The sequence below is a fragment of the Prionailurus viverrinus genome, chromosome C2, assembly GCF_022837055.1.
Source record: "Prionailurus viverrinus isolate Anna chromosome C2, UM_Priviv_1.0, whole genome shotgun sequence".
Taxonomy (NCBI): Eukaryota; Metazoa; Chordata; class Mammalia; order Carnivora; family Felidae; genus Prionailurus; species Prionailurus viverrinus.
The window spans coordinates 59,189,137-59,333,315 of NC_062569.1; the positions used below are offsets into that span (position 1 = coordinate 59,189,137).

General features: G+C 36.0%; 1 protein-coding gene across 2 annotated transcripts; it reads right to left on the reverse strand.

Moving 5' to 3' along the window:
* Positions 1 to 2,511: 2,511 nt before the first annotated feature.
* Positions 2,512 to 72,131, reverse strand: BCHE (butyrylcholinesterase). Of its 2 annotated transcripts, XM_047875476.1 has the most exons (5): positions 72,017 to 72,108; positions 66,628 to 66,769; positions 64,481 to 66,005; positions 9,416 to 9,582; positions 2,512 to 2,906 (listed from the first exon to the last, which is right to left on the reverse strand). In XM_047875476.1, exons 2-5 carry the CDS (start codon positions 66,686 to 66,688, stop codon positions 2,782 to 2,784), a joined length of 1,878 nt encoding a protein of 625 aa, XP_047731432.1. In that variant the 5' UTR covers positions 66,689 to 66,769; positions 72,017 to 72,108; the 3' UTR covers positions 2,512 to 2,781. The 2 variants fall into 2 exon arrangements, with proteins under 2 accessions (XP_047731432.1, XP_047731433.1); XM_047875477.1 differs by lacking the exon at positions 66,628 to 66,769 and having other exon boundaries at positions 72,017 to 72,131.
* Positions 72,132 to 144,179: the final 72,048 nt, after the last annotated feature.

A 144,179-nucleotide genomic window follows, 5' to 3' on the forward strand; every position in this document is an offset into this window, starting at 1 on the left:
ACTGGGGCAGAGAGAGAGGGAGACACAGAATCCAAAGCAGGCTCCAGGCTCTGAGCTGCCAGCACAGAGCCCGACAAGGAGCTCGAACTCACGATCCATGAGATCATGACCCGAGCCAAAGTTGGACACTTAACCAACTGAGACACCCAAGCGCTGCTCTTACCATCCTCATTTTAAAACAAACTCTTTGTAAAGAGAATACTGTTGCTCAATTCAGTAAGGCTATAGGCACAACAAGAATTTTACTAGCTGATGAGTCTGTCCTCTTTCTTTAGCAATGTCAGGAAGGTCCCATTTATTTGAATATTCTGCTAAAAATGTCACAGCTGCAACTATGTTAAGATTTATCCATGAAATTTAATTTCTGATTGGTCAGAAACTAATTACCTTGCCTTCATGCTAATAATGTTCAGCAGCCAACTTACTTGAGAAACAAAATCAGTTATAATGGTATTTTTTTAAGGTATGTGACTTGTTACCTTAATCATTATATGTATTACATGGATACCAAACTATAAATGATGATCAATTTGTAATAAACCTTATAATGAAAAATCTTGTGGAGAGTTCCACACCACAAGAAATAATAATGTTTTCACTTAAATAATTGATCAAGCTGAGTCTTGTGATACTGGTTGGAATAATTCCAGTTGTTCAGTTGTGACCTTAGACATAATTTTCCCTCATACTTTTGAAAAATGTACCTTAAAATTTTACCAGAATTAGGTGATAACCTCCATGGCTTTGTGAATTTATGCTAATATCTCCCCATACTCTGCTTCTGGGGAGGGTTTATGCCATTTTGAGGTTTTAATACTTCTGTACTGTTAGTATCTGAGACAATCAAAACTTTTTTCATCTATGAGCCTGCTGAAATGTAAATCTGCAAGATCTATTCAGAAGTATTAGTTTCCATTATTTTATGCAGAAGTTTCTCCCTTGGCTTAGGGCCCCTGGATTAAAATACTGCACTGAAACTGCCTTTTATTTTTTTTTATTTTTTTTATTTTTTTTTTCAACATTTATTCATTTTTGGGACAGAGAGAGACAGAGCATGAACGGGGGAGGGGCAGAGAGAGAGGGAGACACAGAATCAGAAACAGGCTCCAGGCTCTGAGCCATCAGCCCAGAGCCTGACGCGGGGCTCGAACTCACGGACCGCGAGATGGTGACCTGGCTGAAGTCGGACGCTTAACCGACTGTGCCACCCAGGTGCCCCTGAAACTGCCTTTTAAATGGCATTCATAGTAAGAGAAATTGTATAGACGCTGCTACACAGTGTTTTCTCCAAAAGCCTTAACCTAACTTCCAGCAATGGTGCTAGACACAGTGGATTCATAATAGTTTATTTACAGAGCAAACACGAAGGAGTTTATGTGCTGGTTGACTCTCCTTGTTGCATTTAGGTAAAAATTTCAGAGTAAGTCAAGGCTTGTGTCAATAAAATTCAAGAACAAATCAATTGATTGTCCAAGGTAGGACAAAGTGATCCACGTGATCTTTTCAGATGACTGGAGCATGTCATTTAAGGCAGGTTACAGGTATTCTATAAACATAATCATGTTTTCCTAATTATTGGTCTCATCAAGAGTATCTTTAAAGGGTCTTTAATGATGTTGAACAGGCATCATCTCATTTCATATCTCAGAGGGTTCTACATCAAAAGGAGGCTCAAATGATTCAGAAAAACATAATGGATCCTGGAAGAATGGCACCCAAAACAAAGATGGTGGTGTGGAATGAAATGCCTGCTCATTCACCTATTATTTGTGGTATTTTTTTTCCTTCTTTCCTTTCCTTTCCTTCCTTCCTTCCATCACAGGATGAAGGAAGAACTATAAAGCAAAAATATCCATTTACAGCAGCACTGGAGTGATTATCAAAACTGACTTGACTTGTATAATAACTCCCTCTAACCAGCTGAAGATGATAAGGTAGCCTGAACTCTGAATGACCTTGAGTGAGGATGGCAAAACCACACTGTCTCTAACTATGAACATCCTTATGGCCAATGAACAATGGGACATGCTTTAACCAACAGTCTACAGATCTACGAACTCACTTTGTCCTATCCTGGGTGTCAGTTTTCAATGCTTAATTAACACAATCAACTTGCACTGCCCTTTTCTGGAACTTAAAGTCTCTGACTTCTCCTCTTTACTGAACTACTCGATTAATTTATTCATGGATGTCTTTAGTTGCCATGCCAGTTAGTAAATGCAGTTTTGTAATTTTTTAAATTATAATAATACTATCATTTGTCTATAGAAAGTACAACAATTTCTTTCCCGGAATTAAACAATTTCCTTTTGATAATCCTAATATTTCTGGGTCCAGGCAAGAATTCTCCTAACCCAGATGCTTAACTGACTGAGCCACTTAGGAGCCCCTCAAGACCTAGTTCATTTTAAAAAGATACCTTTTTTATGAGTGGTCATAAACATACATATGCAACTAAAAATAGAATACAGGTATTTTTTGAGAGAAAAAATTCTTAAGGTTATTCAGGAAAGAGAGTTTGAAGCTACAAATCATTTTAATATGCATAAAATTAATTGTCAAACTTTATATTGTGAAATTTAATTAAACATATTCTAGCCATTTGGGTTTTGAAATGCTAGGTATAATACTAAGTGAAAGATGTGAGGAATCGATATTATCCTTCTGGCATTTTTGTTTCAGGAGTATAATAGCTTTCTTACATGGTGTGTAAGAGAGCTAGTGATATTTTTACCTTGATCTGTAGGAAAATGAACATTCTATAAAGGGTAAATCTATTAATTAGAGACCTGCACAGCTTTCTTTCTTGCTAGTATAATCATTAAATTGATTTTTCCAGTCCATCATGTAATTGTTCCAGCGATAGAATCCTGCTCTCCATTCTCGTTCTGCTTCATCAATATTTCCTGTAAAACATGGAATAAGTTGTATTAATCTAAATTTTAATCTGTTTACATTAATTGAAAAATAATTTTGATTATAGATGCTATTTTCTCCAAGTACACTGTGCAGTAATTTTTTACTTTTCATTATTTATTATCAGCTTCTTTCACTACCTGAAAAGCTTTAATAAAATTTTATACTTTACATGGAAATGCAAATAATATATATGTGAATTGAATATATCATAAAAATGTGAACATGAATTGATATATTATGTCAAATTATATTACATAACATATATTAGTTTCTAAGAATATATATAGATGTTATCTGTTTTTGAACCCCTCTGCATAACAGAAATCTCATTTAATGCATTTCACTTATATATGATACAACAGACTATTATTTCTGATGAAAATATTTGTATATATTTATTAATGCATAAGAGTAACTTTGTAATTGACATTCCATGAAGATTTTACACTCACCCTATATGAGTTATTTTAATTCCAAACAATGCCTACTCATTGAAAGCAGCTTATTGAAACTACTACATGAAAGCAGTTTATTAATTGCTTTACAAATTAGAAAGATGACTAAGAAAATCTCTGCTTTTCAGTAGCTTGCAAAGTGTATGCATGTGTCAGGAGAAAGGAGTGTTTATGTCAGGAATAATGTGAGGCAATGAACCAAAAACAGTCTATGTGTACTACAGGCACCTTGAAACCTTGATTTATTTGAAAATCTATTACATTAAAGAATGAAGTTTGTGAGCAATAGAAACTCCTGAACACAAACTTCTGAAATTATGTATATATAATTTTTAATGTTTATTTATTTTTGAGAGAGAGAGAGAGAGAGAGAGAGAGAGAGAAAAGGAGTGTGAGTGGGTGAGGGGCAGAGAGAGACGGAGACACAGAATCTGAAGCAGGCTCAAGGCTCACAGCTGTCAACACAGAGCCTGATGCGGGGCTCAAACTCATGAACCTTGAGATATGACCTGAGCCAAAGTCAGATGCCTAACCTACTGAGCCACCCAGAAGCCCCTCCTAATATTAATATATATGATAAAGCTAGAAAATGGTTTAAGTTATTTAATCTATAAGTATTTTACACATTTGTTGTTTTACTTTTTAAACTCTTAGAATGCTGTGCTATAGTCATTTAATTAAAAACAGCATTTTGAGTTATTTCAGTTACCTTGAGAATAAAGACTGACAGTGTTTTAATTATATACTTTTCAGTTAGGAATTTTTGAAATTAATTATAACTTTGTAAGATATTAATTTGGAGAAGGCAGTTCATATGATCTCACTATATTATACATGAAAATGTGTCTTTGTTTCATTCATACTGTTAACAATGGAGCACATTCAGTGATTTATTTTTAGTTTATATGAAAATAAAAATATTTAAAACATTTACACAGCTATTAAAATATCCCCTGTAATTTAAGATATATTTAAGTTTGAAATGTTCATAATGCTTGGACTTTGGATAAATATTTGAGAATATATACAAAAATTTCCCATTTTAAAAATGGCTTTTAAAAGGTCAATGACTGTAATTATTTTGTGAATAATAGAACTTTTCTAAAAAAACATTAGATGTGAAAGACATTAAATATCATGCCAAATGATCCACTCCTATGATATTTTTTATAATTAAATGCTGTTTTAAGTGTTATGCAAAATAAGGGCTCTAAAGTTCAGAAAGAACAAAATTTTTGTTATAAGAAATAAATGAAAAAAAAGAAATAAATGATTGGTAATCTAGCACTTACACCATGAATTTTAATACTCAGAAAAAAAAGTCTTAGATTTAATTTTTTTTTTCTTGTACATAGAATGATGCCAAATCCATTAATTCATATAAATGTAAACTTATTTCCTTATGTATCATAATCAAACACTATACTTTGCTTTTTAGTGCACAAATGCATTGTAAACCTTAATAATTTTTTTCTTTAATAATACTGAACATTGAGACAATAAAATATGAAACATTTGATTTTTTTCTAATACAACTCAGAAGAAGTGAATACACCTTAGTAAAAAGATAACAAAAATTTTGAATCCATGACATAAATCAAACCAAAATTAGTTCTTTTTCTTCCTCTTACTTCTCCTCTTCCTCCAAACTGGAATACTACTTAAGTGGCTATAGATTGATCATCTGTGAGATGTAGATGTATCATCTTGTAGTTAACAAGGTACTATAATGTGAAATAAAATACATTATTTAGGCTTTGGACTGATGTGGGTTAAATTCCAGCTTGACCACTTATAATATTTCTGACATAGCAAGAATTCTAAACTTTTCAAATTAGTTTTCCAACTGTAAATGGGGTTGGTGTTCACTATTGTGCAGTGTTACTGTGAAGGATAAATCAGCTGGTATGTACATTATAAAATGAAGCTCGATACAGCTATTGGGAGCTCCAAAAATGAATTTACTGCCCTATTACAAAAATTTATTCTTAACTTTGCTCTTTATTGAATCCATGTACAGCTAGATCAATACCAGTAGTTCATAAATATATTGACACAACTTTTTCAGGACTTTCATGCTCTTTGATTTGTCCACATTGTTGTCTCACTTGGAAAAAGAAAGAGTCAGGCTTTCTTCCTTACAGAAAGAGTAATACTAATAAAGCTACTTTTTGTCTTGCCAATTAAAAAAGAGTGAGCATATTTCACCAGAGTGGAGTCTATTTAATCAAGTTGAAGGAGGTAAGAAGGAATACAGGAGAGGTGAGTTGACTCAAAATTATAAATGGAGGTAAAGTTAGAAGAAAAGATTAAAATGGATATTGAATTGTTCTGATCATTATAATAAAAAAAAGTGATTCATGTACTTTGAGATTTCATTGAAAATCTCTCTTGTCCCCATTACTTATTTTCCTATTTGTTAATTAATTACTAAAATTACCAAGGAATGCATAATTCTTTATGAGACAGATCAGAAACACATTTATTGTCCTGTTATAATTCTGAGTGTGGGATTAGAGTGAACTATATCTATACTAATACTACAGAGTGAATTACCATAAACTCAGGCTAGGCTTTATGAAGACATCACTTACAGGCGTACCTATTTTATTGCACTTTATTGTGCTTTGCAGATACTGCGTTTTTACAAATTGAAAGTTTATGGCAACCTTGTATCAAGTTAGTCTATCCACACAATTTTCCCAACAGTATTTGCTCACTTCATGTCTCTATGTCATGTTTTGGTTCTTCTTGCAATAGTTCAAACTTTTCATTATTATTCTATTTGAATTGCTGCAATCTCATTATAAAACCATAAAGGATGGGGAGTTGCTCCTTATGGATGAGCGAAGAAAGTCATTTCCTGAACTGGAATCTACTCCTGATGAAGATGCTGTGAAGATTGTTGAAATGACAACAAAGAATTTAGACATTACATAAATTTAGATATTACAAAGAATTTAGACATTACAAAATGATAAAGCAGCATCAGGGTTTGAGAGGATTGACCCCAATTTTGAAAGTTCTACTGTGGGTCAAATGCTGTCAAGTAGCTCAGATGATAGTGTTTTTAGCAATAAAGTATTTTTATTTCAATTTTTTAAATGTTTATTTATATTTGAGAAAGAGAGAGAGAGCGAGAGCGAGAGAGAGAGAGCACCAGCAGAGGAGGGGCAGAGAGAGAGGTGGAGACAGAATCCTGAAGTCGGACGCTTAACTAACTGAGCCACCCAGACACCCCAGCAATAAAGTATTTTTAAATTAAGATGTGTTCAATATTTTTTTAGACACAATGCTACTATCTCTACTACTTAATGGACTTCAGTATAGTGTAAATATAACTTTTATATGCACTTGGAAACCAAAAAGTTCGTTGACTTGCTTTATTGTGATATTCACTTTATGGTGGTGGTCTGAAACCAAATGGCAATATCTTTTATGTATGTCTGTATTTTTAAAATGCAACAAAGGAAAACAACACTAGATCTAATGCTTTTCTTCATTGGGAAGATTTGAAGGTCAAAGTGGTTTTTCCTTTAGGTAAATTTACTCTTTCACTTTTAGTGAAAAATATTGGTATCTTATTGACATTGAATGGATCATTTCTCTACTTCCTTTTCTTTCTTTTGCAAACAATTATGAAGTACTGTGCAGTTACATTTTGAGTGAAAATTGTTGATAACATCTGAAACAAATACTGCACATTTTATTTCTTGCAGGTGCATGCAATAATAGCACAGGCATATGCTGAAGTATAGTCTGAAAGTTAAGGGCTAGAATTCATGTGTTTAAACAAATCTTAAGGATCATTTTATTTGAGAACATTTATTGCTCAAAAGTAAACTACTGCTCAAGTGGTACTTATAAAGCTCATTGGGTTTCCATCTTGAGTGAGGTAAATATTTCTCCTTTTAAGAAATCCAGTTAGTGTTTTTTTTCCTTTATGTGTAGAGCTGTTTTGTGTGTGTGTGTGTGCGCGTGTGCGTGTGTGTGTGTGTGTGTGCATTTAATAATATTGCCATAGAAACGTCAGCGCAGGTCATCTGAATAACCCCAATTTTCAAAATATCAAAGACTGAAATGTATGAGGTTTTGCAACTTGAAATACACAAAATATGGTAAGAACATGTTTTCTTAATCTTTTTAATCCCCCTACATTATTTATTTGTAAAACCTAAAAACATGTAACTTCAAACTGGTTTTGTTTAAATGTAAAAAAGTTGTTGATTATTAATGAAGACATTGATTTTACAACAATCATATCATGCATTTACTTTAAATTTTATAAAATATATTGAATATAACTTTTTGGGGAGAATTATCTGAAAAATGCTAAAGTATAAAATTGTGTTTTTTAAAGACACTTTGGAACTATTCCAAAGCACCGTACAAACCCAGAGCAAGGTATGGTATTTCCAAACAGCTCAGTGTTGCTCAACTAGGGAGTGGTTCAGCACTGGATAGGAAGGAGTGGCAGCTAGCCAAAAACTTAACAGTGTTTATTCAACCTGCTTTATGACAATTCACTATTTAAAGATAGAGATTTTGAAGTACATCTTCAAAAATTGTTGATACTGAAGTTTTATTTTGTCAACAAATAAATTACAATAGGCTGCACAAGCTCAAACCAGAACAAGTCAATTCGGCTTATGATAAGTTAGTCATTGAAAATCCTCCCCACTCCCCTTTCATTGTCCCTCAAGTACAACCTTCTCATTTAAAAATATTTTAAGTAAAGATTAAGAATGTGCCATCTGTGATATGTTAAATGGTACCTCTTTTGGTCTCTTGGCAGTTTAAACATGTTACCTCATTGTTATTCACACCCGGAGGACACAAGGGCAGCACTGTAGGTTTGCCAAGGGATGCAGAAACCCATCTCTGGATATATATTATGTCACAGAACATTTGGTAATACACAGAGCACGGGTATATCAGAAACATCTCCCAAACAGATGGAGTACATAATTATAATTTTGGTGAGTAATGTCTGATAATTAAAACACATATTAAACAATCAAATATAGCTCTGAGATGCCCATATTTGCCTGAAACTAACCCCCAACCTCTCTAAACATTAAACCAAAACAGCTACTATATTGTGGTGTCTAACACAGCCTGAAAATTGCAGAGTATTATGATGAACAGAGTGGTAAAGTCTAAAGGAATGGGGCAGCAATATGTCTGATGTTTGAAAGTCAATTACTTTTACTTGAAAAATAAAGACCTGAGGAGTCACATGGGTTAGAAACAGCTGGGCGTTTTAAAACCAGCAAGTGAGTGAGATACACATGTCATTTCCTCACAGAAGAGGCGATCATTCAAGCTGATTGCTCGAGTAGATTTAAATATCTTCTTACTAATGAATTTTGAAATAACATAATAATATGAACCAGTTTTCCTAGCACTTCCTTGTATAAGCTTATGGAATCCTTTCTTAAAGATTAGTTAACTAAATTATTGTCTGTTTATTGTATTATGGAATACATGTATGTGTTCAAGATAAATATCTCTAACCTCAGAATATTTAGAAATTTTTGGAGTCTGCTTTTAAACATTTAATTCTGGAGGGTTTTTTCCCCCCTTAGAAATCAAGAGTTCTGTTTATCAATAAATTTGTTTTTACCTCTCTTTGAGTATAAATTATATTTCATTCTATATTTTATTAATTATATTTTTAGTTCTATACATTGCTTACTTTATATATTTATTTGTTCATTTATCCATTAATTAGTTACACATAGACTAACTAATGTGTTAGCAAGCAGTGCCCTATTTTAGTTCCACTACCACGTTTTATGTTCCTCTACGGGAGAATTTCTCTTTTAGTTTTCTTTACTACTAAAGTGCTACTCATATAGTAAGACCTCAAAACACATCTAAACTTGCTGGAAGAAAGTTGTTAAAATTATCTACTCACTGGAATCAAGTAATTGTAAAATCACAAGTTAATACCATCACTGTGCCTTGGATAGTCTACCTTTTCTCCCTTTTACATAATCCACAATCAATTACTTGACCACCTACTAAAAAGCACATACCTGTCATTTCCAAGACTTTGGGAAAAAATAGTGTCCAGAATCGGCATTGTTGAGCGCGTAGTTTAGTGTATACTTTTGGTGACTCTGCATTCAAGGTTAAATATTTTTGATCGGTGCTTCTGAAGGCAGGCCATCGTGTGCTGTTGTTCTGGGTTCCATTTGGATTTCTAAAAAATTAAAGAGACACAGTATAGTTCTACTAAAATCATTGTTAGAATATTGTTCTCAAAAACCAACAAGAGCTTTTAAAAAGTCAGAAAAAATGTGGATTTGTTTTGATGAGGTCAAGTAAAAATGAACTGGGTAGAATGTTTTCAGTAACTTGAAGCATTAAATTAGTTAAAAGTGTAGGAATTAAAATTTAAAGAAAAACTTTTTCCATGCATTTTGGCTTAACATACAAGGAAGAAAAATTTTTTTTTTCCATTTCAGGAATAGACAAGCTTAAACAAGCTTGAAGGGTCAGTATTCTTTTTGTTTCCTTTTATTCCTTTACCTCAGATCCAATCTTTTCACAATGAAGATTAATACCATTTTCTCAATATCTTGCATCTATATTGTTCTATTTGTTCCTGTCATTACTGTCTGAGTTTGTGACTGATTACACATCTTATTATGCAATAACTTCATTACTATAGGAAACTGCCTTCAGTCTCACTTTTAAAGATAGTGGTTCATTTATTTCTTTTGAGAGAGAGAGGCGGGGGGAGAGGCAGAGAAAGAGGGAGACAGAGACTCCCAAGTAGGTTTTGCACTGTCAGTGCAGAGTCCCTGATGAGGGATTCAAACCCATGAACCCTGAGATCATGACCTGAGCCAAAATCAAGAGTCAAATGCTTAACTGACTGAGCCACCAAGGTGCCCCAGTCTCACTTTTAAGTTGATCTTACATTCTTATAGATCTGCTCACTGATTAAAAATTGTTTCAGTGATTCACTGTGGGTTCAGATAAATTTAATTAATATGGTGCCACCCATATTTCCAAGCTTATTTTCAGATAGTCTCTGCATAAGGCAACCAACAGGAATTAGGGACAGTTCCTTAGTAATTCCCTCCTCTATTTCACTTCCTTGCCCTTGTCACAGCTACTCTGCTTGGAATCCCTTCATTTCCTAATAGCATGGGTCTAGGTCAATTCCAATTCTCTTTTTTATATTCTCTTTTTGTGCTGATATTTCCTATATCTTTCATTGTGATTTTTAAATCAATAACACGTCTCTATTTTTTAGAAAAAAAATTTAAATGTTTTTTAACATTCATTTTTGAGAGACAGAGCATGAGTGGGGGAGGGGCAGAGAGAGAGGGAGACACAGAATCTGAAGCAGGCTCCAGGCTCTGAGCTGTCAGCACAGAGCCCAGTGCAGGGCTCAAACCCACGAACCATGAGATCATGACCTGAGCTGAAGTGGGGCACTCAACGGAATGAGCCACACAGGCATCTCTCTATTTTTTAGAAATTTATAGTTTGGGGTTTATTTGCACCTTTGTAGCACTCAATAATATGTTCTTACCTAGATCACACAAACACAAATTCAAAGAGTAAACATTTTGAGACTCCAAATAGCCACTGGTGAGTCCCTAGATTTCCCTTTAATGAACTTTTATGCTATGATTATGAATTAGATTCTGCTCTAAGATCTAGAAATACAAATATGGGAAACATATGTACATATGTGCAAGGAACAACATTCGTGAAGACAAAGAATCAATGTATAGTAGCCTAAACCAAACATAAACAAAGGGACACAAATTGTCAGAAGAGGGAACAATCACTACATGCTTGCAAGAAAATTACCTGAAGGAAGGAGATTCTAACTGACATAAGAAGAGCAAATAAAGAACTGATCCAGGAAGAGAAGTTGGAAAAACTAGAGAAGGGGAAAACAATTAACATAAGTATAAATAATGAGTGTTCATCTTAGGTCAAATAACAATGAAAAAACTAGTTTTCTTGGAATATAGGATAAAGGACATCCTATTAGAGTTACAGCTTCAGGATATCAGTGTTACTGCATTAACATCTGACAGCCTAGGAAAATGGTTTGAAGTACAACTGTAGGCATTTATTATTCTTAAGGGATTTTTGACTAAATGGCTTATTTTGAACATAACATTTTAGAAATACTGACCTGGAAGTTATCCAGAATAATCAAGAACCTATAGTCACAGGTATTTCTATCATAAACAGAAGACTAAAGTGATAAGGATAAGTAATTCATTCCTTTCTCCTAGAGTCTACCTTAAGTAAAATTATGTAAGAAAAACTCTAGTTGAACTTTTCTAAAAATTCAATGCACAAATTTCTTTGTCATTCTAATAGTTCTGTAGATTGGTATGGACAGAAAGTTCGGAGTAGTGACAGCAGATACAAGGGGTTTTTTTGTTGTTTTGTTTTGTTTTGTTTTCCAAAAGCCTGTGAACTCAGTAGATTTTGGAAAGAGAAGCAGGCATTCATTCAGCGTGGTTATCTACAGGCACATTTTGCCATCAAGAACTTGTATCGAATAAGCACCATAAATTCATATTTTATCATAAAAGTAGACATATTCAACCATGAATTCAGGAGCTTTGGAGATAAATAGCTTCTTGATGGACTAGTTGATTTTATGTAGGAATTGGATGGTTAAAAAGAATTATTAATAACCAGAGCTATTCAAGCTAAACCAATATCATAACAGGATTGAAACCTCCTGCTTTAGGGTATTATTTGAGAGAGGTCATGAAGAAAATTTCTCTGGATCACAGATGGCACACTTGTCTAGGTGAATTATGTAGTCTTTTCCCTTTCTTTTAAAGCTTTAGAAGCTAACAAGTACAGCTGCTGGAGGCTGGATATTAAACCAGGAGAACCATTGGTCTGATTCGGTACAGCAATTCTTATGTTCCTAAATTGCCCACTTTCCTTCTAATTCCACTCTAATTAACTTATGGCACGATTTTAACTGCTCATTCATTTCTAGCTGCTGCAAATGGTGACTTAAAGTGAGCTGACTCGTACTTGAGTTCAAGAGCAAAGCACTATTTGCACTGCCCATGTTCATTTGACAAACTTTGTTCTATGAAATAACTCATGAAATTCCAAAATGCAATTCAGAGATAATAAAATTCCTTTGCCTATGGATGCAGATATAGTTTTCAAAAAGTGATTGAAATAGCTATTGAAGCGATGGAGCATTTTACTGTATAATTTGAAGAAATCTTCGAAGAATTTAAAACTTAACAAGAGATATAATTCACTTTCTATCCGCATCAATTAAAGACTTTATGAAATACAACGTATTTTCCAGATACACAATTCTGAAACACTATATAATTTTAGTCTCAAAACTATAAGATATATTTAAACATCTTGGCTTTGCTGTTTTTTAAAAATATTTCCTGTTCTTGTCACAAAATAGAGACTTCAAAGTGCTAATACCTAATTTTTTTTTATAAAATAGAGAAATCTCTGCTCTGTTTTTACTATGAGATTTTTTTCCCTACTTTGCGGTGTACATAAGAGGTCTAAATATCATTCATTACACTTTTCCTCTTATGTAGGTTTGAAATTTTTAAGACACAGCTTGTTTAACCAAAAAGGCAGGGTATTTTCCTAACATCTGTATTTCAGGAAATTACCTGCTTGTCATTGATATTTGAGCAAAGATTTGATGTCTTATTTTATGAATAGACTTATAAAAAAGAATTTAATTGACTCAGGATGCCTGATATGAAGAAAAAGTATGCATTCAGCTCTGTGCATCAAGTTTTCTTGGGATTATAAATCCCAGGATTGCCTATCAATCTTAACATAAGAATTAAGATTCTTTTTGATTAAGAATTTTGAGACAGTGGTATCTAAGAAAGATATACAATGATTTTAAAGTGAATATATTTCTAGTAAGATAAAGCCATGATTAGTAGTTGTAAATTGAAAGGCCATCTGAAATATTCCACTCCTGTGAGAGGGCTACAGATGACACTGGATAATTTCTTAAATATGAAAATGTTTATAGATTTATATTCTATGTTAAGTCACATTTGAATAAAATTGTATATTAATTTAAAGAGTAGAAGGGCTATTAGAGAATCTGAATTTAGCAAAAAAAAATCATCTATTCATTCAACAAATACTGAATGCATACGATTTCAGGTTTATTTAAGTTACAGAAAATCAACAAAGACAAAAATAAAAACTCTTGCCCCTTGCAGTATTCATTCTTTGAGGAAGATAGACAATAAACAAGATAAATAAGGAAAATACAATATGTTGGGTAGTAATAGTTCTAGAGAGGGGGCAGTGGTGAAGGAATATGCAATAATGAATTTGATTGGCCTTGGTCCATAGGTCCTATGAGGTAACCTCTGAATGTTTGGAATTTTGCACCATACCGAACTGTTTATGCTAACACGGCGACTCATGGTGGGCATCAATGGCTTTTGCTAAAGGCTTGACTCAGGGTGGGGCTGTTCACACTGATATCTTATGGAAGGAACCAGCCATTCCAGAAGGACCAACCATGTGATTAGAGGGTTGAGACTTTGAGCTAGGTAATATCAACCTGACCTCCAGGAAGAGGAAGAGGGCTGAAGATTGAGTTCAAACACAGTGGCTAATAATTTAATCAACTATGCCTATATAATGAAATTACAATAACACTCTGAACCTTAAGCTCAGGTGAGCTTCCTGGGCTTGTGATACTCCATGTACACATTGCCACAATTAATGCCATGAAGGTAATGCATCTATGAGGTCCCAGAAGCTTTGCCTTTGGAATCTTGTCAGTACCAGATCCTGTTTTATGTATCTCTTCTTTTGACTGGTTCTGATATATACCCTTTTATTATATAAAAACTGCAATTGTGAAGCATCTTGGTGGCTCAGTCGGTTAAGTTTTCTACTCTTGATTCCGGCTCAGGTCATGATCTCACAGTTGGTGAAATTGAGTCCCTCATCTGCACTGACAGCACAAAGCCTGCTTGGGATTCTCTCTCTCTCTCTCTCTCTCTCTCTCTCTCTCTCTCTCTGTCTTTCTCTCTCTCTCTCTGCCCCTCCCCTGCTCTCTCTCAAAATAAATAAAGAAATCTTTTAAAAAAGATTGCCCTCTCTCTCTCTCAAATAAATATTGAAGAAAACAAAACTTCAATTGTAATTATAGCACTCTCCTGAGTTCTGTGAGTCATTCTGGGGCATAATTAAATCTGAGGAAGTTCACAGAGACTTCAAATTTAGAGCCCACTATTCTGAAGTGAGGGTGGATCTGGTGGCTTTGAACTTGGAACTAGTGTCAGAAATCTTGGGCTAACTTGGAAGTCTGAAGGCCTGAGCCATTAACCTTGATTTGGCTACCTCAGGGTAGGGAAGCTGCAATATTTGATCAGAAAGGAACTTTTAAGTAAAGACTTGAAGAAGAAGAGGACTGAGATTTGCAATTTTTTGGAGGAAGAACATTTCAACAGAAGGGCTAGAAAGCAAAGGCTACAAGACAGATAAGTATCTGGAGTTTTCCATGAAAAGTGAGTAAGAGAGTGGGGCTAGAGTAGAGCCAGCCAGGGAGGGAGTAGTCTGAGGGGAAGTTGGAGAGGTAACAGGAGACCACATTGATTAGTGAACTATAGGTCCTTGTAAGCTTTTTATGTCTACTTTCAGTGGGAGAAGTAATTGGAGGGTTTGCACAAAGAAGAGACAAGATCTCACTTATATTTTTCAAAAGATTATCTGGCTGGAATTCTGGGAATAGACTGCAGAGAATCCAAAGCCAGAATCAGAGAGAGCACCTAGGAGACCACTGTATAATTTAGGTGAGAGATGATGGTTGTTTGAACCAGGTAGGTAGTAGTAGAAGTTGAGAGAAGTGGTCATATCTTGAGTGTATTGAAGGTAGAGAGCACCCTTGCAATTTGCCAATGGAGTAAATATAGAGAGAAAGAGAGCAGTCAAGGATGACACCAAGGATTTTGGCCTGAAAACTTGGAAGGATGAATGGAGTTGCCATTACTGAGATAGAAACTGCTGCAAGAAGAACATATTTGGAGGAAAATATTGAGAATTCAGCTCTTTGCATGTTAAATTTGAGATACAAATACAGAATGGAAGCAGACAGTTGGAATTTAGTGGCTAATCTTTATTTTACTGAGGGAATCTCTGTCTTACAAATGGATTCACAAGCTCTTGAAGGTACTATTCCCCAGGAACACCAATATTCTGACTCAGTTTCCAAATTTCAATGCAGAAATGACATTTAAAAATATACACCTTGCAATAAATGAATTCATAGGACACACAGCACCTGTCCCTTCCTATATTGTAGCTCCTTGGTCTAATGCTCCTCTTACCATCTTGTCAGACAGGCCTTCCTTGATGACTCCATTAAAATGGCCAGTCTCGATTTCCTCACACTTCAAAATTTACTTTTTAAGTTTCTATTTAAATTCTTGTTACTTAACAAACAGTGTAATATTAGTTTCAGGAGTACAATATAGTGACTTAACACTCGCATACAACACTTGATCCTCATCACAGGAAGTGTATGCCTTAATCCTCATCACCTATTTTACCCATTCCCACACCCACCTCCCTTCTGGTAACCATCAGTTTGTTCTCTACAGTTAAGAGTCTGTTTCTTGATTCGCCTCCCTTTTCCCTTTGTTTGTTTCTTTTGGTTCTTAAATTCCACATATGAGTGAAATCCTTTGGTATTTGTCTTTCTCTGACTTATTCCACTTTTCATAATACTCTCTAGCTCCATCCATGTCATTGCAAATAGCAAGATTTCATTCTTTTTTATGGCTGAATAATTCTCAAAATTTATTTTAACTGCACATTTTCCTCTTTCCTCATTACAGAGTGCTATGGTCTGAATGTTTGCATGCTCTCAAAATAAGGTGATGGTCTTAGAAGCTGGAGCCTTTGGGAAGTGCTTCAGCCATAAAGGCAGGCCCTCATGAATGGGACGGGTGTCTTTATATAAAAAGTTTCATAGAGATCCTTTGCCCCTTCCACCATGTGAGGACACAACGAGAAGGAGCTGGCTATCAGTTAGGAAGAGGGTCTTCACCAGAAGCTGACCATGCTGGTAACTTAATCTTTGACTTCTAGTCTCCAAAAGTGTAAGCTGTTGTTTATAAGCTACCACATCTGTGGTATCTTGGTATCGCAAGAATGGGCGAAGACAGAGAGTAAGCTCCATGCAAACCATCATTTATTTATAACCTAAAACTGTGCTGAATCATAGTATTTAGGAAATAAATATGAAGAAAAAAATAAGAAACATCACAACATCATGGTAGTTTATCTCATTTGTTTTTAACTATAGTAAATATTCACATTTAAAAACCACCACCACATGGGAAATTATATTTCAAAGATGACTTATATGACTATAAGAGTCTATGGGATAGTTTTAACATGTGCCTTACATGTAAACTATTTTTTGCCATGACAATTTAACATTTAAATAAACATAATTGATAACATAGCATAAATTTGTGCCTAGGAGATCTCATTTAAAAAGTGAGATGTGCAGATTTATTCTTAGAAAAAAATTAGGAACCAATTGAGCAAAACTGATCAAAAAGAAACTAAAAAGGAGATAATATCATGATTAGTAGTGGTAGCAGAAAATGAAAAGTTTCACAAGTTGCTTCTATTTTGACGTTTATGTAAAGAGGAAACAAAGCAATTTAACATAGTAAACAAGTTTTCTCTTCATATATAAGTATATGATGATGAACATGAATTCATAATATAATCTGTTTTAGAAAAATATGAAGACAGGTAAAACAGTGATGCTAGTACATAGCAAGGGATAAATAAAATCCTGTTTCTCTCAAGATCATAGTCTTTGCTTCATTTTGTATACAGGCAACTCCTTACGATAAATATAGACATTAAATACATTTTGAAGTAGTTTTATTCCTTCTAGACACATTTTCTGTGACTATATTTATAAATTTGACAAAGTGCCATTATTGATTTCATTTAAGTGTGCTAAAAACTATTCAATCTTTAAAACTGACCAAACAATAGCTTTTTTAATTAAATTAATCGTAACATTTATTCTTTTAAAAAATTTTTTTAACATTTATTTATTTTCGAGAGACAAAGAGAGGCAGAGCATGAGCAGGGGAGGAGGAGAGAGAGATACAGAATCCGAAGCAGGCTCCAGGCTCTGAGCTGTCAGCACAGAGCCCAACGCGGGGACGTGGGGCTCAAACTCAGGAACTGAGAGACCATGACCTGAGCTGAAGTTGGACGCTCAACCAACTGAGCCACCCAGGTGCCCCAATTGTAACATATATTCTTAATCATATAACCAACTAAATATCCACTGAATTCTCTTAAATCGACTTAGTATTAATTTGTGAATGCATTCCCAATAATTCAAACATACTCCCTCCATTTTAATCTATAAGGCTGTATCCTAGGTTGATCAATTAATTTCATAGAACTTATACTGAACTTTATCGTTTCCTACAAGTTTCCAAGATGAATCTTTAAAGACAAATGGAATAATTTAAATAATTTTTCTTTGCATACAAACACACAAACATGCACATTTCTATGTATCTGACTCCTGACTCTGTGTGTGTGTGTGCGTGTGCGCGCGTGTGTGTGTGTGTGTGTGTGTGTGTGTGTGTGTATTCTGCAACTCGAATATTAGAGGTACCAAAAACAATTGAACAAATATCACTTATATACAAATGTAATTTATATCATACTATTGAAACTCACTGTAAAAGTACCAGTACCAGATTATATAGATAACAACTATATTTTGAGCTTTAGAGTAAATAACATCTTACTTATTTTTGCATATTCAGCATGTATCATAAGCCTGCACAGAAACTATACGTTCAATAAATCCTTGCTTAAATGAGAACTAAGTGACTAGCCTTCAGAACTTTGGATGTATTTTAGATGAATTTAATATCAGTTATAAAATATTAATTTTCACAGTATTAGAAGAGAGGAATTAACTTTATTCTCATGTGTTAAGATGACAAAAAGTCTTGTAAATAATACTCTTCTCAGGTTAAAAACTTGAAAACTCACATTAGCTCTTTAAGTGTCTAAAGTAATAATGCATTTAATGTCCAAGTCCTACATCAGCTGATGAGGAGTCACAATATGCATGACTTTCTGAGTTTTTCATAAGCCCTGTTCACAGACTGAAACTCAGCTCTTTTCCAAGGTTCATTTTTGGCCTCATCTAGATTCACTGTAGTTTGTTAGGAAGGTTTTTATGGTCGTACTGTTCTCCCTTTGTAGGCAATAAGGGCAAAAATATTAGTTACTAAAGCAATATGTAGTGTATAATAATGTAGTTGTGCATAGAGAGTTTTTTATAAATAGATTATTTGCAATTTAAATTATATTTAATGCAAATATCTAAACCTAGTTCACTTTTGTTGTTTGCTTCCTTCCATCTCTTGACATTTCCAGTGCAAATGTGGAGATGAGAGAAGTAATTATGGACGAACAAGTCTCTAGATTCATTGGTTTGTTAAGTTTCCTCCTTACTCCAACAGTTCATTATTCTAGGCAAAAGTCTGGGTACCCAGAAGGGCAGGACTGTATTAGTACAACACAGTTGTCAGTAAAACAGAAATTCTTTAAAAATGACTTCTTGCATCTAAATCTACTGTGTGAGGGCCCCTCCTGAAGTGGATCACCTAAGGAGAAGCGATCTAAGCATGACCCTCCTGCCCCCGTGCACCTTGCCTACCCACCCCAGCTAATTCGCCAGATCCCCAGCATCATAAGCCTGGCAGGGTGCAAGTAGCCCAGACGAGCCACACCACCCCACAGTGAATCCCGCCCCTAGGAGAGGGGAAGAGAAGGCACACACCAGTCTGACTGTGGCCCCAGCGGTGGGCTGGGGACAGACATCAGGTCTGACTGCGGCCCCGCCCACCAAATCCAGTTATACACCACAGCACAGGGGAAGTGCCCTGCAGGTCCTCACCACGCCAGGGACTATCCACAATGACCAAGCAGAAGAATTCCCCCCAGAAGAATCTCCAGGAAATAACAACAGCTAATGAGCTGATCAAAAAGGATTTAAATAATATAACAGAAAGTGAATTTAGAATAATAGTCATAAAATTAATCGCTGGGCTTGAAAACAGTATACAGGACAGCAGAGAATCTCTTGCTACAGAGATCAAGGGACTAAGGAACAGTCACGAGGAGCTGAAAAACACTTTAAATGAAATGCATAACAAAATGGAAACCACCACAGCTCGGCTTGAAGAGGCAGAGGAGAGAATAGGTGAACTAGAAGATAAAGTTATGGAAAAAGAGGAAGCTGAGAAAAAGAGAGATAAAAAAATCCAGGAGTATGAGGGGAAAATTAGAGAACTAAGTGATACACTAAAAAGAAATAATATACGCATAATTGGTATCCCAGAGGAGGAAGAGAGAGGGAAAGGTGCTGAAGGGGTACTTGAAGAAATAATAGCTGAGAACTTCCCTGAACTGGGGAAGGAAAAAGGCATTGAAATCCAAGAGGCACAGAGAACTCCCTTCAGACGTAACTTGAATCGATCTTCTACACGACATATCATAGTGAAACTGGCAAAATACAAGGATAAAGAGAAAATTCTGAAAGCAGCAAGGGGTAAACGTGCCCTCACATATAAAGGGAGACCTATAAGACTCGTGACTGATCTCTCTTTTGAAACTTGGCAGGCCAGAAAGAATTGGCACGAGATTTTCAGGGTGCTAGACATAAAAAATATGCAGCCAAGAATCCTTTATCCAGCAAGTCTGTCATTTAGAATAGAAGGAGAGATAAAGGTCTTCCCAAACAAACAAAAACTGAAGGAATTTGTCACCACTAAACCAGCCCTACAAGAGATCCTAAGGGGGACCCTGTGAGACAAAGTCCCAGAGACATCACTACAAGCATAAAACATACAGACATCACAATGACTCTAAACCCGTATCTTTCTATAATAACACTGAATGTAAATGGATTAAATGCGCCAACCAAAAGACATAGGGTATCAGAATGGATAAAAAAACAAGACCCATCTATTTGCTGTCTACAAGAGACTCATTTTAGACCTGAGGACACCTTTAGATTGAGAGTGAGGGGATGGAGAACTATTTATCATGCGACTGGAAGCCAAAAGAAAGCTGGAGTAGCCATACTTATATCAGACAAACTAGACTTTAAATTAAAGGCTGTAACAAGAGATGAAGAAGGACATTATATAATAGTTACAGGGTCTATCCATCAGGAAGAGCTAACAATTATAAATGTCTATGCGCCGAATACCGGAGCCCCCAAATATATAAAACAATTACTCCTAAAAATAAGCAACCTTATTGATAAGAATGTGGTAATTGCAGGGGACTTTAACACCCCACTTACAGAAATGGATAGATCATCTAGACACACGGTCAATAAAGAAACAAGGGCCCTGAATGAGACATTGGATCAGATGGACTTGACAGATATATTTAGAACTCTGCATCCCAAAGCAACAGAATATACTTTGTTCTCGAGTGCACATGGAACATTCTCCAAGATAGATCTTATACTGGGTCACAAAACAGCCCTTCATAAGTTTACAAGAATTGAAATTATACCATGCTTACTTTCAGACCACAATGCTATGAAGCTTGAAATCAACCACAGAAAAAGTCTGGAAAACCTCCAAAAGCATGGAGGTTAAAGAACACCGTACTAACGAATGAGTGGGTCAACCAGGCAATTAGAGAAGAAATTAAAAAATATATGGAAACAAACGAAAATGAAAATACAACAATCCAAACGCTTTGGGATGCAGCAAAGGCAGTCCTGAGAGGAAAATACATTGCAATCCAGGCCTATCTCAAGAAACAAGAAAAATTCCAAATACAAAATCTAACAGCACACCTAAAGGAACTAGAAGCAGAACAGCAAAGGCAGCCTAAACCCAGCAGAAGAAGAGAAATAATAAAGATCAGAGCAGAAATAAACAATATAGAAACTAAAAAAACTGTAGAGCAGATCAACGAAACCAAGAGTTGGTTTTTTGAAAAAATAAACAAAATTGACAAACCTCTAGCCAGGCTTCTCCAAAAGAAAAGGGAGATGACCCAAATAGATAAAATCATGAATGAAAATGGAATTATTACAACCAATCCCTCAGAGATACAAACAATTATCAGGGAATACTATGAAAAATTATATGCCAACAAATTGGACAACCTGGAAGAAATGGACAAATTTCTGAACACCCACACTCTTCCAAACTCAATCAGGAGGAAATAGAAAGCTTGAACAGACCCATAACCAGTGAAGAAATTGAATCGGTTATCAAAAATCTCCCAACAAATAAGAGTCCAGGACCAGATGGCTTCCCAGGGGAGTTCTACCAGACGTTTAAAGCAGAGATAATACCTATCCTTCTCAAGCTATTCCAAAAAATAGAAAGGGAAGGAAAACTTACAGACTCATTCTATGAACCCACTATTACTTTGATTCCTAAACCAGACAGAGACCCAGTAAAAAAGAGAACTACAGGCCAATATCCCTGATGAATATGGATGCAAAAATTCTCAATAAGATACTAGCAAATCGAATTCAACGGCATATAAAAGAATTATTCACCATGACCAAGTGGGATTCATTCCTGGGATGCAGGGCTGGTTCAACATTCACAAATCAATCAACGTGATACATCACATTAACAACAAAAAAAGAGAAGAACCATATGATCCTGTCAATCGATGCAGAAAAGGCCTTCGACAAAATCCAGCACCCTTTCTTAATAAAAACCCTTGAGAAAGTCGGGATAGAAGGAACATCCTTAAAGATCATAAAAGCCATTTATGAAAAGCCCACAGCTAACATCATCCTCAACGGGCAAAAACTGAGAGCTTTTTCCCTGAGATCAGGAACACGACAAGGATGCCCACTCTCACCGCTGCTGTTTAACATAGTGCTGGAAGTCCTAGCATCAGCAATCAGACAACAAAAGGAAATCAAAGGCATCAAAATTGGCAAAGATGAAGTCAAGCTTTTGCTTTTTGCAGATGACATGATATTATACATGGAAAATCCGATAGACTCCACCAAAAGTCTGCTAGAACTGATACAGGAATTCAGCAAAGTTGCAGGATACAAAATTAATATACAGAAATCAGTTGCATTCTTATACACTAACAATGAAGCAACAGAAAGACAAATAAAGAAACTGATCCCATTCACAATTGCACCAAGAAGCATAAAATACCTAGGAATAAATCTAACCAAAGATGTAAAGGATCTGTATGCTGAAAACCACAGAAAGCTTATGAAGGAAATTGAAGAAGATTTAAAGAAATGGAAAGACATTCCCTGCTCATGGATTGGAAGAATAAATATTGTCAAAATGTCAATACTACCCAAAGCTATCTACACATTCAATGCAATCCCAATCAAAATTGCACCAGCATTCTTCTCGAAGCTAGAACAAGCAATCCTAAAATTCATATGGAACCACAAAAGGCCCCGAATAGCCAAAGGAATTTTGAAGAAGAAGACCAAAGCAGGAGGCATCACAATCCCAGACTTTAGCCTCTACTACAAAGCTGTCATCATCAAGACAGCATGGTATTGGCACAAAAACAGACACATAGACCAATGGAATAGAATAGAAACCCCAGAACTAGACCCACAAACGTATGGCCAACTCATCTTTGACAAAGCAGGAAAGAATATCCAATGGAAAAAAGACAGTCTCTTTAACAAATGGTGCTGGGAGAACTGGACAGCAACATGCAGAAGGTTGAAACTAGACCACTTTCTCACACCATTCACAAAAATAAACTCAAAATGGATAAAGGACCTAAATGTGAGACAGGAAACCATCAAAACCTTAGAGGAGAAAGCAGGAAAAGACCTCTCTGACCTCAGCCGTAGCAATCTCTTACTCGACACATCCCCAAAGGCAAGGGAATTAAAAGCAAAAGTGAATTACTGGGACCTTATGAAGATAAAAAGCTTCTGCACAGCAAAGGAAACAACCAACAAAACTAAAAGGCAACCAACGGAATGGGAAAAGATATTCACAAATGACATATCGGACAAAGGGCTAGTATCCAAAATCTATAAAGAGCTCACCAAACTCCACACCCGAAAAACAAATAACCCAGTGAATAAATGGGCAGAAAACATGAATAGACACTTCTCTAAAGAAGACATCCGGATGGCCAACAGGCACATGAAAAGATGCTTACCATTGCTCCTCATCAGGGAAATACAAATCAAAACCACACTCAGGTATCACCTCACGCCAGTCAGAGTGGCCACAATGAACAAATCAGGAGACTATAGATGCTGGCGAGGATGTGGAGAAACGGGAACCCTCTTGCACTGTTGGTGGGAATGCAAATTGGTGCAGCCGCTCTGGAAAGCAGTGTGGACGTTCCTCAGAAAATTAAAAATAGACCTACCATATGACCCAGCAATAGCACTGCTAGGAATTTATCCAAGGGATACAGGAGTACTGATGCATAGGGGCACTTATACCCCAATGTTCATAGCAGCACTCTCAACAATAGTCAAATTATGGAAAGAGCCTAAATGTCCATCAACTGATGAATGGATAAGAAATTGTGGTTTATATACACAATGGAATATTACGTGGCAATGAGAAAAAATGAAATATGGCCTTTTGTAGCAACGTGGATGGAACTGGAGAGTGTGATGCTAAGTGAAATAAGCCATACAGAGAAAAACAGATACCATATGGTTTCACTCTTATGTGGATCCTGAGAAACTTAACAGGAACCCATGGGGGAGGGGAAGGAAAAAAAAAAAAGAGGTTAGAATGGGAGAGAGCCAAAGCATAAGAGACTGTTAAACACTGAGAACAAACTGAGGGTTGATGGGGGGTGGGAGGGAGGAGAGGGTGGGTAATGGGTATTGAGGAGGGCACCTTTTGGGATGAGCACTGGGTGTTGTATGGAAACCAATTTGTCAATAAATTTCATTAAAAAAAAAAGAAACTGAATGTGAAATCAAAGAACTTCCTACAATAAATGAATCTTCTAAACAATAAATAAATAAATAAATAAATAAATAAATAAATAAATAAATAAATAAATCTACTGTGTGGATACAGTCCATGGTCAAGTTGGTTGTTAAATTTTTATTATTTATCATTCCTAACTAGTGGATTGGAATACATTCTTAACCCCACAGAAAAATAGGAATACAGATATTTATGAGAGAAAGAGAGATCAGAGGAAGAGGAAAAGAAAAGAAGGGAAGAAAAGAGAAGAATCCTAAAGGCCATGTAAAAAACTGTATGATCCTGTTACCAAATTTGCTCAAAAGACAAACCATATAAATAGGCTAAACCACCTATGGAAGAAAAAAAGAGAGGGAGGTTTATTTTCACTCACCATTAATAAAAAGGAACAGATTAGATTTCAGTTAAATAAATACCATAGTTAAATGAGATATGTTTAGCTGCAGATCATCTTCTAACCTTGAGAATAATTAGTAACTGTAGTAACTGAAGGTAGGCAGCATATGGGCTGAGGTTTCAGCACTAGCAATAAGCAAAGGCCCATTATAATATAATATAGCTAGATATGTGCTATGAAAGTGGATGCCTGGTAAGAAAGAAACATCTAGTCTAAAGGATGATCATAAAAAGTAAAACTGTGGAATATTGAAGGTAAGGTAAGATATTTTTAAGTGTATTTACTTATTTTGAGAGAGAGAGAGAGAGAGACATAATAGGAGGGCTAGAAAAAGAAGGAGAGAACCCCAAGTAGGCTCTGGGCTGGCAGCACAAAGCCCCAGAAGGGACTCAACCCCACGAATTGTGAAATCATGACCTGAGCTGAAATCAAGAGTTGGACACTTAACTGACTGAGCCACCCAAAGTGCCCCATGAGGAGAGTTCTTCAGGAAACTTGTCTAAACAACAACAACAACTACTACTTCTTCTTCTTCTTCTTCTTCTTCTTCTTCTTCTTCTTCTTCTTCTTCTTCTCCTCCTTCTCCTCCTCCTCCTCCTCCTCCCCCTAACCCTAACCCTCCTCCTCCTCCTCCTCCTTCTCCTCCTCCTCCCCCATCTTCCTCTTCCTCTCCTCCTCCTCCTCCTCCTCCTCCTCCTTCTTCTTCTTTTTCTTCTTCTTCTTCTTCTTCTTCTTCTTCTTCTTCTTCTTCTTCTTCCTTCTTCTTCCTTCTCCCTCTTCCTCTTTCTCCTCCCCCTCCTCCTCCTCTTTCTTCTTCCTTCTTCCATATTCTTCCTTCTTCTTCTTTCATCTTTCTTCTTCCTTCTTCTTCCTTCTCCCTCTTCTTCCCTCTCCTCCCCCTCCTCTTCCTCCTCCTCCTTCTTCTTCTTCTTCTTCTTCTTCTTCTTCTTCCTCTTCTTTCTTTCTTCTTTCTTTCTTCTTTCTTCCTTCTTTCTTCCTCGTCTTCCTCTTTTTAACTAGTGCCTAACAGAGACCCTGGCACTGGTTATCAATGTTGCTGAACCCAATCATATTTAATAAAAAAAGGGGGGGGGGAGGAAAATGTTTCAAATACACACAAACATGTTTCTCCTTTTAATCCAAATCTAAGTCCTCCTATACAATTTCACCTTTGCTGAGATGTAGTATTTTGTTTTCCCTAAATTAATAACTAAGAAAAAGTTACCCAACTTAAAACACATTTCTGTTTTGTAAGAACTTTTAAATCTTAATTACTATTTAAATGTGGCCACTGTACTTAACCCACTCTCCTAAACACTGCACTGCAATAGTTGGATAGAGTCATGGAAACAAGTTGATTTCCAAGACGCAGTTCCCATTTAGAAATTGGTTTGAACTGCACATCTTCAGTTGTTTATCAGCTGAAAGAGCAAAAGGTTGCCAAACAAAAGATATCTAAGATCTTTACTATCCTGGTAAAGTATGGTATGATGGACGACCAAAGCTTTCTTGGTCTGGTAAATTATTCTTTCTTCTTTCCTCTGCATTGTTTGGACAGAATGATTTGTTTAATTATCTGGAGAGTTAAACAGGAATACCAGGCAATGTTTGGCTCCTCCAGCTCTCCAAAAAATGAACTGGGTTGAACACTAGAGTGATTTATTTATTTATTTAGTGCTTTTTAAAGTTTTTATTTAAATTCCAATTAGTTAACATACAGTGTGGTATTAGTTTCAGGTGTAAAATATAGTGATTCAATACCTGCATACACCTGGTGCTTATCACAGCAAGTGCACTCCTTAATCCCGATCACCTGTTTTTACCCATCCCCCACATACCTCCCCACTGGTAACCATCAGTTTGTTCTCTATAGTTAAGGTCTGTTTTACCTTCCCTTCTCTCTTTTTTCCCTTTGTTTGTTTGCTTTGTTTTTAAAATTCCACATACAAATGAAATCATATGGTATTCGTCTTTCTCTGTCTGACTTCTTTCCCTTACCATAATACTTTTTAGATCTATCCATGTCATTGCAAATGGCCAGATTTCATTTTTTTTATGACTAATATTCCATTGTGTATATATACCACTTCTTTATCCATTATCCGTTGATGGACACTTGGGCTGTTTCCATAATTTGGCTATCATAGATAATGCTCTATGAACATTGAGGTGCATGTATTCTTTTGAATTAGTATTTTTGTATTCTTTGGGTAAATACCTAGCAGTATTTACAATTGCTGGATAATAGGGTAGTTTTTTTGTGGGGGGAGGAGCATCTATATTGTTTTCCAGAGTGGCTGTACCTGTGCGCATTCCCACCAACAGTGCGAAAGCTTTCCTCTTTCTCCACGTCCATGCCAGCACATGTTATTTCTTGTACTGTTGCTTTTAGCCATTCTGACAGGTCTGAAGTAATATCTCATTGTAGTTTTGAATTGTATTTCCCTGATGATCAGTGATGTTGAGCACCTTTTCATGTGTCTGTTGGCCATCTGTATGTCTTCTTTGGAGAAATGTCTGTTCTTGTCTTCTGCCCATTTTTTAATTGGATTATTTGTGCTTTGGGTGTTGAGTTTTAGAAGTTCTTTGTGTATTTGTATAGTAACCCTTTGTCACATAAATCATTTTCAAATATCTTCTCCCATTCCATAAGTTGCTTTTTAGTTTCATTTATCACTTCCTCCGCTGTGCAGAACCTTAGAGAGAAGCAGAAACTTATTCTCCCTCCCTTCCTCCCTTTCTTCCTTCCTCCTTTCCTTCTTTTCTTTCTTCTTTTCTCTTTGTTAGCTTGGCAAGTGCATCCATATATCTTGCCTAATTTCCAAGTGTCCAAATACATTATATTTGCATTATAATTTTGTTTCTAGTGGCAATAGATCAACCACTATCATTTGTATATGATCACATGAATTCCCAGAGACACTACAGTCCAAGGGTCTGTAGAAATTCCAGAAGCACTTTTACATAACAACACTAGAGCTCTTATTTTAATAAAAGGCAAACTTAACATTAATTATGGATAAGAAAATGATCCCAAACTGGAAACAAATTTGTTTCTCTTTTGAGTCTTCCAAATTCTATCAGTTTTGTACTTCATGTTGGTTTGCTGTAGTCTCTGCCATAAAGATAATGGCAGCAAGCCCACAGTTTCAGGAATAAGCCTAGGAAATGCCAAGAAAAAGTCCTGGAAACTTAGTTTTGTAGTAGCATATATATCTTAAAATAGTTTGATTTTAAGGGAACACTTGAACATTAGAAGAGACTTGGGAAATCAAATGCTCTAAGAAAATTATACAAAATCGCAATTATTGCAATTTTTTTTCTTTAATGGGTAGTTTGAGCATATCAAGTAATTCTCCTTGAATTAAAAGTTATTTTCTTTATATCACTATTCACTGGAGGTCTCTATATTTGAGTAATCACTTCCATTAGACTGAAAAGCTCCATGAGAGCGGAGAACATGACTGTGTGTTCATTCCCATAGCCTAGTATAGTCAGTGCTCAGTAAAGGCACGGGGTAGCCTACTAGACCTTGCTGAAGTAAGTAAACCATTAAATTGATTATATTTCAACTTATTATAATTTTATGTATAAATATATAAATATATTTTTTCTAATGTCCAAAGAAAGATTTAGCTAATTAATATATTACAAAATATAATTTTTCAACTATCTATATATGATTTTATTTGTATATTTACAGGGCATTGTTTTTAGGGAAAGTAAAGTAATGGAAACAAGTGTGCCACATTAAGGTACATGGATAACAATAATATCATTTTTGGAGAAACTGTCAGCATAACAAATAATTTAAGTAGTAACTTTTATGGCAATGCACATACATACAGAGCTTCAAATTATACTCAATGAATTTTCCAAAGTAAGCACTCAAGCATATTTAATTTCTAATCATTAAAATAGTTATACATACAAACCAATCTTATTTCATTTTAATGAGAGGTAAAAACATTTGATCTAAGTGATATTAAGTCTATATGAACATTGGAGAGATAACAGTAAATTATATATTTTCTATCTACAATATAAAATAGGATGCTGTTTTTCAATAATTCTATTACATTACTTGAACAATAATTAATAGATTAGAAATTATCCTATCCATATTTTTTAAAATATTATTTAAAATTTTTATGATGTCCTATCCCAGCATCAATCATTTCTCATTAAAGAATTATATTTATTTATTAACATGGAGTTGGAAATGTTTTATAATCAATGATTTTCTGTTCTTAACTCTTTTCTGGATATTTTTCTAGCTTTTCTATTACTTAATTTTTTTTTTAATATTTTTACTCAATAATAAATAAAGGTTTCCTGAAGTAATGTTGTCCAATCTCCTATGCAGTATTTTATTCCCTGTAAAATATCTACATAAAGATATTCCAGCTTCTGTTCATTCACTTTCCATAATGGGATGTGTGTCACATTCTGGACCAGGTCATTCCAATCCCTGACAACTTTATTCATTACTAATTCTACTTGATAAAACAGACCTGTATTCAGGCCCTGCTAGAATTCCAGGCACTGTGGATATTTTTTATTCTTTCTCAAAGAGAAATATGTTTTTTTTTCTTTTTTTATACTGTTAAAAATGGTCTCTATATGAATTTTACCCAAAGGTTCTCTGCTTTGTGCCCACATAGAATATATCTAAACTCTCTTTTATGACATAATTTTTTTTCTTGAAACCAGCTACACTCACTGCCACAACAAACACCTTTTTTTTCTCTCCAGACTAAATGTAACCTCTTCACTTGTGAGACAGTGAGGTTATTCTTAATTGGAAATGTATCACATAATAGGCAGTGTTTTGTTAAATTTTTTAATCCACAATAAAATACCAAGCTAATTTTTTTTCAGGAAGTTGTTTGTTATTTCTTCATTGAATTTTATCACCTAGTGTGTGCCAGGAACTCCTCTCTGGACAATGGATATAACGGTGAATAGGACTGATAAGGTCCCTGATCACAGAGATCCATTATTTTAATTTGTGGAGATAGACAATATATAAACAAAGTAATAGATATAAAAAATTCAGATAGTAATATTGTTGATGAAGAAAGACAAATAGTATAGCCAAACATCTTTAACAAGCATGTACTAATTCAGAACTGGCTATTGATTCATGGAAAAGTTTGAGATGAGCTGATAGGTGTTGAAAGCAAACCTTACTTTTTGTGCTGCTTCTTGGCTACAGTTTTCTGGCTTTTCCTTAGAAAAGGAAATTTAAGAAGGATGAACAGAGTGGACTTTGCAGTTCTCATAGATGCTAAGTACAGCTCAAGCAGTCCCTCCTGGACTTCCTTAGAGACAATGACGACTGTAATTTCTGAATGACTTGCAAATTGCGGCTAAGTCAGTCATAGGGTTTTATTTCTTATATACGAAGCAGATGTATCATAATAAAAACCAAAAAGGTAATCATTTTACATTGGCTAGTAAGATTTAATAACTTGTGAATTTAAAAACAGTGTTCCTTGGACACTTTTTCATGAATTTTTTGTAAAACTATCTGAAGTAATGCTAAAGAATTACAAATATTTGTTTCTGGGGCACTTGAGTGGCTCAGTCAGTTAAGCATCTCTGAATTTTGGCTCAGGTCACGATCTCATGCTGATGTAGTTTGAGCCCTGTATCAGGCTCTGTGCTGACAGTGTGGAGCCTGCTTGAGATTCTCTCTGTCCCTCTCTCTCTACCCCTCCCCGCTCATGCTGTCTCTGTCTCTCTCAAAATACATAAATTTAAAAAATACATTATTTTCTCTTAAATTGTATGTTGTTTTATTATTATAGCTATAGAAATAATTATCCTCCTATGATCAGATATATTTTTGACATTTTATATGAATATATAATTGTGAAGTAAATATAAATTATGAAATATAATATATAAAATTAATAAATATTTACTTGAAATTAGAAATTTTAAAACTTTGTTAATCTGAGAGGTGGAAAAAATTTATTTTCTACATAGAAATAGTAGCTATATAAAGAAGAAGAGGAACAAGTGATCTTGGTTACAATGTATTTATCTCACAGTTTAAGTTTCTAAACTATTATTTCAGGTACCATAATTTAGAAACAACTTTAATATCAAGAAACAAGGTAGAAAAGGTATTTACTAAAAATACTATTGCGGGGCACCTAGGTGACTCAATCAGTTAAGCATCCAACTCTGGATTTCAGCTCAGGTCATGATCTCATGGTGTGAGATCAAGCCCAGCATGGGGCTCCATGCTGGGCGTGGAACTTGCTTAAGATTCTCTTTCCCCTACCCTCCCTCCCAAAAAAGATTCTCTCTCTCCCTCTTCCTCTGCCCCTCCCCCACTCACATTCTTGTGCACAATTTCTTTCTCTCTCTCTCAGAAAAACAATGTTATTGGCTGTGTGATCTTGGGCAATTTGCCTAAACTCCCCAATCATCAATTTATTTGTAGAATATGAATATTAATGCATTTTACACACGTTCATTGTAAAGAATGCATGAAATATCTATATAGAATGTTTAGAATCATAATAGAATATTTAATAGTAAACATTAATAAAGTATTTAACAAATGGGTCTTAGTCTTAATAAAACATTTAATAAGTGGAAAGTGTGACGAATAAGTAGATGACAACAGCAATGGTAAAGGTGATAACAGCACTGTCCTATAACCACCAAAGCCACTCTGGCTGTTGCCTACAGGCTTTCCACAGTAGAATTCATATTACTTACTGGACATGTTTTCCCAATAAAGATGTGAGGTAGGTTTTATTAGGGAAATAGAGACATGGTGGAATTAATCACCTTGGAAACTATATGGCAAGGATCAAGTGTATCTTCCTATAATGGCCATGTTCTTTCTGATCCATTAGTTGGAAGTTCAACAAAAAAGTAAGGCTATTTTTGTTGGATGAAAGAAGAACCAAGAAATCAGTTCAGTGTGTGTTAGATTTTCAACTTTTAATGTGATTTATTTCAATCTTTTTGGAATTAAAAAGTAATGAAAATAAAACAGTGTTTTATCTTTTAAACATACTTGTAATTAAGAAAAAAATCTTCATGGGACCTCATCAAAATAAAAAGCTTCTGCACAGCAAAGGAAACAATCAGCAAAACTAAAAGGCAACCAATGGAATGGGAGAAGATATTTGCAAACAACATATCAGATAAAGTGTTAGTATTCAAAATCTATAAAAACTTATCAAACTCAACAGCCAAAAAACAAATAATCCAGTGAAGAAATGGGCAAAAGACATGAATAGACACTTCTCCAAAGAAGACATTCAGATGGCCATCCGACACATGAAAAAATGCTCCACATCACTTATCATCAGGGAAATACAAATAAAAACCACAATGAGATACCACCTATCAGAATGGCTAACATGAACAACTCAGGCAACAACAGATGTTGGCGAGGATGCGAAGAAAGAGGATCTTATTTGCATTGCTGGTGGAAATGCAAACTAGTGCAGCCACTCTGGAAAATAGTATGGAGGTTCCTCAAAAATTAAAAAGAGAACTACCCTACCACCCAGCAATTGCACTACTTGGTATTTTCCAAGGGATACAGGTGTGCTGTTTCGAAGGGGCACATGCACCCACCCCAATGTTTATAGCAGCACTATCAACAATAGCCAAAGTATGAAAAGAGCCCAAATATCCATTGATGGATGAATGAGTAAAGAAGATGTGGTACACACACACACACACACACACACACACACACACACTATGGAGTATTACTCAGCAATTAAAAAGAATGAAATCTTGCCCTTTGCAGCTAGGTGGATGGAACTAGAGGGTATTATGCTAAGCAAAAGTAGTCAGAGAAAGACAAATATCATATGACTTCACTCATATGAGGAGTTTAAGATACAAAACAGATGAACATAAGGGAAGGGAAGCAAAAATAATATAAAAACAGGAGGCTGGACCAAAACATAAGAGACTTTTAAAGATAGAGAACAAACTGAGGGTTGCTGGAAGAGTTGTGAGAGAGGGAATGGGCTAAATGGGTAAGGGGCATTAAGGAGTCTACTCCTGAAGTCATTGTTGTTCTATATGCTAACTAACTTGGATATAAATTAAAAAAACAAATTAAATAAAAATTTAATAAATCAATAAATCATAAATAAAAAGAAAAAAATCTTCATCCCAACACTTTTTTAGAAAACCTATTCCTTCAGACATGAATTTACCACAATTTATCTTATTTGCACATCGATGATAATATTATGCATGAAATAGCTTTTAATTTAATACACATTTTTAAGTTATATCTCTTTTGCTACCACCATTATTTTCTCTTATATTAACCTGCTTTTTGTCTGTGTAGTTGAAAAAAATATTTTAAGTATGTTTCTGTTTCTTATGCTATAAAGCAGTGATTCTTAATGTGAAGAGAAATAAGAGAGGAGAAACGGTGGTGATAAGGAGACACATCTATTTAGGGGTTATTCAGAATTATTTGCAGGACCTTTTAAAATTGCACCTGCTCACCTAGAGTTTTTGATAAAGGTGTAAGTCCTTTTCTTTATGTGAATATGTGACCCAATATTCTGGAGGCAAGTAAAGACCTTGTTATTCAAATGTTTGTAATAAATTAAAAATCAAGGGGCACCTGGGTGGCTCAGTCGGTTAAGCATCCGACTTTGGCTCAGGTCATGATCTCACAGTTGGTGAGTTCGAGCCCCACGTCGGTCTCTGTGCTGACAGCTCAGAGCCTGGAGTCTGCTTCAGATTCTATGTCTCCCTCCCTCTGACCCTCCCTCTTTCATGCTCTGTCTCTGTCTGTCTCAAAAATAAATAAACATTAAAAAAAATTAAATTAAAAATCAAACTGCTATTCAGATTCTGGGTTCACAAGTGTTAACTTTCACTCAAATTTGCTTCTTGCCTCTGTCCCCTTTCTTGACAAACATCCATTTTCAGTTTTAACTATTCTTGTACATGATGAACTCACATATCTCTGTCCACATTCTTTCATCCACAACACCTTGCTGGACTCAAATCATAAAATCCCAGCCACTGCATATACACCTACACTTATTGTTCTGCTTTTCCTTCAACTCTGTGAGACTACACCATATTTAACCTCCATGAAAGCACTCTCTGTGTTCTCAGATTCAATTAATGTCTTCAACTTGCTTCCAGTATCACATTACACCCTGAGGGGCTGCATAAAACGTGGTTTGGAATCACAAGCTTTGAAACTATACTCTCCTACTAAAAACTGGCTGAACTCGCATGACGTTATTCAACTTCTCAGAGCCTGTTTATCCATACATTTTTAATAAGTGATCTCAAGAGGACCACAAGGTTGGCTGGAGCATTGTAAGCAGGGACAGAATCTTAATAGAAGTAGACAAAGAACATCTCATAGAAGCCCTTTTAGATAATGATGAGAAATTTAGATTTTATTCTAGATAAAATAAGAAATCACTAGAGAGCTATTATCTAGGCAGTGACAAGATTTGGCTAACATTTTGAAAAGATAACTGCAGCTATAAAGAATGAGAATAAACTATAAAGCGACAAAGGAGGGACCAGGGAGACTGGCTATTGTAGTAAACCAGAACAGGTACGTTGGTGGTGTAGAATAGGCTTGTATCTGAAAACAGTGAGACCTAAATTATTTTTGGATCTATTTTAAAGGTTGAGCTGATAGAACTGGCTGATGTAGAATGGAGAAAGTAAGGATTTAAATATAGGGAAGGTTTAAGTTTTGAGTAACTTGAAATGTAGGAGACATTTAGAGATGGAATTAATTAATTAATATATATATATGTTAAAGACTATATATGTTTATATATTAAACACTATATATATAGTGCTTAACTAATGTTTATATATATATTATATAATATATATTAAACACTATATATATATATATATATATATACACACACACACACATATATAGTAAGTAATCTCATCTATTTCTAACACAATAGAAATAGATGAGATTACTTAGGGAAGAGTGTAGAAAAAGAAAAAAGGGAAGAGATCTAAGATCTAAGCTCTCTTAGGTAGAAAACTTGAGAAGAATCCATTTAATTATTCATTTACTCACTTACTGAAAAATTATTCGTTGACTACCTATTATGTGCCTAACAATGTTACAGGTACTGGATATACAGTTTTAAATAAAAGCCTTATTTTTCTGGATCTTATATTTTGGTGGGAGAGTGAGATGGTGAATAAGACCAATCTGCTCAATAATATGTGTTAAGAGGACAAAAATATGCAGAGAAGGAAAATGTTAAATGCATAGAAAATTGGGCAGCCTGGAAAATTGGGCAGAATTTTGGGCTGAAGAAAATGAAGGGTATATTCATGAAATATCTGAAGAAGGAGGCAGAGATCAGCGAGGAAGACTCTGCAAAAGTTCTGAGTATAAACAGCATCAAGTGTGCCCTATAAGTTCAAGAAACATTAAGGAAACAGAAAGGTGTGGAACAGAGATGCTGTGGTGACAACAGATGAAGGTTGAGCAAACACAAGAAAGTTAACACCAGGCACACAGCTAGTGAAAAAATATATATGGGACACGATGGTGATTTGAACCTAAGTAGTAGGAGCAGAAGTAGTCAAGAGTTATTAAACTCCTTTCATCCATTCATTTGTTTTATGCTGTAATACAGACACCACATTCTGCACCTAAGCAATTTAGTTTTCATCTTCCTCTCCCTAAAATGGATATATTCCTACTTAGCCAAAACCAACGTGTCCTACCAAATAAATTTAACAATAATTTCTAAATATCACTGAATGTCCAGACTATATTTATGACTATTTTAGATGAAAAGATATGTAATGGGCATTAATAACTATAAGTAGTATGTAACATTAAGAGAATTCTTGCTTATTTTTGTAAAGGTCAAGTTGACAGAATTTACTGATAAACTGGATATGGGGAATGATGAAAAAGGGAGGCAGCAACATTTATCCTGAGATTTTTGGCATATGCAAATGGAAGAATGGAGTTGTTTTTAACGGAGATAAGAAAGCCTAAGAGGAGAATATTAAAAGAAAATTATGACTATTTAGTTTATGATAGTAAGTATCTACACAAATACACACATACGGTCCAGGGCAATCAGGGAGAGGTCTGGGCTGCAGATACAACTTTGGAAGTCATTATTATGTTGATGGTAGTTAAAGGGATGAAGCTGGTTGGGATCACCTATGGGATGAAAATGTACAGAAAAGAGAACATATTCAAGGACTAAGTTTTGGAACACTACAACATGCAGAGGTGAGCTGAAGAGGAGAAACCCCAAAGGAGACTAAAACAGTTTTGGGAAGGTTAGACAAAACTTGGTGATGGTTGGGTTTGCAGGACCCAACTGAAGGAGATGCTTCAAGAAGGAGAGAATGCATCAAGTTCAAACACTGGTAAAAGGTTAAGTAAGAAGACTGAGGAAGGATTATATAATTGGGTAATGTAGAAGCAACTGCTGACCATTACGAGACTAGTCAATTTGAGGTGGCTGGAAAAATGGAATAGTCTAAATACAGAATGAGAGAAGAAAAGTAGGCAATTGGTAAAGATATTTTGCTATCAAAGAGAATAGGAAAATGAGAAAGTAGCTATTGAACAATGTGATGTCTTTTTTAAGATGTTATACATTAATAAAAATAGGAATGATATATAAAGAAAAATGATGAAAGAGAGAAGGAAAATAATTTTTTTCATGTTTATTTTTGAGACCGAGAGAAAGAGTGCAAGCAGGGGAGGGGCAGTGAGAGAGGGAGATAGAGAATCCCAAGCAGGCTCCACGCTGTCAGCCCAGAGCTCCACACAGGGCTCAATCTCACGAACCATGAGATTATGAACTGAGCCAAAATCGAGACTTGGACACTCAGCTGAGTGGGTCACCCATGCGTCCCTAAAGAGAAGGAAAATAATTTTAAAAGCTACATTCTTGCATAGTCATGAGTGGATGGGCTCCACGCATCCCACCTGCGGTGGGCATAGGAGACAGAAAGTTAGCTACAGAAGGAGGAAGGTAGGGTACTTAGGTGTGAATTCTGATAAGTTGATTGATTTGGTGAGCTAATAGAGTCAGGGTTTGTGTGCATGCGTGTGCACGCGTGTGTGTGTGTGTGTGTAAAATGCAGGTTTATAACTGAAAGTGTGACTGGCAGAGGAATGTTTAGGCTTTGAAGAGTGAGTAAATAATAATATTCTCTAGAAAAGTTGGAGAAATAAATAAATTGGCTAGCAACATTTAATAGCAAGAAACATTAAAGATCTTGAGTGTAAGGTCTTAAAGTTATTAGTACAGTGTGTGTGTGTGTGTGTGTGTGTGTGTGTGTGTGTGCGCGTGCGTACAGCCACATTAAACTGTTTGGTTGCAATTGTATATTTAGACATAAAGAAGGTTGTGATTCCTGCAGGTGAGAAAGATTAAAAAGAGTCTTTGGATGGATTATTGTTATGAACACTGAAATAATTAAAAATGCTTACAAGATTTATGGTAGAAAGAGGACAAGGGAGCTAGATGTTCAAAATTGGTGACTGAGTAGGATTCACTAGGATTTAAGCAGACTCCTACAGCAAGAACAGGGAGTGTGTAGTGTTGTCTGACATTGTTCAATAGAATTTGCCTCAGAGTGGAATAAGGGAGGTGGGTGGAATGATGTTTTGGAAACGGTGATGAGCACTCAGGTAGACAGTTGTACGACTCTGGTACATGAATACTGAAATAAAAACAGTCATCCCTTGAATGGGCTGAAGGGAAAATAGAATCTTCAGGACCAAAGAATGAAGGAAATGCTTAAAAACTGAAACTGCAGTGAATTTTGTTGACAGACTGGGAATCCCAGAAGGGACAGTGGGAGGGGTTTGGAAGCTTGGCAAAAGTGGAAATTTGATTAGGGTGTCTTTCCGTATAGGTTACTGAAGACACACAAATACATTTCCAAAGGGATTCTTAAATACAAGCTTATGTTTCATAGTGGTATAAGATGTTTTGTTACATATTTTGATTATTTAAATTGATGTGTGCACACTCATATGGATAGCGGGAGAAGAAGAGCCATTTTTCTCTCTTCATATGATTCTGGAAGATCTGAGATATAGCACCAGGAGCGTCTGGGTGGCTCAGTCAGTTGAGCATCCCATTTCAGCTCAGGTCATGATCTCACAGTCCATGGGTTTGAGCCCGAAGTCAGATGCCGTGCTGACAGTTCGGAGCCTGGAGTCGGCTTCGAATTCTTTGTCTCCCTCTCTCTCTGCCCCTCCCCCCCCATGCTCTGTCTCTCTCCATCTCTCAAAAATGAATAAACATTAAAAAAATTTAAGATACAGCACAGATGGATGACACCAATGACCTAGATCATTAAATATAAAGGTCATTGTTTTGGTGCTTATTTTGCTAATTTTTTCCCTTTCTTTTCCAGAAATTTACTTGCAATGCCTTCAGAAACAGCACAAATTTCTTTTCTTTTCTTTTTTCTTTTTTTTTTAATATATAGCCACTCCTTCTTACTCTGAATTTTAGGCAGCTTGTCCTTTTCTTCCTCCCTAACGTTGGATATTGTGAAGTATCATAGTCCTGTTAGGTTTCCCATTGTACATAAAGTATCTTAGTGATCACACCCAGTTTGGCTGATTAAATTACTCTTTGTATCCAAGTGCCTAACAATGAAAACTCATGGGTGTTTCATAGACACTAACTCAATGTGTGAAGGACTGAACTCCTCAATTTATTATTTCTGTCATTCACATGTATCTCACTCAGTAAGAGATCCTGACCAGTCGGGGCACCTGGTGGCTCAGTCGGTTAAGTGTCCGACTTGGGAGTTCGAGCTGGGAGTCCAACTCTGTGCTCAGAGTCTGGAGTCTGCTTTGGATTCTGTGTCTCCCTCTTTCCCTGCCCCTCCCTGGCTCGTGCTCTGTCTCTGTCTCTCTCTCAAAAATAAATAAACATTAAAAAGAAAAATTTGTTTTTTTAAAAAAAGAGATACTGAGTCAAGTCAGAAAACTGTGTAAAGTTCATTGATTTCCCCTTCTCAAATACCCTTTATAACTATCTAAGTAATCATCAAACCGTCTTATATCATCATCAAATCATCAAACTGACTTATATCCACTGAACCTCTCAAATCGATCATCTGACTGACTGGTCTTTTGTTTTTTTATTTAATTTTTTTAAGTTTATTTATTTTAATTTTTTTTAAGTTTATTTATTTTTGAGAGACAGAGAGACAGAGAGAGAGAGACAGAGCATGAGCAGGGGAGGGGCAGAGAGAGAGGGAGACACAGAATCTGAAGCAGGCTGCAGGTTCTGAGCTGTCAGCACAGAGCCCGATGCGGGGCTGGGAGATCATGAACTGGGCTGAAGTTGGAAGCTTAACTGACTGAGTCACCCAGGTGCCCCTATTTATTTATTTTTAAGAGAGAGAGAGAGGGAGGAAGGGGAAGAGATAGAAGGAGATGAGAGAGAGAGAGAGAGAGAGAGAGAGAGAGAATCCCAAGCAAGTTCCGCACAGCACAGAAACTGATGTGCGGCTCAAACTCACAAACCAGGAGATCATGACCTGAGCTGAACTCAAGAATTGGACCCTCAACTGACTGAGCCACCCAGGTGCCCACTACCAGGTCTTTGCATTCTCAACATAACCCTTCTAATCTAGGATTATTATTGCTGCCCTGGGCCATTGAAACACATCTCTAAATCACATTCTGTCACCTTTCTTGCTCACCTCTAGGCCATCTTTCCCCTGCAGACAGGATGATCTTACTAAAATGCAAATTTAATAGCATTCTGCCCTGACTGAAACAAACAAGGAAGCAACAAAACAAGATGTTTCCACATGGTGCCCTTCCGATATAATCCTAAAACTAGTAGAGTTGACACCTTTATGAACTGGTTTCTGCAAAACTCTTCAGACTCATGTCTCCCCACTGCTGCCTTCTTGTTTTCTCTTGCTCTCTTTATCAGCTTTGGGTTTTTGCAAATACTATTTTATCTTCCCAAAGGGCTCTCTCCTTGAGAAAGGTTTCCATAAGACTGTAGGACTGACTTGAGGTTCTTCAATGCTTTATTCCACAGAAGCCTATTTTTACTCATGGTGTAGCCCTTGTCACTGTGCATGGAAAATTGTTATTTGCTGCTGTCTTTCAGCAGTAAGTGGTACCTCTTAGGTGGCAGGTCTGCATTTTATTCTGAAGTATATTTCTACTAACTCTACAACATTCACCACAGTGTCTGGCTTATAATTGGAGCTCAGAATTTTTTTTTTCAATGAATAAAATTATAAAATATCATAGAGATGTAGGATACAATTTAATATAAAATATTTGATTTTGTATAATCAAGATTTTTTGTTCATAATATTGGATAATATTAGAACCAGATGCCCAAATAATGGTATAATCATATCTTTACAATAATGACTATGTAGTTTATTTTGATCTGCCTGAATAATAGCAAAATAGATCAAATATTGTTCTGATTGTTTTAATGACCAAACTGGGTTCTTTCCCATGGCTGTGTTGATTGAGAATGCAAAATTGTGTTAAATTAGAAAAGAATAGCGTTACTAGAACACTGTGATCTTCTAGAAACAACTATTATTTTATGTGGGCTATTTGGGGAGTTGGAAGGACAGCATTCAGCCAGTATAACTGAAAATACTGAAGTTCAGGTATAAAATATAGCTAGACCCAATTTCCATGTGATTTCAATTGAAAAACTGATTTTTTTTTCAACTTTTAGGTCAAGACTACACTCTTGCTAAATTGGAATATTCATGGATCTCTTGTGCAGCATACTAAATACATCTTAAATACAGGACACTTTTCAACTTTTTAAAATTGTTATATAATAAGAACATAGAACGAATGAGTAGATTTTAAATTTTTTTTGAGATTCGAGATGATTTAAAACATGTTACTTCCCATTCTATATAATCACATATGCATAACTGTTTAGATCCAATGTTCATATTTAGCATAAGTTTAGCAGGGGTACACAAGGCAAATATTTGTTAGGTATATTTCCTTCTAACTATCTCATCCATTTTAGCATGCATTTTATAATCCAAGCATAGTATAATTTCACTTTACATTATTTTTCCACATTAAAGTGCATAATATGATAACGTTAGGTTCTCTAAGAAAAGTGACAAAGTTTTTATATTTATTAAAACTTTAATATTAAAAGTTGACTTTAAGCATGTCTAGTGGAGCATGGTCCTTAGTTAAATTTCTGTAACTGTTAATCTTTAAAAACAAAAAGTGTTACCAAGCTAAGTATTCTTTCATTATTATAATTTATTGGAAAATACCCCTATTTCTTTGTTATTTTATAGAAGTCAGTAGAGTTTTACACATTCCTAGGATGGTGTCTATATTTATGATTATTCATAATATTAAAATTACTGTTTTTAATAATGCTTACCATATGGCATACATTGTATTAGATGATTAGATTTTTGAAAATCTCTATTTTCACATCAGTTACAAGAAATTGATATTTATTTTGGAGACAAAAATAGTAAGCTTCAGGCAGGCTATATTCTTGCATGCTGAATTTTTAGAAAAATAGGTCTTTGATAATAACAAGTTTTATTGTCTATAGTTACACTCAGTATGAGTTAAGGATAATATTTTTCTGTTCAAGTTGTGATTTTTCTAGCAGCAGATTCCAATTCACAGAGAAAAATTTATGAGGGTTTTCCATATTGTTCCTATCAGGAAGATTATGCCCTCTCAAAATATCTTAATATACATTGTATATAGTGTCTTGGAAGGTGTATAGATTCCCAGTACTTAACACTTCCTTCATTTGTGTGCTAACATTGTATTTTGGGAGAGTCTCTGTATACTTGTCACAGCTTTATCACTTTATAACATTTGTTTCTATTTTGTCCTTGGGTGTGTTATTTTGTTGGCAGTTTTTCAGTTTTTAGGCTGGCTATGATTTGGGGATAAACAGCTCTAGCCACTGGGATTGAGGATGCATTGTCATCAGCTCTGCCCTCTGGCCATTCAGAGAATCAAGTTCCTCCATTTGAAATTAAGAGTAAGAAGTTAGACATTGGTTTCCTTGGCAGTATTTTTTTTGAATGTTTATTTATTTGTTTTATTTATTTATTTATTTATTTATTTTAGAAAGAGACAGAGACAGAGACAGAGTACGAGCCAGAGAAGGGCAGAGAGAGGGAGACACAGAATCTGAAGCAGGTTCCAGGCTCTGAGCTGTGGAAACAGCGCCAGATGCCTGTTGTATCTCACAAACCAAGAGATCATGACTAGAGCGGAAGTTGGACGCCTAAGGGACCCAGCACCCATAAGCCCCTCCTTAGCAGTATTTGAAGCAAGCTGTTATTCCTTTTATCTCTTTTGAAAAGTTTTGTTCTTTAGTATACCATTAAATGAAGAACTGGTGTGGAACTTTTATCTTAAAGCACAGACTGTGGCCAGATTAGAAGATAAAACTAGGGGTAACTTTTGGAAGAAGAGAAACCTCTAACTCAGTGTTAATACATTAAAACACGCAGGGAATACTCCCTTTAAAAACAAAACAAAACAAAACATTTTACTTAAGAGTTAGAAATTAAACTTTCCGACTAAAATTTATTTCATAGTAATGATAAAAATAAAATTGCACAATTGATAACTAAAATACATACAATAAATCATTAATTTAAAAAGTCAGTCATTGTAACACGGCAGCAATGTTGAATGTTAATTAGTAGAATATGACAACCCAATGAATGAAATGTTCTTGCTCACAAGTGGAAGACCCAAATTGCAAATGAATCTAAACTTGAGAGATTTAGATCTCCATTTAGCATGAAGTTACGATACCCACAGAAGAAGTGAAATTAGAAATGACTCTGCATATGCAAGTGGAGGTCTAATTCTTTTTTTAACTAAATTTTCATTAGACAAAGGACAATAGTCTGAAATAAAAGTGAAGGCATATGTACCTATATGTTCATTTATAGATGCCCCATCTTGTGCAAACATTCTTAACAGAGTGTGTAATTGTATGGAGGAGAGGCAGGAATGTGGGATAAGTGAAAAAAACAATAAAATAATTTTACTGACATGAGAGAAGTCTTGCACGAACAATGATAAAATGTTTTAGGAATAACTGAATTTTCTGCATCTGCCAAAAAACAAACAAACCAACAAAAAAACAGAAAAATCAAACCTCAACTGACCAAAAATTAATTTGATTTTCTCCTCAAAAATTCCCTTTTTGGATTTGTTTTTAGCATTAAAGTTTTAATTTGTACATTTGAAATAAAGACAATTCAATCTGATAATTTGGACATTATTTCCTCAGCAAGATGGGAGGGTACATGGATAACCATTGTTTTACCTTCCTACTGTAAAGAGTGCCAATCTAAGCCCAGAATTATAAGTACTGAGCAGAATGGGGATTATATAATAATAGGTAAAATGATAAAATCTAGAGTGACAAGAGGGTTAGGTGACCTAGTGGAAAGAAATGGGCTTTGGTGTCATAACAACTTCCTTAGGTATCTCGCTTCAAATCACCTCCAGCCATCTGACTTTGCCCAACTTAACTCACCCTACCTCTTCATTTAATTAGCAGAGATAATAATTTCTTAGCAAATTTGTTATGGAAATTAAGTGGGTTAATATTGTGAAAGCACTTAGTCCAAAGCTAGAAACTTGATAAACTTTCCTCTTTTCATTTATTTCCTTTTTTCTCTTTCTCATTCATTCTCTATTGACTCTTTTTACTATAGATTGGTTCAAGAGTTCAGAGGATCTTCAGGTCAGATCCTAAAGACTCTGTGAATACTGTGACTTTCAAGAACAGATAAGTGACCACATCAATTCTATCAGGAACTAACAGAAATTTATATAAATAAATAATCTGGTCTTTATCCATTCTCAACATTTTGGTACCACATCTGAAATATATAATTTTATAATAGTTAGACAGTTTGAAAAGAAAAGAAAATACTATCATATCCTTATCTAAAGATTTGTTAGATATGAATCCATAACTGGATAAAAGTTGGATCTCAGAAGTTTTTTACCTTTTTGTGCTTCTATGACAAAACAAAATACAAATGTATTTATCACTATTTATATTCTATGTTTAAGTTTTAGTTATTAATTTGCTTTTCTTGTCATGATAATCTAGCCATGCTTACTTCACATGCTAGATAAAAGAAAACGGTAAAACTACTATAGTTTCAAATAAACAGCATGCTCAAACTTTAAAATGTGTTTAGATAGGCATTTCTAATTTTGTGGATTATAATATCTTTATTTCTTTTTAATTCGCCGCTTGCATTATTTTTATAACTGCTCTAAAGCACTAGAGAAATAAATGAAAATTAAATATTTTACATATTTCCATATGTATTTATTTACTAGTTACTGGTAATACAATTGTTATTTAATTGCACTGTCTTTAATGTGGTATTTTCCAGTGATGAAAAATATTTAACTAATATTCCATAGAAAGAAACATAATACTGTGAATAAGCATGCACTCTAATAGCATGTGATGTGGGAGGGTATGCCTTTTAAATACGGATGTATAGTCCAGTCATTAGCAGACTGTGCTCCAAAACATTGAACATTGGCATTAGTTACTCCAGATTTTGTCTAGAACCCTTTCTCTGTTGTCTATCATTTCTAGTTACTAAAAATGTTCAGATGTCCTTCATAATGTCATAAGATTCCACAATTCTCTAATTGCTAGACCATCTTTACTTTCATTTACAACTATTCAGTGAGGGTCCTCTGCATACATGTTTTGTCAGAATTTTGGTTCAAAACTTTTTTTTTACCAGGAAAAAAAAATGATAAAAAGAGAAGCTGCCATCAATTAAACAATACAAACTGCAAAATTGTAATAAATCAGTGCTCTATGGCATGTTGATAAACAAGAAGTAAGTTCACTTTGATAATTTACCAATATAATTTAAAAGATTCTTTGTAGGTAGAATCTTTTTGATGTTGAAATAATTTTATATTCTTTTAGGTATTGAATTATTAAATATTATTTTTGGTCATTTTACTACAATCGTCTTTTATCTCTTCTGGTTTTCTTCCTTATGAAGTAAATAATTTTCAGTTCCTAATCACTAAAGATTGAACATCAATTCTGATTTTTCATCTTATTTTCCATTTGTAGATACCTGATTATGCTTATATCGAGAGTAGGTTCCAATCAGAGAACTTAAATATGTATACCAATACTTTGTAAAGTCAATACTGTTTTATAAAATAAATATAATTGATCTTTAACTTAATCCCATTGAAAAGTTGGTTGAGAGAATATTCTGTTTAAACCATAATGGATCCACCATTTAGATTTACTTATTTACACCAAAATCTTACCCTAGTCCTAAAAATGAAAAAGAAAGGAAACTCAAAACACAAGGCTGAAATAAATTTCCAGGCCCAAAATGGGAGTTGTTTCTGCTTGAGGTGATAGGTCAGCAAACCAAACTTAGATAACTTTTGTATCCCTGTAAATTTTCCACTTGATCAGAAACACCCAGTCAGCTGATCCCCAAATGCCAAGTTAACTCATGACTCTCTACTTATTTGTTTCTTGATATTTGTACATAAAATCAGATATGCAAACCCAGCTAGTAAAGTCCTGCCTTCCCATTACTGCTTCTAAAGCTCTATAAAACTTGCTCTCATCCAAACATCCCCAGGGGTAGAATGTTCTACTGCTTGATAAGCACTGTATACTCCCCCAATCCATGCACTGCTATTACTTAAACAAAGGACATCAAACTTATTACTAAATTGTTTCATTTTTGTCATTTGACAGCAATAAATATAAATTTGTAAATTTTAAGCCAATTTTCTGTAAATGTTTTAACAAAAGAAAGGCCAATATAAAGATGATGCTCAATTTAAGGTTTAAAGATTAATAATTTTTCTCACTTTAATATTATTTATTCATTACATATAAATGATCTCCATTGTACTAATGGTAGAAAAAGAATGTGATGAGGTTTTGGGTGATGGTGGGGTTCGTGGGTTTCAGAGCTAACAAGCCAATAAAGAATTCTTGAAGATGTCTTTGATACAAAAAGATGATTTTATTAAAGCACGAGGACAGGACCAGTAGGCAGAGAGAGCTGCACTGGAGTTGTGAAGAGTGGCTCCTTATATAGATGGGACTGAGGAAGGTAAAGTCAAAAGGGAAGTTTCCAAAGAGATTTTCTTTTTTTTTCTTTTTAATTTTTTTTTTTTAACGTTTATTTTTGAGACAGAGAGAGACAGAGCATGAACGGGGGAGGGGCAGAGAGAGAGGGAGACAGAATCAGAAGCAGGCTCCAGGCTCTGAGCTGTCAGCCCAGAGCCTGACGCAGGGCTCGAACTCACAGACCGCAAGATCGTGACCCGGGCTGAAGTCGGATGCTTAACTGACTGAGCCACCCAGGCGCCCCTCCAAAGAGATTTTCATATGCTAAAGACTCACAGATTACTGGAGGCCAAGATATTGTCAAGTTGAGGTTTCTCCCTCTAGAAGAGCATTAACATTAAGATAGTAAGGAGTTCCTGGACTCTAGGCCATTGATGTCATTGCCTTTTTCTTATAAGCTGGTGGACACTCTTCTCAGTTTAACCTTTTTTTTTTTTTTTTTTTTGTCCTTTCCTTTTTTGGGTAGGTAGAAGGGTCCAAGGAATATCACACATATCCCACCTGGGGCGAAGGTGGTGGGGGGAGGGTGGGAGGGAGGTGCTAGCTTGTACTTTGTCCTCAGACTGCCTGTGCTCCCTCATCAGAATGTAATTAAATACAAAAGATATAAAGTAATCAATTTGGCTTTATGCAATAATTTAGGTAGAGATCAAAGGCCAATCTTAATTTACACACAGTCAATTACAGGCCTAAGTAACAGAATATCTGAATCCAAAGTTGATGGAGAAGACAAGATTAGGCTTTGTACTTCCTTGAATTTTAATCATTTTTGTAACTGTTAGGTTTCTTTGACTACCACAATGTTTACCTTGTAATAAAACCCTTTATATAATTACAAGGTCTGAATAATTTATTTTCTAATGATTCAAATTTATAAGTAAACAGAGCATTGCAAATAGTTTTTACTAATAAATAATTTGAAAATTAAATTTGAGATTGCAAAGTCTAGTGTTATAAATAGAATTAGATTAAAAATCCTGAAAATAATGTTTCTGGTTTATCTTATTTTTCTCTTATTCTTTATTTCAGGGTTCATTAATATGATTCAAAAGTCTTCATAAATACATTTTATGAAACACTCATTTCCCAGAGGTTATCTTTTCTTAGGTGGAAAAGGAAAAAAAAAAGATTCAAAAGCAAACAATAAAATAAACTCAAATGCATATTCAGAGCTTTAGAGATTCAGGCTGAGGGAGAAGTAAACCTTATTTCTGTTATAATGTTAATATTTAGATCAACTTTTTTTTAATGTATACATTTATTTATTTTTTAATTTACATCCAAGTTAGCTAGCATATATTGCAACAATGATTTCCTAAGTTCCTTAATGCCTCTTACCCATTTAGCCCATTCCCCCTCCCACAACCCTTCCAGCAACCCTCAGTTTGTTCTCTATATTTAAGAGTCTCTTATGTTTTGTCCCCCTCACTGTTTTTATATTATTTTTTGTTTTTCTTCCCTTATGTTCATCTGTTTTGTATCTTAAAGTCCTCATATGAGTGAAGTCATATGATATTTGTCTTTCTCTGACTAATTTTGCTTAGCATAATACCCTCTAGTTCCATCCACCTAGTTGCAAAGGGCAGGATTTCATTCTTTTCTGTTGCCGAGTAATACTCCATTGTATATATACCCCACATTTTCTTCATCCATTCATCCATCAATGGACATTCGGGCTCTTTCCATACTTTGGCTATTGTTGATGGTGCTGCTATAAACATTCAAAACAGCACAACTGTGTCCCTTGGATAAATGCCTAGTAGCACAATTGCTGGGTTGTAGGGTAGTTCTAATTTTAATGTTTTCTAGAGTGGCTGCGGCAGTTTACATTCCCACCAGCTGTGTAAAAGAGATCCTCTTTTTCCACATCCTTGACAACATCTGTTGTTACCTGAGCTGTTAATGTTAGCCATTCCAACAGGTGTGAGGTGCTATCTCATTGTGGTTTTGATTTTTATTGCCCTGATGAGGAGTGATGTTGGGCATTTTTCATGTGTCTGTTGGATGTCTTCTTTGGAGAAGTGTCTCTTCATGTCTTTTGCCTATTTCTTCACTGGATTATTTGGTTCTTGGGTGGTGAGTTTGATAAGTTCTTTATTGATTTTGCATATTAACTCTTTATCTGATACATCATTTGCAAATATCTTCTCCCATTCTGTCAGTTGCCTTTTAGTTTTGTTAATAGATACCTGTGCTGTGCAGAAGCTTTTTATTTTGATGAGGTCCCAATAGTGCATTTTTGCTTTTGTTTTCCTTGCTTCTGGAGACTTGTTGAGTAAGAAGTTGCTGTGGCTGAGGTCAAAGTGGTTTCTGCCTGCTTTCTTCTCCAGGATTTTGATGGCTTCCTGTCTTATGTTTAGGTCTTTCATCCATTTTGAGTTTATTTGTGTGTGTGTTGTAAGAAAGTGGTCCAGGTTCATTTTTCTGCATGTTGCTGTCCAGCTTTCCCAGCACCATTTGCTGAAGAGACTGCCTTTATTCCACTGGATATTTTTTCCTGCTTTGTCAAAGATTAATTGGCCATACGTTTGTGGGTCCATTTCTGGGTTCTGTATTCTGTTCCATTGATCTGAGTGTCTGTTCTTCTGCCAGTACCATACTGTCTTGATGATTACAGCTTTGTAATACAGCTTGAAGTCCAGGATTGTGATGCCTCCATCTTTGGTTTTCTTTTTCAAGATTGTTTTGGCTATTCAGGGTCTTTTTTGGTTCCATACAATTTTAGGATTGTTTGTTCTAGCTCTGTGAAGAATGCTGGTGTTATTTTGATAAGGATTGCTATTTAGATCAACTTTTGTCTTTATGATGTTAATCTTTACTTACCTCAGCTCACAATACTTAATGTATTGTAATGTAAACTTGCAAGCTGAGCTCTGACTAGCCCTAGAACTAATCTTGAGAAATGTAGCCAGGACTTTAGAAATGCAGGGTGTCCCTTGAGAGTCCCACTCTCTTTTGGTTTCATACAGATGTGAGAGCCAGCTCTCACTACAGTGCCCTGTATTTCCTTCTGTTTCCCTTACCTACTCAATGGGGCCTTTACCAAACTTCCCTCTGACACCTTTCTCAGCTTTTGCCAAACTCTGCTCCAACTCAGAATATTTTCTGTAAGTCATCTGACTTGCAGTTAGAGTTACCAGATTTGGCAAAAATAAAACAAACAACAACCACAAACAGAACTCCCAGTTACATTTGAATTTTAGCTAAACAACATGTGATTTTCTTTACTTTTTAATATAATATGCCCTATGCAGATTTATGGGACATACTAAACACTAAGGAAAATTACTTGTTGTTTAGCTAAAATTCACATTTAACGAGGCATCCTGTACTTTATCTGGCAACACTACCTGTAATATGTTTCTGAAAGTCCGTCAGCTATTTTGCATAAAGTTTTTTTTTTTTCAAATTTCCATGCCAACCCAGGAGATAGGTATTAGGATGATATGGAAAGATAGAATTAAATAGGCAGAGAAGGAAAGTTTAGGACCTGAGGTCCCTGGGTAGGAAAAAATACATATTTTAAAACAATGCTGGAAGCATCTGACGGGAGCAAACTCCTTCAGGCATAAGATCCTCTTAAGAATGTAAGACATGGGGCGCCTGGGTGGCGCAGTCGGTTGAGCGTCCGACTTCAGCCAGGTCACTATCTCGCGGTCTGTGAGTTCGAGCCCCGCATCAGGCTCTGGGCTGATGGCTCGGAGCCTGGAGCCTGTTTCCGATTCTGTGTCTCCCTCTCTCTCTGCCCCTCCCCCGTTCATGCTCTGCCTCTCTCTGTCCCAAAAATAAATAAACTTTGAAAAAAAAATTAAAAAAAAAAAAAAAAGAATGTAAGACACTACCTAAGGTCTATCAGGTTTCCCTTAGGAATTTGACAAACAAAAAACCTGACTAAAAATAAGTAAACCTTAAAACTTATGCTATACTGGGACAGTGTGACCGTAGTCTGACTCTTCATACAATGGAATTGAGCCAACCAGGAATGGACAACCCAGAACATAGAGTTATCCAGCCAATTAGGGTAAACCTGAGAAGGGACAAGGGGGAAGGGTGATGTTGGAGGATTCTCTAACTGAAAGCCTGGGGTTCCTTGTCTCACCACTTCAAAGAATGAAGAAGTGGACACAAAATGAGCAGCAGGCAAAAGTTTATTAGAGTATAAGATCAGAAAGGAAGAATCATTGTATGAAAGCTCTCTTTACAGAAAGGGAGCATTTGAAAGTGATTGCCTGGGCCTATCATCAAGAGTCCTTGTGTTATAAGGTTCTGGTCAGTCTTCCCTACCCTTCCCCCTCCCTTGTTTCTTAGGTTCTAACCTTATTGGCTAGGTCACTCTAAATGCCTAGTCATTACTTTTTGATTGGCTTGTTTCTATTGTATGAAGAGTGGTCTATGGCCATATCCCTCCTTGTGAGTCATATATTTTATGGATGGTCTATTACTTATTTTTAGTTAGGTCTTTTGTCAAATTCCTGAGGGAAACCTGAAGGGGACTAGGTGGTGTCTGTTACATTCTTAAGTGGAACCTTAAGACTGAGGGGGTTTGATGTGGTCAGACACTCCCATCATTGTTCCAAAATAGGTGTGTTTCCACACCCAGAGACCTCAGGTCCTAACCTTTTCCTCTAGGCCTACTGAATCTTATCTTTTCCTATCATACTGAGACCCTCCCCACCCCTGCCCCATGTATTGAGGTAAAACATCCTTCAACATTAGCACTCCCATATTAAAGATAAGGAAACTAAGGGTAAACAGGATTCAGTTACTTGCTCTTTCCTTTTCCCAATGGCACACAAAAATTCTAATAGGGATCAAAGTATAGGGAAGAGGTACCTGTGTTCCTCCATGACACAACAGGATTCAAATTGGAGCTCTGGTTTTTATTAATACCTGTAGAATTTTGAGAAGCTTAAGCTCTTTAAGCTTCAGTGTCCTATCACACTACCTGTTGATGATGACCATGCTTCCTTAGAGAGCTGCATAATGAAAGTGAAGTCCTGAGAAGATAGCTCATGTTAGCATTTGATTTATTTTAATTGATGCTATTAATATAAACAACACTATATAGGCTTACAATTATTAGTCCAAGGCCATTTAGTTATTACTTTCTTTTTTAAAAATGATTTTAATGTTTATTTATTTTTAGAGAGAGAGAGAGAGAGCTCACAAGTGGGCCGAAACCAAAAGTTGGATGCTTAACTCACTGAGCCTGCCAGGTGCCCCGTAGTCAGTACTTTCTTCAGAAGATTCTGGCCACACAGTAAGGCTCAAGTATTATTAATTATAGGTCTGTGCAAAGCATATTCCTTAAGGGTTCAGTTATTTTAATTATAACCACATTAATTTTATTTTAACAAATTAATTTTCCTAACAGGGCTGCACAATATTTCCCCGAATGTTAAAGGACACCTAGAAGGCACTACATAACATGTTAGGTGATCTGCAGTCAATATTTTATTATCACTTACACTAGCTCTCATATCAGAGGTTATTTCCCCCTCCAGCTCCTTGTCTTGCTGTTCCTATGACCTTTCAGACTGTTGTAAAGTTGCTTACTTCCTGCCTTAATTCTCAGAAAACTGCTGCTTCTGATTTGTCTCTCTTCTTAAAAAATAAAGGAATGGTTCTTTCAGAATTTAGGGTACATTAGAAACCAAAAGATCCCAAGTGATGAAATACCACCTTTTCTGTGGAATAAATATCAAAGAAATATTTCATGATGGGTTTTTTGATGTTCATAATATTTGGGTGGTGGTTTTATTTATTTTCCCTTTGATTTCCATCTCTTGATTCCCTTAGTGTGTGCTCTGCAAAATCCAAGTTACTGATGGCCTGACTTCTAACCAAGTGGTTTGCATTATATTGAGATGCATTGTTTTCCAACATAGAAAATAAATAAATGAGTAAAATTAGGTAGATGATTATGATGCTGACACAAAACCAAAGTAGTCACACTAATCACTCTACTGGTCCCATCAGCACACAAACATGTTGCGAAGGCTCTCATAAAAAAGCAGAAACAATTGTGAAAAAAATTGACACGACTGGAGCCATTTTAAAATAGAGCCCGAGCAGCCACTGCAGAGAAACTGCTTTACCTGCCTTTGTTTGCACTGGGTCAAAACCTTTGTACTGGGCAAAAGAGCAACTGTTTTAGCAATCAGTGGGAGAACAGATACCCAATCACAAGACTGACTCTAGTCCACAATTGATAACTGAAGAGAAAATAACCCAGAGTGGTTTGCAACTTAACACGCATGGAAAGCTTGTTAACACCCACAGAAAACCTTTTGCTTTCCTTCAACTCATGTAATTGCCTCTTGCCTTTTCCTCATAAATCAGCCCTGGTTTCACCTACAAGTCAAACACTGGTTGGGTCTCTACCTGAATCTGTGCTCCCCAAATTGCAATTCTTTTATATCAAATAAACATTCCTTTTTCTCTCATCCTGGCTCTTCATTTTAAGCTAACAGAATCAGAAAGGCTCTTGCTCTCTCTTGTCCCTACATCTCCTGATTCTGATTTGGCTTCCCTGCCACACTTCAGAGTAAGCCTTTTGCAAAAACTGATTCAAATTGAAATTTCTAATTCCTCTTCTCCCTTTCTCTTTGGCATCTCCATTAAGGTTGTACTCCATTAAGGTTGTAAGGTTGCACCTCCATTGCATCAAAACATCATGTCTTTGCCACCAATAACCCATAGGCCTTTGTATAAGTTTCATGTAGTTTTCATTATACTCATTCTATATTTGATACTGGTATCACTCCCTCCTTGCAATGTTTTCTTCATTTGCTCTGGGGAGATACTTTGTTCTTGTAGTTGCTTTTCTAACTCATTGGCTAGTCATTGTCTCTGCTGGTTGCTCTTCTTCCCGACCTCTAGTCTAGGAGCGCTCAGATATCTGCTCCCTCTAAAACCCGTATGAGTAAGACAATCCTGTCTCATGGCTTTAAATACCATCCTCATGCTGTTAGATACCAGATTTATATCTCTAACCCCTACCTTTCCCTGGAGTTTTAGACTTCAGTGCCGAATTGTTATTTTATTGATACAAGTGTCTGAAAAATAGGCACCTGAAACTTAAAAATATTTAAAATATCACATTTGGTTACAAAATCCCAACCACCTCCTCCCATAGGTATCCTTATCTCAGAAAATGGCACCTCTGGTGGCTTAGGTCAAAAACCTCGGAGCATCCTTGCCATTACTTATTCTCACATATCCCACACCCGACTTATCAGCAAATCCTGTCCAATCTTCCTTCAGAGTACAGGTATATCTTGTTTCATTGTGCTTGTCTTTAGTGCACTTCACAGATAATTGCATTTTTTTATACATTGCGGGGTTTGTGGCAACTCTGCCTCCAACAAGGCCATTGGTGCCATTTTTCCAACAGCATTTGCTCATTTTCTGTCACTGTGTCACATTTTGGTAATTCTTGCAATATGCAAACTTCTTCAGTATTATCATATTTGTTGTGGTGAACTGAGATCAGTGATCTTTGATGTTATTGCCATAACTGCTTTGGGCCACCACAAACCTTGCTGTGTAAGACAGACAACTTAATTGACAAATGTATGTGTTCTGACTGCTCTGCCCACCTACGGTTCATCCCTCTCTTTCCCTCTATTCAGGCCTGCATAATATATGACCCAACCATACAAAAAAGGTTAACTTGTGACTAATAGCGCTCTACAAAAAATGCAGATTTTTATATCAAGGAGTTTTACAAAATGTCTAAGTTTCGTACTTCCAGAAGCATTATGAAACCAGTAAAAGCATGATTGGAATTATAGCTTTTAAGCAAAACATGGAATTCTAACATTTGTGACCTCCTTGGATTATTATGGTGGTTTGCAAAGGTTTATCAAATCGAATATATTTTTGTAGTTAATATTTTAACTCTTGTCTTAAAACAAATAACTTTGATATCAATCCTTACAGATACATCAAACAATGTAATTTGTATAAGATACTTGATGTATATAATAGAGGTCTGTGAACAAGTTAGCATTAGCATTTCATTCACAATAAATCTACATATCATCCTTTCGGGTTAATAGTACCTATTAAGCTAATAGGAAGGAATCTAGATAAAATATTAACATATAAAAATAAAAATAGGGTGCAGTTGTGCTTTTTAGTACTCAGAATGTTATTGACTAGGAAAGAAAATTGGAGCAAGAATAATTTCTTGGAACTCACAAACCTGACCAAATACATTTTAGTTATATCTGATTGTGAAACAGTCCGAAAAATAGTATTTTATACAGTAAAATATTTAAAATCACACTATGGTTACTGCATTTTGTTACTTAGTGAAATATTATGTATTATTTTGTATGTGACATGTCTTTTGAAGTATTGAATTTATATGTTACTGAAATTATGACTTTGTTTTTTTAAAAAAATAATTGATTAATCTAATTTCAGATTGAATTTAAGATTTACAAGTTACAGAAAAACGTAATTTTTCCAAATACAGAAAGTATGTGGAAAAAAATACAGAATTAATCACATTGTTATTTCCAAGTAAATGGATCATATCAATGTGAGTTTCCATGTTTTAATGAGCCCCCTATACTATAAAAGCATTAGCTTTCTCCTACTTCACTGTGATAAAGTATTCCAAAACACTTAGTCAAACATATTTTAGTTTTATAGCTATCTTCATAGATGTAGCCCTTTGGGAGATCTGGTTTTTCTTCATTCCATTGTCACTGATGGTAAAATATTGCTGCACTTTGAAATGGTTTTGCAAGTGATCTTATATACACGTTAAACTGTCCCATAATGTAATTCCTCCTTTTCAAATAAGTTACACTAATGCATGTATGTTTTTTTTAACATACATTTATATTCTATCTGCTAAATTTAAGGTACTTTACAGGAACACTGCAGCTAAGATTCACTGTTTTATTCCTTACTGAGTAACTCCTCACCTAATTCCTAAAGTGTTGGTGGAGGGGCGCACAGAACTTCAAGTACTAGAACACTGATGCTGTCATGATAGCCATAAAATAAATCCAAGGGGACTGGAACCGTGACCCTTTTGCAAAGTCATCAAAATGTTTCAGTTAGGTTAATTATGATAATGTACCACAAATAATTATAGAATCAGAGGGTAAGGATTTTTTCTTCACTCTGGAAACCACATGAACTATTATCTGTCAGAAAATCTAATTATAAGCCTGATAATAATTGCAGTAGATGACCAGATGACAGTCTTTCACAAACTTAAACTTGTCTCTATATCTCATGATGTCTAATTTTAGCCTGTTCTCTGCCCTTACCCTTGTAACGTTAACCAGGTAGGTATCAGCGTGCTAACATGTTAAAATTATTAGTTTGTCACCAAATTCATTTCCTAAAAATGTTTAATGACTGCTTTCAATAATTCATGGTGATGGCAGCTTGGTGAATGAATAGTACAAGGAAATGAAGTTAATAGTCTTGAGTCATAGTCAATCTTTGTTCTGTCACCTATTAGCTCCAATTCACTTTTCTTCTGTGGACCACACTTTTCCCATCTGAAATGTTAGATAGTGTCATCATTTCATCATTTTTTTCATCCTAATAATAGAATCCCTATACTTCCTACCTTGTCAGTGCAATGGTATCATTCACATTAAAACAATCTTTTACTGCTCTCGTTTTGCTACTTAAGGCATCTCTTATTAAGAAATGGGTTGTAATGAAGTCCTAGGATATTTATTTTGTTGAGTTAAAAATAATAAAAATAATTTCAAGTGTAATATGAAAATTAATTTCTTTCTTTTTTAATTTTTTTTCAACGTTTATTTATTTTTGGGACAGAGAGAGATAGAGCATGAACGGGGGAGGGGCAGAGAGAGAGGGAGACAGAATCGGAAACTGGCTCCAGGCTCTGAGCCATCAGCCCAGAGCCTGACGCGGGGCTCGAACTCCCGGACCGCGAGATCGTGACCTGGCTGAAGTCGGACGCTTAACCGACTGCGCCACCCAGGCGCCCCTGAAAATTAATTTCTTGATGAAGGGGTTTGTATAAACTTTACATAATGAATAGGGACACACACTAAATTCCTATGGAGATATTAAGAATGAAGAAGCACTGCTTCTTTACTTACACATACTTTGATTTCCTTAGGTTTTCCTATTATCTTTTGAAAACACAAAATGACTGCAGGAGAGGAAGAAAAAGAGCACACAAAGAAAATATACTCATTTGAAAAATAAGTGGGGTTGAAATGTTGTTCTTTCAATTACTTTATTTCCTGTGTCATATATAAGGAAACAAGATATAAACATACCTATTAAACAATAATAGTATTAAATCCACTTCACATTATAAATATCAGAAAATATATTATTATAGACTGTGTTCCTAGTAGTGTAGTGAGTATAATAATGTATATGAAACACCCATCCCATGGTGCATGATGTGTGTGTGTGTGCGTGTGCGTGTGTGTGTATGTGTGTGTTTGTATAAATGAACTTTATTTCTGATTTGGAATATTTGGGATATATCTATATACATGTATATATACATACATATATACATTTGGAATATTTGTTATGTATATGTACATATGTATATGTATACATGTATACATACATATGTATATATACATTCCAAATATTCTAAATATATATTTATACATCCCGAATATTCCAAATATATATGTATATGTGTGTATATATATATGTGTGTATGTATGCATATATCTGTGCATGTGTGTATGTGTGTGTCTATATACATATATATATCCCAAATATTCCAGATGAGAAACAAATGTCATTGCTTTAGAAATCTGGCAAATCTGTAATTGTACACATTATAATTAGAATTTAGTACATGGAAGCATACTTATTTTTAAATTGTCTCAATTATTAAAAAAAATTGTTGTGCACTAAGAAATTATGGCTTAGCATTTAATTTAATCACACCTACTTCCCAGTAGAGAAATCAAGAACAGTTCTTATTTATTTTTAATAGATAAGTGAATCATGGGATTGAAAGTTTAGTATTACATTTTTGTTCCCATATAATTAATTGTTCATGTGCGATAAAGTTTCTTACGGTGTAAGAGACTAAATAATAAATAAATAAAATACATGAGAGTAGCAGTGGATAAGCTTATGTGAAGTTACAAATATTTTGTTAAGTAATTTTTTTTTCACGATATCAAAATAGTACAAAGGAAAAATGTTTTGTGCCATAATATTTATTTCTGGCAAAAGTGTGTTAGGAAACATTAACCACTTTAGAGGGATTCTGAATAAACGAATTATCAACAAAAAGACAGAAGGAAGTTAGCTGCCTTGATTTTGCAGTTTATTTGTTTGAAAACTGAACTGATTAGTTAATGTGGAACTGGGATGTCAAACAATTGTACACTTTGGGGGGAAGGCAAGTTTGATTTTAGATAAGAATAGATTGGAGTAGTTTATGACTGGTGGGGAACGGGGGATTAATTTTTTTAGTGGGAAGGAGGAATGCAATTCCATGCAAATGAGAAGGTAATATTTAAATATGTCAGTGAAGGAGGTATATTTATATGCCCATTTTATAGATAAGGAGAAGTAAGGAATTTTAAGTAATTTGCCTAAAGTGATAGAAACACAAGATCTGTAGAGAGATTACCACTGGACACATCAGACCTGTCACATACAATTGGGAAGACTGTGTAACTACACTGTGAATGTCTCCCCCTGAAGTTGCACACTGGAGGTGCTCTGGATATAGCACCTGGGAGCCTACAGTAAACAAAAGATGCTCTGAAACAGTAGGAAACAACTGGAGGGGTCCTGGAATAATGACCCTACTCTATCTTACATTATGCTACTAATTACATTTTGGCTATTTACTCTCTTTAGCTGTTCTGGCCTCCCTGGTAAATTAAGTTTGATTTCACCAGTTTCCTGCATAATTGGGATAGTGCTGAATGGATGTCATTAAGTGCTGCTTAATTTAATTCCTTGACCATCAAGTTATTACGTGGACGAATGATTGATGGATAAATATGTGAATTGATATTTCAACATATATTAGCACAGAATATTGGATGTAATGCACATACGGGCCCGTGTGCTATTTGGGTACGGTTTTAAATTCATTTTCAGAGGTCGGACTGAGGGAAAAGCAGGAGCAAGCAAAGTACATATAAGTGGTTAACAAAGTCTTACATGATATTGTGGCTTCTGTTTTATAAGGAATTTAAAACGCTACAACTAAGGATACCATATTTGAATACAATTTAGTGCTACCAAAGAATGTTTTCTTATTTTTGCCAAGAAGTAAGTGACAAAAGCTTTCATATGTATTGGAAATTGGTAAATATTCTAAAGTAACTGCAAAAAATGCACTTCATATAAGGGATTGAAAAATATAAAGGTTAGAGTACCCTCAAAATACAAATGGGAGTAGTTTGGGCTTTCATCTTCATCCATGATGGAGTGATTTAAACTGAATTAGCCTTCCCACCATAAACAATTTTAATACTATATAAAAAAACAAACAAAAACAAACAAACAAACGAAAAATGGCAATGAGTTTCAGGAACCAGGTAATAGGCAGTAGAAGTCTGTGTTATATGAGAGAAGGGAACTCCAAGGTGAGCCCATGTTTACCGTGGTTACTCACAAGAGCATAATTTCTTTTTTTTTTTAATGTTTATTTATTTTTGAGACAGAGAGAGACAGAGCATAAATGGGGGAGGGTCAGAGAGAGAGGGAGACACAGTCCAAAGCAGGCTCCAGGCTCTGAGCTGTCAGCACAGAGCCCGACACGGGGCTCGAACTCATGGCTGTGAGGTCATGACCTGAGCTGAAGTTGGATGCTTAACTGACTGAGCCACCCAGGCACCCCACAAGAGCATAATTTCTTATCCAAGATGCAGGGAGCTTAAGCCTAAGCAGTAGAGCGGCTTCACTAAGGTCAAGAGACAGAAATAAGAGTTCCTGGATATAGAAGGAGCTAGAATCTGTGGAGCAGGACTCCAGAAAGAAGGAAGGAAGGCTCAAATTTTCTTCAGGGGTTCTCTACAGATCTTTGACTCAGGCCTGGACTAAATATATATAGGATGAGAGTATAAAGGGGCTGACCCGAGACAAGATGCTGCAGGGCTAAGAACAGGAAAGAGATGGAAAAGTTGGAAAGTGAATAACTATCGTCAAGTTGTCAGTACTTAATTTACATCTCATTAATACCTCTTTAATGTTCAGTGTCCAGCTGGACGGATGGTCATGCCTTAGAAGTACAGAATACAATAAGACCTAGTGTATCCCCACCCTGACAGACTATTAAACCAACTACCCCCAAAGCCCTCAGTGAACATAGACTTTCGAGTTTAAGTCCTGCCAAGTTGGAGGATCTATAAAATATCTTTGACCTTCCCTGGATCCATTTGAACAAAATATAAAACCATGCTGATTACACATTTGAGAAAAATTCAATTCTATATACATCCTTTAATTGAATGGCCTGGTAAAATAGAAAAAAAACATTCTTCAGTGGAAGCATACATTCTTCGGAGAAGGTTAAAATAATATAGAATTTTTGCTGCATATAATCCACAAAGTCTAGTATAAACTTGAAAATTACTAAGCATGTAAAGACATAGAAAAATAGAAACTGAACCCTGTTATTATATGAACAAACAAAACCTTAAGTTATTTTAAGTATGTTTAAGAACTTAAAAAATAATATGTTTTATGTAGGAGATGGGGAGGGACTCTTGGCAAAGAAATGTAAGTATTTTTTAAAAAGGAAATTTTTATCTGAAAACTAAAGTAAAATAAAAAATTCATGGGATTCATTAAGCTACAAATTGGAGAATGCAGAAGGGTCAGTGAGCTTGCAAAAAAATCAATAAAAATTATTTAATTTGAAAAACAGAAGCAAAATTGAAGAAAAGAAACAAATTTAGTCACCTGTGGAATAATATTAAACAACCTAGTGTATGTATAAATGGAGTTTGAGAAGGAGATGAGAATGAGGAGACAAAAAGAATATTTGATGAAATACTGACCCAAAATATCTCAAATATGACATTAAAAGTCAACAAGAAGAATCTTAGTAAACTCGAGATAAAAAAAAATTCATACTTGGAAACGTCATGAATGAACTATTGAAAACCAAAGATAAAGAGAAAATTTTGAAATCAACCAGAGGGGTGAAAAAGCAGATATTGCATACGGGGAGAAAATCATATAAGTAAAAGCTTCACATCAGAACTAGAGAGATAAAAACATTACGGAACACATCTTTAAACTGATGAAAGAGAAGGAAAAAAAGATCAACTCAGAATTCTATATTCCTAAAAAAAATCCTTCAATTCAGGTAAAATAAAGACATTTTCATATAAAAGAAAACAGACAAAATTTGTAACTAGCCAATGTACACAATGAGAAATCCTAAAGAATGTTCTTCACCATGAAGGGAAATGATACCAGATGAAAACTAGAATCCACAGGTAAGAAGAAAGAACATTGGAAATGACAAGTCTGTGGGTAAATACAAAATATTGTTTTCTTGTTTTCACATAAATTTACATAAATATAACTTATGGTTAAAGTGAATAAGATTTTAGGAGAGATTTTATATTACACATTGCCTAAACATGTGGCAGCAATATTGAAAAACATCGAGAATGCATGAAATGATATTGTTAGTCTCCTGACTTTGTGAGGTAGTAAGGGTGAAATAGAAAATGGGAAGCATGAATTGTGAAGAAAGTGGGAAATGCCAGTTGCAAAATGAAAAATGTTTCGATATTAACTCTAAGTTGACTTTCAAAAGTTAAAGACACAATTGTTAGCCCTAAAGCAACCACTGGAAAACATATTAAAGGCAAATTAAAATGTCTATATAAAGACTAAATTGAAAAAAAAACTTTCAATTAAGGTAAAAAAATTGGTGGATTAATCACACCGATTGTAAGGAAGATTTCTTTAAAAATGTAAGTGGAAGAAAAGGATAGAACAAAACATGCAAACATAAGTATAGGAACCTTGACCTGTCTATCTTAATATTAGGCAAATCCAACTTCAGGATGAAGAGACATTTCATAATGGTAAAACAGCCAATTAATCAGGACTACATAATTCTGACTATGCATAGAAATTAATAGCATAGCTTTAAAATACTAAAAGAAATTAGGAGGGCAAAATGGAGAAATGAGTAACACCACAATTACAATTGAAGATGCTAATACCCCTCTCTCAGCATTTGAAGCAAGTAGACAAAATTATTAGGAAGAGTATTAGAAGACCTGAGCAATTGTGAACTAATTAATTTATGGAACGAATCATACCAAGTAAACTAAAGAGCACATAAAATAATCACCCATATAGATCATATACTGGGTCCTAAAATAGTTCTTAATATATTTCACAGGGAAAAATCTTACAGTATTGTCTCTCACTAGAATGGAACTAAATTGGAAATCAACAACGAAATAGATAGAAATTATCCAAATACTTGGAGGTTAAATAACAGTCTACTAAATGACCCATTGGCAACATAAAAAATCACATAGAACAATTCAAAATTAATTTGAATTTAATTATAACAAACAGTACAATATATACTAGACATTATTTGTTAAATTTGTTAAAACATTTTCTGAGCCATGAACTTGATACCTTGTTTTTCTGAAGAATTATTACAATTCCTACTTCTACTTTTTTTATTTTCTTAATGCATTGTTTTTGGGTTATGAAGAAGTAGAAACCTGTAGTTTCTCAATCTTGGAATTATTCACTTTGGGAATGAATAGTTAATTCTTTTTTGTGGGAGCTGTTCTGTGCTTTGCTGGAAGTGTAGGAGCATCCCTGGCTTCTTCCTTGCCAGCATTACCCCCACTCCCAGTTGTGACACTCAAATACAGTTCCAGACATTATTGAATGTTCCCAAGTGTTGGGGGGGGGGGGCGGTGAGAGCGTGAGAGGGTAGAGGATTAATCTCCCAGCATTGAAAACCAGAGTTAGAACATCATGTTTGTGGTAAAATAGATGTGGATGGATTTACAAACTGTGTATTTGCCAACTTTGTTTCCTTTGGAGTTTACTTAACTATTTTAAACTTTTATATTTATTCATAGATATACTTTGAAAAAAGACAATTTATACCAGGAGATTAACATTATGTTTGCCATCAAGTTAACTGTTAGCATGTATGAAGTATTATTATTTCTGTTCAACTGTGTGAATATGAACTGTAAAGACACTCCCTAACTGAAATGACATCATGTGTCAGCTAAACTACACTGAAAAATTTACTTTAATCTTTATGGCTTAAAATCTTACTTATATGAACTCGTTTTTATGATTGAAATGTGTTAACCTTCATATATTTCTCATTAAAATATATTAATAATAGAAGTAGATTGGGATTAAACAATACATTCTATTAAGTGTCAAAGATTCTCTTCTTGGAACTCTTGCTATCTGTGTGTCAAGATATATTCCACATCCGATTCTCAGTGTTCTCCATTGTGACATGAGAAAATATACATTTTCTGGTAATTTCAATATGCAAAATATAAAGTCCTTTAAAAATTACAGGCCCATCAATAATCTTAAGAAATATATCTCCTTAAATTCTTTACAATCTCTAGAATTATAAGAAAGAATTTAAAACATATTAAAATGATTTAATATGGGCATAGCCTTTAGGCAGAGAACAAAATGAGATAGAAATAATTCTAATGCTTCTCCAGTAATGATGATCCTTCTTCAGCAGAAATTTGATGTTGAGAAGGCAAAAGATATTGCACAACTACAGGTAAATTAATAGCCCACAAATCTTAATGTGTGTGTGTATATATATATATATATATATATATATATATATATATTTTTTTTTTTTTTTTTTTACTCATTCTAGCCTGTACCTATTTTTGCTCAATCATTGGATAACATTGGATAGCCAAATATTTGATAAATATGTTATATACCAATGGCAGTAACTCTAATGAGTGGGCATCCAGTAAAACCAGTTTCTCTTTTCAGAAGCCTGTTTAGTCTAGGTTAGGAGGCTCAGCATATGATGAAAAATAGCACAGAGACAAATTACAGCCAATCACTTCTGTGGAGAGTGAAAAGAGGTCCAAAGCAATTATAACTTTAAGAATTAAAGATATGCTTGGTGAAACATGTGGGTGCTCAGGATCTTCAAAAAAAGAGTGGGACGTGTGTCATTAAAAAGAAAGGTAGACATTTTAAACAGGGCGCAGAGCAAGAGCAAGGCTCTAAGGTGTATTAAGCTTGAAATCTTTGGCATTCATGAGATAACTGCCCTGCCAAGAAGCCAGATATTGTTGGGGAATATGCCTTGCAGTAAGATTATAAAAGCCTCTTAATGAAAGATAGAATTTTAGCTTTAGACACAGTGGATAAGCATTAAAAAGTTTTGAGAAGAATTATATTATACAAGTCCTTTGTAGAAAGATATATATATATAGTGACATGAAGTACAATGAATTTCAAATGGAGGTTGGAAAAGAAAACTGGAATGCAATAATACTAGTATCAACATTTTTTCAGTTATAAAAGATATTATGACAGATTGGATTAGCACATCCATCAATTTGTGTGTCTATAAGTATTTCTTTTAAACATAGGTGCTCAAATTTCTATTTGTTTTGTTCTTCCCATGGATACAAGGTATCCCAATATAGAAAATTCTTTTTAGGATTACAAAAAAACCCTTATATCAATGCACATGCATTTATATATTTGAGAAACACACAAATTAGAAAATACATGTGAACAGATTATTTTCTTCTGATTCTTGAGGATATAATATCACAATATTTATAACAGATGAGGAAAAATGGGTTCTTTTGTCATATGTCTGGTTATCTAATGTTAGCTATATGACTGCTCAAATGCAAAACAGCTTAGCTAAACATGGGGACCCTTGTAGACGCCCTTGTCCAATACAGATCACTTGAAAACTCTGAACAAACCTAGTAGGGGAAAAATTGATAAAATGCCAAACTCTGCATTTGTATTTGGAGTAATCTGAGGGCCAACTCCATCACCATCTTGCCCTTTGATTTTCCTGATCAGGAATGTGTTTTTTCACTACCTCTGCTTAGAAGCATGAAGAGAAGATATATTCCTGCTCTTCCCTAAACCTGTAAACATTATACATTTCAGGTTCAAGAGTATGGTCACAAGAGCTTTAGTTTTCAAGGTAAACATCCACTTCCATACAAACTTTGGCTAATATTACTGAAGTACTTCACAGTATTTTGGAAATGAAATCAGAAAATGGTTTTTTTTGTTTTTGTTTTTTTTTTGTAAAAGTCATTTGATGATTTATGTTAAGTACCCTGATGCAAGAAATTGAAATTCATTACACAATAAAAACCAAAACTAGCTTATGGTACAAAAAGAATAAAAAACTAAAACATGTCTGTGCCTTTAATGAAGTCTACACCACAGAGCAAGCAGAGTTAAGCAAAAGCAATCACAATCAAAACAATTCCAAAAATCAACACTTACCCATATTTTGCAAAATTTGCCCAGTAGTTCATGATGGATCTGCTCAAAATTTCCTCAGCTCTTGTGTAGTTAACTCTTCTTTCCAGAGGCAAACCAAAGACAAACTCAATTTCATAACCATGCATCACTCCCATCCATTCTGGCCAAGGAAGTTGGGAAGATCGGTGTTCAAAATAGTAGAAAAAGGCATTATTTCCCAATTCTGAGAATTTTGTGGTGAACTCCAATGCAGGGCATATGATATTGTAATCCCCAAGAACATCATCCAAGGCCTCACGGTACTTTTCAGCTCTCTGATCATCTAACAAGTCCACATAATAAAAAAGAATCGCTTCCCTTCCAAATTCACTCACTCCTGGAAAATATATTTTTAAGCCTTCTTGAAATTCTTTTCTAGTTATGATACTGTCATTATCTTTGCTGAAACCAGGAGCACCATATACTAAAAATGCTGTCCCTTCATCTTTATTAACACCCACCAAGATCTGGGTTTTTTTGAACTGTCCAAGTTGGAGTAGTGTGTCTGGCATATCAGTGAGAAAATCACCATCCACGACTGGACCAAAGTTTACAGATAAAAGAGTATCAGAGGGGACAACCAATAGTTCATTCAGTAGAATTTCCTGGGGATCTTTGTTTCGAAGGCATTTGATTATCTCTGTGTCATTTTCTTTAGAGCAACCAATAAATTTAGCTAAGGTCAGTGTTCTGTTCTTGGCTTCATCCAGAGACATTACTGCCCAAGGGGCATTAGAGGATCCACTTTGCAGAATGGCTCTGGTAAACAATGGCTGGCTTCTAGGAGAAAGTAAATGAAGGCTAACTGAACCCGCCCCTGCACTTTCTCCAAAGAGAGTTACGCTTTTAGGATTTCCACCAAAGGCTGCTATATTTTTTTGGACCCACTGTAGTGCCAACTGTTGATCAAATAAGCCCATGTTCCCTGGTACCTCAGGATTTCCTGGTAAAGCTAAGAATCCTAGGGCACCCACCCTATAGTTCATTGAAACTACAATAACTCTTTCAACCCGAGCCAGAAACTTGCCATCATAAACAGGTAAAGATGATGTTCCGGTTTGAAAACCACCACCATAGATCCATATCATTACAGTAGCATTTTTTGGTTTAGGTGTTGGAATCCACACATTCAGGTATAAACAGTCTTCACTGAGATCAGTGTTTGGGTTCCACATCTCTGATCCAGGGAAGCCTGGGAAACTTTGATCTGCATTCTGATAGCAAGAATTTGCATATTTTGTGGCATTCCAAATATCGGACCACTTGGTCAAGAATTGTGGCTTTTTGAATCGAAGTCTACCAAGAGGTGGCTGTGCATAGGGAATTCCCAGAAAGGCTGTCACCGTGCCATCAAGAACTGGCAAGTTCATCCCTCTGACTTTTCCATTCTTGGTTGTAATTATGATGTCTTCTTCCGTGTGTGACTTCCCAATGAGCACCCAGAGCAGAAGAAACCGCAAGAGAAATTGGATGCTTATGATTGTACCCTTGCTCTGCATATTGATTTCTGAAAGAGAGGTGATTAGGGAGTTTTAAAAGCCTCATGCATCAAGTATTATATTTTATTTATGATAATTAATTAAAACACAGTAGTTATAATTAACCCTACCAATTATGAAAACTAATAAATCTGCTACCACTATTAAGGTTTTATCAAAAAAAAAAAACAGAAAATGCTTGGAGATATTTGTTTTCAATTTAGAATAGAAATAAGTGGAATGGAAAAGCAGAAATCATTTCACTTTGGAAAGATTCATTATCAAGTGTCTGCAAAGAAGATTTAGTATTTAAATGTTTTTAGTGTTTGTTTAGTTTTGAGAGAGAGAGAGGCAGAGAAAAATAGAGCACTAGTGGGGGAGGGGTAGAGAGAGAAGGAGACACAGAATCCAAAGCAGTCTCCGGGTCTGTCAGCACAGGGGCCTGAAGTGGGGCTTGAACTCAAAAACATGAGATCATGACCTGAGCCAAAGTCGGAGGCTTAACTAACTGAGCCACCTGGGCACCCTAGAAGATTTAATATTTTCAAGAGGAAGTTTGTCCCAGGCATATATATATATTTCTCCACCATACACAGACCCACCAAAAGTGGAATTAAGTAGTAGTCAATTTATGACAGATATAATTTCTACCTTGGTTAGAGGAGGAAATACAAGCTTGTGTATTTTCTGAAATACGCACTGTTCTATTCATGGCCAGCTTAGACTTCTGTTATTGTATTTTTCTGTTTCCATGGTCCCTTCTGTGGTCCTTTCTGCCTCATGGTTTCTTCCTCTACACAATTCAGAAGAGAATTTGAACAATCTGTTCATAGAATACTAAGTAACAAAAATACAGCAGTTGTCATTTATCTTAAAAATTGTGAAAACGAACACATCTGTGACCCCTATAAAGAACTATGGGAAAAACTGGAAGAGAAGGCTGCAGACATATAACACACAAGTTCTGGAAAGTGAATAACGAAGAAATTCCTTCTCTATACCTGAATTACAATGTCAATAGAGAGAACCAGTAGCTGATAATATATCGTGTGGATGAAGATAGCTTGAAGGAATTTAACACTCAGGTATTACTCAATGCACATCTATTATTTGTTAATTGATTAACAACTTGTGATGATAAATATGTTGACATGATCAGATTAGTTGCATTTTGATAGTGGACAAAATTAGTGAAATTAAGAGAACTAATGCTGAGAAGTTACTGGAAAAGGTAGAAGAAAAAGCAATATTTGACATTTAAAAAATATTTATTGATGACATGAAGAGATTGCTTATGGAAATCAAAGTTTTATTAAAATTTCATAATTCACACTCGAATTTCTTTGAAATTAATAAAATTTAAAACTCAGATTCTGAAACTCCAAATGACAAAGAGGGACACAAAAATGTAATGCCCATATCAATAAAAAAAACTACCATCTTTATATAATTGAAAGACGACCTGATTAAAACGGTCAAATACAAACACTGACTCCATCCACACAATAATAACAAAGGTCCATAAATGTGCAAAATTTTTTTCTTTATTATTTTTGGTATTATAATTGTAAAACAATCTATGTGTCTAAGAAGCTAATCATGTGAGCATTGAGAAATTGTATTAGCGTGTGTGTGTGTGTGTGTGTGTGTGTGTGTGTGTTTAATTTAGATTATCTCAGAAGGCAGAGAATAAGGCATCATCCTGAAAACTGTGCCAGAGTTACAATTTTCACATTTTAAATCAACCTCATTTACCACTGCTAATAGTGCAGCTAGTGATCAAAAAGTATTTCTTGAGCCCCCCAAAAGAACTAAATAAATTGATCAATTGTATACAGTATTTTGTTCAGTGTACTTATAGATCTCTTTATCTCTATCTCTGCCTCTGTCTATATCTATATAGCTATACATGTAGATCTTATTCTTTCAATGTCCATAATTATATGCATATTTTTACATATATGTCTATATATAATGATTATTCTTATGATAATCAAGTTTTAAAAAATCAAAATGTGAAATTATTTTATGTTCTCAAATTTGATACAATTGAATCTGTGTTAAGACCATTGAAATATATTATTGAAGTATATAATATCTTAATACTATTTCTATATTATTATATTTCTATACTATGATATAACATTTATATTATTTATGATTATATTATATTATAATCTCACGCTATTATGATAATGTAATAATAATGTAAAGTTTCCTGTAGACTTGACACTTCCTAATGAGATTTTATATTTCTGACAGTTTAGGAGTTTTAGAGGCATGGCTACCACAGTCTTTTTTTTTTTTCCTTTTGGTAATTTCTAAGCTCTTTCTTTTAAATGAATTTCAGTGACATTTGGAGAACAAAATGCTGCAATGGATTTTTTTTTCTTTTTTAAAAACCTGTTTGGGAAGGAAAAAAAGAATTAAGATACCAAGTGGATTTACTTTAAGCTGCATTTCAATAGATTAATTGCAGCATCTCTGGTTGGCCTCATTCCTCCCTGTGGCCTGGCTCAAGCTATGTTCTTCTGAGTCTGAAGCAGAGATTGTCTGGGCTTTTTTCTTGGTTTTATATAAATATTATTTTGCCTTTATTAACAAAACACCTAATGCTAATAATTTTTGGTCTCTGATACTTTTCAAACATTTGTTGTACAGTTTATTAATTTTATTGCACAGCAAGTATAATACCACCGAAATGTTTTGTTTTTGCATGTAATTAATATATGCAATAATCTTCCTTGACTATTTAAAAAAATATCTACTATAACAGTTAAAAGGTTGTCATATCATTCCCATGCCACTTAGCTTGATTTACATAACTGTTTCTTATATGATTTTATTTATATTTGTGCTGAAGAGGTGTTAATGTTGTATAGTATGATTCATCCAAATAATAACTAAGCTTGCTTTTTCAACCATGATCTGTGAGTCATCATCTTATAAATAATGTAATTAGTAACATTCAAAAAAATTATTGTAAGCATGTGTTCACTGCAAGAATGGCAATATAATTCCAACTCACTATCATGCTACCTGTTGGAATGTTTATACACCATATTATGAAATCTAGACTTTAATACAAAAACACTCATGTGCTCACATACTCATTGTTAGTGTAGGCTAATATTTTTATATTTAGCCGCAGCACTTATCTAAATAAGCATTTTCATAATCTGGTATTCTCTAGTCTAACAGGTTTCTCTGTAGTTTTACTACTAAGAGATATTTGTATTTTTAGTATATGCTATCACATGATTAAATAATCAAAAGATAAATAAAGGAGACTAAGAAAATTTTATTAGTTTGTATGTCTAAATCTTTATTTTTTAACCAAATTGATGTTTATTCATTTTTGATAGAGAGGGGTGGGGAGGGGCAGAAAGAGACAGGCACAGAATCTGAAGCAGGTTCCAGGCTCCAAGAGTCAGCACAGAGCCCCATGTGGGGTTCGAACCCACAGACTGTGAGATCATGACTTGAGCCGAAGTTGGTCACTTAACCAGCTGAGCCACCCAGTCACCCCATATATATCTAAATCTTTATTAATAATTAAACCATTTTCTTCAATAAATTCTAGTGCAAATTGGCTAATGTCACATTAAATAAACAATTTAAACTCTGAGAATACATAACACGTTTACTATAAAGAATAGGGAAAATTTTCATACCAAGAACAACTGAATATCTAAATTTAGATCACTTAACTTACTGTCATAGTTTTTGAAAGAAAGGCAGGAGTTTTTGTTTGGAATTGCAAAAGAAATTGAATGATGGAAGTGGGAAGAGGAAAAAGCTGAAAGATATTTAAGACTATAGTATTCTAAGGATATCAAGTGCTCTAGGATATCAAAATCTACTGGCCATCTTTGGAAAATATTCTAAACTTTGAATAGTAAAACTTTGAAAAATAAAAAAAGGCAAAAATACATTTTTTGATTTTTGATTTAATTTTGAAAGCATCAGTTTTAAGAAATATGTTATGCTATAAGATATGGGTGTAAAACGATTGATAGAAAGAGCTATTTATTTGCCATAAATTTTCCATAGTTGATTATCAAACACATTTTCAAAATAATTGGCCACCCACGGTCAAGCAAATATTGATAACAGTTTTCTCTGAGTGTAATTTCCGTTTTTAAAAACAGTATAATATGTATTTCTATATAAAAATAAAGCTTCTTAAAATAGTCGGGCAGGAGACATCTAGATGATATGATCTAGAACAAGCATCTCTAAGATGTATTTGGCCAAAGTAAGACAGTTAAACCTTTATACGAAACCTAAAAAGCTTGTTTTGTTGCAGGCTATCTGAAGTGGGCAATTGAGGAAGTCTGTTTATAATAGACTCTACCACTGCCTTTCAGGGATCTTTCTGATATCTTTTAGGCAATAAAAGAATGTGTACAGATAGCAGACACGATGTTACGTATTAGAAATGTTAAGATCTGTATCTCTCCTCAACTCGGAAGAATATTCACAAAGTCTTCCTTGTGTGAATAAATCAAACATTTAATATTAGAGAGATAACTTGGGTCTTCTTTGAAAGTTGAGTCTGGTCTTAGGTTGACATCTATTCAACTATAATTCTCTAACATCCTGTACAGTTCAGTTTCTAAGAATAAGCAGATTTTGGCATGAAAGCATCAGTATGAAGACAACATGTAATTTAAACATGTTATTAATTTTTATCAAAAAATGACTCAAAGCAGAAACTAAATTTATAAACAAGATGTGACTTGCTAAGATATTATTAACTTATATTTCAAAAACTGAAATGTGGAATAGATCTCAAGCAGTTTCTTAAGGTTAAAGAAGCAGAGCATTAAAAACAAAAAACAACGAAAGAACAACAAATCTAGGAGAATAAAACAACTTTGCAAATCCAATTAGAAATTTTATTTGTCATTCAAAGATAATGTTATTTCAAAATCACAGAGAATTTCTGAAGATCTTCATTTAAAGTATAAAGACATTTAAAAACTCATGTTCATCCTTAAGAAAGTTCCTATTTACATAAATGAAATATAATTAAGCTTACCATCAGTATGAGATAGTTTATATTATGGAAGATATTACATAGACTAGGGATAGAAACTTCTGGTTGAGTTTATTACTATGTTATACACTCATAAAGATTGGGAAGGCCTACTCTTGAAATAAAAGGAAATTATATATGGAAATCATAAACAATGAAATAATTTTGTTCACATTTCAGTTTACTTTTATCATTCATACATATTACACTCAATGTTCAATACTCTGATTAAATAAGTACTGATATCATCAAAATAAGAGTAGATTTGCCAGACAACAGGATGAATAGAAAATCTATATTTCTAATTGTTTCCATAATAATAGTAATAATAGAAAATTTCCATAATTTTGCTATACTTTAAATGCACATATTAAAAAAAAGAGGACAAACAGGACAAAGGTGGGGGGAGTTCGTAAATGAAATTAGAAAACAGAATTTTCTTTTAGATACAAGAAACTTACACCTCATTCTTTGCCAGTTTGATACTGGTAAAGTTTCAGATGACAAAATGTTGATTAAGAAAAGTACCCTATCAAGCCAGACAATAAGAGGACTATTCATTTCATTCCACTTAAAAAAGAAAAAAAGAAAAAAAATAGACTAAGACAGGTCAAAGACCACTTTTATTACCCTTTTCAGGAGAGATTCACTAAATCGTGCTTTTAAGGGCAAAATAGAGCATAAAAATATTTCCTTCAGGGAGTGCCCTGAGAACATACATCACAGTGATTCCACAAGTGCTGCGGTCCTTTACACAAAGTTGAATAAATTCATTATTTTCTCAGCAGTTAAATGGACTCAGTTTGCGTTCCTTGAATAATAGGCAGATTTGATGCATGTGTCTGCTGGCTCGCTTCATCTGTCCCATTTGCAATAACTGTCCTCCACAGAGCACCAAAGGGGCACAGCAGACAAGTGAAGGGATAACAATCCTCCTACAGAATGAGGTTCACCGCAAGTTGCATCTCTACACGAACACGTAAATTCTGAGCAGCTTACCTGACTCACTGCAACAAAAGATGATAAAGTTTGCAAGGAGTGGAAGTCATGGAATACTTCAGGGAAATGCAGAATGCAGCTGCTGCTCCAGCCTGTAAATTGGACTGCACTGACATTACAATCAACTGTTACTGACAAAGCTCGCGAGAGTTGGCAGCAGCAACTTGATCTAGAGGCAGCCAATCTTTACACTCTGACATCTGTTCAGAGGCTAATGGTACGAATGCAATAGTGATTCATTTACAAAAGTATCACTAGATTCCTTACGAATTGCAGGCGCTAGTTTCAGAGTGAGGGGGAAAAAAGAGAAGCTGCTTTAACTAACAGAAGCTGATATTGAACAGAAAATGCACGTGTTTTCCTTTTTAAACACTACCAGAACTTTTAAGTGTTTTTCCTCTTTTATAGAATATGAAATTTTTGTGCTTATTTTAAGATTTAAAGACGTGCACATTGTCCTGAAGAAGTGTGGTATTGAAATTCTTTGTACCTTCAATCTGTGCCTTGCACGTAGTTATGAAGGAGTGCAAAAGAGGAAATAGGAAACAAAATAATTACTCTGTAGATAAAACTATGCAAATCAAAAGATTACTTATACTAACTGAATGTATGTCACTATTAGTTATGTCCTTTCAAGCACTGTGCCCCGATACTTTCTTTAAGTTATACAAATCTCAGCATTGGTAATTTCCTATTCAGGGGCCCTGCAAGCAGTCAAGTGTGATGAGAAGCAACAATTTTCTCGTCAAAACAAAAATACAATGAACAATCTTCACCAAACTCTTAAAAAGACACATTTATCAGCTGGAAGAGTATGAATTCCCAGGGATGTATTTATAACTTTCGGGCTTTTATCTTCCTTGAAATATATATTTAGGAAAATGAAAAAAATAAACTTTAATGCCTCTTTCTCAGTGCAGTTATTTCTTTATCTGTTGCAAATGAGTTTTAACTTTTAAATCTCTCACTATTGGGCTCACTGAGGACTAATCAGTAGGCATGTACTTATAGATAAACCCATTTTTGTTTTTAATATTGTGCTGAAATATCAAACATGCAAACATAAGAGCTGTCATTTGTTATGCATACTATCTTGTTCCAGTCATTATAATAGACAGTTACATAAATTATTTTATTTTATTCCAAAAAATATATAAGTTAAATATCACTAGTCATATTTCTCAGTGAAGAAGCTAAGGCTTACAAAGATAAGAAACTTGTTATATATCCTACCGCTAGTAGTTGTTGAAATAAAAATTTTAACTTTGATTTGCCTGATGTCATGTCACGGTAACCGTTTCTAAGATAACAGCAATTTTGGTCTTAAAAATGATCTTTTCTGCAAAAATTGCTACCCAGGAGGTATTTATGACATAAAAAATTCCCAATAATTATGATCCCTAATGCATTTAGAATGTAGTTTATATAATGATTACCTAGTCACAAAAAAAGTTACAAAATACACGGTCTATCTAAAAGGAAGGAGGGCTTTTTAAAAGGGAGTACACTGACAATTAAGCAATGCTTTGTAAAGTGATGGCATTTCTGTTTAAAATGTAGTCATTCTGGCGAAAGAGCATTCATTGGTTTAATAAATGTGATTTGGTATGCAAATGTCAAAACTCTCTCCAACACAGCTCTGTTGCACTGTTTTCTGGACCAGCATGACTTATTCTCAAATCCTGCAATTGTCAAGGGATGTTTTTGATATTAGCGAATTCGGCAGAGCATTTTGCACACTCCTACTATCCATTCACCACCAGGTAAAATATAGCACATGGATACACATATTTCATTTTCATCTGGTAAACAAGAAGCCAAACAATAAAATAATCTGTTGCAAGCAGATTTTTATTTTGAACACATGTTTGCGTTGGCTGACTAGCAGCATCAGCTGACTACAAAACCTGGCAATTTTTCCTCAGTTCAGTATTTTCACTTCAGTGAAGCATCTTTAGCCACTGCCCCTTTAGTTTGTTTTCTTTGATTTCTCAGCTATCCTACATTATCTGATGCATTATTTCAGTGCATTTCTTCCTCCTGTTTTATTTGAAGGTTTCTTCCATTGTGGCTCAACATACAATGTAGCAGGAATCTCGCAGAGTCCTCACAGAGACTTTTCTTTCCAGGAAGCAACTTTATTCCTGTCAGCACTGCTCAGTTGGGTTCATACCAGAAGAACTGAGCCCCGAAGGAACATCCCGTGGCATAGTTTTTTTTGTTTTTTTTAAATACATTTTCTATTTCTTTGTCTCCCATATATGGTAACACACACAAAATTAAGTAGTCTCAGTTTACAAGGTCATGAGGGTTGTTGTGAAGTAGGCACATAGCCAGGTTACCTTGAATTTTTTTTTTCTTTTCTCTCTCTTTTTTCTCTCCTTAGGGAGGGCACCCTACCACATTCCCCCCTTTGATGCTCAAAACCCTCTAATTTGGGTCAAAGAGCATCATCTTGGTTTAGAGGTTTATATTTTTTATAGCATTATTACATGAATGGCCATCCTTTTTAAATCATGGCCTCAGTGAGACTGGAGACAGACTGTACAATCAAGGGAGCTAAGCAGGGTAAGATTAAGCACCCTCCCCAAATTAGAAGGGTAATTCCCACAAAGGTTTTGAATCCCCTGAGAGTTGAAAACCATCCTCTAAATAATTCCCCGGGTTTCCAACCATTCCAAGTCTGGACTGGGACTTGAGCAACCTTTCCCATTTGATCTGTGATGTCCTCTGTGACTTTTCCCTCATCATCTCTCTGTAGGCAGCAGTTGCTCAGGTTAAGTTTTCCACAAACACCTCCCTCAGAAGCAAAGCAGGTAATCTAAGGCCAAGCGATTTTGATAGATGGCCTTGTGCACTTTGGTTTGCCACGTGGCTAGTAAGTTAAGAGCTCTGGCAGTTTCATTGGTTATAATTTCTACAACTGCTTGCAGTCTGATTATGTGGTTTAGCATGTAAATGGGAGTGCAGCAGCCCCAGGACCCATCCTCTGCCCAGTTGGCAGGGCCATAATACTGGATTATATGCTCAGGAGGCCATTTATCATCTTTTTAATTGCCAATTTGTAAGGCACACTGCTTCCTTTAAGTCTCCCTGTCCCTATACACTTGGACTCCCAAATATTTCCCTCTGTCAGGTGGGAGCAGGAAGAAAGATGGACGAATAGTTTCCAGCACATATGACCCTGACCAGACTGAGGGAAGTACTATATAGGATGTCCTTCCACAGATCTAGTATAGTCCACCTGGACCTGCCATTTGATGGCTGTGACATTGTCTCAGGCCTCTCAGAGATGAGACAAGTTAGAGAAGGGGTGAGGATCTGGCTCAAGGTGATCTGGGGTCCCCCCCGACAATTGGGTTTTTCGGGTAGTTGAGTTATAAAATCTTTGGCATAGGCATGTTAAGTTTTTAACAGAGACAACAATGCACTTTTTCCCCACTACTCAAGACAGTTTTTCCCAATAATTGAGCTCTTGAGAAGCCAAACCCCAGTAGTAGGACTGGGGTGTTTTGTTTTACTATAAGGTTTGTGGGGACCTAATTTTCTAGGCTCTAATGGCCATTGTTGCCCCATGTCAGTGCCAATGAAGTATCCTTTCCACAAAAGGAAGGTGAGTGTCAACAGAAACCTCACCACATTTCCAGCTGGCCAGGCAGCCTCGGCCAATCTTATGGCAAAGAGTAGAGCAAGAATCACAATAATGAGAACTAAAGCGTGACAGTGCATCAAAGTAAGGAAACAGATATAGAAAATAAGGACAGTCTTTCGTTTCGCCAGATCGTGGATTCCTCAAGCTTTTGCCATACGTAGATTAGCAGGACTCCAGTCTGTTGGAGCCTGGGGAGTTGCAGATTGCTTCTTCCTATGGTCAGCTTGCACAGCGTTGATGAATCAGGAATACACTCCCAGTTTCGAGAGGGCAGCTTCACTCTGCTGTAGTGAATCCAGGGACCCACTTTGGCCACCTTTACTGCAGTAGGGGTGGACAAAATGGCAGTGAATGGGCCCCTCCAGAGGGGTTTTAGGGTTTGGTTATTTCACTCCTTTATCCATATTGCATCTCCTGGTTTAAAGGGGTGAGTGTCTGTGGTCAGATTCATATGTTATCGCTCCCTGACTCAGTGGTGTAAGGTGGTTAAGGTAAAGCCAAGGGCCCGCATCTGTTGTCTTAGGGTTACATTGCCTGTGTCATTTAGATCCCCCTGCCTTATGCCCTTGGTGCCCATAAAGGATTTTATAAGGGGAGAACCCCATCTGCTTTAGCCTCCCACCTGCAGTTGCAGTCTGCCTCCCTGAAGGTCCCTTATCTCTCCCTGCCTAATGTTAACCCTTTCCCTATGTATTTCTCCCCTGAAATAGGGCCTGTAACTGCTGTTAGGAAAAAGGGATGATAACCGCTCTGGCTTCTGCAAGCTGATAAGGGGCAGTGTAGGGTATAGCAGTTAGAGTCTTCCCAAGGGTCAGTCAAGTGGCCCACAGTATGGTTTTATAGGAAGGCTGGCAGGCATAAGAGAGCATAAATGTTAGGAGACACAAAGAGAAAAACAAAGTAAAGATTATATTGACCAACAAGATGGCATCTTAAGATAATGTATATAGTTTCCAAACCTGTCCAACAATCTAGGAGAGACCCTGGCTATGTAAACATATATCAGGGTATCTCTCATAACCCAGGTGATGGAGAAGCAGGAGCAGTAAGTAATTAATGGTGGTTCTATTTTTAAGAGTTTGGTCCTAACTTAATTAAAAAAAAAAAAATTAAAGCATCTAATGCTTGTGAGGTGTTATTTAGAGATTTCCTGAGTATGGGCTGACAGTTTGCTCTATTTTGAGGTGTAAAACTTTTCCAAGAGCAAGGCATTCTCCTAGAGAAAGAGTCGAGGCAGCTATTTACCATTATTAATTGGTAAATTTTTAGGTAAGCCAAACCTGGGAATTATTTTATAAAGCAGGATTTTTATTACTTTTTGTGCCTTTTCTGTCTTGAAGGGGAAGGTCTTTACCCAATTAGTAAAAGTATTGAAACCTAATTGTCAGTCTTTTCTGGAGACCCTCCAGTTTCTTGATTGCCTGGGAGAGCAAGTTTGTGGTTGACCTCACAGTCTGATACTACTTTCAGTAAACATCCTTTGGGCCATTTGGTAAGTTTTGTCTCTCCCTAAATGAAAGGCTCTATGCTGTGTTTTAATGATCTTTTAGCCCTGTGAGCTTGGTAATAATAATTGCCCTGCTATGTTTGTAACCATTCCAAGGGCTGGAGACAGTGTCTAGTAGTCAAACCCCAGGTTTTTTTTTTTTTTTGTTTTTTTTTGGGGGGGGGGTGGGGAGAGTAGGTCGGATTGAGTCTCCTTTAATAATTGATATGGCAGGCAAACTATTTTCCTGAACCCTGGTATCTACAGCCTAAAATATCTAGTAATTTCCCAAAACTCACATCATTGTTTATTCTGTCCTGGAGTTAGTAGCAATGTCCATTTCTAGCAAAGGAGTAAGGCTCTCTGGCATTATCAGGAAAGAATGAGAAAAAAAACCTAGGTTTTCCCATATACATCCCAGGGGCTGAGAGAAAAATTTAGTTAGAAGTTTTCCAGAGATGCCTCTAATCATTATGCTGCATTTGGATAGCTGGCCTGGAGTGGAAAGGAGGACAAAAAGGGTAGCTCTGGTGTTAAGAAGGAAATCAACCAGTTTTCCTTCTGTATTTAGAGTTACCTGAGGCTCTGGGTTTCTGATAGACAGTTGGTTTAGGGGAGCCACAGTGAAGAGCCCTAGGCCCCAGTTAGTCCCTTTCCAGGGACATTGGTTATCGGAACCCTCACAGATAGAGGTCCCCGAGGGCATTCAGATATCCAGTGATTGTCTCCACATAAGGGACATGGCTTATGGGGTTTTCATTTTGGTTGTCCCCTCTGAGGACATTCTCATTTTCGTGCTCCGAACGGCCATATAAATGGCACCTGGTGCCAGGACCTTGGGAAGTCTGGTCTGACATAGTACATAAGGCCACAACTAAGGCCTCAGATTTTTTTTTTTAAGCCTCCTTTTCTGTATTTTTTTTTTTCTTCCTCCTCTTGATCTTGGTTGTAATATACCCAACTGGCAGCTCATAAGAGCTCCTCTAGGGTCCCTTCAAGGCCAACAGCCAATTTTTGCATTTTCTCTGAATATCTAGGGCTGATTGAGTGACAAATTTGTCCTTTAAAATCATCTCAGCTTTACGGGTGTCAGGGAAGATAGCCATATATTTAATGACAGCCTCCCACAACCTCTCCAGGAAGGCCCTTGGGCTCCCACTTTGTGTTTGTAAAATAGTGGCTAATTTAGGATAATTTAAGGGTTAAATCTTAGATTTCCTTATTTATTTATTTATTTATTTATTTATTTATTTATCAAAACATCTGTCTCATTAAGAGTCTGATTTAACAAAAGCATTGTATCTTTCCAGGTCAACTCAAAAACATACATAATATTCTGAAAAGCATTTATATACTTGTCTGATCAGAAAATTTACCTAGATCTTCTTTTATCTGTCTTAAGCCTTGTAATGTAAAGGGTTTTTCTTCTGGCATTTTAGCTTATTGTAAGGGAAACATGTTTGTTACATTACGGGGATGGTCTGGATAAGGTGGGTGGCAGGGCACAGAATTGTGTTTTGTTTTTAAATATAGACCCAGGACCCGAGGAGGAGGAGGTTGAGGTGGAAGATTTCCCTTCCCTTCCTCCTTCTCTAGGTCTGGTTTGGATACAGGTAAGGGGTCCTTAATTGTTTCCCCTCCTGATTGCTGGACTTCAGAAAGGGTTGCCATTAAATCAGGATCCACCTTACATTGCTTACATATATCTTGATTTCTTTTATTAAGGCCCCAAAACCATGAACATGGGGGAATTCTCCCCATTTCCCTTCATATTTGCAAAACAAGTCCAATTGTAGAACAGTATTGTCAGTGAAATTTCCCCCTGGCAGCCAGGTCCCCTATTCCAATATGTATTGGGGCCAAGCCTTTGTGCAAAAGAAAATGAGTCATAATGCATTCCAAAGGAATAATGGCCTTGGTTGGGGAATTACCCATCTATAGGAAAAAGGAAGAAAGCTGGCTCTTCTCTCATTTTCCTACAGCTGGCCAGGAGATGAGGTTTCTGGCTGGCTATGCGACTGGCAACCAAAAGCCCTGTCAGTCTCCTGAGGTGCTGGGAGTAGTCATTCTTAACCTGGCTTGACCCTATCTCGGAGAGGTATTTCCTGGTCTTTCCTATTTTTCTCTTACCCCTCCGTTTCCTGCCTGCAGGATCTTGGGGGAATGGACTGTGATCAAGCAAGACTTTCCTGGCTATTGTAGGATGCGCTAATTTTACTTTGACCCAACAGTAACTTACATATTGCTCACTGGCCATTGAGGAAGGAGGTTAAGGGGCCAACATCAAGGTCTATTTCACTTCTTTTTTCAACAATGCCCGCATAAATATGTTTCAGCCATGTGGATACCCATTTTTGGCATACAGTGGGCTAACTTTAGTAAAATGACTCCTATGTATCTTAGCAAAAGCCCTTCATTTATCACTCATCACTCATATGGCAGAGGCATCCATTACTCTGCTAAACAGGAACAACACAAACGTGGAGGATTTGGAGGCTGGCACCAAGGGTATTACGATCATTTTCGCAGCCTTTGGATCAAATCAGGAGGAATTTTAATCTTAACCCAGTGTACTTTTAAAATCCATTTATTTTAACCTTAATCTGTCCTGACCACACATAAAACTTCTTTTTAAAGATTTTCCTTCATGAACCTTCTACAACTTTTCTTTGCATTTAGATTTTGTCCCAAGCCATTTCTCTCCAAATAACCAGTCTCATTTAGGACAAAATTACTTTCTTTTACCTTCAACAAAAATATATTTCCATTTCTTATTTCTTTCATATCTCCTACATTTCTACGTACAGTTGCTTTTTTAAAATTTTATCAGTTTTAACTACATTTTAACTACATTTAGCAGAATTTTAACTCTTATAAACCTAAGTCTCCAGTGAAAACTAAGTAGCAACCAATAGTGAACTGTATGTTACATCAGAATTTTTTTAGATGGCAAACTTATAAATCCATTAAGCATATAATATGTTTTCCCATAGATCCACATATCATTAGTTTCTCTGCAGCAAGTCAGAAGCACAAACCTACATCTTGTAATTAGTGCTTTAGCCTCTTATCTCGTTAGATATCCAATGAATTCAGTCTTAATTTATCATGCAAGGAAACATTTAACATTTTGGGTTACCAAAGACTTTGAAAGCTGTCTTAACAATTACTCATGAAAACTTTGAGACAGACAAAATTAACCATCATTTTAAGTCACCTTTTTGCTAACAGATTACAACAGAGTTAACAAGAGCTTATTTGACCTTTAGAAAACCTTAGGTAGAAAAAAGTTTTATATATTTAATGCTGATAACTCTAAAGATATATAAAGACCAACAAACTTAACTCCACTTAAATACCAAATATGTTCCATCTGCGTCCATTTAAAAGTTAATCAATTTGTTGCCCATTGTCTATTTTTACCTGGGGCATCAGTGGGGAAATCTGAAGTGTGTGGTCTTTGCTTCACGACCTCTAGGGTGGGAGGAGGAGTTGACAGTGCCTGAGGCATTGAGGAGCCAGTTATGCAGGCTGCCCCCACCAGGTGGTGCAGTAAAGGAGCAGGGGAAGGGAGGGCAGAAGAGGAGAGGTGCCAACAGAAGGTAGAGAAAGAGAATCCCCTGTTTTAAATCTTGTCAACTCAGACAGAGGAGCCGACTCCAGGTTTCTTTTGTTTTGGTTTGTTTTCCATTAGTGGAATTAGGCAGTCCATGTCAGTCCAGAGAAGATAGGGAATTTCCCCAAAACAAAGGGAGTTTCGGCAGCTGCTTAGGAATATTCCTTAAAGTGCCCTTTCTAAGGTAGAATAACCAGAGACAGTTGGCTCTAATTATAATTGTCATTGACCCAGGAAATGAAGGAGAGACAAGTCCCCACACACAGTCACAAGGCGACTCCAACCTGCTACCCAGTGCCCAGTGCCTTAGAGTTGCAGCTTCATTCCTCGTCCCTTGTGGGACTACTAGGGCAACTCTGGGAGGTGATCAGGCTCCCCTTCTGTCTCTTAGGGACAGGTCTGCCAAAACAAACCCTGATTCTTACCAGTCTGACGGGCAGTGCTCCTTAAGCTGGTTCCTGGGCCTCACAGGTTCTGTTGGTGCACACGGGGTCCTCACCCCGGTGCACCAGGAGGGATAGTCTCCTGCAGATCAAGTGGTCCACTGGCACCAGGTGAGCTGCCTCTCCCGGTGCCCTGAGGTCATATCCTCTGTGGCAAAGGAGGTGGAAACACACCATCTCTGAATCCTGGACAGGAGCCCCCAGGTAATGTAGCAGGATTCTCGCACAGAGAGTGGTGACACCGAGGACTTTCTTTCCAGGAAGCAACTTTATTCCTGCCATTACTGCTCAGTTAGGTTCACACCTGAAGAACTGAGCCCCGAACGTCCCAGGGCATAGTTTTTTTTTTTTTTTTTTTTTTAATACATTTTCTGTTTCTTTGTCTCCCATACATGGTAACACACACAAACATGTAGGCTGATTAAGTAGTCGCAGTTTACAAGGTCATGAGGGATGTTGTCACGTAGGCGCATACCCAGGTTACCTTGAAGTTTTTTTTCTTTTTTTCTTTTCTCTCCTCTTTTTTCTCTCCTTAGGGAGGGGACCCTACCCCAAGAACAGCTCAACAGCTGTTTTACTTCTGTGATATCATTATTTTTTTTTCTTTTACATATATCCAGCCGACCATGTAGGTCAAAGGCAGTGAGTTGTGTTTTGTTGTTGTTGTTGTTTTTTGTTTTGCTTTTGTTTTGTTTTGTTTTTGAGAGAGAGAGGGCACAAGTGAGTGAGGGACAGAGAGAGGGAGAGAATCCCAGGAGGAGCAGAGAGAGAGAGAGAGAGAGAAGCAGGGCTCACCTGAAGCAGAGCTTGTATTCACCCCATGCAGAGCTCCCGTTCACCCAAAGGGGGCTGAGCTCACCCTAAGCGGGGCTCATGCTGTTATCTGTTGAGTATGCCTTGTAAGTGATGCTGCTGAAATATCATAGGACACTGCTCAGATTTGGCAGCCACATATGCTGAAGCTCAGGCCAGACAACCATTGTGGTCTTGACTCTATGCTCATTTTCAGTTAGTCTATCATGGTGGCTTTTTGCCTTTAAGTTTTCATTGTAAATTAGGTACCACTGAGCTGGTTGTTTTCTAGAGAGCAGCATTCAAGGAGATTTGAAAGAATGGGGAATCCTAATCCCATATTACACGTTAGTCTTCCTTAGGCATACTGATGCCACAAAATGCCCTAATCTTTTATTAATACTTTGGTTTTTTTGACAAGAATAATGCCTTCTCTAAAGAAAATATGGATTACAGAAAGGATATTTTTACATTTTACATATCACAGAGATGGAAAAAATCATGTGATGTATTTTATTCTAAAAAAATGTATACATAATTATAGAGTTATATATAGCAGTAGTCAAATAGGTTATCATAATTTGTTTCCTTTTAAAAATTTATCATGATATTATTTTTTATTAAAATATTTTAATGACCGAGTGATATATTATAGTGAATGTACCATAATTTATTGCACATTTGTTATATTTATTATAATAATTTTAGCTAATAACTACTGCTTGCAAACATTGTTCCAAGAACTTTAAATATATTAACTCATTTAAAATTTAAAAACACCTTTTTTGGGGCGCCTGGGTGGCGCAGTCGGTTAAGCGTCCGACTTCAACCAGGTCACGATCTCGCGGTCCGGGAGTTCGAGCCCCGCGTCAGGCTCTGGGCTGATGGCTCAGAGCCTGGAGCCTGTTTCCGATTCTGTGTCTCCCTCTCTCTCTGCCCCTCCCCCGTTCATGCTCTGTCTCTCTCTGTCCCAAAAATAAATAAACGTTAAAAAAAAAAAATTAAAAAAAAATAAAATAAAAAATAAAAACACCTTTTAAATAGGACAGTTATTATCCCTATTTTACAGTTGTGGAAATTTAGCCATGAAAGTTTTAGGAAACTTGACAAAAATCATACAGGTAATAAAACTATTTTCTAGTATTTTTTATGTAAACACTATTACAATTGACATATTTGTATATGGATATTTAGATGTAACTTTTGCTTATTTTCTTAATTTACTTTCCCAGAATTGGAATAACTGAAAATGACTACTACAAAATAAATTATTTTTTTTGCAATCTTCTGAGAGCCTCCACAGACTTTTAAATAAGAATAGGTTTCCAGGGGCTCCTGGGTGGCTCAGTCCCTTAAATGTCTGACTCTTGATTTCAGCTCAAGTCATGATCTTAGAGTCATGATCTCACAGTGCTGAGATGGAGACCACTCTGGACATGGAGTCTGGTTAAGATTTCTTCTGTCCCTTGCCCACTGGTGCTCTCTCTCTCTCTTTCTCTCAAAAAAAAAAAAAAAAAAAAAAAAAAATTCCCACCTTCTGGCAAAAAAAAAAAAAAAAAAAAAAGGGAAATCTTAATCAGAATAAATCTGAGCAAGTCTCTGGAGCCAAGAGACAGTACATTCAAATACCTGGGTGTGGAAGGTGCTTAAAAGTGGATTTTTGGACAAATTTTAGAAGTGGGCCTAGCCCTGCGAACAATAAAATTATTTAAGGGTGTGGAGGTAGCAAATATGGAAGTGCCTGCAGGCAGTGGCAACAATTAGAGCTACAACAGAGATCTTTTGGAGTTAAGGAAGACTGGATGAAGGGGAGTCTGAAGTAACCCTGTGCTATTTATATGGGTATACAGGTAGTTTGTATAAAGGAGTTCTGGATAGAGATTTGTAGGCACCAACAATTTGGTTAGAGTCTAGAACACTAGACTCTAAGGAAACACACTCTGAAACTAAATCACACAGGGCTTAAACAAAGAAAGAGAAACTCATTGTTCTAAACATGAAAAAAGGGAAAAGAAGTGGCACCTTTCCTTGTTTATCATCTAAGTTATTGAACTGGCTTCAATATACTCTTGCCAAACATTTGATTCATCTTGGAGTTCTACTTTCAGAAAAACTGTACATTAACATGCCACAGAATCAATCCAAGTGCTCTTTGAAGATCCAGATTCCTGGACCACGTACTTGGGCTTTGGCTTTAGAAGATCAGCGGTGGGATCTTCTAAATTAGCCTCCTCTGTGGCGTTGACTAGGGAAGTTCACAGACCACACTGTAAGAGGCAGGGTTCCAGGGTTGGGTTCCTCAGGAAATTGTTAGTCTATCATATGTACAGTTTAGCTTTTTCCTCCTATCTACTCATGTGCAATTATATCTTTAACTTTACGCTAACTTGGAAATGTGTCAAATATAATATTTTGTAGTAGGCTTTCATATAACTGCTATCATATATTTCTTTTCAGCTTAATTTTATTGCCTATATTTTAACTGGTTTTATGGTTTTACTATAATGTTACTAACTCATTTTCATTATAAAGGTAGATTGTTTTAAATTTATCATGGATAGTAATATAAAAATGGACATAATAATTGCAAATATCTTTATACATCTATTGTTTTTCATGGAATAATTACCTAAATCCAAATTGTTCAAAAGTAATTCACAGTTTATGGCTAAGACATATATGACCAACTACCTTTACAAAGTATTATCAATTTAAATTTCCAATGCACATTAAGAAAATGTTTCTTTTCTAATGCTCAAAGAAAATGGATTGTTATTTATTTTCCCATTTCACTTGATAAAATATTATTATGTTTAATTCATTTGCTTATTGCTATGATTTTCTTGTGTTTATTAGTTTTCTGAAATGTAACCTTTACTTAGATGTAATTTCAAATGAATGAAAAAGTTTCAAAACTGTTTAAAGAAGTCTCAGATACCTTTACCCAGATTCACATGTTAATATTTTGACCCATTTCAATATCATTCTTTCTTCACATATATGTATATGATAATATATATGCATGTACACATATGTGCCTCTTATTTTTTTCTGAGTTATTTCAGTGTTATTTGCAACTAACAAACAAATAAAAGGATATCCTTTACCCTAAACTGTCCTATAAAATCTATGAAAATCCTCTGGCTGTTGATATAAGTGAATTCAATCAGCAGTGTGATAAATAGAACACAACTGAATAGCTCTGTTATCGAGGGGCAAGGCTAACTTAAAAAAAGACAACTAATAAACATAGAAGGAATAATATGCTGGAAGCAAAAATTTGACAAACCCTGGTGGAAATATTGAGTCAGGCAACAATTAACAATTGATATTAAAATCATTAGGTATATGATTGATGGAGAACTGGATGTTTGATATTCCCAAGAAACCTGAATTATGTTCAGAATTTCATTATTTAGGCAGGGGGTCAAATTTAGCATCATGGATAGTGGGATCAATGGAACATCTGGCATAGAACAGCATCTAGTGTACCTAAAAATTTTTAAATTAAATATTTTATCACCAAGCTTTAAGATATGACTTATACTTTATATGAAATAAAGAAAATAATGAGAAAATAAATTATATCACAGTGAAATAACCAGACAACTCCAGAAAGTGGAATATTTGGGCCTGGTAATTTCAACCAAACAGTGAAGAAGCGTTCTATTATGTAAGATTGGACAACACATAAAGGACATAATCAGACGCAGTGTGTGGCACAGATAAAAATGGGTTTGAATATCAGAAAGGTTATTTGGGGGGTCATTTTTGAAAATCTGAATAATTATTGGGTGTTACATTAGATGAGAAAAACTGTGGTGAAAGTCCTTGATTAAAAGAAGTGGGTCACAGAACATTATGAAATGCATCCCATTGTGGTAGTGCACACACACATACATATACAGAGAAAGATTTGAAAGGATGTGCATTAAGATATTAATGGTGGTTGCAGCTGTGTAGTGAGTATATATAATATTTACTTCTAAATGTTTGTTTCTCTATGTTTTCCAGTTTTCTGTAATGCAAAATTATTGTTCCTATAATCCTATAATCATTATGTATATATACCCAGATAGAGAGTCAAATTTAAATAAATAGCGGTGAAACAGTTCCACCATGGACCTCACGCTCAGGTGATCTAATGAGATCTTAGCGCGTGTTAACTGGTTTAGGGAATTGGAAAGAGGAAAAGCTACCCAGTTGATATTTTTTAAATGATACAAACTTCATGGCAAAATAAGTTAAGGGCAAAAAAAGAAAAACAAAACAAGAAGTTGCAGTTTAAAGAAACTGAAGCAAGGAGATTTTAAGGTGGGTGAGGTGAACAAGCTAAGGAGAGGGAAGCGATTTGGGGAACTGCCCTAAAGAGTGCAATTGTTGGGGAGTTACAAGCATAAGAAAAACTTTCAGGAAGGGAAGATATTTGTAGTGAGGTGTAAATCCCTCCTGAGAATCCTCAAGGTTGAGTTTGGTAGTATAGACTAACATTGTTTTTCAATGATTCTGGAACAAATGTATGTGTGAGTGTGCGTGCGCACGTGTGTGTGTGTGTGTGTGTGTGTGTAAGTACTCAGAGACACTGGCTGCAAAAATACTCAGAGAGACCTACGATGGAAAAAGGAGAGAGATTTATGTGGTATAAAATAAAATAGTTACGCTACTATATTTCTGAGGCGGGAAATTGTAACCTTTTGCTTTCTTCACTTCCGTAATTGAAAACTTTTCTAATTTACACATAATATGTTTAATTAAAAACAAGCTTCTTATAAAATAATTTTAATCCTTACAGGAGCACATTTTGGAGTCATACAGCGACTTCTGAGACAAGAGTTAAAAAAGAGCAACGGTGGCCCCTCCCCAGGAAGATCCTGCCTTCATTCCCAGGGTAATGTCTCCTCAGGTCCTCCCACCCCCAACTTCTGTCTCCTGTATCTTCTTTCCCTTCATCATCTCTGCAATATTTCCATAGATCTCTTTCTGCCTTTTTTTTAAGAGCAACTATTTTTATCACCTCAGGATGACTTTTCAAATGCCAGTATTTAAATCTTATTATTTTTGGAGAGAGTAAGGAGAAATAGAGTCAAAGCCGCAATGCAGAAATTGTAAACTGCTGAGACTCACCTTTGCTGTGCAGCTGGAGTGTGCACTTGTTGCCGAAAGAGTCTGACGTTTAGCGGAGGGCTGGATTGCTGGGGCATGACTGCAGTTACTAAATATAATCAGGCAACTAATAATTAATCTTACCATGTCTGAGTACCGTCTGCATCTTAATATTGTTTTTCGGTCTGTTCATATTTGGTGATTACATTCACAGAATCATTTAACCATATAAAGGAAATTTATTCAGAGTATAGTCTTAAACATGGAGAAGCTTATTTTGGGGGCCGCGAGAAAACTTAAGATAATTTACTGCCTCCAAGCTATGGTTCTACCTTTGATTTCTTCCTTAAACCCATCAGATGGCACTTTACTTCTCTGTGTCATCAATCATTCCTCTGATGTCAAATTTCTGGCTCTGTTTAAATAAGCAACGTGAAATAAAGCATGAATTAGTACTACAAATAGCAAGAAATATAATATGAAAGGGTGACCTATTTGTAGACCTTGCAAAGTATTCTTCTACAAGTAGATTATACATATCTAGCTTATTTTTATGCAGTAGTTATTAACTTATGGATGTGTAATTTTATTACTAGATATAGATAAGACATGAAGAGCCTTCAGCAGAGAACATGTACTTCTGTTTTGTCTATTTTATTCAATTTTGTGAAAAATCACATGAGGTAATGTAAGGAAAGGATGTGGTGAATTATCATTCTCAACTTTATGGTTTATACATATAAATGACCAGAAAATATTTTTATGTCTGTTGCTAATCATACTCTGTCTCCAGAAGCACAATAACATTGCAGTGCTAGTAAGGATCAGTGCCACTCTTTGCACTTGGTCTTACAAAAGCAAGAAATGCCCATTTCTGTTATGACACCAGTCACTGGAGGATTTCCGGAAGCAGCCACGCCAAAATACAAGAGGAAACGTAAGCACATTTATGGGCAGTCACAATGATCTTGAGGAAGGATGGCCATATTGTAAGAATATATCACTTTTTTTTTTTTTTTTTACAGAGAAAGCTAGTTCTTTTTTTTTTTTTTTTTCAACGTTTATTTACTTTTGGGACAGAGAGAGACAGAGCATGAACGGGGAGGGGCAGAGAGAGAGGGAGACACAGAATCGGAAACAGGCTCCAGGCTCCGAGCCGTCAGCCCAGAGCCTGACGCGGGGCTCGAACTCCCGGACCGCGAGATCGTGACCTGGCTGAAGTCGGACGCTTAACCGACTGCGCCACCCAGGCGCCCCGAGAATATATCACTTTTGAAGCAAGGATGTGAAAATAGAGGACAGGTGCTTACTCCTATTTCTATTTCTTCTCCCTTTGATACCACTCAAATAAACAGTAGCCTTGAAGTGAGTATTGTACTCACTGATTGCTTCAGTTAAAACATCTGAACAGGCCAGCATGAGCGAGGGCATCAGAGAAAAAAAAGAGGGGGCATGCTTTTAGAGTAAATACTTTATTGTAGTTTAAGTTGATTTTCTTGTGTCACCCTTTGCATTTGGATTTATAAAATGGGCATAATTTTGTTTATGTTTGTATTTGTATTCTCAGTACCTTGCAAATTCCTTGGTATATACTAAGTACTGTATAAAAACTTGGTAGTTGTTTGAATGTATAAAGGAATGTATAAAACATATAGAACAATTTACTCAAAACCATTTAAATGTACAATGTGCCTATTTCTCTAAGAGTTTCATTGTTAGAAGGAGAAAATACATTTTTTTTTTAAGCAAGAAATGTTTCCCATCACTGGGGATTTCTTTGAAACCATTCGACTGTTATAGGTGGTTATCTACTATAGGAATTTCTCAGTATCTTTCCCAAAGGTGTTTTCTGAACACCTTCCATTCCAGATGGATACACTCAATGAAGTGATTTATTTGAAGGTTAGTCTTGTGCCTTTTGTCTAAAGAATGTAATAGGAGATTCGGAGTATAAAATTCAAGATGTTCTTGATCTAGTCACACATATTTCTAAGGTGGTAGGGATGCTGATTGTGGTATCATGAAACATAACTGCAAAGAGAGACTTCATGGAATGGATGGGTACACCATAACTCTTGATCTTATGCATTAGTAATTATTACTGAAATCAACACCTTACCATTATTACTTTAAGGAAGATTTGTGTAAAGTTTTACCACCCCAAGCTTAACGACAGCTGATTATTTATGAAGTTCTGGAAACAAACCATCAGTATTTTGAAAACATTTTGATAAGAACTTAAGTTTTTACTTGAACATTACAATATTTAATGGATTCCGTTTTCCCAAATTGTAGACTTGTATTATATTTGTCTAGGTCACTCCTGGTATATGCCTGTTTTCTCTGCATGCTGCCTTCCACTCTCAGAAATTGAAAAACAAATTATAAAGGCCCCTACTGATAGTTAAAAATGAGTCACTGAGAAATATTATACATACAGCCAACTGGTAAAGAGCAAATATGAACTCAGATTTTTTAGTAAATGTCCTTTTATGTAGTGATTTAGATGTTAATAAGTAAAAAACAGTATCCTTTCTTGAGGTCACTCTATAAACAAAGCAAAAGATCTTCAGAATCTCACTGGAGCAATTACTTTTCATCATAGTTTCTTCAATGCATCGCCAAGGCATTTCTTCCCTTGGTAGGATAAGCCTGGCATACCAAGGATTTATTGACTGTGTAGTCTGGACTGTGACATCGTGATGAACACAAACCTTGCTTCTTGCCACTCACACTTCACCGTACAGTGTTGCAGCTGTGCTTAGCAACAAAATGCCAGATGGCACGGAGACATCAATTGATTAGTACTCAAGAACAATGTCACCTACCAGAATGGACTACAGACAAATTGACAAAGACAATGCTATGTTTGCAGGCTTGAATGAAGAAGCGCTTTAAATAGATTTATGGCTGCGTTTTTAAATGTGTGCTGTTCGGAAAGTTTTGTTTGTAGGATAAGGCTACAGTCTTAATTATATAACCATGCGTGCTTTGCTGGAATCCATTTTTTTAGTGCTTAATCCTCTTGTCTACACATCTAAAAGGATAATATAACATGTTAAAGGTCTCCGTTGTCTGCCACCGCAAATCCAAAATTATCCACCCTCTTCTTAAAATGCATTCTTAGTCACCTTTTTGTGATAATCAGTCAACATTGTAAACTTGGGCCAAAGAGGATAGCCAATAGAAGCATTGCCTGAAGAATTCTGGAATTCACAAGCTGTCAGCATGAGTTATCTGTCCACAAAGAATGTCTTTTATGAGTAAGTCTTGTTTTTATAGAAGGCATTTATTATTGTATTTGGCATCATTTTATATAGCATATCTTGAATTGTTTGCACTCAAACTTTGGCTATAAGCTTTATCTGATGGCCTTAGAATGGATGCCAATATTTGAAAAATACACATGTCAGATTACTCAGCTTAGTTTTGGTAACTAAATCATTCTGACTTTTCAAAAATATTCCTGGGAAACTCGTCAATTGTTATAGCTTCTCAAATTTATTTTAAGAGATTCTGGTATGTTAGTGAAAATTCTGCTTCAACAAATACAACTTATTGCTATTATTTAAAATGCATGGATGACCTGTAACTGTTTTTTGTTTTTGGTTTTTTTTTTTTTCAACGTTTTTTATTTATTTTTGGGACAGAGAGAGACAGAGCATGAACGGGGGAGGGGCAGAGAGAGAGGGAGACACAGAATCGGAAACAGGCTCCAGGCTCCGAGCCATCAGCCCAGAGCCTGACGCGGGGCTCGAACTCCCGGACCGCGAGATCGTGACCTGGCTGAAGTCGGACGCTTAACCGACTGCGCCACCCAGGCGCCCCTGTTTTTGTTTTTTAAGATAGTGTGCATTTACTTGGGTGCAATATAATATCACTTTGGACATGGAATTGATCTATTTATCTGAGAAATTAACAAAATGCCTCACTTGCTGCAAGGGCAGGCTTTACTTGGAAGACCCGAGAAGTTTATTAGAGAAGATAAGTCCATGAGTCCTACTGCTTCTGGTTTTGTTATACATTTTAACTCTGAAAACATGACTTTATTATCTGTAATTCACCTCATTGTCTCTTGGAGCATATTTTCCTGCTGATGGTGTTGACAGAGGAGTGGACCTTTCATTGGCTTATTAAGTATAATTTGATCTCTTTTGGTCTAACATAGTTGTTTTCCTTAAATATTTAGTCCATATAAACTTTAAGCATACTATCAGGATATTTTCTGTTTCAAAGGTCTCTTCTTTTCATGACTCTCCATTTTGATACCTTGGTTCAGAGTGAAACTTTTTAATCTCCGTGGAAGGCATTGTCTATGCACATCTTCCTGTCCTCCCTGATCTCTGAGCTGACAGTCACTCTTGAACTGATGTCCGCCCCGGTGTAGCAAGTTTGGTCTGGTTTTAGACCATCAGGCTGGTACTCGTTGATGACACTGTGTAGCTCCACCGCCTCACATCACAAGGTTTACCAGATTCTGCTGCTCCCTTATTTCACCTTGAGGCACCTTGCAGGTCACAAGTTCTCAGGGTTACCTCGTGTTTGCATGCTCAGAGAGTAATTGAAGAGCTCTGTAGCTCTTGCATGCTTAGGCCAGCTGTGAGATAGATCCCAGTGGCACCATCTCCAGTTCTCCTTCTGCTTGTGAATGTCAAGCTGCTAGTTCTATTCTTCTGTGGTTGCAATGAGTGTCAGGTTCCAGATCTTCTCTTTCAGCTTGCTCCAGCTTTTCCTCATCCCTGATGGGGCCTTTGATCCCTTATCAGAGACCTACTCAATAACTTAACAAGCCTTCTATTGTATATATTTATATCTCTGTCACTGTTACGTACACTTATTTCCTTTCTAAGTCACAGTAAAGCTGTCCTGATATCATTTATATACTATGTTCTCTCTATACGTTGGTGTTGGCAAAATGTCATGCTCAGACCTCTAAATTTCATCTCGATATTTAAAAATAAGCTCTTAAAAAGCACGAAAAAATGAAGACCATGTTTATTATCTTCTGGTAGATTAAAAAATATCTAACTTGAAATTCAAAATTAATCAATGCATACTTTATTTAGGCTGAATTTAAACTTCTTCTGAAACTAATGCACAATCAATGGGTATGGAAGCCAAGATACAACTGAGATATTGGGAATAGAATTCTATTATATTACCTCAATTTCATCCTACCCCAGTAAAACAATATTTTCTTGAAAAAGACCCTTAATCTTATGTAAGGTGTAAAATACTTAGTCTTATGCCATTTTGTACTAGACGTTGAGGGCTAAGTATTGTCAAACTTGATTTTTTCTATCACTTGCCATTTCTCCAACATCTGAACACTAGAGGACATTAGTCTTATCCTAGAACAGTGATTTTCAAATTACATCAGAATCATTTTCAGGGCTTGGTGGAGCAAATCCCTAGGAACTAGTCTCAGAGTTTCTGATTCAGTAGGTCTGCAGTGGGCCTAAGAATGTTCATTTCCTTCACTAGTAGCTATGCCACCAGCACAGGCAAAACTTTCTTTGAGTAGTTATGCAGCGTTTTTTCAGTTATGACTCACAATTGCATCTGATTCAAGAGGAATGCAAGTGACCTTACATCCTAAATAATGACAAGACTCTTCACTGACTTCCCAAGACATCTCCAGAGGGACTTAGTGTCTGCCTTACCAATAGCACATTTTCTTTCTAAGCTGATTATGAATACCAATATTTTCCTACATATTCCAACCTCTTCACATATTCTTTAGGCCAAAACACTAAGGGATTGAGCTGTGGAAATTTGTATTCTGTATCCAAAAAGAGGTACCATATTTTGAAAGTTCTAATTCCAAGAACCAAGTTTAAAGGTTGTTTTCTATGCCCTTTATTTTTCTTTTCTCCTTTTTTTCTTTGTCCTTCCACTCCCACCCACCCATGAATAACCTGATTTTTCCTTGGCATAATACTTTTATTCCTTCAAGGGTCATGACCGTGGGTTGAAATGACTAGGCTTCTATTTTATTTCCCGGGGATTAGTAATACCTCTGTGGTGCCAACATAAATCCCCATGAGTAACAAGTCTGGGGTGTTTACACCTCTATAGTCCAGTAGCTAAGGTCTTTCCCTTCATATCATTCTAACTTCATAAATTCTCTGTGTTATTCAAAAGGCTTACAAAAAGTCCAGAAATAAATATTGGAGCACTGTGTTGGTTGTTTTGGATGGAGTTCTGAAAAATCTTGCAGCACAGATGAGAATCATTTTCCTGAGATGACTCACGAGCAACCTGCAGGAAATTGTTGATGAAAGCCCTTATCAGGTGATGATGAGAAGTATAGCCTACATGATTCCTCAGCCCAGCACACATGAAGCACGTGCTCATGTGGGAACAGATAATACTTCATGCATTGGTGAGAATCCCATGTAACTCTGATGGTGGTGTGACCCATGCTGGCCAGGCTTATGATGCTGTATTTGCTTCTCCATACATGGCCTCCATTAAGTCTCATCTCTTATAGCAGTGTCTTATTCTAAACCCCATTCCATGCCAGATAAGGTACATCTTCCTGGGTCTAAGTAATATGTCTTTCTTTATCATCTCTTCAAATTTTATTGCGACATAAGCTTATGTTCTTCTATGCTAAGTGCCTTCAATTTAGCTTTTCAAGAATACTGTGTTCTCTTAACAAAATCCATCTCTTATAATCAAAAGCTTTGACTATATTATATTATATTATATTATATTATATTATTATAGTATATTTTAGAAAAAGAGAGAGCACAAGTGTGGGAGAGGGGCAGAGGGAGAGAAGGGATCCCAAGCAGGCTCCACACTCAGCACAGATCATGACCTGAGCCAAAATCAAGAGTCAACTGTCTGAGCCATCCAGATGCCCCAAAAGCTTTGACTTTAAAATAGGCTCCCCAAAGCCTATATTGTAAGGATATTTTCCTTTTCTTCTTTTTCTATTTCTGCCATAATAGCATTTCTCAAGTCAGTATGCATAGCCCCAGTGTGGTCTGGAACTTCTGTAACTAAGGCAACATGACGTTAGGTGCAGAAAGGCAGTCACCTTGATTCATTGCTATAATTCCAGTTAAATAATAGCTAAGGCATAATAATTAATATAAAAATGCAAAAAGAAGGATTCAGTAAACAATGCTTCTTATCAGATACATGCTCCAATTTCACAAGGGGATACCTCTTAGTTGTAAGAACATGATAATGCAGGACAGTTTCCTTCAATGATAGACATAAGGTCTTGTTGATCATTCTACACCCAGTAATTAGCACAGTGATTTTAAAACGATAAATTTCAGGGCGCCTGGGTGGCGCAGTCGGTTAAGCGTCCGACTTCAGCCAGGTCACGATCTCGCGGTCCGTGAGTTCGAGCCCCGCGTCAGGCTCTGGGCTGATGGCTCAGAGCCTGGAGCCTGTTTCCGATTCTGTGTCTCCCTCTCTCTCTGCCCCTCCCCCGTTCATGCTCTGTCTCTCTCTGTCCCAAAAATAAACGTTGAAAAAAAAATTTAAAAAAAAATGATAAATTTCAATTTTTTTAATTAAATAAATTAACAGAAGAGGTAGATGTGTATACTAGGCATTCCTGGCCACTTTAGTTTTTATGGAAAATGGCAATAATCTCAGGTACTGAAGATTAACTTATGGTAGAGTTTCTTAAAGTTTTTGAATTTTGGATTCTTCTATATATTTAAAAATCATTGAGAATTTCAAATAGCTTTTTGATGTGATTTGTATATATTAATATTCACAGTATTAGAATTTAAGATAGAGAAATGTTTAAAATGTATGAATTCATTTAAAATAGTAATAAGCCCATCACATGTTCATTTAAATCCATTTTAAACAAAATAACTCGGCTTTCTAGATCACAAAACAGTTTAGTCCGAAAAGCAGTGTTGATATTTTTGAAACTATTTGTAATGTCTGTCTTAACAGACGGTAGGATTTCCACATCTGTTTCAACATTCAATCTGCTGTGATATCACATGTCATGTAGCTTCTGGAAAACTCCACTGTACACTCATAAGCTAAAGAGTGTGAAAAAGGCAAATAAAGTCTCCATGTCATGAAAATAGTTTTGACATTATAGAACCCCTGAAAAAGTCTCCTTGAAACCCAGGGATCCCCAGACCATATTTTTTAAATGTTGACTTGGTTATTTCTTGACAGTTTTCTTGTTTTGTTATAGCAACTAAACACAATACCTCAACATGAGAAAAATAAGTAAAAGTAAAGAGTGAAGAGAGGAAAATTAATAAAAATACAATAAATTCAAGGAATTAAAAATAGCTCCTATTTTTTTATTGACTAAGTAAGGGATTATTATATTCCTCTTAATCAGAAAATGATAATTTATGGTCCACATAAATTAAATCAAAATATTACAGAGTTTAAGTTCTAGTTTTCAATATTATCACAGTTTGTCTCCATGGAAGTCACTGATAACATTTAAAAATTTTATAATAGAGACATGGAAGTTACTATATGTCAATCAAGTTTATACCTTGTTCAAGCAACTCTCAAGTGTGCCTAGGTAACAAGTGTTCATAATTCAGTTTAGAAATATAAAACCGAAAGACAGGTGGCACATAATTTAGTTTGCAATTCATCACTATTGATTTGCAGACGTAAAGTTCAATAATGACTGCCAATATGATATATATATATGGACAGATGAGAATTTCTCATGTATAACTTAGAAATATCAAGTTTAAAATGAAGTTAAAATAATTAGTAATATTTGTGTATGTTCCTTATGGTCCCGTGTCTGCTTCACGAATTTTTAGAAAGCATGTTTGTATGTACATGTGCTACGTGTATGAGAGACAAGACAGAAAGGCAAAGAGACGTATAGTAAATGTAAGTAAATTAGGGCCTAGAATATGCTAGGATTCATGTGTTTTTCTCCATATATAAATCAGAGAAACTAATAATTGTGTTTGGAGCTAAGATTCATATGCCAGAATGTTAGATTCTTAAATATTTCAATAGCAAAGAACCAAGATATAGATTGTTATGATCCATGTTTCTGCCAGTTATTTGTATTCATATTATGTCAAGTGATTTATCTGCCTTTCTTGGGAATCATCACTCAACATTCTAAGTCACTAGCTCCCTATTAATATCATCTTAAAGTCTTTTACAACTCAAGTTGAGTGCCTCTGTGCTTTTGGAATAAAATATTTTTTCCAGAGTGACCCAGTTAACCTGCTATTCTGTGACCTGTATTTCAAGGAGAATTAACATAGCACCATAATTCATATGTCTTGATATCAACATTTTATTTTTCACCTGAAACAACATTTTCTCCATATAACAAATTGAAGTTTTTCTCCTGACAGCCTGGAGAGCACTGTGGTTGAAAATGAAAATCTTATTGAGATCTGGGAAGCTAGTTTTGTAAATTCCTTGAAGCCTGAGTGTTTTCATCTCCTTTTATTAAAATGAATAAACTCTAAATTGATCTTTTCCATCAAAAACTTCTCTTAGAAACATTCTACCTGAATGACTGAGACCACTAAATATATTTACTTCCTAGGGAATGCATCACCCTTAAAGCAAGCAGCATCTCTAAATATTACTAAAGGGAATCTCACCATTTAAGCGTCTTGCACAACAGGAGGCTCTGTCGTTCTCTGAATGTGCAAGTGGTATGTGATCATGAACATCTCATTACAAGCATCTGTGCAAAGTTTCCAGAGTCATGCCACGATTTCTACATACTGGATAATTTATCATAGTGCCATCTGTTTAAAAAACATGGTTGCCAATATGGATGGATGATCAAGAAAATAAATTATTTTGTGTCTTTATGTAAATGCTCTTGATGATATATGCACGTGAAGTCTCCATAGATCATTAGCTTCTAAAGGCCAAATAACGTTGCAAAGATGGAGTAATCCTTGAAAACAAACATAATTCCAATCAAAGCAATGACTCTTAATGAAAATGATAACCAAGTATTAGTTGTTCTGGTCAGTTCATGAAGAAAAACAGTAGAAGAAAGGTAACAAAGTGACAATATTTGGGGAAAAAAGTCCTTGTATCTAGATTTTATTTTTGTCTCTTGCCATTTGTACTGGTATCATATGGACATAACTTATTTCCTTAGAAACAGAGTCTATATACATAATTACTTAATTTGTATGTAATTACAACTTTTGCTCCCAAGCACATTGTGATCAACAATGAAAATAGAATGCAAGTCCTGCAAGATCTCATACCTCATATCTCACCTTAAATTGTGGCTCATAGAAATTCTGGCTATAAGGAATTTTGAAGTCATCCAGTCTGGTTCTTTTATTGATGGGGAAATTAGTATTCAGTGTGATTAAGTATTCATGTGACAGAGATAGTTGTATTAGTCTGGGTTTTCCAAAGAAATGGAGAGAAACAGAGAAACAGAATTCAAGGAATTGGCTCATCTAACTGTGAAGGTGCAAGTCTAAAATCTGCAGGGCAGGCCAGCATGCCAGAGACCCAGGGAAGAACTACAGCCTGAATCCAGAGGCAGTGCACTGACAGAATTCCTTCTTGCTTAAGACAGGTCAGTCTTTGCTCCTTAAGGCCTTCAACTGATTGGATGAGGCTTACCCATATTATAAAGTAATCTGCTGTAGTCAAATTTAATGATTTAAATGTTAACCTCATCAAAAACACGCCTTCACTGAAACTTCCAGAATAATGATTGGCCAAATCTCTAGGCACTACCACTGAACCAACCTGACACATAAAAATTAACCATCACACTAATGTATATGCTGCACCTTCAATGTTTTATTAACAATGATTGGAGAACTGTTTGGGTTTTTATATATTTTCTCCCACAAGTATTTGTTACACAACACCCGCCCTTTAAGGAATTCAGTATGAAATTGGCATTACAAAGTATATGTTTAAAAAATGTCTTAAGTGTATGACTTCCCTATTAACTGAACTAAGATGCCTACTTAAGTAATCGGTTTTAAGATGTTGAATAAATACTAGATAATACATTTTTCTAGAATTTTTTACACTGCTTATAAAATCTGTATGTGATCTTTAGATCTATTTTAAAAGAAAAAGTACATTAATTTATAAGAGTAAGAATATTACTAAAACGTTTGCACCATAGATCACATATGTTTAAAGGAACCTTCTCAAATAGACTTGGTGACACCATATCTTGTTTTTATTCTAGAGAGAGAGAGAACAAGGGCACATGTGCGAGCGGGGGTGGGGGCGGGGCAGAAGGAAAGAGAGAATAAATCTTAAGCAGGCTCCAGGTGCAGCCTGGAGCCTGACTTGGGGCTCAATCCCACGACCTAAGCCTAAACATGATCATGACCTAAACCAAAATCAAGAGCTGGGTGCTCAGACAGCTGAGCCACTCACGTGCCCCAGTGACAATATATTTTAATTAAATGTACATTTAAGCCCTTAATATGCCATTCTTTTGTATTTCTGTGTCCATTTCTCCTACTCCTTCTCTACTTTTGACTGATGTTTATTCTTCAAAGCGAAACTTAACCATTTCTTGCTCTTCTATTTTCTGTTGGCTCCCCTTTCTCTGTGTTCCCAGAGCACCATGTACATGTTGCAATCCTGCCAATCTCCTATGGCATCGTTTACAAGTTTAAGTGGATCAATATCTTCTCAATAAATATCCTAGCACACTTAGTTCCCTATGAATAGTATTCATACTATCAAAGCACTACTCAAAAATGTCTGGAACTACAAAAGGAAACTTTTCAGTCCTTAGGACTGACCTTTGGAAATGTATTAAGTGAAATAGAATTCAACTTTCTGATGAGCATAAGTGTAGATTTCACTATGACAGCTATATTTGTTAATTTTTCTTTCCTTCTTTATTAAAAAAGTAATGTTTATCCAATGTTATATTTTAAGATATAATATCAAGCTTTCCTTCAAGGTTTTCTCAAGAATGTGGCATTTGATTTCAACAATTTTATTAAGGACTGAAAAAATGTATTTGAAATATATAATGTTCACTTCTCTGAGTGTAAAATATTTGATTAAATGTATTGTGTCTCATTCATCTATCAGTGGTACCTGTTATCTGCCATAATTGATACTACCCAATAATTGTTATTTTAAAAACACTAAATAAATCAGATATAGTATGGGATGGCTACTAAAAAGGTTTGGTTTTGGATTTCTACCAATGTTAACCATAATAAAATTACAAATTTGCTTTTCTATACCCTCAGCACTTTTTAACACCCACTTTGCCACCTACACATTTTTATATATGACTAAATTCAGGAGCCCCGTGCTATCTTTATTTCTTCCCATCAAAAAGATTCTGACTTAAGTATCTGTCATTAGCAAGTGTTTAATAATATAAATGCATTCATTACATAATATTGTCAAAAAGATATCTAACATAGAAATACCAACACAAGTGGGTAGAGACCAATGTAAATTAATATTGATTGTAAAGGTTATATTTGATATTTATGTACCTTTTATTTTGAAAATTATAAGAATAAATTATCAATACCTCATATGTAGATAGAACTGCATATTGTAGTAAATACATTCATTATGCTCTCAAACTTGATCTACCAAAAATCTGTGACAATTTAAGGCTCTCTTTAGTGTTCACTGGGTGAAGAAAATCTAACTGGCATAGTTCAGTTTTCAAGCAAGATTACCAAAGTCATATCTTTTAGTTTATGAACTAGCAGTTGCCCAATCCTAGTATGGTAGAATGTGACTGGGAAAGTAGGAGAAATGGATTCCTTTGGTAAAAATCACTGTTGACAGCATCCTTTAAGTGTTTTTACCATGGGAAAACCACCAAGGTTTGCAAACTCAGTGTATTAGTTAGCTACTGCTGTACAGCAAATTACTGCAAATTTAGAGGCTTAAAACAACACAGATTTGTTATCTTAAAGCTTCCACGGGTCAGGAGTCTGGGTGCAGCTTAGCCTCCTTATTTGCTTATAAGGTATAAACTATTTGCTTATACTGATATAATCATTAAATATTACAGTCTCATAAGGCTGCCATACAGGTCAGCTGGTGATGCATTCTCATCTGGAGGCTTTATTGGGAAAGAATCTGTTTTCAAACACACTCGGGTTTTTGACAGACTTCATTTCTTCGCAGCTATAGGGTTGACTGCCTCTCTTAATGTAGCTGGCTAAAAGTTCGAGGTCATCCTCAGCTGCTAGGAGTTGCCCTAGTTCCTAGAGGTTGCCCAGTTGCTAGTCACAGTGGCTTTCCAACATGTCATTTAACCTCATCAAGTCAACAAGGAGAGTCTAGAGCAAGTATGCTAGTGAGACAGAGTTTTATTTAATGTAACATATCCACAGGAGTGATATCCATCATCTACCTTTGCCAGCTTCTGTTGGTTGGAAGCAAGTCTGTTGGTTAGAAGCAAGTGTGGTTCTATCCACACTCAGAGGGAGAGTTTTCCACAAAAGCATGGATCTCAGTTGGCTGGAATCACAGTGTGGGAACAGAGAGATCTTAGAGTATGTCAGCTGTGTTCAGTAGAGATAGGTTTTATCATCCCCAGATGAAAACAGCTGAACTAAAATTTTCTCTCAAGTCTTACACCACTAGCAAATAATGACACTAAGACTTAAAAATAAATCTTTCTTGTTCCTGGAAGGAAAATCTTAGTACGGTGAAAAGTTTATATCTGGCTCTTTCTCTTGGTTCTGTGACTTTTATTGCACCTTTCAGCATCATAGGCCAGTTTCACCCTGGTTCCAACTCCCACTCCCCCTTCATCCCTGGCCTCCACTCAGTATTCACCCCTGTACCTTGTTGGTAGATGATGTGTTTCAGATGCCTGCACTCCACACCTGCTTCTGAAATTTAACATATAGAGATGCAAGCCATGGGAAATATGCCCCTAGGATACTTTCAAGGAAAAGAGACCCCGAGGCAAGCAGAAAATAAAATAACTCAATAGAGAGCAGAGGAAAATTGAAGAACAGAGAAAATAATATGATTAAAATGAAAAAAAAAGTCTCTCCTCCTTATGTTCTGTATGTTATATCTGGCATTTTTAAAATTTCAGACATGGTTATAAGTACAAAATTGTAGGTGGCAAATTACTTCCCTGAGGGCTGCATATTTTAAAAATGTAAAAAGGAAGCGGGCTGCTCTCTATTTCTCCCCCTTTGTGCAAGATGAGGGGTGACCCTGGATGGAGGTGAGCATGGATGCAATATAAAGATCTGGATGAAAGAGCAAAGAGCCCAACTAGAGCCCAAAGAAATCATCGACATGAAGGGAACAGAGGCTGAGGTACAGGCCTAAAGTATGAAGCCAGGGACCAAAAAAGACAGGTTCAGAGAGCTGGCTAAGCACGAGGGCCTTTGAAGTGTTATCCTGGGAAAATACCCAACACTGGGTTGTGCCTATGGATGATTTCTTGCTGCTCGATTAGCTCGCTGCATGTGTCAGGGGTATAACAGAGTATGGCCGACAGAAGGCATGTATCCTGCAGCACCAGGGAATCCTGAATGCCCTTTGCTTTTGTCATCTTATGTGTGACTACTCATTCATTCATCAGATATGGCAGTGAATTAAAGAGACAAGAATGCCTTCTCTCCTGGAGTTTATATTCCAGTCAAGGGAATCCAACTCTAACATAATAAATATGTATATTATATGGTGATAGGTGATGAGTTCCTTGGGAAACAAGTAATAGGGCAAGGGTTTCCAGGAGTAGTGAGCTAATTATTAGTCTTCACTGAGACGGTGACATTAAAAAAAAAAAGCTTGAAGGAAGTGAGGGTATGAGCTGAACAGATACACTCTGAAGTGGGATCATACCTGCTGTGTATGAGGAATAGCAAGGAGGCACATGTGTCTGGGTGGAGTGAACAAGAGGGTAAGTAGTTGTAGATTAGAATAGAAGGTAATAGGAAGCCTTATCAGGTCGGATCTTGTAGGCCATTAATAGGGTTTGGGATTTTACCCTGAGTAAATGAGAAGCCCCTGGAAAGTTTTGACAAATGACAAGAAGCCCAGAGATTTCATTAGTCCTATGTTACACCTACAATCAGGCTTCAGGGTCTTCCCTTGTCAGTGATTTCTGTCTCTATGCCTTTCTACCTGCAAGCAATAATAATCCTATCAGACATACAGAAGTCTCCTGACCTTGTATCTGCCCTCAACTTCAGCAGCAGATAACCACATGCATTCTTTTAATATGGCTTGGAAAATAATACACAGGGATTGACAAATACCCTTTTAACCAAGCGTTACTGGATGAATGTCTTTTTACTTTATTTTTCACATTAATATTTTGGTATTGTAATAACATTTAAAAAATCTGTCGAAGTGTGCAAAGAACTCTTTTGATGAATTTGTATATCACCAAACTCCAGTGATAGTGATCTGTGTTACATAAGGTCCAAGACTGCAGCCAGTGATGCCTACAATTCATGTCCTGATTTCACATATTTTCTTCATATGCATTTTGTCTCTTTCGTAAATAGAGAAGGGCCTTCTTTTATGCTCCTGATTTCAATGTTCCCTGGACATTTCTTTCTTCTTCTTCCACCACTACTTTTACTCACACAGGCAGAACCAATTATCTGGTTGCTAGATAATAGGTATTAATATGAATTTTTTGGTTTGACCTGTGTATCAAAAAATACAAGTATTGGGAATTTTATTTCTTCTGCACCTCCACTCAAACCAGTATAAGACAGACAACAGAATAAGCATGCTTGCTCTGCAGTCTTCATCCTTTTGCAAAAACCTGAACTGAGGGTTAATCCATTTGACTCTTGTTTTTAAACTGTATTCACCAAGGTAGCCTTGGAAAGCTGACATTTTGGACTTTTTTTTATCTTTTTCTCAATGCTAGGAATGTTGGGGGTGGTCAGAAATGTTTATTAGGTCTCTTCAAGTCCTAGATACTCTTCATAGATTGAAATATTACATTGGTCTCAAGAAAAAATATTTGGAACTATGGTAACTAAAAGATAAGATCCTTGAGAAGCCATGATTTGCCATTGTTTGCAGCTATGTGCTGCAATTTTCCTTTTAAGTTTCTTTTTTTTTTTTGCAATGGTAATATGCTGCTACTAGATGATAATATTGCCACATAGTCTAGACTTCAAGGCTTCAACTCTTTTGATTGAGCTGGAATAAGTAAGCATATCATTTATGACACAGAAAAATGACCAGTGTAAAACTCTATCTTAAAATCCAAACAAAAGACATCAGCATAGATCACTCTATTTTTTGATGACATTTATGTATGAGGAATTTATGCATAGATCTCATTTGTGTAAATCAGTGAGCTATTACCAATGCATATACCCATAAAGCCAACAACCCAACTGATATAGATAACACTTCCATTACCTCGGAAACTTTCAGGTAACTTTTACATTATATTATTTTTTTTATATTACCTGTTCTTAATTTTAAGGGGATATGCTACACACAAAAGTGGGAAAAGACCTTATTTAGAAAATAAGAGGCTATCCAAGATTAAGTATAGTTCAAAAAATATGCCTCCCCATGAATCACAAGGAGGAGGCGGGAGTAGATATACTAGCTTGGCCTGTGGAGTGTTACTGATGAGACTGTGTTGTGCAAATGAATACTATTAATAGAAAAAAAAATGGGGGGGGGATGTAGAACATTTAATGAAATAATAATAAGTCCCCATAAAGCAACATGATACTTCCTCAGTGTCTCTCAACCAGTATCTCTTGTGGAAACATTAATCTTAAACACAAAAATAGACTTTATCTATTTGTTGGTTTCAAGGGAGAAGTCGTGAAACCTGAGACCTTTCTTGTTAGACCCAACTGAAAGATAGATGCAGTTTAGCTAAGTGACAGCGCATCTCTCCATCTTATCAGTTGTCTCCCATGTGTGGTACAAGGGAGAAAAGAGCTATCTGTGTGGGTGGGTCCTCTCTGTAGAAGGGTTTCTACCACTCTTGAGATGTTTACTCCCCCCTCCCAGATTTATTTAGATATAATTGCTACATATCGTTGTGTAAGCAAAAGGTGTATAAGGTGATGATTTGATACAAGTATATATTGTAAAATGATTACCACAGAATTAGTTAATACATTCTATCATATCATTACTGTTTTTGTGTGTGTGTGTGTGTGTGGTGAGAACATTTAAGTTGTATTCTCTTAGCAACTTTCATATATATGATATAATATTGTTAACTACAATCAGCATACTATATCTTAGACCCCTAGATTTTACTCATCTTCTAATTGCAAGTTTGTACCCTCTGACCAATATCACCCCATTTCTCACAACCCCCAGCCTCTGGTAACCATTCTGTTCTCTCTTTCTATGCATTTGTCTTTTTAGACTCCACATGTAAGTGATCTCATATAGTATTTGTCTTTCTCTGTATGAGTTATTTCACTGAGCATAATGTGTGCTTTCATCAAAAGGAAGGAAATAAAAATTCACTCATGAAGATTAGCAAATTACTCACTCTTTCTAGACATTTCAGCTGAAGTTTTCCAGCTAGACATATTTTGATATTTTATTTTTTGCTCCCCTAAAATGGCTTGGCAATTTGCAACATTTACAAAAATGCAAATTGCTGTCATAAAAATAGCTCTAAAGATATTATATGTTAAGAAAATTATCAACCAAGAAACAAAACAAAACTCAAATAACTCAAACAGATTAAATGAAATTTTAAATAATATATTATCAAAAGAAATAGTAAGCATTAAGGGAAGCTGCTTCTAAACATCTTTAATATAGAGTACTGTTCTATGCCCGTGAGATGGTGATGATGATGATAGCAGAACTTAATGGCTCCTTCCTAGTGCCGGACTCTTAGGTAAATGCTTTACATGAATCACCTCATTGCATCCTTACCTGGAAATAAGCATCATTATTATCCCTGGTTTGTGGTTAAATTAACTGAGACATCCGGGAGCCTGGGGGCTCAGTTGGTTGAGCATCTGACTCTCCATTTTGGCTCAGCTCATGATCTCCAGGTTTGTGACATCAAGCTCCATGTCGGGCGCTGCACTCGCAGCATGGAGCCTGTTTGGAATTCTGTCTCTCCCTCTCTTTCTGCCTCTTCTCTCTCTCTCTCTCTCTCTCTCTCTCTCAAAATAAATAAACTTAAAAAAATTAACTGAGACTGAACTCTGTTAAATTATAGATACCTGTGGTGGCCCAACTGAAAAGCAGCGGAGCCAGTAATCAAAACTAAACAGTATGAGTCCAAAGACCTTCAACTCAACTCTCATGGCAATGCGCATGACCTATGAACCATTTGCACCAGCGTTCATGACACACGCACTCTTTGGCCTCACACCAGCTCCTTTATGTGTTCATCTAAAGGTAATAATTAAAATTGGCTCAATTCACAGTAATTCTTAAAACAATTCCAGTGCGTATGTTCTCATAAGAGCTAAAGACAAGGAATAAATAACATATCTGCAAAGACAAGGAATAAATAACAAGACCAGTTTCTCTATTAAGTCAGATTTTGGAATGGGGTAGAAACAATTTATGTCTACTTTCATTATCTATGAAAATTGGCCAAATACTATGGCATTAGAAGAAGTGAGTTTGTTTTTACTAAATATAAAATTATTTTTAATGTATTAGAATCCAATGATTCTCAACTATTTGCCTGTCCCTCCACACACCTAAGTAATAGAATGCACTGTCAGTAAGAGTGGCTGACTAAAGCATCGAATAAGATGTGTATAAGAAGAACACTGTTGGTGGGGGGGCCTGCTTAATTAAAATGATCTCCTTACATCATTCTGATACAACCCCTGGTTTAGCTGAGAATCCTTGGTGTCATTTTTTCAACCACTACTACTGCTAATTTCAATAGTGTGCTATTTTGAATCTTGGTAAAAAAAAATCACAGAATATATTACTGGCAATATTCATAAAAGTATTTATTTGTAAATCGAGCATCATCTGTATAGTAACTGAACCACAAGATTTTCAGAAACTAGCCGAGAGAAGAGTCCATTTTATCTTGTTTCATTAGAGGAGAACTGAAACCAATTTGCTCTTCAGTGACAGGGAAAGTGTATTGTTTCCACACAAAATTATAGTTAATAAATTTTACTGTACAAATTATAATATTTATAAATAAAAAGTGATTTATATAATATTGTCCTTTTTGACATAGAATATTCTGTTTGGTATGAATATATAACTTGTAATGAAAGTTCAATTATTTCAGAGATTATTTTGTACTTTATCACTTTACGTTCTAAATATTTTGATGCTGAAAAATCAATGATCAGTTCTAGTTTAGACTGACAGATATCTCCAAATTACACTGTCAGATATTTGAGTTACTTATTCTGAATAAAACCACAATGCCAAATGTTGCTACAGAGTGTAAAGTGTCATATCAATTAAGATGAAATCAGTAATGATCCATATGTTAAAAAGCCATAATTGTCAAAAACTCAGAAACCGGAGTGTTATATGTTCATGAATGTATCAGTGACATATTAACTATTTTCCTCTTTTTAAATCTACAGAAAAGAGTGATATAAAAGAAAAAAAAACTACTTTTTTTGTCATCAAATTTCAAGCACTGTTTGAATTAATTTTTTTTTTTATTGGTAAATGGATGCCCCTTAGACATGTGTCTATAATCATGGCTCTGCCTTTCCACAACAATATAGGTACTGTCACAAGAGAGTGTCAGAAACCATCATTTTCTTTGTAACTTTCACACAGCACATTGCCTCTTGAAATCTTGTCTGTGTGGCACGTCTCTGTGAACATCTTTTATCAATCCTACTGAAATATAAGCTCTTTGAAGGTAGAGTCACAGTGTTATCTTTGTTTCCCTGTTTGTAGCATAGAGACTTGACAGTGGTAGATTTTGAGTAAAAATTGTACTTGCCCGTATTTGCTCTTCACATGAATGACCCGAGCAAAGAGGTTATGAAAACAAGCATTCCGCTTTCGTGATATAAACCATGGGAGAGCAAGGACCTGTGGTTTCCACGAGCCGTTATCACAGAACTAGGCTATTTATAGTTGTCATAAGCACTTGTCTCAAAAACACAAAAATTTAAAAAGCACTTTCTCATGGAGATGTGGCTGAATTACAATGTTTCAAGGTTCTTCTCTCTCATACATTGTGAGGATTATTTAATACACTTATTCATTATCTACTCTGTGCAAGGCACTGAATAGGCAGGAGAGGAAAATGTCAGCATGCTCCCAGACTTTACTGAGCATCTCAGAACTATAGCGATCAGGATTCAACCTTAGGTTACCCGGTGAGGAACACTGTAAATTAGGATAGAGGGAGTTAGAGGTAGCATCTACACACTGTTCTGCATGCCCCACTGGTGCAGGGTTAAGACTCTCTTGAAACATAGTGCGTTGTTTCAAAATACATTTCCAACATAAGATTGTGGGTCATGCATTCAATATGAAGTCAGCTCTCTCCTTGAACATTTTCAGAGTCTGAATGGGCTTTGATTCTTATTAAGGGTCTTATAGTGGAGGTTTTATGATAGAGCTTTCTTGTTGATATTCAGGGTTATGTGGGATGGGAAGGAATTAGAGGCTGAAGTAGTAAGTCTTCTAATATCTCACTTGACCATGTTTCTGTGTGTCTGGAATTAGATTGCCAAACCAAAGTCAGAAAATCTGGGCAAGATGTTTTCTAAGCCTACATCACAGACAAAGGATATGGAAGTACAAAGATGGATTCAGTAAAATTCTAAGTTAAATAAATATTCTCAAATGCTATGAATTGAGCTATATTACTTCATTTTCCAAACCCAAGTTAGACTAACATTTTTAGATATTAGTGATGTCAAATTATAATTGATAACACATAAATAATTAATATCTTCCTATATTAATTAGAAATTATGAATCAAAGTATATCTTATGTTTCTGTTAGCATTAATGTTTTGCTTATTAAACCCCAATAGCTAGACCTTTCAGCTAAATACAATTTTCTTTCTTTTACCAAAAGAGAGCTGGGAAAAAAAAATATAACAAAACTAATTGATTTTTAATTCTAAACTACGGAATATTTTTGCATTTAGACAATCTCCTAAAAACAATACAGAGTGTGATCTTAACAGCCGCTCAAGAACGTGAACCTAAGATACTTATACAACATAAATTCTAAAATACAAATACATTGTATTAACTCTTACCTGCAAAAATGGAAATGTGGGCTGATGTAATTTACAAATATGTTCACTGAGAGCTGGAACAATAAAGAAAAATCTATTTTAACATATGATGTTTCCAGATAAAAAAGGAATGGGGATTATTTCGTTTATTAAGAAAAAAAATGAATCCAGAGAATTTTCTAGTGCTAGTCCTTAAGCAGGAACTCACCTCATTTGTACCAGTAGTTTTTTGTATTAGTTATTCCATTTGTTCTTTCTGAATACAAGATGAACAGACATGAAATTTCTAAGTAAAATTATCACTGTTAAAGTTTCCCGTATTCTTTAATTACAATTCATCTCTCTTTTTGCTACCATGGCCTCCTTAAATCATTTGACACTTCAATTCTTTGTCTTTTACTGCAATAAATTGTCCTCAATATTAATACCTAAATATAGTAATCAATATAGCATCTAAAAGTCAGACTAAGAGTCTGTCTTATTTTCCTTTACCTTTCCTACATAAACTATTTGGGGTTCCCAAAGGACCTCATAATTGTTGATACTAATTGAGTGATTTCCCAAGAGTTGGCCTGTGTAGGAAAAAGTGTGAGAGGTAAAGAAAATAATGCTCTCATGCACTGAATATTGTCATTATCTGAAATGATCCTCAATTTTCAAAGAATTAAGAATAGAATAGTTATTAAAAAAGAATTGGATGTAATCTTTCCTTATACAGAGGCACACAACCTGAGAATCAACTAAACAGAATCTCCTGATTCTGTTAATCTTGCATTAATCAGCAGGATTACTTTAAAGAGAAGTTTCTGTGACTCCAGTGGTAAATCAGACAATTTTACCAATAAAGATGTAGTCCCTCTTTGGACTGTTTTAAAGTATTTGCATTGTAGATGGACTTATTCATTCCAGAGTTTCGCCACTATACACCCAATTGGCTATCATGAAGAAAATATGTTCAAGCTTTTAGTCACGTTAACAAAAGGCTGATTTGAAATTTAGGTGATTGGGGTGCGTGGGTGGCTCCGTCAGTTGAGCATCCAACTCTTGATTTCATCTCATGATCCCAGGTCATTATCCCAGAGTTGTGGAATTGAGCCCCTCATCAGGCTCCTTGCTGAGCATGGAGCCTGCTTAAGATTCTCTCCCTTTGTTTCCCTATCCCTGTCTCCTGCTCACACTCTGTCTGTCTCTCAATAAATAAATAAACAAACAAACAAACAAGTAAATAAAATAAAATTTAGGTGATAGAATCAGTTAATAACTGCCATAGGTGTTTTCCTAAATCTAGAAATTGAAAAAAATTATCTCCTATAGTAAAATGACGGACTATAAATTTACAAAATCAAAACAGAGTTCTGCTGAGTCATCTTAAAAGGGAAGGTGACACCAAGGTATGGTTGACCAGATTAAGCTTCAATAAAGTCTCTTTAATACAGAATGAAGTGAAACGTGGTTACTAAAGGAAGAACAAGATGTCACCAAAGCAAGTAAATTAATTAGTCCACATATTCTATGGTCAAAGGTCTGTGATAATTTTTGAGGATACAGAAGTAAATCCTATCCTCATGGTCTAAAATTGAATGGATAAACAAAAATTAAATAAATAAATAAATAAGCATCTAGTAAACAAAAATGTTTATAAGATTGTCATATATAAATGTATATAGTATGTGCTAATATATGCAAATATGTCCCCATATGTATGTATGTATATTCAGATGTATGAATATACGAGCATATCTTGGAGATACTGTGGTTCAGTTCCAGACCTATGCTATAAAGCGAATATTGTAATAAAGTAAGTCAAACGAATTGTTGTGGTTTCCCAGTGCATATACAAGTGATGTTTACAGTACACTGAAGTCCATTAAGTGTGCAATAGCATTATGTTTTAAAAACTAGTGTATATACTGAGGTGCCTGGGTGGTTCAGTCGGTTGAGTGTCTGACTTCAGCTCAGGTCATGACCTCACGGTTCATGAGTTCGAGACTTGCACCAGGCTCACTGCTGTCAGTGCAGAGCGCACTTGGGATCCTCTGTCCTCTCTCTCTCTCTTCCCCTCCCCAACTCATGCTCTCTCTTTCTCGCTCTCTCAAAAAATGAATAAACATTTATTTTTAAAAAACAGTGTGCATACCTACCCTAATTTAAAAATGCTTTATTGCTTAAAAGTGCTAGCCATCATCTGAACTTTTAGTGAGTTGTAATATTTTTGCTGGTAGAGGGTCCTGCTTTGATGGTGATGGCCGCTGACTGATCAGGTGGTTGCTAAAGCATGGAGTGGCTGTGGCAATTTAAAAAAAATAAAACAACAATAAAGTTTGCACAGCCATTAACTATCCCTTTCATGAGTCATTTTTTCTGTAGTAGGTGATGCTGTTTGATAGCATTTTACCCAAAGTAGAACTGCTTTCAAAATTGGAATCAATCTTGTCAAACCCTGTCAGTTCTTTATCAATTAAATTTATTGAATATTTTTAATACTTTGTTGTAATTTCAACAATCTTCATAGCATCTTTATTAAGAGTAAGGCCATCTTAAGAAACCACATTCTTTCTTCATCCCTAGAAACAACTCTTCATACATTCAAATTTAACATGAGATTGTGGCAATTCAGTCACATCTTCAGGCTTCACTTCTGATTCTAGTTCTCTTGCTATCCTCACCATAACTGCAATTACTTCCTCCACTGAAGTCTTGAATCCCTCAAGTTTTCCATGAAGTTTGAAATAAACTTCTTCCTAACTCCTGTTCATGTTGATATTTTGCCTTCTTGCATGAATCATGAATGTTCTTAATGGCATCTAGAATATAAAATGACATCCTAGAATATAGAATTTACTCTGCACAGATCCATCAGAGGAATTACTATTTATGGCAGTCATAACTCTACAAAATGTATTTCTTAATAACAAGACTTGAAATTCAAAGCTATTCCTTGATCCATGGGCTACAGAATGGTTACTAACTTAGCAGGCATGAAAACTACGTTAATCTTATTGTACATCTCCATCAGAGCTCTTGGGTGATCAGGAGCATTGTCAATAAGCAGTCATATTTTGAAAGAAATCTTTTTTTTTTTAGCAGTAGTTCTCAACAATGGGGCTTAAAATATTTGGGAAACCATATTGTAAATGGATATGCTGTCAGCCAGGTTTTGTTGTTCAGTTTATAGAACATAGGCAGAGTAGATTCAGCATAATTTTTAAGCACCCTAGGGTTTTCAAAATGGCCAAAGAGCATTAGCTTCAGCTTAAAGTCACCAACTCCAATAGCCTCTAACAAGAAGGTCAGCCTGTCATTTGGAGCTTTGAAGCCAGGAATTGACTTCTCTCTAACTATGAAAGTCCTAAATGGCATTGTCTTCCAATAGAAGGCTGTTTTGTCTACATTGAAAATCTGCTGTTTAGCTTAGCCACCCTCATTAGTTATCTTAGCTAGATCTTGATAAGTTACTGTGGCTTCTACATCAGCACTTGCTGCTTCACCTTGCATTTTTATGTGATAGAGATGGCTTCTTTCTTTCAACCTCATGAACCGATCTCTGTTAGCTTCCACCTTTCTGTCTGCAGCTTCTTCACCTCTCTCAGCCTTCATAGATTGAAGAGAGTTAGGCCTTGCTCTGGATTAGGTTTTGGCTTAAGGGAATGCTGTGGCTGGTTTGATCTTCTGTCCAGATAAGTCAAACTTCCTCCCTAGTAACAATAAAGATGTTTCTTTTTCTTATCATTTGTGTGTGCATTGGAGTAGCATTTTTAATTTTCTTCAAGAACTTTTCTTTTGCACTCACTGCTTGTATAACTGTTTGGTGCAAGGACCTTGCTTTCAGCTTACCTCAGCTTTTGACACGACTTCCTCACTAAGCTTAGTTATTTTTAGCTTTTGATTTAAAGTGAGAGACATGTGACTTTTCCTTTCACTTGAGGACTTAGAGGCCATTGTAGGGTTATTAATTCGTCCAATTTCAATATTGTTGGCTCTCTGGGAATAGGGATGTCTGAGCAAAGGGAGAAAGATGGGGTAATAGAACATGTACATTTATTGTGTAAGTTTGCCATCTTATATCATCAGCCTTTATTGTGGAGCTCCCAAACAATTCCAATGGTAACATCAAAGATCACTGATCACAGATCACCACAACAAATATAATAAGAAATTTTGGCATATTGTGAGAATTACCAAAATGTGACACAGATATATGAAGTGAACCGATTATTTTGGGAAAATGGTGCCAACAGACTTGCTGAACACAGCGTTGCCACAAACCTTCAATATAAAACACACACACACACACACACACACACACACACAAAACACAGTATCTATGAAGTTCAATATAGCAAAGCACAATGAAATGATATGTGCCTGTACTATAAGGGAAGGCAGGTGAGTTAACAAATAACAGAATATTCTACTTCAGATTGGGCCATCAGGGAACTTGGCTCTTGGGAGTTAATATTCATGCTAACACCTGAAGGTTGACCAAAAGTTAGTTAAAGAAAGAGGGGCAGGGGAGCACTTCAAGCAATAGAACAGAAAGTTTGAAAGTCCTGAAGGGAGATAGAGATTTATCTGTTGGATAAAAGGAAAGTAGGTCAGTGTGACTGGAACCTAACAAGGGAGAGACCACTGAATGATAATTTTGTGATTTTAGTGAAAGCAATTTCATCCTTTCAATTATTTGGGGGCAAAAATAGTGTTATCTTTGGTTCTTCTCTCACATCCATAGAAGCTGTAAGTAATTCTTATAGGAGACACCTTCTAAACATTTCCAGTTTCTGCCCACTTCTATCACGTGTCCTAGCTATCATCATGCTTCATGTGGATGATTGCAAGAGCTTCTCAGTGATCTCTCCATTTCACACTTGTTCTGCTTCAGTCTATTTTCAATGCAGCAACCCCTTCTCCAACCTTATCTCTCCCTCTGCTAGCTCTTCTCTTTGCTCACACAGCTCCAGTCACAGAAAAACACCATGAATGTACACAAAGTTTTCCAAGCTTTAGTTTCTCAGATCTATTTTATGAAATTATTCAAAGAATTTTATAAAAATATGCATGTAAAAGTTTCCTGTCAGGATTCCTAAGTTCTAATTTAATATTAGCTATTAACATTATTATTGCTGATTACAAAATTGACCAGTCAAGAGAAACAAAACATGCCAGTCACAGAAACTTTTACCTTTCTTGTTCTATTTCTAGTTGTTGCCCTAAATTAATACAATGCCACTTGAATTTAAACAATGCATTTTCGGGGCGCCTGGGTGGCGCAGTCGGTTAAGCGTCAGACTTCAGCCAGGTCACGATCTCGCGGCCCGTGAGTTTGAGCCCCGCGTCAGGCTCTGGGCTGATGGCTCAGAGCCTGGAGCCTGCTTCGGATTCTGTGTCTCCCTCTCTCTCTGCCCCTCCCCTGTTCATGCTCTGTCTCTCTCTGTCCCCAAAATAAAAAAATAAATAAATAAACGTTAAAAAAAATTTTTTTAAACAATGCATTTTCTTTTATAAGGAACCTGGTCAAAAGAGTTATTACTTTTGTATTAATTTTGCAGTAAATCTGGAACAAGTAGACAAACAATACTTTTTAACATGGGAATATGGTTGACATACAATATTACATTAGTTTCAGGTGTACAACATGTGATTCAACATCTCTATATGTTATGATGTGCTCACCAGGAATATAGCTACCTTCTGTCACCACTCAATGGCCATTCTAATACTGTTGACTGTATTCCCTATGTTGTACTTTTTATCCCTATGACTTACTCATTCTATAACTGGAAGCCTGTACTTTCCACCCCGTTTTACTCATTTTTGCCCATCCCCTCAGTCCCTGCTCTCTGGCTGCCATCAGGCAGACAAATAATATCATTAAGACTCACTTTTTAGATTTTAGGTGACTGAAAAGGTACAAAAACATCACCCCTTACGGAAAGCTGCACTATAAGCTATGAGCACACGGACTTCTCAACAGTGTATGACTCCGAAATGTTATGGAGTGAGTGAAAGTGCCATGAGGTCTTTAACCTCCACAAAAAGTTGAAGGGTGTAATCAAGAGGATATTGCAACAAATCTATGATCTTCCTTTGTTACTCATTTGCAATTTTTCACTTTCATTTTCTTATCCTTGCATCAGGAATCTGAAAGGAAGTAAAAAACGGACTTGACGAAAACAACTAACTCCAGAGTGAGTTATCTTCAGACTATTTGTTGCTCTTTAGATTTTTTAAATAGTAGTTTTATTGTTCCTACTTAAAGAAGAGATAGAAAGCACTTCACGATAGGGACCGATCATGTTTAAAAAAAATAATGTTCTCTGTGCAATAGTGAGAACGCTGTCAATTTCACTCTCTGCACTACTTACCACTTACTTGAAAGAAGCATTAAGGGGTTCATTGGCTCATCTGTTTCATTTTAAAGCTGGTGAACTATCTAGTCTCTGTGCATAAAAAAAATGAGACATATGCTCTATATTCTAATTAATCAATTATTTATGAAATGATAGCACAAAAGAGAAATTTGCATACCAAGGTTCCTAAATCCCTTTCAGGAAGATTTTCCTACCAAAGGAGAATTTAACTGTATGTATAATATTATAAAATATGCTTTTCTGTAGTGGTATTTGAGCTCTATAAGAGGAAAGGTACATTCCTGATAAATAATAATAGAAACACATTATCATTTAAAACTCTTCATAATAAGACATTATTAACGGGTGCTTCATATGAATTCATGCTCCTTTTCTGGCAAAAAATGTAATTTACTAGACTCAATCTAAGCTTCATTATATATGAATATAAAATATGTCTATTGTAAAGCAAGTTATTTTTCTCTAGTGTGTTTCATGAAATTTATCCTGACAAAGTATGATTCTTAGTTTATCTTGGAGTCTGTTTCTCCTTTTTAAATAAAACTAATATTTAAGCATATAAATTAAACTAGCTATATTCATTGTTTAGGAAACTGTGATTGTTTATTTTCTAGTTAAATGAGAGGCATCAGTAATGGGACCTAATATAACATGAGTAGAGTATCAAAATATAGAGCAAAATTAATCAATGTTTATATCTATATCAATGTTATCATGTTACATGAGTTTCTGTAGTGTTACACCTGGTCATTAATTTAAAAGAAACATGACCATAGGACAATGTATAAACTTTATTTAGGGATAAAGTTCATATCTTCTAGTAACATGGATACTTTGAAGTTAAAATTCTTATGAAACAGTAACTGATTAGATATTTTAACTGGGAAGTCAATGAGAATTTACATATTTGTTCAACTTGCAACATTATAAATAAACTATAGAACATGTTTCCAATGTATACATATATACATATATTTTCAGTTATGTACCTATATACACGTGTGTATGTGTATATTTAATATATACATGTGTATATTTATTACATATATGTATATATATGTGTATATATATATATATATATATATATGAAAAATGATGACAATATTTAAGAATTAAGTTTGTGGTACTCATCATCTACCTTACAATGAAGAAGTGGCAGACCTGGCAGAAATATATTTTGTCATTTTCTTATTCATTAATAGGATTGATGTCAATACTCTCAATCTTCCTCAGTTGACAAAATAATTAATTAAAACCTAGGTACTCTGGGCCCCAAGTTATAGGATAATGGGTTGAATACAGTATAATATTTGGTCCTAGACATCAAAGTTCTTGTAATCACGTTCTAGAGGCAAAACATAAATGTAGTGAACTGAAAGTCACATATGTGCCAGAGCAAGCCAAGCCAGTAACTGTTGGCCAGCTATGACTCCTAACGAGGACTGATATGAAAGCTGAATCCAAACAGAAGAACCGATAAGATCTGGACCACTTATATGCTCTTCCTCCAGATACTGACCTAGAGATGTGGAGATGAGGACAGGCATTTGGAAGCAGAACTGAAAGAGAAACAGAAATGGCAGAGGATAGACATGTGTGTCAAACCTACAAGGAGGAAGGAGAGTCATGCATAAACAGAAGCTAAGATTAAGCAAAAGCCATGAAGTGCAGCATAGATATGCAGACTAAAAGTGAAGAGTTAATAGTAGCCACAGGAAGGGTGTAAGTAGAGACAAAAAGAACTGACTCGATTTTAAAGAGAGAGCGTGACATTTCCCCACTGTTTGATGCTTGAAATATGTTTAAGAGTCCATGAGACAGTTTCAATTCAAGCTGTGGGGGCTGGTCACGTTCCTGGAAATAAAGATGTGTGGCTGACTCTCCTGTGCTTTTTATTTCATGTGCCTCTTTACAGTGAAGCACCCATCTCACTTGTATGTGGTGACCTCATTCATTATTTTCGTATAGCTGTTGCAACAAATTACCACATAGTGGCTTAAAACAACACAAATTTATGTCTTACAGTCCAGAGGACAAAAGTTCTAAGTGGTCTTGCTGTGTGAAAATCCAAGTGTTGGAAGGGCAGCATTCCTTCAGAAAGGAAAGGCTCAGGGGGAGACTCCATTCCTTTCCCTTTTCCACCTTCTCGCCCTCATCTCTTCTTTTTCGTTCTTTTTAGCTGAAGGATAAGTGACATATCATATCCTGTTAGCTTCAGGTGTACATCATAGTGATCTAATAATTTTATAATTACAAAGTGATCCCCGTGGTAAGTGTAGTTACCATCTGTGACCATACAAAGTTATTACAATATTATCGCCTATATTCCCTATATTGTACATTACATCCCCATGACTTATTGACTTTATGACTGAAAATTGGACCTCTTAATCCTCTTCATCTATTTTGCCTGCCCCCTGGCCTCTCCGTCCTCTGGTAAATGACAGTTTGTTTTCTGTGTTTATGAGTCTGTTTCTGTTCTGTTTTGTTTGTTCATTTGTTCTATTTCTTTAGATTCCACATATAAGTGAAATCAAACAATGTTTGTCTTTCCCTATAAGGCTTAGCCTCATAGTTTCTGGACCCACCCATGTTGTCACAAAAGGCAAGATTTCTTCCATTTTATGGCTAAATGGTATTCTGGTATATATATGTGTGTATATATAGGTATCACATCTTTTTTATTCATTCATCTATCAAAAGACACTTAGGTCGCTTCCACATCTTGGTTATTATAAATAATGCTGCAATAAAATAGGGGTACATATTACCTCTTCAAGTTGGTGACTTATTTTCTTCAGAGAAATACCTGAAGAGGAATTGCTGGACCATATAAATCTATTTCTGACTCAGACTCTCCTGCTTCCTTTCATAAGGACCCTTGTGATTACATTAGACCCACCTGAAACACCAGTGAAATCTCCCCATCTCAAGATAACTTAAGCACATCTGCAAGGTCTCTTTTGGCATGTGAGATGACATATCCACAGGTTTTGCAAGTTAGGAGGTGAACATTTTTAAAGGACCTTTACTATTCCAACCATACTTCACATAATGAAAGTTCTAGGCGCTAGTTGACAAACAGTTTTACAGAAGGCTATGTCATGGGACTTTATTAGGAGAAAAACCTTTGGGATTTGGCTAGCCAGAGAAGTCACTACAGAAGAGAAGCAAGCTGGGTAGAATTGTGAAGGTCAGGTGAATTTTTTATTGTTAAAGAAGAGGATGAATTCAATTCCAAGGTGCGTGTAGAGGAAAAAAGATGGAAAAAGAAACAAGTTCAAAAGAGAGATAGATCAGTAGGCTGTTAGAGGTAGAATATTCACACAAGAGAGTAGATGGGAGGCAGCTGGTGAAGTTAGATTTGGAAAAAATGTGGATCTTATGAAAATCTAACAAAAAGGTTTTGCTTTAGCACATAATCATGGACTTTCAGGTATAGGCTGTGGTGAAGACAGTGTCTAAGGGAGAATTCCAAGGAACTATTACAGTGTAAAGTCATAAAGTGTGCCTACCTGAAGTAGGGAGTAACAAATACAATGGAAATTGAAGGGAAAATATAAAGAAAAATTTTTATTTGATGAATTCATATATATATATATATATATAATATTTACTTGCTGAGTGTAGATAGATGTTATTAAAACATTTTATTTTTTTTTTAATTTTAAACATTTATTTATTATTAAGAGACAGAGAGAGACAGTGCATGAGCATGGGAGGGGCAGAGAGAGGAGGAGGCACAGAATCCGAAACAGGCTCTGGGCTCTGAGCTGTCAGCACAGAGCCTGACGGGGGGGCTTGAACTCACAAACCGAGAGATCATGATCTGAGCTGAAGTCAGACACTTAACCGACTGAGCCACCCAGGCGCCCCTAAAACATTTTATTTTTCTTAAGTATTTATTTATTACATAACACTCATTGTCAGTTAGTATGACTTAATAATGGTATGAAGAAATCATAGCAATAAATACAAAGTAATATTTATATCTAATTATAATTCATACCTAAGCATAAATATACATTTATATTTGTCGTTCTTACATGTGAACAAGAGTAATATTGCTGATATTCAAGGTAAAAATTCAGTCTCAAGGAGAGAACTGTGTTGCTTTTACATTTTGACTCTCTTCAGGAGGCTTTATGGTTCTTCTTGGCTTGGTACTGATGGTTTCGTTTTCACATATAGCCTAAATTAGAGTTTGCTCTATTGCTACTAGATTGATGTACATATTATCACAGGAAAGGAAGAAAGGAAGAAAGAAAAGAAGAAGGGAAGAAGGGAGGGAGGGAAAAGGAGGAAAGAAGAAAGAATGAATTCTGTTTGGTTTATGAAGCCCTGTTTTGGAAACATTCTTGTTCTACTAATGCAGAAGTGATATACGTTCATGCCAACCAAAGCCACCTAACCTCTACTATAAGGAAATGACAGCAACTCTCTGAAAACAAGATCTGTCTTGAATACTACTGTCTTTGAAACTAGACAGGAGATGATAAGGTACTCACTGTAAAAACATGATGGTGAACAGTTCAAAGAATGGTTTGCTATGTGCCAGATCCTTGACATGATTGAATTCTGTAACAATACTACATTCTCGTGTGAGGATACTGAAATTCAGAGAGGTTAAATGTTTGTGGTCACAAAGCTATAAATTGGTGATGGGTGTGTACAGGATCCGCCATGGTAGTTCCATCCTTGCCACCCCGTTGCGGAAACTCTTTATATTAAATAGCGTTGCCGCTCTGAAAATTAGAAGTTTGAATCACATGTTCTTCAATGTCCATCCCAGTGCTAATATTTTATAAATATTTTATAAATATTAGCCTAGCTGGGATAGGAAACTGACTCTTAGTTTTCTTGTGATAATATAAAGGATCATTTTATAACACTTGCTTTTTATTTGACTCGGTTTGATCCAATTAGACCTGATTAAAGACAGGCAAGCATAAGCCAGAGGTAAAGCACAATTCTTAGTGGCTAAATTGTTTAAGTAGTTATACTGATGTATGTCATTTAGTGTTTTTGATTGAATTAATTGTGGTGTCTATTTTAAATTTAAACACCCTGCAAAACCTTATGGTAGTCAAAAAAGCTAAGAGTCTAAAGGAAACAATGGTTCTCTGCAGCCCAATCAGCATTAAAAAAAGAAACAACAAACAAAAATGAAACTGTGTATCAGTCAGATTGTTGGTCTATGTAAGTGTTTCTCAAACCTGTCCGCACATCTGAATGATCTTGGGTATTTTTTTGAAAGACCGATATCTGGACCCCTCTACCATGAAATTCTGATTTAATTGGTCTGTTTTAAGGATGGATGATCTACATTTTTAAAAGCACTTTGCATTTATATCTATTATGGATGCTGCTATAAGAACCTCACTATAAACAGTAAGGAAAGAATGTTTCTTCTTTCTTGGCAACACCACAATATTTATTGCTGTTACAGTAAGTTTCTAAGTTAGGAAAGGATTTTTCAATGGACAATAGACAGGCTAGACATTTCAGAACATGAGAGGTTCTTATTGTATGCCAAAATAAAGTTCTGGGACCATATGATAAAAATACAAGCATAGGTTATTTTTAATGAGGGCCTTAGAAACCAATGCCATTTGAATAATGTGGCTTTTCATTCCATGAATATCTATTTTTAAGTTTTTCTCTGTGTTTCAGTAGTGGCAGTGGGTGAAAATATTTTCAGATTACAAATCTCCAAACGGACAACACTCAAAACATTGTATCTACTTGGCCATTTGATGAAAGATGAGAGGCCTGAGGGAAGAAACAGTACAAGGGACTTTTGCCTTTGTTATAAGGATTTACAATTATAGAAGGGTCATGTCTGGGTTGTGTTTTCTAAGATGGCTTTATGTTTTTATATGCTCCTTCCAGGCTTCTCAGAATGTTGTTACTCATCCTGTTAAACAAAGAGAAAGCCAGAAAGGACATGATTGTTTTTGGACTGGTTTCTTCTAAAGAGAGCTCACTTGCATTTTGGGCTTATAATTTATTTTTTTTCCTTTTAATTAATTAATTATTTTTTTATTTTTAAAAATTTACATCCACATTAGTTAGCATATAGTGCAACAATGATTTCAGGAATAGACTCCTTAGTGCCCCTTACTCCTTTAATCCATCCCCCCTCCCAGAACCCCTCTAGTAACCCTCAGTTTGTTCTCCATATTTATGAGTCTCTCTGTTTTGCCCCCTACCCTGTTTTCATATTATTTTTGTTTCCCTTCTATTATGTTCATCTGTGTTGTCTCTTAAAGTCCTCATATGAGTGAAGACATATGATTTTTGTCTTTCTCTGACTGACTAATTTCACTTAGCATAATACCATCCAGTTCTATCCACGTAGTTGCAAATGGCAAGATTTCTTTCTTTTTGATTGCTGAGTAATACTCCATTGTGTGTGTGTGTGTGTGTGTGTGTGTGTGTGTGTGTGTATCCCACATTTTCTTTATCCATTCATCCATCAGTGGACATTTGGGCTCTTTCCATACTTTGGCTATTGTTGATAGTGCTGCTATAAACATTGGGGTGCATGTGTCCCTTCAAAACAGCACACCTGTATCCCGTGGATAAATGCCTAGTAGTACGATTGCTGGGTCATAGGGTGGTTCTATTTTTAGTTTTTTGAGGACCCTCCATACTGTTTTCCAGAGTGGCCGCACCAGCTTGCATTCCCACCAACAATGCAAAGAGATCCTCTTTCTCCGCATCCTTGCCAACATCTGTTGTTGCCTCAGTTGTTCATGTTAGCCATTCTGACAGGTGTGAGGTGGTATCTCATTGTGGTTTTGATTTGCATTTCCCTGATGATGAGTGATGTTGAGTATTTTTTCATGTGTCAGTTGGCCATCTGGATGTCTTCTTTGGAGAAGTGTCTATTCATGTCTTTTGCCCATTTCTTCACTGGGTTGTTTGTTTTTTGCGTGTTGAGTTTGGTAAGTTCTTTATAGATTTTGGATACTAACCCTTTATCTGATATGTCATTTGTAAATATCTTCTCTCATTCTGTTTGTTGCCTTATAGTTTTGCTGATTGTTTGCTGTGCAGAAACTTTTTATTTTGATGAGGTCTCAGTAGTTAATTTTTGCTTTTGTTTCCCTTGCCTCCAGAGATGTGTTGAGTAAGAAGTTCCTGCAGCCAAGATCAGAGAGGTTTTTGCCTGCTTTCTCCTGGAGGATTCTGATGGTTTCATGTCTTACGTTGAGGTCTTTCATCCATGTTGAGTTTATTTTTGTGTCTGCTGTAAGAAAGTGGTCCAGGTTCATTCTTCAGCATGTCGCTGTCCAGTTTTCCCAGCACCACTTGCTGAAGAGACTGTCTTTATTCCACTGGATATTCTTTCCTGCTTTGTCAAAGATTGGTTGGCAATACATTTGTGGGTCCATTTCTGGGTTCTCTATTCTGTTCCATTGATCTGAGTGTCTGTTCTTTTGCCAGTATCACTCTGTCTTGATAATTACAGCTTTGTAGTATAGCTTGAAGTCTGAGATTGTGATGCCTCCTGCTTTGGTTTTCTTTTTCAAGATGACTTTGGCTATTCGGGGTCTTTTTTTGGTTCCATACAAACTTTAGGATTATTTGTTTTAGCTCTGTGAAGGATGCTGCTGTTACTTTGATAGGGATTGCATTGAATATGTAGATTGCTTTGGGTAGTATCGACATTTTAACAATATTTGTTCTTCCTATCCAGGAACATGGAATCTTTTTACATTTTTTTGTGTCTTCTTCAATTTCTTTCATAAGCTTTCTACAGTTTTCAGTGTATAGATATTTCACCTCTTTGGTTAGATTTATTCCTAGGTATTTTATGGTTTTTTGTGCAACTGTAAATGGGATCGATTCCTTGATTTCTCTTTCTGTCGCTTCATTGTTGGTGTATAGGAATGCAACTGATTTCCGTGCATTGATTTTATATCCTTCAAATTTGCTGAATTCATGAATCAGTGCTAGCAGTTTTTTGATGGAATTTTTTGGGTTTTCCATATAGAGTATCATGTCATCTGCAAAGAGTGAAAGCTTGATTTCCTCCTGGCCGATTTGGATGCCTTTTATTTCTTTGTGTTGTCTGATTGCTGAGGCTAAGACTTCCAGTACCATGTTGAATAACAGTGGCGAGAGTGGACATCCTTGTCTTGTTCCTGACCTCAGGATGATATCAGCATTGGGTCGTTCATACATGGCTTTTATGATCTCGAGGTATGCTCCTTCTATCCCTAGTGTCTTGAGGGTCTTTATCAAGAAAGGATGCTGTATTTTGTCAAATGTTTTCTCTGTATCTATTGAAAGGATCAATAGTTCTTCTCCTTTCTTTTATTGATGTGATGAATCATGTTAATTGTTTTGTGGACATTGAACCAATCCCGCATCCCAGGTATAAATCCTGCTTGGTCGTGGTGAATAATTTTTTTAATGTATTGTTGGATCCAGTTGGCTAATATCTTGTTGAGGATTTTTGCATCCACGTTCGTCAGGGAAATTGGTTTATAGGTCTCCTTTTTAGTGGGGTCTCTGTCTGGTTTTGGAATCAAAGTAATGCTGGCTTCATAGAAAGAGTTTGGAATTTTCTTTCCATTTCTATTTTTTTTGGAACAGCTTCAAGAGAATAGGTGTTAACTCTTTCTTAAATGTTTGGTAGAATTCCCCTGGAAAGCCATCTGGCCCTGGACTCTTATTTTTTGGCATATTTTTGATTACCAATTTGATTTCCTTACTGCTTATGGGTGTATTCAAATTTTTTATTTCTTCCTGTTTCAGTTTTGGTAGTGTATATGTTTCTAGGAATTTGTCCATTTCTTCCAGATTGCCCATTTTATCGCCATACAATTGCTCATAATATGCTCTTATTATTGTTTTTATTTCTGTTGTGTTGGTTGTGATCTCTCCTCTTTCATTCTTGATTTTATTTATTTGGGTCCTTTCCTTTTTCTTTTTGATCAAACTGCCTAGTGGCTTATCTATTTTGTTAATTCTTTCAAGGAACCATCTTCTGGTTTCACTGATCTGTTCGACTGTTTATTTTTGTTTTTTGGGTTTTTTTTGGTTTCGATTGCATTAATTTCTGCTCTAATCTTATTATTTCCTGTATTCTGCTGGTTTTGGGTTTTATTTGAAGTTCTTTTTGCAGCTCCTTAAGGCATAAGGTTAGGTTGTGTATCTCAGATCTTTCTTCCTCCTCTAGGAAGGCCTAGATTGCTCTATGCTTTCCTCTTATGACTGCCTTTGCTGCATCCCATTATTTTTGGGTTGTGGTGTTATCATTTTCATTGACTTCCATATACTTTTTAATTTCCTCTTTAACTGCTTGGTTACCCCATTCATTCTTTAGAAAGATGTTCTTCAGTCTCCAAGCATATGTTACCTTTCCAAATTTTTTTGTGGTTGATTTCGAGTTTCATGGCATTATGGTCTGAAAATATGCACGGTATGATCTCGATCTGTTTGTACTTACTTAGGGCTGATTTGTGTCCCAGTATATGGTCTATTCTGGAGAGTGTTCCATGTGCACTGGAGAAGAATGTATATTCTGCTTCTTTAGGATGAAATGTTCTGAATATATCTGTTTAGTCCATCTGTTCCAGGGTGTCATACAAAGCCATTGTTTCCTTGTTGATTTTATGATTAGATGATCTGTCCATTGCTGTGAGTGGGCTGTTGAAGTCTCCGACTATTATCATATTGCTATTGATGAGTTTCTTTATGTTTGTGATTAATTGATTTATATATTTGTGTGCTCTCACATTTGGTGAATAAATGTTTACAATTGTTAGGTCTTCTTGGTCTATAGACCCCTTGATTATGATATAATGCCCTTCTGCATCTCTTGATACAGTCTTTATTTTAAAGTCTAGATTGTCTGATATAAATATGGCTACTCAACCTTTCTTTTGTTGACCATTAGCATGATAGATGGTTCTCCATCCCCTTATTTTCAATCTGAAGGTGTCTTTAGGTCTCAAGTGTATCTCTTGTCAACAGCATATCAATGGATCTTGTTTTCTTATCCATTCTGGTACCCTATGTCTTTTGATTGGACCATTGAGTCTATTGACATTTAGAGTGAGTACTGAAAGATATGAATTTATTACCATTATAATGCTTGTACAGTTGGAGTTTCTGGTGGTGTTCTCTGGTCCTTTCTAATCTTTGTTGCCTTTGATATATATATATACTTTCATCTCCTCTCCCCTCAGAGAGTCCCCTTAAAATTTCTTGCAGGGCTGGTTTAGTGGTCACAAACTCCTTTAATTTTTGTTTGTCTGGGAAACTTTTTCTCTCTCCTTCTATTTTGAATGAGCCTTGCTGGATAAAGAATTCTTGGCTGCATATTTTTCTGATTCAGCACACTGAATATATCCCACCACTCCTTTCTGGCCTGCCAAGATTCTGTGGATACGTCTGCTGCAAACCTGGTCTGTCTTCCCTTGTAGGTTAGGGACTATTTTCCCTTGCTGCTTTCATGATTCTCTCCTTGCCTGAGTCTTTTGTGAATTTGTTGATGGCTAGTTTTTGTTGAATATAATGGAGGTCTAATGTGCTTCCTGGATTTTGATGTCTGTGTCTTTTCCCAGGTTAGGAAAGTTTTTTGCTATGATTTGCTCACAAAACCCTTCTATCCCTATTTCTCTCTTCCTCTTCAGGGACCCCTATGATTCTTTTTTTTTTTCAATATATGAAGTTTATTGTCAAATTGGTTTCCATACAACACCCAGTGCTCATCCCAAAAGGTGCCCTCCTCAATACCCATCACCCACCCTCCCCTCCCTCCCACCCCCTGTCAACCCTCAGTTTGTTCTCAGTTTTTAACAGTCTCTTATGCTTTGGCTCTCTCCCTCTCTAACCTCTTTTTTTTTTTTCCTTCCCCTCCCCCATGGGTTTCTGTTAAGTTTCTCAGGATCCACATAAGAGTGAAACCATATGGTATCTGTCTTTCTCTGTATGGCTTATTTCACTTAGCATCACACTCTCCAGTTCCATCCACGTTGCTACAAAAGGCCATATTTCATTTTTTCTCATTGCCATGTAATATTCCATTGTGTATATAAACCACAATTTCTTTATCCATTCATCAGTTGATGGACATTTAGGCTCTTTCCATAATTTGGCTATTGTTGAGAATGCTGCTATAAACATTGGGGTACAAGTTCCCCTATGCATCAGTACTCCTGTATCCCTTGGGTCAATTCCTAGCAGTGCTATTGCTGGATCATAGGGTCGATCTATTTTTAATTTTTTGAGGAACCTCCACATTGTTTTCCAGAGTGGCTGCACCAGTTTGCATTCCCACCAACAGTGCAAGAGGGTTCCCGTTTCTCCACATCCTCTCCAGCATCTATGGTCTCCTGATTTGTTCATTTTGGCCACTCTGACTGGCGTGAGGTGATATCTGAGTGTAGTTTTGATTTGTATTGCCCTGATGAGGAGCAACATTGAGCATCTTTTCATGTGCCTGTTGGCCATCTGGATGTCTTCTTTGGAGAAGTGTCTATTCATGTTTTCTGCCCATTTCTTCACTGGGTTATTTGTTTTTTGGGTGTGGAGTTTGGTGAGCTCTTTATAGATTTTGGATACTAGCCCTTTGTCCGATATGTCCTTTGCAAATATCTTTTCCCATTCCGTTGGTTGCCTTTTAGTTTTGTTGGTTGTTTCCTTTGCTGTGCAGAAGCCTTTTATCTTTATAAGAGACCTCTATGATTCTGATGTTGTTCCTTTTTAATGAGTTTTGATTTCTCTAATTCTTTATTTTTTTAATTTTTTTTTTTATTTTTGGGACAGAGAGAGACAGAGCATGAACAGGGGAGGGGCAGAGAGAGAGGGAGACACAGAATCAGAAACAGGCTCCAGGCTCCGAGCCATCAGCCCAGAGCCTGATGCGGGGCTCGAACTCATGGACCGCGATATCGTGACCTGGCTGCAGTCGGACGCTTAACCGACTGTGCCACCCAGGCGCCCCTTGATTTCTCTAATTCTTAAATCATGCTCTTTTGCCTTCATCTCCCTGTTTTTTTCTGCTTCATTATTCTCTATAAGTTTGTCCTCTATATCGCTGATTCTCTGTTCTGCCTCATTCATCCTTGCCACCGGTGCATCCATCTGTGATTGCAGCTCAGTTATAAAATTTTTAATTTCATTCTGACTAGTTTTTATTTCTTTTATCTCTGCAGAAAGGGATTCTAGTCTATTTTCTACTCCAGCTACTATTCTTATTATCGTGATTTTAAATTCTGGTTCAGACATCTTGCTTGTATCTGTGTTGGTTAAATCCCTGGCTGTCATTTCTTTATGCTCTTTCTTTTCAGGTGAATTCCTTAGTTTTATCATTTTGAAGGGAGAAAAGGAATTAATGAGGCAGAAAAATTGAAATTAAAAATATTGTAATTAAAAAATATTAAAATTAAAAATTAGGGGCGCCTGGGTGGCGCAGTCGGTTAAGTGTCCGACTTCAGCCAGGTCATGATCTCGCGGCCCATGAGTTCGAGCCCCACGTCAGGCTCTGGGCTGATGGCTCAGAGCCTGGAGCCTGTTTCCGATTCTGTGTCTCCCTCTCTCTCTGCCCCTCCCCCGTTCATGCTCTGTCTCTCTCTGTCCCAAAAATAAATAAACGTTGAAAAAAAAATTTTTAAAAATTAAAAATTAAACACAAACACACACAAAATCGAATAGATCATGCTAGATCCTAGGTGTGCTTTGTTCTCGGTGTTGAAAATGGTTTGACAGATTAGAGATTAGAGGAAAAGAAAGGTGGGGGGAGGAAAAAAAGGAAATTGTATGAGAATTTGAAAAAATGAATACACTGAAGTAGACTAAAATGAGATGATGGGGTAAAATAGAATTTGAAAAGATATATCCAAAAGAAAAGAGATATAGTGGGAAAAATTAAAGAAAAATATTTTTAATAAAAACTGAAATAAAAATGAAGTTTTTCTCTTTCTGCATTCAAGAAAAAGAAAAGAAACAAAAGAGAGAAAAATAGAAAAAGAAAGAAAAAAAGGAAATTGTTTGAAAATTTGAAAAGGTGAATACACTGAAGTCAACTAAAATAAAATGATGGAAGTAAATAGAATTTGAAAAAATTTACACAAAAGTAAAAAATACAGTAATAAAAATGAAAGAGAAATATACTTAATAAAAATTGAAAATAAAAATGAATTTTTTATCTTTCTGTATTCAAGAAAAGTATAAAAGAGAAAAAGAAAAAAAAAGAAAGAGAATTGAGTAGATGAACCTCCTAACAGATTGAAGTCAGACTGAAATTACTTCGTTTTCCCCTAGAAGTCAGTCTATGTAGTGCTTTATAGTCCATAAACTAACCCAGCAGTGAGACTTGTGTTCTTGAAGAGCGAAGTTGGCCCAGTTGGGCGGGGCTCAGTGTAACGACTCTGCTCTCCACTAGATGGCGCTGCTATCCTACTGGGGTGGATTTTGCAGTACTGGTGGATGAGTATGCGCATGTGTGGCAGCGGTGAAAATGGCACCGCCCAGCTACCGAATCTGTTCTTCCGGATCAGCACCCCGGATCAGCTATGGCGCACCCAGTCCTCTGTCTTCTGCTTTCGTCCACTTGCCGCTTTTTCACTGTCTGTGGCCAGGCCCCAGGCAGTACCTCTCGCCCAAGTTTTGTCTCAGATGAGGCTGTTTTCCACGGCCCCTTACTTCCAAAGGACTGCAGCTTTGACCCTTTTCGCCCCTCTGCGGGAGGGTCTCAGCGAGCAATGGCTGAATGCTGGCTGCACCCAGGAATGCTTGCTGGACTCTGCTGCTGCCGGTGCCCCAAGACTGTGGCCAGGGGCCAGCCCACCCCAGAAAAAGTTCGTGAGACAGTGTAGCAGCAGTGTTTCAGAGATAATGGAAAATCACAACACACATCTGGCACCAGGCTTCACCCTTAAAGACCTTGTTCCAGCACCAGCGAATGTGGCCGTTTTATGGGGTCTGCTGGGACCAGGTGGCTTCAACAGTCTCTACCAAATGTCCTTCCAGCAGTGGAACCGCTTTTCCCCATGTAGCCCGATAACCTCCTGGACCCCACTCTGTTCCTGGGGATTCGCCCTTCCCACCAGAGCACCGCCAGGTATGGAGCTGCGGAGTTGCAGCCTTTGCACTCCCCTTGTTTACAGTCTTAATGGAACTTAAACCCTCTCCTTTCTCCTTTGTCCCTTTTTAGTTTAGTCCCTGCGGCTGTTTCCAATTTTCCACTTTCTCTCCAGCTGCTTTTGGGGGAGGGGTGCTTTTCCTGTATTCTCCCTCCCTCCCCAGTCTCCATCCTCTCTCCGCCCACAAAAGCAGTTCCCTACTCTCAGTGGCTTCTTGCCCCCAAGTTCACCTCTCTGCACCGTGTACCTGCGGAATTCTGTGGTTCAGGTTGTGCAGATTGTTGTGTTAATACGTCTTTCAGTTTTCTAGGTGTGTAGGATGGTTTAGTGTTGGTCTGGCTGTATTTCATGGATGCGAGACACACAAAAAGCTTCCATGCTGTTCTGCCATCTTGGCTCCTTCTCTTGAGCTTATAATTTAAATGTTAGCATTACCATTGTAACAAAACTTTGTAAAGGCCCGTAGGGAAATACTTAAGATATTGCAGCATGTGTGGGTTGTCCCCACAAGCCAGTGTTTCCAAATATGTGGTTTTATTGGGGAATTTACTAGCTCTTGTGGTTAACACGCTTAGATGATAATGTACGTTTGAACAAATTGTTTCAAGTTCAAAACTACCACCCACTGACTCAGAAAATAAAGTGGGAAAACGGTTTCTCTAAATCAAAAATTAAAGTTGGAAAGCAAGTGTTTTTACTGGTAATGCTGGGTAAATAAGGGTGGAGAGTTTCAAACCCTCTCCAGACCAACTAAATCAGGAAAAAAGAAAAAAAAAAAGAGTACATATTGTGAGTCATATGTGATGTTAATAGAGAGAGATCCATCTATACTTGTTTAGTTTTGACTTTTTTCACATAAGAGAGGAACTAGAAAGCTACTATTTAAAAAAAAGAATTTGCTGTTCTGCAGGATGGAAACAGTATTTTAAAACATACTCGAGATCAAACATCTCAAGAATGTCCTCTGCCACGAGTTGGACTCTTAGGTGAACTGAGTATGTGAGTTCCCTGGCCCCTGTCCTTTCGTCACACCATTATGGAAAAATATCAGTCTTCAGGTGGAATTCAACCAACCATAACTGTGCCCTGGCTATTGAACCGATCTCACACGAGGACAGACTGGAGATAGATAGATCTGTGTTCTGACTTCCATCTGCACTACCATCACACGAAAGACCTTATCCAATAAATATTGATGTGTACGTTGACTGGTCCAAGGGCCTCTTTGACAGAGAACGCTGCTTCCTTACAGTTAATCGTGGTTCATTGCAATTAATATGAAGAGTCGAATTACATTAAGGTATTGGTAAGAAGTGATGATTTTACCAAGGATTTTTATGGGAATTGAAAGGTAGCTTCAGGTCAAATGCTGAATAGAATTTCACTCAAAAACCAAATTTAAAAAGTTTATTGTCTATATCTCAGTACCTTTACATCTTTGCCAGCATTATGTCCCTTTTCTTTGCTTTTTACAAAAAGAACCCAGCAGTTCTGGCCCTCCTTTTCACACTTCCAAGTGCTCCCCATTGGGTCTCAATCTTTCTCTTTTATTTCATGCAAGTAAGGTGAGCTAAGTCAGATTTCTTTTAAATGCATACTTGCTTCATCTCTCAAAACTCTTTTCAGCTATGTGGAAAGCCACTAATTTTACCATAACAACATGTACTCAATAGACTAAGAATTCTCTACTAAGAATTCTCCACTTACCAGAAACCACTGTCCTCAGGATGAATGGATAATTACAAATATTCAAAAAATGTCTCAGCTACAAAATTATTCCTTTTCAATTCTATCCTAAACTCTTTCCTTCATTTGTTTTATCCCAACCACATTTAAACGTGCTTTCACTGTTTCTACATGAAGGGATAAATCACATAGTCACACATTTGAACCCATACTCATATGTGTGCGTTCAATCCACAGGTTCAATTACCATTACCACCTATAAACAGATAGTTCCCTAATTCCATCCTCTCTGTGCTTAATGAACAGCTCATTTACCTCAAACTCAGAATGTCTAAAATCAGATTTATCAAATTTTCTCACCATTTTTCCCATTCTCCAGGTTTCTCTATCTCATTAAATAACCTAGCATGAGTCACCACATCTTTTTCCTGACCACTGCAGCAATTTCCTATTGGTTTCCTTGCATCCACTTTCCCTGATCCAAAACATTCTTTTCTTTTTTCTTTTAAACAGGCTTTGAAATATTTTATCATCAATAATTTTCTTAACATTAATGACAAAACCTCAGGGTAAGGCAAGCAGACACTTTTATCCTTATTTTACTGGGCTCACAGAGGTTTAATGGCTTGTGTAAAGCAGTAGGTCAGGAATTCTATTCTACTAGAGAAATGTTCTATGCTCAGTTCTAATGTGGATTCTAATCCAGTGTTTCTCAAATGTAATAAAACCACTGTTTTCAAAATAAAATTCAGCTGTGTTAATTCTGCTTTAAAATTTCCAATGAGTTCCCATTGCTTTTGTTATAGAGTCTGAAACATTTAATACAGTTTACAAGGTCTCCACATGAAGCCTTAACTTCCTTCCCACACCCAAGTTACCATACTCTGCACTCAGATATCCTAGACTCTTACAGTGCCTCAGAGAAGACAGATTCTTTTGCTAGTCTGATGCTTTGCATATGCCATTTTCTCTGTTGAGATTGAGTTGATCCATCGAGTTCTGTAGTTTCACCTTAAAAATGCCCACTTTTTCTTATAATCTGAGCATATCATTTTATCAGAAAGTCTTCCTTAAACCCACAGACTAGTTTAAGATCCTCTGATATATGCTCTTATATCACAATGCTTCTCTCTGTACATTACACATGCACTTAGTCTGTCTAGATAATCTACTCCGTGAAGACAGCCACTCTCTCTGTTTTATTCTTGACTGTATTCCAGTGCTTAGGACATGGCATGATGTATAGAATTAATTTTATAGTTGGCCATATGGTCTAAACACATAGATATTATTTACATATATATATTTTTTACAGAGAGGATTCCTTCAGTGGTATACTAAAGACACATTTATTTAGTGAAAATCAGAGACACAAATCATCTGAGGCAACTTAGGGATTGAAGGGAATGCAGTGTTAATGCACTGAGTTTATTGCACCTTGCATAGTCCATTGTATTTTGCATTGAAAATAAGGGACAACACATTGAGCATATAATATAATGTCATTGGCCACATTGTGTCTTATGTAAGAGCAATCAATATTTTGCTATCTATATTCAGTTATGTTTTCAGACTATGGCCACACTGTAACATAAATATTTTGAACTGAAAATTAATTATACACTCCTTATAGTCTTCACCAGAATAAACACTGGTTTACTGCTTATTTCACCCTAATAAACTTTCAGAACTAAGTGCTGGTAAGACTGGTCTCCTTGGATGAATAGGTCAGTGAGGCATAAAAACAGAAAAGTAAGGATTTGGCAAGTTGCTTTGGAATAAAAGAGGAGTATGAGAGTGAGCCTTGGCTTCCAGATATCATTTAAAGAAGAACTATCAAAAAGTATATGGAGAGGAATGCCTTTCTAGAGATCACATTCATGCTTCCTTTTTTTGTTTTTGTTTTTGTTTTGTTTTCCTGAGACATACTGAGAAGATATTTTGTTTTAGCCAGGTATTCATTTGAAGTGCTTAGTAAATGTGATTTTTTTTTTGTAACTTGCACCTCATCCTGAAGTTTGTAACAAAGGAAGAAGAGGAAAGAGTAGTCGGTTACCTCAGAGACTGAAGAAGCCACAATAATGGCTCTTCCCAAGATACAGTCACTGTAGAAAAAAAAATATATGTAATAACAATTGAAAAGTTAGTTTAAGCAGAGAGGAGGGAAATATTAGCAGTGTTTTATAACATCTTAAATTCCAGTGTAAATAATGCTTGCATCTTTTTTTTTAAAAGATTTTTTTTTTCAACGTTTATTTATTTTTGGGACAGAGAGAGACAGAGCATGAACGGGGGAGGGGCAGAGAGAGAGGGAGACACAGAATCGGAAACAGGCTCCAGGCTCTGAGCCATCAGCCCAGAGCCTGACGCGGGGCTCGAACTCACGGACCGCAAGATCGTGACCTGGCTGAAGTTGGATGCTTAACCGACTGCGCCACCCAGGCACCCCAATGCTTGCATCTTTTAATGGCACTGCTGGCCATTGTCATCTGGCACAAATACAAATATCTATGATATGAGACATATTTGGGTGTTGGAGGGCTTCTCAAGAGCAAGTCACAAATGTCAAAGACGTCCCAGGTGTGCGTTGTTCCTGGGTCCCACCTGGGTAAACAAGAGCCAAATTTATTTCAGACATCCTCAACCCCTGGATTTGGAGGAGGCCGAAACTGAAATAGTGCTCATAGAAGCACTAGGCAATGTAGCAATAGTGGGGTGTAGGTTACAGGTGCCATATGTTTAAATTATTTTCTGAAAAGCAGTTCCTGTGGCAGTTATTGATTGGATCATTTCCTTGAAGCTCAAATACTGAAGTCTGTCTTTACCTTAGAGACACGGTGGCCCTGAGAAGAGCCAGCTCTGCTGTTATTATAAATCCAGACAAAGGGCTCACGCAGAGAATGCTAGACATGATTAGGACATGCTCCAACTTTTAAGAAGTACTGTCCAAGGACTTTAGGCAGCTGTGGATATTGAATCACTAGAGGTCATTCCCATCTACATTCTATGGATAGAAGATGTCAGAAAATAAAAGTGTAACAAAGAAAAACTATACTGTCCCTGCTCTTTTCCTCAGTTGCTACCAAATGAACATTCCCAAAGTCACCAATCTAGGAAATTGTTTTTTCCAGGATAGTCCGAGAAGGAGAGGTCACAGAAGGCTTTTACATATCTTGGATTGGGCTCAGAGTAAGTGACATAAAATAAGACTGCCACATGTTTGACCCTGTAGGGAAACATTATGCTTTTTGAAATCAATAATTTGTGAGCACACAGAAAACATACTGATATACTGAATATTCCCTAAGATCCACAGACTTGTGCCTTCTCATCATGGAAGTGCATTTAAAAAAAAAAAAAAACAAAAAAGTTGTATGGCTGTTAGTAGAGTATGGTAGTTCGAATAGGCCCATTTTTAATAAGTTGTCACAATATATCCTGAATTCAGAGTGCCCTAGGGTGTTTATGAGGTAGCCACTGATTTCAGCACAGGATTTGAAGAACTGATAGAATTGAATACTTAAAGGCTAATGAGAATAAAGAAAAATGCCTTTGTTGTCTCAAAGGGTTTTATTATTTTTACAGGATGCTCAAAGGCAGTGCTTCCCAACCTTGTTCCTGGCATGCTCTGCATAGAGAATAATAACACTGGTATGATACACAAGAATATTGAGGAGAATGCTTAGGGCAAGAAGGTTGCCAGGCCAGGTGACCCCAGAAGCTATAAGCCCAATACTGAATAATGATAGGAAGGAATTCATCAGCACTTAAACAGGAAAAACAAACAAACAAACAAACAAACCCAAAAACACTTTATTGAGGTAAGGTTGACATCCAAAAAGTGAAACAAACTTAATGCATATGATTTGATGGATTTGACAATAAGTAAACACTGTGAAATCATCACTACAATCAAGACCATAAGCTTATCCCTGACCTTCAAAAATTTCCTCCTGCCACCTTTATTATTTTTCTAATTACTTCTTTTGTGGAAAGAGCACTTAACAGAAGATCTACTCCCTTAGCAAATTTTCCAGGATGGGATACAGTATTGTTAGTTTTAGGCCCTATATTGTACAGTAGATGGCCAGAAGATCTTCATCTTACATCCTGAAACTTTGTACCCTTTGACTGACACCTCCCCGCATCCCCCTCCTCACAGCTCTGGTAACCACTATTCTACTCTCTGGCTCTATGAATTTGGCTATTTTAGGTTTCTCATAAAAATGGGATCATGCAGTATTTGTCCTTCTGAGTCTGGCTTATTTCATGGAGCATAACGTCCTCCAGCACAGAAACCCGGCATTGCACGCCAGCCTGCATCGGTGCACAGACTGGGGTGTTGCACCCTCAGGTGTTTCAGAGTAGTTATTTTTCTGGACAGAAAAGGTCATTGGGATCATGATTTCACTAGAAGGCTAGTTCACGTATGTTTTCAAATTTATTATTGCATATTAGCTTATAACTGCTTCCTGTTGTGATATTTTTCTTGAATCAGTAGTTTTCCCTGATTTGTTCAATATTTTATTTACAACTTTCCTCTGGTTTTCTTGGCTCAACTTCCCAGGATGTGTATCTATCTTAACCAATCTTTTTAAAGATACAGCTTTTGGTTGGTTTAATTTTCTATAGTATGTTTCTTGTTTACTGTATTATTGATTTCTGCCATAACCTTTATTGTTTCATTTGATAGACTCTGTCCTTTTTGAATGATTCGTTGGTAGATTGATTGATTGCTCTGGCTTCTTTAAAACAATTTTTTTTTTCGAGTTGAAAGCCTTACTCATTTAAGAAAAATTATTGTGATCATGGAATAGTCTACATATAGTAATTGCCCTTCTTTGTGTAAGATTCCCTAAGTTTTGATAAACACATATAGTTGTGTAACAGCCACAATAATCAAAATATAGAAAGTTCCATCACTCCTCAATTTCTCATGTGCCCCCTTTGTAGTTCACAATGTCCCTATCCTCAGTCTCTAACAATCACTGATGTGCTTTCTGTCTCTATAGGTCTTTTCCAGAATGTAATATAAATGGAGTCATATAGTATGTAAGCTTTGGATATGACTTATTTTATCTGGCATAATGAAATTATAACATATACATGTTAGTTCATATATCAGTATTTATTTCTCTCTATTGCTGAATATCCCATTGTATGGATATGCTGCAATCTGTTTATTCAAGTAAGACACTTTGTTTTTTTAATTTTTTTTAATGTTTATGTATTGTTGAGAGGGAGACAGAGAGAGAGCCCTAGTAGGGGAGGGGCAGACAGAGAGGGTGACACAGAGTCTGAAGCAGACTCCAGACTCTGAGCTCTCAGCAGAGCCAAATGCAGGGCTTGAACTCACAAACTGTGAGATCATGACCTGAGCAGAAGTCAGAGGCTTAACGGACAGAGCCACCCAGGTGCCCCCAGGTAAGACACTTTGTGTGTCTCCCCAAGTGACATATTTTCTGTGGTTTTCAGTTTTTGCTGATTATTTAACAAGTTGTCAGGCTTTTATGTGAGTATGAGTTTTCATTTCACTTAAATAAACCCTGGCAGTGAATTCACTGAGTGGTATGTTAAGCGTATGTTTACTTTTAAAAGAAACTGCCAAATTGCTCTCCAAAGTGTCTATAATATGTTACTATTAACAATGTATTAGAGTTCCAGGTGCTCTGTATCCTGTGAGCCTTGGGTATTGTCAGATTTTTTTGTTGTTGTTGTTTCTATTTTTAGAACTGTTCTCATAAATGAGTAGTGGTATCTTATTACAATGTTAGTTGAAGTTGTTGTTGTTGTTGTTTTTAAAAATGGGAGACATAATAGCATATCATTTGTTGAACCAGAGGAAAGTCAAAAGTTGGTTCTGTAGGAAAAAAATGGGGGAAATGCAGGTGCAATGCCTTTCTTTTCTTTTTTTTTTTAATTGTTAAATGTTTATTTATTTTTGAGAGAGAGTGAGAGAGAGAGAGAACGAACATGAGCAGGGAAGGGGCAGAGAGAAAGAGAGACACAGAATTTGAAGCAGACTCCAGGCTCTGAGCTATCAACACAGAGCCCAACGCAGGGCTCCAACCCATGAGCTGTGAGATCATGACCTGAGCTGAAGTCAGACGCCCAACTGACTGAGCCACCCAGGTGCCCTGCAATGTTTTTAAATATAAGAACAAAATTTAGTTCACATGTGCAAGGATTGGTTTGTAGTTAAGAGCTCTTGGTTCATTTGTGGTAAAAATATTAACAGTCATATTTGTGGGTTGAAATGCTTATATGCAAGTAAATTTATTGATGAGAACTTGTGGAAGTTCTCTTCTGAGATTTTCTTAGTAAACCAGGATGCAATATCATGAGTTGAAAGTAGGCGAATGTAAAAAGCATTGCTGATTTCAGAGAAGAAGTGATGGTAATTAATTGTGATACAGTAGAATGAAAGCATGGATCAAAAGGAATAGATATTGGAAAACTTTCTGTAAAGGAACGGATACTAAACACTTTAGATTTTGCAGGTCATACGGTCTCTGCTGCAACTATTGAACCTTGCCATTGTATTGTGAAATCTACCATAAACAACAGCAAAAGAATAAATGTGGCTGGATTCCAGTATATATTCATAGACACTGACATTTGAATTTCATGTCATTTCACACGTCACAAAATATTACTCCTTTGATTTATTGTAACTGTTAAACAATGTAAAATCCATTTTTAGCTTGCAGATCATACGTATGATGATAGTTGTCAACTATTTACCATTGTCACATTAAAGGCATACATTTTACTGAATGTAAGTTATGCTTTTAACAGCTGGTTTTTAAATAATAGTGTCACAAATTATCTAGTAACTCTCTTTCCAGAAAATACAAGACTCTTTTGGAGAAAAGTTTGTAAAGTGATAAAGGATATAAAAGATTATCTACAGAGACATAATCCATGTTCTTGGACATAATGACATGATAACATAAATGAGTTCAATTCTTTTCAAATTAATCTATTAATTCAACTCAATTATGATCATTGAACAACAAAAAGTTGAATTCAAATTTTTTCCCCAGAAATCTGATAAATTCACTTTAAAATTTATGGAGGAAAAAATATGCAAGAATTGTTAGCTCGATTTTAAAACAGTAGAATAAAGAAAAGTTAGTTGGCCCAGCATAAGACATGTTACAAAGACATGGTAATAGAAAAGCAGTAGAAAGAAAAAGAAAGCTTGAAAACATTTTATTTCTAAGGTATTTAGTAAATCATGTAGGCAGAAAAACCAGTGGAGGAAGAGGTAAATTCTTAAGTAGATAGTATAAAAAACTGAATTAACATATTCGGGTGGCCAACAGATACATGAAAATATGCTCATCATCCCTCATCATCAGGGATATGCAAATCAAAACCACAATGAGATACTCCTCACACCTGTCAGAATGGCTAAAATTAACAACACAAGAAACAGCAAGTGTTGGCGAGAATGTAGAGTACAAAGAACACTTCATGCACTGTTGGTGGGAATGCAAACTATGGCAGCCACTTTGGAAAGCAGATGGAGGTTCCTCAAAAAGTTAAAAATAGAACAATTGCAGTAGTGGGTATTTACCCCCAAAATACAAAACTGCTAACGCAAAGGGATACATACACCCCCATGTTTATTGCAGCATTCTTTATAATAGCCAAATTATGGAAGCAGTCCAAATATCCATTGATAGATAAATGGAGAAAGAATAATAATGGACTATTATTCAGACATAAAAAAGAATGAAATTTGCCATTTGCAACAACATGAATGGATCTTGAGAGTATAATGCTAAGTGGAATGAGTCAGAGAAAGACAAATACCATTTGATTTCACTCATATGTGGAATTTGAGAAATAAAAGAAATAAACGGAAAAGAGAGAGAGAGAGAGAGAGAGAGAGAGAGAGAGAGAATGAGAAACCAAGAAACAGGCTTTTAACCATAGAGAACAAACTGATGGTTACCAGAAGGGAGATGGGTGAAATAGGTAATGGGGATTAAGGAGTGTACTTGTCATGATGAGCATAGGGTGATGTACAGAATTATTGAATCACTGTATTGTACACCTGAAATTAATATAACACTGTATGTTAACTCTACTGGAATTTTTTAAAAGTTTCTGAAAAGCCCCCAAATAGATCCTAAAGCCATGTAGAAGAATGAACTATACGAGATTATAAACTTAAATTTGAAAGATAAAACACTTAATAGAGGAAACTATAGGAAAATCTCTTGAATAATCTAGAGGCAAGAAAACACTGCAATTTTTCAAAAGCACAAAACAGAAAGTAAAGCACTGTGAGTCTGGTTATATTATTTCTCTTTAGTGGAAGGCCACATAGATAATAAATGGCTGAAAGAACATGCAATTATGAATAATGCCTCAAACAAAAAGGGAATATTTAGTACATAGAAGGAGCTTCTATGTACTGCGAATTAACAAGAAAGTGCATCATCCCAAGTCAAAAAATGCATTATAAGCAGGTCATTCCTAAACCCAGAAACCTCAAATCGAGAAAGCCTATGAAGAGAGATTTAAAATAATTACTATTTGAAAAAAAGGAAATTAATGCAATAGTAATTAAACTGTAGGCCTATTTTACTAGGAAAAAATGAAGTTGGATAACACCAAAAATTAGCAGTGTGAAGATATATGGAAACTTCTGGAAAGGCTAATGACTGGTGAAGAAGCCATATGAGAAAGCAAACTGGTGCCATTTGGTTAAATTAAATATATTCATATAACTCAGCAAATCTCCTGGGAACATAGTCTATTAGCAAATATAAGCTAAAAGTATTTTTTTTCCAGTGTTCCTTTTGGTGTCAGGCAGTTAGAGGCAATCTAACTAACCCCAGGAAAGTAAATATATATTTCATAGGTCTGAATTGAGACACAGAAAGATTACTTTAAAGAGATTGTGTGATTATGATTAAGAAGAAAATAACGCCCAGAGAAATGTGACGTGCCCAAGATCAAAGATTTGGTAGCAGTAGGAACCAGAAGTCAAGTCTTTCAATTTATTTTTCGTGATCTTTCATAATGCTGTGTGGCTTCCCATTATAGGCAGTTTCAAAAACCAATAAACCCAATCCACATGGGCCTTTATGTCTCTTGTATATTGCACCATAATTAAGTTGGGTTTCCTTCTCATTTACCTCCATTTTCCTCCCTCATTTCTCTCCCCCATTTCTGCCTCCTTCCCTTCAAAATCCCCACTTCTCTGCTTGTTCTGGGACAAGAGAACAGTGGGATTCATGTTGCAAATTTGGAAGATCAAAATAAATCCACAATTTTGTTTTAACATGATGAATTCAGTTATGTTATTATTGTTGTATTATTCCTGCCTTTTCTCACTTTTCTGCCTGCCTTTTCAGCACTTTCTTGTACCACCCCTCAACCCCGCTCTTTTTCTCTCTTTCTCTTTTAACTCTTATTTCCTGAGACCATGCTCTTAGCTCTTGAAAGGAAGGTCAAATAGAACAGAGTTAATATTACTACATTATACAGTATCTGTTATTAATGCCTGTGTAAATACTTTGTAACTAAGATAATAATTATGTGTCTATATGACTACAAAGGAAGGAAAGAAATAAAGGAGTAACTTGGGGAAATTATTAATGTGAGTTTCACTTTGATCTTCTTGATTACAAGATCTTCCTCTTAGTTGACCTAGAGGACCCATCTGCCAGGGAACAGAATCACATTCTTTTTGTAGAATGAATAAAAGAAGTATGAGGTCATGATTTAATATGGTGATTAATTAATTACACAAATTAATAATTGTAAAGTGCTTAGGACTAAGTCTGACACAGTTCTTTATAAGTGTTATTATTATTAATATTACAGAGGAGTCACAACATAGATTTCTCCTTGTACTACAATAGCAAAGACTTTTCTTCTGCCCCAGTTCTTGAGGGTTGCTTCACTATGGGTGAAGCATAGATGATATTAGGGGATGATAAAAAAAAAATTCTAAGTTAGAAAACAAGAGATAGAGGCAGGCATTTAAGCTGATAGAGACCAGAACATTCAGTAGACAGAGTACCACGGACTCCCTACTCTTTCCTACTAACATGTGTTTGCACACAACTTTCTTCAGACATTGTCTTGGGAGGAAAGCAGGGAAGAGCAAGACTATTTGAGAGACATAGAATTTTTTCTAGAGGCTAAACATTAACTAAAAGGACTTTAAATTATAAAAGGCAGCAAAGAGACTTCCCGCTGTAATTTCTTCACTATCATGTTGTATTTGTAGTTTTCTTCTGAGCATCCATTATCCATTCTTCCTGCAGTTGATTGCCTCATTTGGTGATTCATCTTCTCACACTCTCAATCGTTATGGATAGACTGACTGGAGAGAGTCTATAATACATTCCTAACAAATCAACGCATCTCTTTCCCCTCAGGCAATAAAGATTAGCTGTTGGCATATGATCTAAGCCGGCCTAATGTAAGAGTGATATTAATTCAAGAGTAGGATGATAATATTGTTGCTAGAAAAGAAATTGCATTTGTAATTTGCTTTGTCTTTATTGAATGTGAATATATCTGATATTTAGGGAATTCACTAAACTGCACATATGGTTTCATTGCTGTGGTACCACTTTCTAACTCTCTGTAAGTGTTTTAGCTAGAACTATAATCCTATTTTGTAGCATTAATGTTAGCAGATGATGTTTTTTTTGCCTGATAGAATCCAATGCAAAAGACTTAGTTTACTTGACAGCTATTCTTTGTAATTAACACAGAGTGTCAAGGATAATTCTGAAGCAGTGCATTTGAACTCACAAAGTCATTTCCTATGGAACATATTTTATTTGCTTTTTTTAGGAGCTATATATGACTAAGAGTAATATACCTTTCTTGATCATAAGCACCTTGTGGACAAAGATGATTGTGTGCTGCACCTTGTATCCAATGCTATGGGTTAAAATTAATTTTCCCACTCAGATATTTAATAGATTGTATGATCTTTGTTCTCCACTGGCATCTCTCCCACTTCCTGCATTGAAAACATCAGTTGTCTTTAATATAAGTGTCAAATGGGCAGTGTTAGGGAAATTCAAATGTCTGTTGAAATAAATTGCTAAGCCTCTCCTGCTTGGGGAACCACATCAGCAAACCAAAACTTAGATAACTTTCATGTTCTTGTAAATGCTTCACTTGACCAGAAACAGTATATCCAGCCAGCCAGTGCCCAACTGCCAAGAATCTGTAATGATTTCTCTTTTTTATATAAGGTAAAATATGCAACCCTATCCAATCAATTTAACCTAAATACTCTTTCCTTATTCCCCAATTGTCTTCCTCTATAAAACCCTGCTTTCCTGATCCTTACCTTGCAATTCTCTGGATTCTTGAAAGTGGAGATGCTCACTTCATGAAGTGCAAAATAAAATTTGCTTAGCTAAATTTTTCTCTTTGATTATTTTAACATGGTGCATTATATAATCTTGCTTTGGCATACCTTGTACTAACAAAACATACCCAAAAGTTTCATATCACTTATAATTTGTGTTACAAAACATACCTGAGAGGGAGGTTTCCTTATGAAAGAATAAGCATAAAGAGACCAGTAGGTAGAGAATCTCAGGAATTGGTTAGGGAATATAGCCTTCACCTCCTCCCCACCATTATATATATAAAAAATAGAGCAACATGAAATAGCTGTTATCAGGGTCTTTTGACATTTCTAGAGAGAATCCACGGAGTCCTGGACCTGAAGTCAGCCTTATCCAGACATATAGCAATGGGTAGGTGGTTTAAAGCAGTGCTGAGAAAGTTCACCTCATCTTATCCACTACTTTGTTTCTGGATTTAGAATTTCCACAAGCTTGCAGAGAAAATATTCAGAGAACTAGGTGGCAAAAATATAACTTTGGTAGTAATAAACAGTTGTAGTTATTGTCTTCTGTTGCTCACTCATATCTGAATGAATGAATGAATGACTAGACTGTTGTTTGCAAAATTCTGAGCATCAAGATAGCATAATTTGGCTACTTCATATTGAAGAATGCAACTAGAAATCATAGAAAATATCTGAGGCTATAAGCTTTATGAGTGATTGGACTTTGGGGATCACCTATTGAAAATGTACAATATTTAAATAATGTTTAGAAAGTAGGTTCTCAAGTGTTTGTTATATAAATTAATGGATGGATACTTTTGATTGTGCAAAAGAAATTGTAGCAACATATATCGGAATGAGTACTCGCCGGCGATCATTTGCAGAAGCAAGGTTATTAAACACTTTCGTTCTGCCGAAGGGAGTAGGGGACTTAAAGATTCGCAGGGTCGGTTATTATCCCTTTGTGTATGAATTCAGTTCATCTTATATCTGAGAAGAACCTGGGTATGGAAAAAAGGATTATGTCCAATGGACATCTATCTACAGTAGAAACATGAAGAAGGAGACTCAAATAGAAATTAGGCTCGTTAGAGGCACCTGGGTGGCTCAGTTGGTTAAGCTTCTGAGGCTTGGTTTTGGCTCAGGTCATGATCTCATGGTTCATGAGTTCAAGCCCCACATCAAGCTCTATGGCAGCCTGAAGCCTGCTTGGGATTTTCTCTCTCCCTCACTCTCTTGCTCTCTCCTTCACCCTCTTCCCCTCCCCTACTTGTACTGTCTTTGTCTCTCTGCAAATAAATCAATAAACTAAAAAAAAAAAAAAAAAAAAAAAAAAGAAAGAAAGAAAGAAGAAATTAGACTCATTAGAAAGACTACTTAAGTCAGTGGTCCCCAAATTTGAAAAGTACATATTCTAATTTCTGTTAACATAAAATTGTATTTAAAAATATTTTTTTTAATGAGGAGCCTGTGTCAGAGCAGTATGTGGAATATCCTGAAGTAACACTGAAGAGTATCCCTATTCAGTCATTTCTTTTAGTATATTTTAACCTGGTTTAGTTCACTGCCTACCCAACGCCATGGATAGTCAATTTTATAGGAACAAGTGTTTTAATGGTAGAAAATATTAGTACTGTGGAAGGGAATGTGGAATGACCAAAACTATTTTTTTAAGCTTAGATGTGTACATGTTATGCCATAATAAAATACTCAAAAGGAGATTTAAAATTATTATTCAGTCATGTTGATCTCCATAGAAATATAATAGTTTCTCTGGAAAAAGATTGCTTTTGTTTAAACAAAATCTCTTAAGTATTTCTTTCATGTTTTTTCTTCCTTGTGATGTTTTCATAATTGTGTTGTTTAATAGAGTAGTACAGGGGGACCTGGGTGGCTCAGTCGGTTAAGCATCCATCTTCAGCTCTGGTCATGATCTCCCAGCTAGTGAGTTCAAGCCCCGCATCGAGCTCTGTGTTGACAGCTCAAAGCCTGGGGCTGCTTTCAGATTCTGTGTTTTCCTCTCTCTCTGCCCCTCCCCACTCACACTCTGTCTCTCTGTCTCTCAAAAATAAACATTAAAAAAAATACAGTAGTACATAGATATAATTCTCAAATAAATGCATATACATTTATTAGAATGTATATTCGAGTCTCTAGGTGATAAAAATACATGTTGAAAATGTTTGGAGACTCACACATGGATTGTTGTATCTCAGGTACATGGATCTCTAAAGCAGCAAGAAGTCAGTTCACAGGGTAAACATTTCTGGGACAAAGATAGATTGAGAAAAACTATAGCAGGCATTCACCAGACAAATTGAAACAGCAGCTTGACATCTTTCTGTTATCCTCTCTGTGTGCAAATATTTATATGTCTTTCCAAACATAAATGTCACATGTTTCTAACCAGTATTTGATGAGATAAAACAAGAGTTAGGATTCTAAT

Bases quoted from the DNA above. Each gene is read 5' to 3' on its own strand.
- BCHE (XM_047875476.1), bottom strand. From the start codon at position 66,688: ATGAATAGAACAGTGCGTATTTCAGAAAATACACAAGCTTGTATTTCC. The intron at 66,006-66,627 runs GTAGAAATTATA...CCTCTCTTTCAG, and splicing joins TATTTCCTCCTCTAACCAAG to AAATCAATATGCAGAGCAAG. The intron at 9,583-64,480 runs GTAAGTGTTGAT...TTAATTTTTTAG, and splicing joins GCAAATTTTGCAAAATATGG to AAATCCAAATGGAACCCAGA.